This window comes from Nycticebus coucang, chromosome 20 (assembly GCF_027406575.1).
Source record: "Nycticebus coucang isolate mNycCou1 chromosome 20, mNycCou1.pri, whole genome shotgun sequence".
Taxonomy (NCBI): Eukaryota; Metazoa; Chordata; class Mammalia; order Primates; family Lorisidae; genus Nycticebus; species Nycticebus coucang.
Window position 1 is genome coordinate 33811106 of NC_069799.1, and position 144179 is coordinate 33955284.

Below are 144179 nucleotides of genomic sequence, written 5' to 3' on the forward strand. Positions count from 1 at the left end.
AAATCAGTTCTTGTTGCATCACTGATAATAAGCTCAATTAACTCCTCTTGTGCAGTCGCAGGAACTTTATCGCTGAAAAGTGCTTTGAACTGCAGTCTTGCTTTCTGATTAAAAAACGTTTTGAGTTCATCACAAAGCTCAAAAACATGTTTCAAAACTTTTCCTCTTGACAACCAGTGTGAAATAGCAGAGCATTGTTCAGTGCGTCCAACTCATTGCATAGTTGTGAAAACAGTGGACTGTTTAAAGTGCGCACCTTTATAAAATTGACAGAACTTATGACGCTTTTCATCACTTCTTGTAACTCTTGTGTCAGTGTCTTCATTGCTAATATTTGCTAATGAATCATACAGTGAGTTCCGATGACTTTTGGGGACTCATTCAGTACCAAACGTTGAAATCCAGATAGAGAGCTGGAGCACCATCTGTGCAAACACCACGAACCTTTTCCCAAGAGATCTTATGCTCTTTCAGAAATGAACCAACTGTGTCAAATACATCACATGCAGTGCTGTCATTTCAAGAGGTTTGCAAAAAACCAACTTTTTTTTTGCAGTTTTCAGCCAGGTCTGGGTTTGAACCTGCCACCTCCAGTATATGGGGCTGGCTCCCTACTCTGTAGAGCCACAGGCACCGCCCCAAAAGAAACTCATCTTTAAAATTGCCATAATGAATATACCTCATGTAAACCAGTAACATTGAACAGTTTGTAATGTCTGTAGATTCATCAAGCTGGATACTAAATATTGGAAGTGGAGCAGAAATAATTTCCTGGATTACCTGATCAAGAATTTCAGCAAACATGTCATCTATTCTTCTGCAGACAGTGTTGTTAGATAAAGAAATTGCACTCAATTTCATAACAAATTCATCATCAATCATAACTTGAACAATGTCTTTGGCCACTGGCAACAGAAAGTCCTCAGCAATGGTGAATCTGACTGCCACCAAATATGAAACTTAAAAGGCTGTTACATTTTGTTTGTGTTACTTGCAAATAGTGTCAAGTCTGGCTTTCTTGAGTCCATCAGCTTTGCTTCTGAAATAGTTGGTATCATTGCCAGCAAAGCTCAGATGCTTGCTATCAAAATGGCATTTTAGTTTGTTCGGCTTCATAGATTTAGCGGATGGAACTTCACAACAAGTAACACATTGCAGTTTCTCAATTCCTGGTGTAATTATTGTGGTAAACCATACGTAAAATATCCTCAGTATATTTTCTTTTCTTAATGTTCTCTACACAATCCATAGTCACAGGATGGTTTGCTAATGAAAATAATGTATAACAGAGGAGGCGGAGCAAGATGGCAGCTGAGTAACAGCTTCCTTGCATCTGGGCACCGTGAGTCTGGGGAGATAGGACTCCAGGCGACTCTGGCTGGTGGGATCTGCCTATCATCACCCCTGAGAGGATACAGGGAGTCAGCGAGAGACTTCTGGACCCCAAGAGGAGGACTAAAACAGTGGAAAACCAGCAAGTGGTCGCGTGTGTTCAATCCGTCTAAACCCGCCCGCAAATGTAAGTTCAGTAGCAGCGAGACTGCAAACCAGAAAGGCATTACCTGTGAACTGTTTTGGTGTCTTTGGACTTGGCCCTCAGCTGAACTGCCATGGGGAGAGCCTGAGCGGGAGTGCGGAGAACTTTGGCCTTTGTCTAGGGCCCCAGTCTGAGCCGCTGAGCCAGACGGAGCTAATAGTGTTTGGCTCTGGGTCACAGGCAGCCATTATGAGAAATCTGCCTCAGCAAACTCCGCCCTCAGGGTCGCAGAGCTGGAATTGGGTGGGAGCTGGTAACCCAGCGACCAAGTAGCCTAAGGGTGGGGTCTGAGCCGCCTTGCAGCGCTAACCCTCGGGGGCAGAGGGAGACCAGTTTTGGCACACAGGGTAAGTGGATAGCCACTTCAGCAGTGATTCCAGCGACAAGCACTTCCCTGGGAAAGCTTCTGCTCAGCAAGTGAACAAGCACAAAGTGCCTTTTAAGTGGGCTGAAGAGAGATTTAGGATGTCTACCAGCTGGGGTTTGAGAAACTAGCAGCCTCCAGTCGTATCAGAACTGTGAATAACATCTCATACTCCAGAAGACCACGTGTTGCCCAGACAATATTCAATAACATATATATACTGCTTTGTTTTTGGTTGTGTTTTTTTTTTTTGGTTTGGTTCTTTTTTTGTTTATTTTGATGTTGTTGATTGTTGTTTTGTTTTTTAAGTTCAACCTTTTCTATGCAGGTCCTTTTCCTTTCTCAATTTTTCTAGTTTAATTATAATTTTCCATTGCTGCCTATTTCAATAATTAGAACTTCATTTTTGTTAGTGTTTCTACCGCTATTATTTGGTTTTTCCAGCCAATTTTATCCCGTAAGGTTTTCTGTTTGCTTGTTTTGGTTTCATTTATAGCATTTTTGTCTTTCCTCTCTACTTGGTGGAGGTGGGGTACTGTGTCTGAAGAGGTCAGCAAAGAGCTGCTGACCTCAAGGGAACCACCCAACTGGGCACCCCCAGAAGGTGTTTTTTTTTTTAAGGTTGTATCAAAGTACCATACTGTACACCTATATTGCTCTGTCTCCCTCTTTCTGTGTCTCTCTTCTTTTTGTCAATATTACATTTACCCACTCCCTCTCCTTTCTCTACTTTTCTTTTTTTTTTTTTCTTATCACTCGGTCCTCCTTTCTTTCATCCCTTTTTTGCTCTTAACCCTTCTCACCCTTCTGGTCCTGTAACCCTTAGTCCACAGGCATGAGAACTTAAAGAGCAAGAGGAAGTGAAAGGAAAATTAGGGCAACGAAACAGATAAAAGAAATCACTCATGAGGAAGAATCAGCAGAAAACTCCAGGCAACATGAAGAACCAGTCCAGAACAACCCTGCCATGGGAGCATGAGGTAGCTACTGCAGAGGATTCCACCTATACAGAAATGTTAGGAATTACAGAAAGGGAATTTAGAATACACATGTTGAAAACAATGAAAGAAATGATGGAAACAATGAAGGAAACTGCTAATAAAGTGGAAAATAACCAAAAGGAAATCCAAAAACAGAACCAAATCAGAGATGAATGATATGAAGAATATAAAAAGGATATAGCAAAGCTGAAGGAAATGAAACAGTCCATCAGGGAACTTAAAGATGCAATGGAAAGTATCAGCAACAGGTTAGACCATGCAGAAGAAAGAATTTCAGAGGTAGAAGACAAAGTTTTTGAGATAAATCAGATAGTAAAAGAGGAAGAAAAGAAGAGAGAGAAAGCAGAACATTCACTGTCAGAATTATGGGACTTTATGAAGCGTTCCAACATACGAGTTATAGGAATTCCAGAAGGGGAAGAAGAATGCCCCAGAGGAATGGAAGCCATACTAGAGAATATTATAAAAGAAAATTTCCCAAATATCACCAAAGATTCTGACACACTGCTTTCAGAGGGCTATCGGAACCCAGGTCGCCTCAACTCTAACCGAGCTTCTCCAAGACACATTGTGATGAAGCCGTCCAAAGTCAAGACAAAAGAAAAGATTCTGCAAACTGCCAGGAGTAAGCACCAGTTGACCTACAGGGGCAAATCCATCAGAGTGACCGCAGACTTCTCTAATGAAACATTCCAAGAAAGAAGACAACGGTCATCTAACTTTAATCTACTTAAACAGAACAATTTCCAGCCCAGAATTCTGTACCCTGCTAAGTTAAGCTTCAAAATTGACAGAGAAATCAAATCATTTACGGATATACAAACATTGAGGAAATTCGCCACAACAAGACCAGCTCTACAGGAAATACTTCAACCTGTTCTGCACACTGACCACCACAATGGATCAGCAGCAAATTAAGCACTCAGAAATTGAAGGACAGAACCTACCCTCCACACTGATGCAAAAGATAAAACTAAGCAATGGACTCTCACCAAATAAGACGAATAGAATACTACCACACTTATCAATTATCTCAATAAATGTTAGTGGCTTAAATTCCCCACTGAAGAGACATAGATTGGCTGACTTAATTAAAAAACACAAGCCATCCATTTGCTGTCTGCAAGAAACACACCTGGCTTCAAAAGACAAAGTAAAGCTCCGAGTCAAGGGTTGGAAGACAATTTTTCAGGCAAATGGAATTCAGAAGAAAAGAGGAGTTGCAATCTTATTTTCAGATACATGTGGATTTAAAGCAACTAAAGTCAAAAAAGACAAAGATTGTCACTTTATATTGGTCAAGGGAAAACTACAACAAGAAGACATTTCAATTCTAAATATCTATGCACCAAATTTAAATGCTCCCAAATTCTTGAAACAGACCTTACTCAGTCTGAGCAATATGATATCTGATAATACCATAATAACAGGAGACCTTAACACTCCTCTTACAGAGCTGGACAGATCTTTTAAACAGAAATTAAACAAGGATATAAGAGATTTAAATGAGGCCCTAGAACAACTGTGCTTGATAGACGCATATAGAACACTCCATCCCAAAGATAAAGAATATGCATTCTTCTCATCACCCCATGGAACATTCTCCAAAATTGATCATATCCTGGGACACAAAACAAATATCAACAGAATCAAAAGAATTGAAATTTTACCTTGTATCTTCTCAGACCATAAGGCACTAAAGGTGGAACTCAACTCTAACAAAAATGCTCGACCCCACCCAAACACATGGAAATTAAACAATCTTCTGTTGAATAACAGATGGGAGCAGGAAGAAATAAAACAGGAAATCATGAACTTCCTTGAGCACAACAACAATGAAGACACAAGCTACCAAAACCTGTGGGATACTGCAAAAGCAGTTTTGAGAGGAAAATTCATCGCTTTAGATGCCTACATTCGAAAAACTGAAAGAGAGCACATCAACAATCTCACAAGAGAGCTTATGGAATTGGAAAAAGAAGAACAATCTAAGCCTAAACTCAGTAGAAGAAAAGAAATATCCAAAATCAAATCAGAGATCAATGAAATTGAAAACAAAAGAATCATGCAGAAAAGTAATGAAACAGGGAGTCGCTTTTTTGAAAAAATAAACAAAATAGATAAACCATTGGCCAGACTAACGAGGAACAAAAAAGTAAAATCTCTAGTAACATCAATCAGAAATGATACAGGGGAAATAACAACTGATCCCACAGAGATACAAGACATCATCTCTGAATACTACCAGAAGCTCTATGCCCAGAATTTGACAATGTGAAAGAAATGGATCAATATTTGGAATCACACCCTCTCTCTAGACTCAGCCAGGAAGAAATAGACCTCCTGAACAGACCAATTTCAAGCACTGAGATCAAAGAAACAATAAAAAATTTTCAAACCAAAAAATGCCCTGGTTCAGATGGCTTCACTCCAGAATTCTATCAAACCTTTAAGGAAGAGATTATTCCTGTACTGCAGAAATTATTCCAAAAAACTGAGGAAGAAGGAATCTTCCCCAACACATTCTATGAAGCAAACATCACCCTGATACCAAAACCAGGAAAAGACCCAAACAAAAAGGAGAATTTCAGACCAATCTCACTTATGAATTTAGACGCAAAAATTCTCAACAAAATCCTAGCCAATAGATTACAGCTTATCATCAAAAAAGTCATTCATCATGATCAAGTAGGCTTCATCCCAGGGATGTAAGGCTGGTTTAACATACGCAAGTCTATTAACGTTATCCACCATATTAACAGAAGCAAAAATAAAGATCACATGATCCTCTCAATAGATGCAGAAAAAGCATTTGATAAAATCCAGCATCCTTTCAAATTAGAACACTGAAGAGTATAGGCATAGGTGGCACATTTCTAAAACTGATTGAAGCTATCTATGACAAACCCACAGCCAATATTTTACTGAATGGAGTAAAACTGAAAGCTTTTCCTCTTAGAACTGGAACCAGACAAGGTTGTCCTCTGTCACCTTTACTATTCAACGTAGTGCTGGAAGTTCTAGCCAATACAATTAGGCAAGACAAGGAAATAAAGGGAATCCAAATGGGAGCAGAGGAGGTCAAACTCTCCCTCTTTGCTGACGACATGATCTTATACTTAGAGAACCCCAAAGACTCAACCACAAGACTCCTAGAAGTCATCAAAAAATACAGTAATGTTTCAGGATATAAAATCAATGTCCACAAGTCAATAGCCTTTGTGTACACCAATAACAGTCAAGATGAGAAGCTAATTAGGGACACAACTCCCTTCACCATAGTTTCAAAGAAAATGAAATACCTAGGAGTATACCTAACGATGGAGGTGAAGGACCTCTATAAAGAAAACTATGAAATCCTCAGAAAGGAAATAGCAGAGGATACTAACAAATGGAAGAACATACCATGCTCATGGATGGGAAGAATCAACATTGTTAAAATGTCTATACTTCCCAAAGCAATCTACCTATTCAATGCCATTCCTATCGAAATACCAACATCGTACTTTCAAGATTTGGAAAAAATGATTCTGTGTTTTGTATGGAACCAGAAAAAAACCCGTATAGCTAAGGCAGTTCTCTGTAACAAAAATAAAGCTGGGGGCATCAGCATACCAGATTTTAGTCTGTACTACAAAGCCATAGTGCTCAAGACAGTATGGTACTGGCACAAAAACAGAGACATAGACACTTGGAATCGAATGGAAAACCAAGAAATGAAACTAACATTTTACAACCACCTAATTTTTGATAAACCAAACAAGAACATACCTTGGGGGAAGGCTCCCTATTCAATAAATGGTGTTGGGAGAACTGGATGTCTACATGTAAAAGACTGAAACTGGACCCACACCTCTCTCCACTGACAAAAATTGATTCAAGATGGATAAAGGACTTAAATTTAAGGCATGAAACAATAAAAATCCTCCAAGAAAGCATAGGAAAAACACTGGAAGATATTGGCCTGGGGAAAGACTTCATGCAGAAGACTGCCATGGCAATTGCAACAACACAAAAATAAACAAATGGGACTTCATTAAACTGAAAAGCTTCTGTACAGCTAAGGAGACAATAACCAAAGCAAAGAGACAACCTACACAATGGGAAAGGATATTTGCATATTTTCAATCAGACAAAAGCTTGATAACTAGGATCTATAGAGAACTCAAATTTATCCACATGAAAAAAGCCAACAATCCCATTTATCAATGGGCAAGAGACATGAATAGAACTTTCTCTAAAGACGACAAACGAATGGCTAACAAACACATGAAAAAGTGTTCCTCATCTCTATATATTAGAGAAATGCAAATCAAAACAAACCTGAGATATCATCTAACCCCAGTGAGAATGGCCCACATCACAAAATCTCAAAACTGCAGATGCTGGCGTGGATGTGGAGAGAAGGGAACACTTTTACACTGCTGGTGGGACTGCAAACTAGTACAACCTTTCTGGAAGGAAGTATGGAGAAACCTCAACGCACTCAAGCTAGACCTCCCATTTGATCCTGCAATCCCATTACTGTGCATCTACCCAGAAGGAAAGAAATCCTTTTATCATAAGGACACTTGTACTAGACTGTTTATTGCAGCTCAATTTACAATCGCCAAAATGTGGAAACAGCCTAAATGCCCACCAACCCAGGAATGGATTAACTAGCTGTGGTATATGTATACCATGGAATACTATTCAGCCATTAAAAAAAATGGAGACTTTACATCCTTCGTATTAACCTGGATGGACGTGGAAGACATTATTCTTAGTAAAGCATCACAAGAATGGAGATGCATGAATCCTATGTACTCAATTTTGACATGAGGACAATTAATGACAATTATGGTTATGGGGGGGAAACAGAAAGAGTGAAGGAGGGAGGTGGGTGGGGCCTTGGTGTGTGTTACACTTTATGGGGGCAAGACATGATTGCAAGAGGGACTTTACCTAACAATTACAATCAGTGTAACCTGGCTTCTTGTACCCTCAATGAATCCCCAACAATAAAAAAAAAAAGAAAGAAAATAATGTATAACAATAGCTTTCATAATACAAAAGATGATACATGGCATAGTTCAGTCAATACTTTTCATTAAAGTTTCCTATGATTTACCATTCTCTCTGTTTTTTTTTTTTTTTTTTACATACCTGTTACTATCACAAAGAGGCAATATTCACATCAACCACAGATGAATATAAAAATACAGGTCAGCATCCAGATTAAGTTTCCATGGTACATATTTTTTTTTTGCAATAGTTGATGATTTTATAGTACATGATTTTATATTTACGTTGTAATTATAATTGATGAAGCGTCGTTTTACCTCCAATACTGCTGCTTTTAACACAGTAGCTGCCTTTTTTTTGAGACAGAGCCTCAAGCTGTTGTCCTGGGTAGAGTGCCATGGCATCACAGCTCACAGCAACCTCCAACTCCAGGTGTCAAGTGATTCTCTTGCCTTCACCTCCCAAGTAGTTTGGACTACAGGTACCTGCCACAATGCCTGGCTATTTTTTGGTTGCAGCCATCATTGTTGTTTGGCAGGCCCAGGCTGGATTCGAACCCACCAGCTCAGTGTATGTGGCTGGTCCCTTAGCCGCTTGAGCTACAGGGGCTGAACCTGGAGCAGCTGCTTTCTACATAGTAGCTGCTCTCTACACTTATGTGGCTGGTCTGCATAAGTACATTGTGGTGCCAACCCTGTCACATACACATGTATTTATAAAGGGTGTATGTGATGAGGTTGGTATGATGATGTCATCACACCAGGTACTCATATGTGGGCGTATCTGCATGTGGGTGGACCTGCCTGGAGACAGACAGAAGAGTGGTGTCTCAGTTTCTAAGACCATCAGAAATATGTGTTTTCCAATGGTCTTAGGTGACCCCCTGTGAAAGACTCATTTGGCCCCCGAAGGAGTCTCAACCGACAGGTTGAGAACCCCTGGGCTGGATAAACATCAATTCATAATTAATATTAAAAAGGATTGATTGTCAGATTGTACTTAGTATAAGAAAGAAAAGATGAGTTGGAACCTTCAATATTTAGAAGACAAAGTTAAATAGATCATGATGATGAAACTCTAATCCAAAAGGACCTGTTGTTTTAAGAAGGGGAAGTAATATAGATGTGTGTGTGTGCGCAGATAAACGTCACATAAAAATGGCTAGGCATGGTGGGTCATACCTGTAATCCTAGTATTCTGAGAGGCTATGGTAAGAGGATTGCATAATCTCTTCTATTCAAGACAGTAGCTTGAGTGAGAGTTAAAGCAAATCTGTACTAAAAATAGAAAAGTAGCCTCTGGGTTGTAGACCACACCTCTATTTTCACATACTTTGCGGATAGAGACAGCAGGATTGTTTGAGCCCAGAAGTTTAAGGTTGCTGTGAGCTAGGCTGATGCCATGGCACTCTAGTCTGGATAAGAGTGAGGCCCTGCTTCAAAAAAAAAAAAATTAAAAAAAAAGGAAGAGAAAAGAAAACTTTGAGAGGAGACGGATTGTGGATTGTGGTGGTGCTCTTTTCCCAGGTGTCCATATATCAAACCATTTCTACCTCATCAGGTTATACATTTTTTTTGGGGGGTTAATTTATTTTTTATTGTTTTTGAGACTCTCACTATGTCAACCTCAGTAGAGTGCCATGGTGTCACAGCTCACAGCAACCTCAAACTCTTGGACTTAAGCAATTCTCTTACCTCAGCCTCCTAAGTAGCTGGGACTACAGGCACCCGACACAATGCCCAGCTATTTTTTCTTTGTTGTTGTTGGAGGCTAGGGCTAGGTTCGAACCTGTCAGCATGAACATATGTGGCCTACCCACTGAACTACAGGAGCTGCCCAGGTCTTGCCCTTTTTCAGGGTCTTATCAAGCTCCTGAGCTCAAAGAATCCACCTGCCGCATCCTCCCAGAGTGTTAGGATTACAGCCCTGAGTCACCATGGCCAGCTATCTTTTCCTACTTTTGACTAGAGAGTTCTGTACTTGTTAGGTCTGAGTATTTTTTTAAAAAAAGTCTCACATTGTCACTCGAGTTAGAACGCCCTGGTGTCCTAGCTCACAGCAACCTCAAACTCTTCCACTCAAATGATTCTCTTGCCTCAGTCTCCTAAGTAGCTGGGAGTACAGGCATGTGCCATAATACCTGGCTAGTTTTTCTGTTTTTAGTAAAGATAGGGGTCTTAGTTTGCTCAGGTTAGTCTTGAACTTCTGAGCTCAAGCGCTCTATCTCATTTGGCTTCCCAGACTGCAGGAATACAAGCATGAGCCACAGGGCCAGACTTCACTTTGTTATAAATGTGACAAATTATATCATTTTATATCATGCATGAATTAATAGAGACATTTCAGAAATTCTAAAACAATATCCTTGAATGTATTTATTTAATAAAGGCTGAATTAGAAAATTAGTATGTACCCCACATTTATCAAATTGGTTGGGGTGTATTTTTTTGTATGTTTTAGTTGACTGCATGCAAATAGAAGCATTTCCATCTTCTGTTATCAACCTTTAACTGAATGACAATATAATTCCTTTCTAATTGTTCAATTTATATACCAATTTCACACCATATAATACAATATCCATGTTTTGCCTTATTTATAAATGCAAGTTTTTTCTTTGCTTCTGAAAGCTGAATTACAGTCTTTCTCTTTTGTGTAAGGAGAGCACCAACATATCAATCACATTAAAATGATGTTTTTCTAGTGTTAAGCCCAAATCCTTAATATGTTATTATCAAAGCTTTTTACCAATGATTTTAAAGTGTTTTTGTAGAGTGGTGCCCATAACTTAGTGGGTAGAGCTCTGGCCACATACACCAGGGCTGCCAGGTTCAAATCTGGCCTTGGTCAGTGAAAACAACAATGACAACTGCAACAAAATAATAGCCAGGATTGCGGCAGGCATCTGTAGTCCCAGCTACTTGGGAGGCTGAGGCAGGAGAATCTTAAGCCCAAGAGTTTGAGGTTGCTGTGAGCTGTGAAACCAGAGCACTCTACCCAGGTCGACAGTTTGAGACTGTCTCAAAAAAAAAAAAGTGTTTTTGTAAAATGTTATTGCCCTAACTGTACACAAAAGATTCAACATTTGTACTTCTCATGGATGTCCAGTTATCCTTGAAATAGACAGTTATGGGCTGGACATGGTGATTCATGACGAAATCCTAGCAGAAATCCAGACCAGTATAAGCAAGAGTTAGACCTATCATCTCTGGTAACAAAATAGAAAAATTATCCAGATGTCATGGTACACACCTGTAGTCAGAGCTACTTGGGATTCTTGGGCAAAAGGATCTCCTGAGCTCAGGAGTTTGAGGTAGCTATGAGCTGTGATATCACAACATTCTAGCCTGGAACAACAGAATGAGACTCTGTCTCAAAACAAAACAAAACAAAAAAAGACTGTCGTTGAGATTACTTTAATAATTTAGTATGTTTTTTTCACAATTTTATGGGTTACTTTTTTTTGTAATTTTGTATAGTTTGTTTTACCTTTTTTAAGTAGGTCACCTCAGCACAATTTTCTTTCAGGTCTTTATCTATACAACATGTCCCAAAATTTGCCATACATACACTTTTTGGGAAAATAGAAAATTCTAATCAAATGTACAAAATATTCATAACATAATTTGATAAAATCTTTTTCTATGTATTGATATAAAAATATTAAAAGTTAAAATATAATATGAATTCGTTATCTGTGTACTTTTGGGAAAATTTATATATTATTTTGTATGACAATATTGAACTCTGTACACTTGAAAATGTTGGGAAGAAAAGTCAAATATAAATCAAGCCTGTGCCTATTGGTAATTTAATTTTCTTTGCCTATATATTACTTATATTTGGTTTATGAATAATGTATTTTCTCTTGGTTGGTGGCCAATGTTAATTTTATTCTATAGGTGAATATTTATAAAAACTGTCTAAATTTTAACACATATTCATGGGTGAATATATATTATGTTTGTGTAAAATATTTGTGTGAATTCAAAATAAATTTTGAGACCTGACATAGCTCTGTTTGTAGTATTATTGTTTATTTTTTATTGTAAAAATACATAAAAGTAACAATCTTTATCATTTTAGTTGTACAGTTCAGTGGTGTTATGTATTTTGACATTGTTAATGCAACCTGCATCTCTAGAACATTTTCATTTTGCAAATGTGGAATTCGATGTATGGGAAAATACTACCCATTTCCCCCACTTTCACAACCTTTATAAACATTACTCTCTATACTAGTTTTCTTTTGTTTCTGGAAATGTAACTACTTTAGATAGTTTATATAAGTGGATGCAAATGTGTCTGTTTTTTGTGGGACGCTGGGTTATTTCTTTTACCACAATGTTAAGCTTTATCTTTATTAGAGAAGTTAGAAGATTTCCTGGTTTTTAATAGCTTAAAAATACCTATTATTCATATATCCCAAATTATATTTCTCCATTTTTTGAGGGAGATTTGAAATGCTTTCATCTACCTACTTAGTTGAATATGCTGCAAAATGTGTGTTTGCAAATAGCTCTTTATTTGATGATAATATGAGATGGTTTTATGTCTGTACTCATTTTGTTTTATTATTTACTTTTATTACATAGAACATATAAGAAATGGCAGTTTCTAATGAATATCTTTATATTATTATAAATAATACTACAGGTGCTAGCCACAGCACCCAGTTATTTTATATTGTAGTTGTCACTGTTGTTTGGCAGGCCTGGGCAGGTGTGTGTGGCCAGAATCCTAGCCGCTGAGCTACAGGCACCAAGACTATTTTTATTTGTTTTTATTTTTATTTAAAATTTTTTTTTTTTTTTTTTTTGTAGAGACGGAGTCTCACCCTATCGCCCTTGGTAGAGTGCCGTGGTGTCACACAGCTCACAGCAACCTCCAAATCCTTGGGCTTAGGCAATTCTCTTGACTCAGCCTCCCAAGTAGCTGGGACTACAGGTGCCCACCACAACGCCTGGCTATTTTTTTGCTTGCAGTTTGGCCGGGGCTGGGTTTGAACCCGCCACCCTCGGCACATGGGGCCGGCACCCTACCCGCTGAGCCACAAAGACAGAGTCTCACTTTGTCACCCTGCCTGGCAAGATGTTTTATCTTTCTGACATTAAATTTCATTCAAGATATCTATGTACTCTATCAGATCAAATAATATTTAAGACTTATATTTTATACTACAATAAAGATATGTCAAGGCTGGGTGAGTTGGCTCACAGTTTGAGAACAGCTTGATCCAGAGCAAGACTTTGTTGCTAAAAATAGACCGGCATTGTGGTGGGTACCTGTAGTCCCAGCTACTTAGAAGGTTGAGACAAGATAATTGCTTGAGCCCAAGAGTTTGAGATTGCTGTGAGCTATGATGCCACCAGACTGCCAATGGTAACAAAGCAAGACTCTTTGTCAAAAGAAAAAACAAAGATGGCATGAGTTTCTCAAAAGTTAGGGCACCAGCTCTGTGCACAGTGGGTTGTGGGTTTGAAGCTGGCCACGATGGCTTGCTAAACAAAAGAAAGAAAGAAAGACAGGAAGAAAGAAAGAAAGAAAGAAAGAAAGAAAGAAAGAAAGAAAGAAAGAAAGAAAGAAAGAAAGAAAGAAAGAAAGAAAGAAAGAAAGAAAGAAAGAAAGAAAGAAAAAAGATACAGGTGGACATAAAGTTTATGTGCAATTTAAATTAATGTACTATTTATAGCTCAGTGCCCATAGCTCAGTGAGTGGGGCACTGGCCATATACACTGGAGCTGACTGGTTTGAACCTGGCCTGGACCTACTAAACAATAATGACAACTGAAACAAAAAATAGCTGGGTGTTGTGGGCACCTGTAGTCCCAGCTACTTGGGAAGCCGAGGCAAGAGAATCACTTCAGCCCAAGAGTTTGAGGTTGCCGTGAGCTGTGAGGGCACGGCACTCTACCAAGGGCAACATTGTAAGACGCTGTTTCAAAAAAAAAAAAAAGAAAAGAAAAAAGGCAAGACCCCATCTCTACTAAATATAGAAACACTAGCCCGCTGTTTTGGCAGATGTGTATATCCCAGCTACTTGGGAGGCTGAGCCCAGAGGAACACTTCAGCCCAGGAGTTTGAGGTTGCTGTGAGCTCTAATGACTATTATGCCATTCTACCTATGGGAGCAGAGTGAGAATCTCTCTCAAAAAAATAAGTAAATAAAAAATAAAATACCAAACTGTACAATATGTTCAATCACACGGAGGCCTTGTGTTAGGACACATAACAAATCTACTGAAGTTTAAAATGTCTAAAAACGTACAATATATTTCTTCTGTCCAAAACAAAATGAATTGGTGGGATGCAGTGGCTCATGCCTGTAATCCTAGCACTCTGGGAGGCCCAGGTGGGTGGATCGCTTGAGATCAGGAGTTCAAGATCAACCTGAGCAAGAGTGAGATCCCATCTCTACTAAATATGAAAAAATGAGGTAAGAGGATCACCTGAGCCCAAGATTTTGATCTATGATGCCACAGCACCCTACTGAGGGTGATAAAAGCAAGATTGTCTCAAAAACAAACAAACAACAACAACAAAATGAAATGAATCCACAAACAAGCAGAAAAACAGCCAGGTCCAGTGGCTCATGCCTGTAATCCTAGCATTCTGGGAAGCCAAGGTTGGTGGACCGCTTAAGCTCAGGAGAATTTGAGACCAGCCTGAGCAGGAGTGCCACTTCTTCTGTAAAAGATAGTTGAGCCAGTTGTGGCAAGTGCCTGTAGTACCAGCTACTTAGGAGGCTGTGGCAAAAGTATCCCTTGAATTCAAGAGTTGGAGGTTGCAGTGAGCTATAACCCCACAACACTCTATGGAGGTTGATAAAGTGAGAGTTTGTTTCAAAAAAATTAAAAAATAGGGTTGGCGCTGATAACACAGTGGTTATAGCACCAGCCACATACACCAAAGGCTGGCAGTTTCCAAGCCTGCCTGGACTGGATAAACAACAATAACAACTGAGACCAAAAATAGCTGGATGTTGTGGCAGGCACCTGTAGTCCCAGCTACTTGGGAGGCTGAGGCAAGAGAACTGCTTAAGGCAAGAGTTTGAGGTTTCTGTGAGCTGTGATGCCATGGCACTCCACCCAGGGTGACATAGTGAGACTCTGTCTAAAATAAATAAATGAATAAATAAAGAGAAAAAAGAAAAGGAAAATCATGGGGAAATGCAAAAAAAAAAAAGAAAGAAAGAGAGAGAAGGGGATGGAAATTAAGCAAACTCTTGAAAAAAATTAAAAATTCTACGTTAAATATTACATTATTTCATTTTGTTAAGATGGCTTTTCTACCAACAGTGATAAACAAATGCAGTGCAACTTTTATCAAAATCCCAAGAACACACTTTATGCCAATTATTAAAAAATTCTAGGCCTGAGCAAAGGCAGAGATGTCATCTCTAAAAGTAGCCGCCATTGTGATGGGCACCTGTAGTCCCAGCTACTCAGGAGGCTGAGACAAGAGAATTGAATTAGCCCAAGTGTTTGAGGTTGCTGTGAGCTGTAATGCCAGGGCACTCTACTGAGAGTAACAAGTGAGACTGTCTCAAAAAAAAAAAGTTTCAGAGATCCTCAAAAATATACAAATATTTTAATGTCCTCAAAAGCAAACAAACAGCAGTCAGATTTTGCAGTCCTATAGTTATAGAAAGTTCTTAGTTCTCGCTGTAAACTAGAAAGAATATCACTGAAAACTAAAGTCCTTCTGAAAATTAGAAACAAGAATAAGGCCAGGCATGGTGGCTCACAATGTAAACCTTGCACTCTGAGAGGCCAAGGTGAGAGGATTGCTTGAATTCAGCAGTTTGAGACAAGCCTGAGCAACAACAAGATTCTGATTCTACTAAAAACAGCAAAAATCTTAGCCAGGCCTTGTGGAAAAACCTGTAGTCCCAGCTACTTAGGAGGATGAGACAGAAAAATCACTTGAACCAAGATATTTCAGGTCACAATATGCCAGGCTAACATCATGGCATGCTAGTCTGAAGGCAACACAGTGAGACTTTGTTGCATGGAGAAAATAAACATAAGAAATGAAAACAAGAACACAGGTGCCCTTATTAAGAACAAGAGAATGAAACCTAGGGTTCTCAGAAATAATTCCCAACTAAGCTGAGCTTCCCTAATCACATTGTATTGTTTGGTTTTCTCCTCGAACGTTGGACCTCTCATCAGTGTTATCTTCTGCATTCACTCCAACCTACCTGGGTGCTTGACTACTGTCTGGTGCGTCTTCACCTTCCAGGGTTCTTTGCTTTGCTCCAGACAGGTGATGAGGTCTGGCTTAGAGACAGTAAGCTCTGTTTTATTAGAAAAAATGACATGACTCTTACTGGGATTCTTCAATTGGCAATCTATCACTTGCTAAAGTAGAGAATAGAACATTTTAGGAGATCCTGAAAGAATAATCTAAAAATAGAGGTTCCTTACATAAACCTTAGGATATTTAAAAAGCATTTAGCATTTGAAGATTCATAAATCCACTACCCAGTACTACTGTAACAAAATTTGGTGCTAGAAACTAGGCAAAGTTATGGGCAACAATTGTATGCCTCCACATTTTTGAAATTACCATCAATGTAGTGAAGAATATATATCAGCCCAAGAAAGCATAAAATTAATGCCAAGATAAACATCTTAAATATTTTCTTTTCTATACCAAGAAATTAAGTTTTTCTTAGAAACGAGAATCTGAAACTCATGCAAGCAAGAAACTCCACAAAACCCATCTACAAAAAAACAGTATGAAATGCTTAGCATAGAACAGTAACTGTGTATTTAAGTTATTCTCACCTGGGAAGACCAGATTTCTGTGTTTCTCTAACATGACATCTTGATACAAATTCTTCTAAGCAGGGTTCAGGAAGGCCCACTCATTCATGGAGAATTCTATAGTCACATCTCTGAATGTCAACAGTTCCTGAAACAAACAAACGAAAAAACATATTTACCATTAACATGAAACCATGGAGAGACTTAATTTCATTTTTTACTTAAATGAGTGTATGAGAATTGTTTTTGACTTATTTGACTGAATGGAATTATGTGGTTATAAGTATAAGAAGAAAAACTTGGACCCCACTTCAGGTATAAATCAAATGGTGATTTATTACACCTGTGAAGGGGGGTCACTGCCCAAAGGGCAAATGGCTCTGAAGAGAAAAGCAGGCTGCTTTTTATGCCTTTTTTGTGCTGTGTTGGTAGGCAAGCTGGTGAGCACAGAAGCAGAACATGGCCGGTTAGCTCAGAGACGGGGTTACAGTCAGGAGGGCTACAACAAGGCGGGGGTACAGTGAGCTCGCGCAGGGGGTTACATCGTGGCAATTGGCACCAGGACAAACTTAGCTTGGGAAACTAAGTTTGAATAAGTTTTCCACCATTGTTTAGCCATTGCTAGGGGGTTGGGGTAAGTTCTATCATTGTTTTACCTGTGGCTAGGAGTTCTTTGGGAACTCAGGGAATTTCCTTTCTCTGAAATCTGTTCTCAGAATTAACTCAAGGGTGGGGGGGTTGAGATGTGCGGGGACTGAGGCTGAGACAGGGGACTTTAGGGATCTTTTTGCTGGGTACTATATTCCCCACTGGTCTTTTTGGGAATCAAATCCTTGATTCATCCGTATTGTTGGGAAGGGGCTGATAATTGGTATGCATGACTCCTATCTCCAGGCACAAATTCCCTGAGCTTCAGCAAGGTTATGAACAAAGCAGTTTTAAACATTTTGGATGGCTCTACTCTGACTAAGGAGTGCACACCCTAATCCCTTCCCTAGACAAAAATTGCAGCAAAGGCCTAATAGCCAGGGGACAAAGTTGGAGCAGGGAATAAGGGCACACTTACACATTTTTTTCACCCCATGAATGCGGGGGTAGGGTGGGGGGCAAAGCCCCACCTATTGTTACCTGTCTCAGTCATTCTCTAAGTACTCACATATATACAGTTCTAACTTATTTTTTAACCAGGGCAGCCTTGATATTTCAGCCTCAGAGTTTTCTCAGTCACACTGCACTTACACACTCTTTTTAACAGATTTGCTGGTGATCTAATGTTCAGCTTGTTTCTGCAGGTGCTGATATTTTAGCACCAAGGTCTTAGGGACTGTGACTTTTCTTAGGTTCTCTACTCAGGCCTTAATAGTACCGTGGTGGTGGGCTAATACACATATGAGTTTTTACTTTTCCCTGTGACATTTTCCCCTTTTCCCCAAAGTCCAAAAGTCTAATTAAGACAAGTCCCTCGAGAAGTTTCCTTAGGCTTCAGCTGTTCATTGACCATCCAGCTCTCCATATGTGGCCAGAGCAGGGCATGTTGACTGTGTCTAGATGTCATCTTTTTTTCTTTTTTTTGAGAGATGGAGTCTCACTTTATGGCCCTTGGTAGAGTGCTGTGGCCTCACACAGCTCACAGCAACCTCCAACTCCTGGGCTTAGGCGATTCTCTTGCCTCAGCCTCCTGAGTAGCTGGGACTGCAGGAGCCCGCCACAACGCCCAGCTATTTTTTTTTTTTTGGTTGCAGTTCAGCTGGGGCCGGGTTCGAACCCACCACCCTCGGTATATGGGGCCGGCACCTTACTGACTGAGCCACAGGCACCGCCCCTAGATGTCATCTTTTAATTCCAGGCAAGTGGGCCACTTGGCTTCTGCCAGCAGCAAACTCAGTAGAGTATAAAGATTAGGCACAGTAGGATGCACTGTTACAGTTACACCATTTACTGGGAAATTAACATTTGCTACTGTACAAATTCTCCAGTGTAGCCAACAAGCAATCTTTGTTGAGTCTTAAGGCTTCAGAGTAAATACAACTACTGTATACAATTTTATACTCTTTGACCAGTCTCTTAGCCTCATTTAACAGATTGGTTTAATAAAACAGTTATGTCTCATTTTATGAGCTGACATTACAGACAAGGCTGGGATTTAATACAGAGGGGTTACAGCCTTTTCTTGAAATATTTTTCTCTCTCTAATTTTTTTCTTCATTAAAAGCAAAATATAGCAAAACGAACTTAGTTGCCAAAATAAACCGTACTTTTAGTATACTGGTCTGATTATATGCATAGAGTGCAGTAAGAATAATTATTAGCCATCTAGGCTTTTTTTTTTTTTTAAGTTGACTTTGCTGGAAATTTTTATAAGGAATCTTAGGCTGGACTTCCTTGAAAGCCTTTCATGAGACCAGGCTTCATCTGTGCCATTATATACCTGTATGCATTGGGTAAATTCCTGTTCTCTTGGGGTCCCCAAGCATATTTTGATTCCCGGATGCATCAGCAAGCGACCTTCATTACTCACCACAGATCAAGAAATGTTACTGATAGGTATCTGGCTAGTTTTCCAAAGGGCTTTTCTATTGGCTTTATAAAGTCAGCCTCAATTTCTTAGTGCAGTCTGGACATCTCTGGAAATATTATTCCAGGCAAAGCCATGGTAACTAGTGACTTCACTATTCTATAGAACAAAACAGATTCTTATTGAACTTATGCAAATAACTGTACTGTCAGAAATTAAGAATACTTACAAATGGCTTTTAAATTCTAGAGAAATTAAGGAGAGAGAAAAAAATACATGTTTCAGATTTTGCTCATAAGTACACACATTGCTTAAAAGACAGAAATTATTTTCTTGACTTCTGGAAAACAGAATACAGAAAGAATCAATAATATTTTAAAACAAAAAGTTATTACAAACTAGCCCAGTTCTATGTAACTGATTTCTGTTCTGTTTGAAGTTAAGTTAGCAATACTCATAGACATGTTATTTTTCCAATGAAAGTTAAAGGAAATACATAGTTAACTGGATTACATGTAAACTTTTTCATAAGTTGTATTTAACCTGCACAGACATTTTACAAATATTTTAGACTTTTTTTAACTTTTGTCTTGCCTTTCACTTTTCTATACAACTATTTTGTTATAGGACAAATTTATGACATAAGATTTTTACATGAAATTATTTTTCTTTTCCTTTTACCCCTCCTTACTAAAACTATATCTTTATACTCATGTCTTTTTACACATTTCTCTGTCCTGTATTTACTGGTTATACGAACAGTGGGGGAGGGTTGTTAAATTTCTAGAGGCAAGGAAGTTGTGGAATACACAGGGGGTTGTATTTTACCTTTTACTTCAGAGATAAAGTTAACAAAGTAGTTTTATTGTCAGAGCCTGCTCTTCCCCTGCTTGTTCATTCCTCTATTGGTAGGCTGCTGTCACAGAGGACCACTGTTTGACCTTCCTGCCACCCTGCTGGGGCCCTCCTCTCTGTGTAATTAGTACATGAGGGCTCTTAGGGAATGGTGTCAGTTAGGGTGCTGGGGAGCACTCTCATTGGGGAACTAAAATGTTGCAGGAAAACAGTGAATTAAAACAGATAGACATTTATACTAACAATGTAGAGGAAGAAGCTTCTAATTGCTGTCAAGAACTAGCACTCAGGTGTCTCAAGGCATAAAATGCTGAGTTCCAGGGAATCTTTTAAAACTCCTTTATATTTGTTTTCTTTTTTTCTTCAGTTTACTACAAGATTGTTTCAGGCTGAGACTAATTCTTTAATAAACACTGAACAAATGACATAAAATGACATGGTAGACACGGGCCTGACATCAACAATGTCTAAAAGTTCACATTTACTTTTGCACTCTCATATTCTCAAAACGAAAACCAGAGCATCTCATATAGTTTTTAACAGGCCTATGGGTAATCTAATATTCCAGGGGTTGATTGGATGCCTGCTTTCATTTTAATGATGTTTCTGGCGAGGGGTACGAATACAAATTTCTGGGAACTCTGACTGACCAATAGGGTTGAGTCTTCTCATGCCCCCAAAAGTTTCTGACAGGTCAATAGCCTGGCAACCTGAGGTCCCAGTCTCTTTGGCCTTCCCTCAGATGCTCTACACAAATTACAACAATTGAATTTAACAAACAGTTATATATATATATTTTAACAATTCAAAACAAATAAGCACAACAAAAAATATCATGAATAATTATATTAATGTCTGCAGACACTATTTAAAATTAGGTGTTAAAGTGGCTTACCTCTGGAGGTGGACTTAGAGGTGAATTTAATAGTGATCATCAGCTAATCTCCTGAGGGCTCCAGGTTATCCGGAGACCCTGGGATGTTTCCCAGGGGGCACCTCCCCTCAGAGGAACCACAGCCTGTCCCCCTCCTGGAGGCCACTTGAGGATCGGCAGAATACGTGTCAACCAGAATAATGTCAAGCAGTTGCTGTTTTAAAAGGTAAAGAGAACAGGTTTTTTTTCTTTAGTTCCAAATGAGTAATTAATCTTGAGTTTTCTGCTGAAGGCCAGCACTTTATCTCAAGACTATTTGTAACATAGCAACCACAGTTCTTTGGCAGCCAAATGAAGGGAAATAATTTTTAACAAACTTTGTAGTAACTCTTTAATTGATGGAAAGAGAGGGTTTCAACCGCAAGTGGATTATAGGGCAGTGGGAAACATAGGGGATAAAACAAATTGTACATTGAAAAAAAAAAAACAACAAATTGTACATTGACACACTGATAGACAACAAGAAAAAAGAGATGTTGACACCTAAATTTGGAATTGACCAATCTTCGAAAGGAATTCTGACAAACCACTGGAAACAGCAAACACAAATTTGACAAACAACTTACACATACTAGCCAAACAAACCAAAGACCCACCCTCTGTGAGTCCTAAGAAGAGAACCTGACAGACCAGAGACTCATCCTCTGTGAGCCCAAAGAAGAGAAAAACCGGACAAAATGAAGACTCACTTTCTTTGAGTCCTAAAAGGAAAAACTTGAGACTGACCAGAGACTTACCCCTGTGACTCCAGCATTAGACAGACCTGGGACCTGAGGCATTAGACAGATCTGGGACCTGAGGCATTAGACAGACCTGGGAACTGAGGCATTACACAGACCAGGCAGACTTGAGACAGACTAGACACAATCGCTTCTCGGCCTTTTGGCTAAGATCAAGTGTGGAGACAGACTAGACACAAAGAAGACTGACAGGTTTCACATAATCTCACTGACATGGAAGAGGGAGTTCAACAAGAGACAGAAAAAGGACAAAGAAACCAAGAGAAACAGACTTGCATGATACAGACCTGGACTTACTCCTGTGAGCCCTGCATAATACAGACTTGCATGATACAGACATGATACAGACCTGGGATGGGGAGACATCTCCCCCCCCCACTCAGGGAGCCGACCATGTAGTTGCATCCAACTGGTCTGGCCTCCCCCGAGAAAATCTCTAGAGAGCCAAACAAACTTGTAAAACTCACCCAGGTGTTCCTGATTAATCACCAATTACAGAAGTTTTGGAAACCTATGCCCTGGCTCCACACATCCAAGGACTCTGGGGGGTGAGGGGGGGGAATGTTTCTCCAAGGCCCTCCCCTGGAGCCGTTGGGTGGGAGCGGGCCTAGGTGGGGGTCCAGGGGTGGCAATCTTGCTGAGGCCTCCAGAAATGTTGTACTCATTTGCCACCTGGAAGAAAAACTTGGACTCCATAGGATAATATTTAGAAATAAACAAATCCTACATCAAGCACACAAAGTGAACTCAGTGTGAGTTTAAAATGGCTTGCTTTTTTCCCAGAGGCTTAAGAGACCTGAGCCCCCCTGTGACACATGCAGAGTTGGCTTGCCTGGAGTTAAAAATTCCACAAGCCCATTCTCTGAAGCTGTGCACCCTGTGAAGCCTGAGATCAAAGGGCATGCTGCCCTTCCTCAGAGATATGGGCCAGAGGGTTGACGTATGTTAACAGCATATTGTCAGAGGTCTATAGGTGCTCTGACCTGAGGAAAAGACACAGTTGTTACTTCATACTGAGTAAACTGAGTGAACGCTTGAAGATACTCTTCCATTAACTCTGTTCCCCTGTGGCTACTTTCTTCTTTGTGATCTTTACTTAGATACCTGCCCAGAGATTAGTCAGTGTCTAGAAGAAGATGTTTACTACAAACATGATTGTGTTGATATGGTAACAGTTAATTTCAGATAGGTAAAATGAGGTAATGGTGAAACTAACAGATAATAGATTAAGTGTGTACGTGACTAGAAAGGTATAAAATCAAAACCCTGAATAAAGAATTTTGCTACACACCATCCCATCCCGTGTAGTCAGTTTCTTGACTAAATAATTACAGGAAGTGAGTTTACACCCAAGGCAAACCTGCTGTTTGTTCACATCTCCAGTCACACAACAGACTCCACTTCAGTTATAAATCAGATGGTGATTTATTACACCTGCGCAGGGGACTGTGGTGATTTATTACACCTGCATAGGCGGGTTGCTGCCCAAAGGGCAAACGGCCCTGAACAGACAAGCAGGCTGCTTTTTCTACCTTTTTTGTGATGTGCTGGCAGGCAAGTTGGTGAGCACAGAAGCAGAACACGGCCAGTTAGCTCAGTGACGGGGTTACAGTCAAGAGGGCTACAATGTGGCGAGGTTACAGTGAGCTGGCTCAGGGGGTTACATTGTGGCAATTTGCACCAGGACAAACTTAGCTTGGGAAACTAAGTTTGAATAAGTTTCCACCATTGTTTAGCCATTGCTAGGGGGTTGGGGTAAGTTCTATCATTGTTTTACCTGTGGCTAGGAGTTTTTTGGGAACTCAGGGAACTTCCTTGTTCTGAAACCTGTCATCAGAATTAACCCCAAGGTGTGGAGCGCAAGGGGGTTGAGACATGCGGGGACTGAGGCTGAGACAGTTAGGATACTTTAGTGGTCCTTTTGCTGGGTAATACAACATTTGTTGCAGAAAGATGAGGCCCAGTGAAGAGAAAGAACACCAAAACACCATGTTTATAAGAGGAAGGGCTTTATTTCAGCTGGTAGAGCAAATTGCATAGATGGATTTTGAAATGGCCATGCTCCCGACTGGCTTGGTCTTTCCCTTTTTATCTCCAGTCAAAAAGGTACCTTCCAACCCACAGGTACCTTTCTCATTGGTCAGTTTGAACCAAGTGGGAGAAGCTGTTCCAACTCCCACAGAACTATAGGAATTCACAGAAGTGGAAATTTCCAGGTTTCAGGAAGTTATGTCTACAAATTCCTAACAGCTGAGTCACCATGGAGAGGACCCTCCAGGTGTATATTTGAGGTCTCTGTAAGAAGATCTCCAGTCTCCAAGACCTCACCCTTCCCAGGTATCCTCTCTCATTTCCCCCATTTGAGACTCTGTATATATTTTAACTTGGGGTCTCAATATCAGCTTGCTTCTGCAGGAGTGATTACACTTTTCACATTTAACTTTACATCACTTTTCTACAAAATCTAAGGCACAGAGGTATTTCTCATCTGTCCTATAGTTCTTACCAGCTCCTTTTGCTCCAGCACCTTTGCATGGTGCTACAGGCATCAAAGCTGAGCTTTCCTATTTCCCTGGTCTGAACCAGCATTCAGATTTCAGGGACTCTGACTCCTCTCAGGTTCTCTACCCAGGCCTTAATTGTACTGTGGTGGGGGGCTAATATCACCATTTGTCCTACCTTTTTTTTTTTAAGACAGAGTTTCACTTGGTTGCCCTGGTAGAGTGCCGTGGCATCACAGCTCACAGCAACCTCAAACTCTTGGGTTTAAGTGGATTATCTTTCCTCAGCATCGCAAGTAGCTGGAACTACAGGCACTTGACACAATGCCCAGCTATTATTTTGTTGTTACAGTTCTCATTGTTGTTTATTTGGCCCACACCAGGCTTTAACCTGCCAGTCTTGGTGTATGTGGCTGGTGCAGTAACCACTGTGCCATGGGTGCCAAGCCCTTTTGTCCTATCTTAATGGTGTGGATGTACTGATCACAGCCCTCCTCCCCTTTTCTTAAAATCCAAATTTCAATTAAAACAAGTCCCGCAAGGAGTTTTCTCAGGTTTCAGCTATCATTTGCACTATTTCTGTTGTGGAGGCTAGCCTATTGTCAAATTTAAACCAGAGTGGCAATCTAAACTGTGGGATTTCTCTGGGAAACACTTTTACTACTTTAGGAGCCCTCTTCATCCTGGTTGGGAAGGCTTCCACCTAGTCCAAGTATGTGCATACCAGAACTAGTAAACACCAGTTTCCTCTACATATAGACAACTCAGTATAGTTCACTTGCACATCTTTAAAATGGGCTTCCCTTTAAGACTGAATTTCAGGAGGCAGGGATGGTCCCTGTCTAGCATTATGTTGGTTGCCTGCCACACAATGCTGGCTGACTTTCTTGGTAAGGGTGGTTAACAAGGGAATGGAAAAGTATCTCCCCAGAAGCCTTTTAATTTTCTTTTGCCTCTGTCCTAAGTGTATGGCCTCATGCGTACAACCTCTATAACCAACCTCGGATTTTTACACAGTAAGCTTTGATATTTGGTGAGGCATGAGTTGGTCAACCAATGATACCCCTTGGTGTTCATAAGAGTGATCACTGCGTCAGGTACACAGACTCTTAAGTTTTGTCCCAAAGTCAACTTATTAGCCTCTTGCACCAGCATGGTAGTGGCTGCAAGTATTTTTAGGCATGGGGGCCATCCTTTTGAGACCCTGTCAAGTTGCTTAGAGAGATAAGTAACTAGCACTGCCCAGGATGCTACATTCTGGGTGAGCACTCTCTCAGCTGTTCTATTTCTTTCTAATACCTTTTGGCTTGTTCAGGTCAGGGAAGCCTGGGACCAGGACTGCCCACACTTTTCCTTTAGCCTCTTGAAGGCTTTTGTTTGGCTGGATTTCTGCATGATTGGCCTGTTCTCTCCCTCCCTTAGTAACTTCATACAATGGTTTGGCAATCTGTATGTTTCGCACAGTCTTTCCCAGAAATTCTCAGGGCTTTCAACTGGCCTCCACATGACCTCAGCTACCTTGCATACATTTGTGGCTTTCTGTCTCCCTTATACTGACAGGAACAAAGTCAAGGTTTGGATCAATATAAGAAAATGAAACCTTGGCTCAGTGCCCACAGCAAGTGGTTATGGTGCCATCCACATACACCTAGACTGGTGGGTTTGAACCTGGCCCTGGCCAGCTAAATAACAATGACAATTGCAACAAATAATGGCCCAGCATCATGGGGGGTGCCTGTAGTCCCAGCAACTTGGGGAGCTGAGACAAGAAAATTGCTTGAGCCCAGGAGTTTGAGATTGCTGTAAGCTGTAATGCCATGGCACTCTACAGAGGGTGACATAATGAAACTCTGTCTCAAAAAGAAACGAAGGAAGGAAGGAAGGAAGGAAGGAAGGAAGGAAGGAAGGAAGGAAGGAAGGAAGGAAGGAAATGAAACCATTTAGCAGTCACTTATAAATACCGGCAAGTTCTGGATTTCAAAGCTAAGGTTCACACAATGAGAACATTAGTACTCCTATTTACAGACCCAGCACAGTTCTTAAGACAATACTTAGCTTTAAGAGTCCCTATAGAACCCAACGTTCTGGACAATTCAAATGAGTATTCCTGAACATCAGCTGGGTGTGGGGCTTCTTATGAGGCCATGTTACAGTCACATCATTTACTGGGAAATTCTCATTTAGGTTCCAGTTTTTCCTGAGGTGTCTGTATAGATACAGCAGATAACATTTAATACTGCACATATCTTTCCACAGTAGCCAACAGGTGACCTTTGTTGAGCCTTAAGGCTTCAGAGCAAACATAACTACTATATATAATTCTATATTCTTTGACCAGTCTTTTAGTCCTATTTAACACGTCAGTTTAGCAAAACAGCTATGTCTCATTTTATGAGCTGGTACTGCAGACGAGGCTTGAATCTAACACAGGTGGACAACAGTTTTCTTTCCTTTTGAACCATTTCTCTCTCTAATTTCTCTTTAGTAAAGAATAAAAACAAATTACAGCAGAACTAATTCAATTGCCAAACTAAACTGTACTTTTGGTGTACTGGGCCTGATTATTTGCATAAAGTGCAGCAAGAATAATTATTAGTCATCAAGGCTTTTCTTGTCTTTAAAATTGCCTTTGCTGGAACCTTTCATAGGGAATCTCAGGTTAGACTTCAAAGCCTTCCATGAGCTCAGGTTTCATCTGTGCCATGAGATACCTGTATCCATTGGATAAATTCCTCTTCTCTTGAGGTTCCCAAGCAATCTGAGAGTTTCAGACCTTTTCAGAAAGCAAACTTCGTTACTTACCACAGATCAGGAAACGTTATTGATGGGTATCTGGCCAGTTTTTCCAAAGGGCTTTTTTATTGGCTTTATAAAGTCAACCTTAATTCCTTAACTCTATATAAACACCCATGAAAATGCTATTCCAGTCAAAGCCTTGGTAAAATAACCAGTGCCTTCTTCATGTCCTATTGATGCAGGATTCCACCTCTCATTTTCTAGACCCAGGTGAGGTCAAAAATCAGACTCCCATTTCCAGGCACAAACAGAATACCTTTTTCAGGACACATCCTCTAGACCAGGGGTCCTCAAACTGCTGCAAACGGGCCACATGAGGCAGTGTGATTCTATTTGTTCCCGTTTTGTTTTTTTACTTCAAAATAAGATATGTGCAGTGTACATAGGAATTTGTTAATAGCTTTTTTTTTTTTAAACTATAGTCCGTTCCTCCAATGGTCTGAGGGACAGTGAATTGGTCCCCTGTTTAAAAAGTTTGAGGAAACCTGCTCTAGACTCTAATAAGATCATGAAGAAAACAACCTGAGATGGTTTTTTGGGTGGTTCCACCTTGAGTAGAGAACAAGCATCCTAATCCCTTCTCAGAAACAAAAACTGTAAAGAACCTTACCCTAGTGGAGGAAGAACTACAATCTTTCTTCCTCTTTTTTTTTTTTTTAAATTTATTGTTGGGGACTCAAGGAGGGTATAACAAACTAGGTTACACTGATGGCATTTGTTAGTTAAAGTCCCTCTTACAATCCTGTCTTGCTCCCAGAAGGTGTGGCACACACCAATACCCCACCTCCCTCCTTCCTTCCCTCTCCCTGCTCTTCCTTTCTACACCTTTCCCTCCTTCTTTCTCTCTCTGCTCTCCCCTTCAACCACCCCCACCAATTAAATGTCATTAATTGTCATTAATTATCCTCACATCAAAATTGAGTACATAAGATTTATACTTCTCCATTCTCGTGATGCTTTACTAAGAATAATGTGTTCCACATCCATCTATGTTAATACAAAGGATGTAAAGTCTCCATTTTTTTAATGGCTGAATAGTATTCCATGATGTACACATACCGCGGTTTGTTAATTCATTCCTGGTTTGGAAGGTGGCACCTGTGGCTCAAAGGAGTTTGGGTACTGGCCCCAAATGCTGGAGATGGAGAGTTAAAACCCAGCCCCGGCCAAAACTGCAAAAAAAAAAAAAATGCTAATATTCCTGAGTTGGTAGACATTTAGGCTGTTTCCACATTTTGGAGATTGTAAATTGAGCTGCAATAAACAGTCTAGTGCAAGTGTCCTTATGATAAAAGAGTTTTTTCCTTCTGGGATTGTAGGATCAAATGGGAGATCTACCTTGCGTTCTTTGAGGGTTCTCCATACTTCCAAAAAGATTGTATTAGTTTGCAGTCCCACCAGCAGTGTAAAAGTGTTCCCTACTCTCCACATCCATGCCAGCATCTGCAGTTTTGAGATTTGGTTATGTGGGCCCTACTTGCTGGGGTTAGATGGTATCTGAGGGTGATTTTGATTTGCATTTCTCTAATAATTAGGTATTATGAGCATTTTTCATTGTTTGTTAGCCATTCATCTGTCTTCTTTAGAGAGGTTCTATTCATGTCTCTTGCCCATTGATACATGAGAATGTTGGCTTTTTTCATGTGGATTAATTTGAGTTCTCTATAGACCCTAGTAATCAGGCTTTTATCTGATTCAAAATATGCAAATATTCTTTCCCATTGTGTGGGTTGTCTATTTGCTTTGGTTGTTGTCTCTTTAGCTGTACAGAAACTTTTCAGTTTAATTAAGTCCAATTTGTTTATTTTTGTTTTTGTTGCAATTGCTATGGCAGTCTTCTTCGTGAAGTCTTTCCCCAGACCAACATCTTCCAGTGTTTTTCCTATGCTTTCTTTGAGGATTTTTATTGTTTCATGCCTTAAATTTAAGTCCTTTATCTATCTTGAATCAATTTTTGTGAGTGAAGAAAGATGTGGATCAAGTTTCAGTCTTTTGCATGTGGATATCCACTTCTCCCAGCACTATTTATTTAATACGAAGTCTTACCCCCAGTGTATGTTCCTGTTTGGTTTATTAAAGATTAGGTGGTTATAAAATACTAGTTTCATTTCCTGGTTTTCTATTCAATTCCAAATGTCCATGTCTCTATTTTTGTGCCAGTACGATGCTGTCTTGACCACTATGGCTTTGTAATACAGCCTAAAATCTGGTATGGTGATGTCCCCAGCTTTCTTTTTATTACTAAGAACTGCCTTAGATATAAGGTTTTTTTCTGGTTCCATACAAAACGCAGAATCATTTTTTTTCCAAATCTTGAAAGTACAATGTTGGTATTTTAATAGGGATGGCACTGAATAAGTAGATTGCTTTGGGAAGTATAGACATTTTAACAATGTGGATTCTTCCCAGCCATGATCATGGTATGTTCCTCCATTTGTTAATATCCTCTGATATTTCCTTTCTTAGGAAATTAGGATTTCATAATTTTCTTATACAGGTCCTTACCTCTTTTGTTAGGTATATTCCTAGGTATTTCATTTTCTTTGACGGTATGGTGAAGGGAGTTGTGTCCTTAATTAGCCTCTCATCTTGACTGTTACTGGCATATACAAAGGCAACTGACTGGTGGACATTGATTTTATAGCCTGAAAAATTAGCGTATTTTTTATGACCTTCAGGAGTCTTGTGGTTGAGTCTTTGAGGTTCTTTAAGATCATATCGTCAGAAAAGAGGGAGAGTTTGACCACCTCTGCTTCCATTTGGATTCCCTTTATTTCCTTGTCTTACCTAATTCTATTAGCTGGAACTTCCAGCACTATGTTGAATAGTAATGGTGACAGAGGACAACCTTGTCTGGTAACAGTTCTGAGAGGAAAAGTTTTCAATTTTACTCCATTCAGTAAAATATTAGCTGTGGGTTTGTCATAGATAGCTTCTATCAGTTTCAGAAATGTGCCATGTATGCCTATTCTCTTCCGTGTTCTAATGAGAAAAGGATGCTGGATTTTATCAAATGCTTTTTCTGCATCTATTGAGAGGAACATATAATCTTTTTTTTTTGCTTCTGTTAATATGGTGGATAATGTTCATGGACTTGAGTATGTTAAACCACCCTTGCATCCCTGGGATGAAACCTACTTGATCATGATGTATGACTTTTTTGTTTTTTATGGATCACTTAATTTTTTTATTTTTAGTCAATGCACTATAGTCACATTATACATGATGATGAAAAGTCACAAATCCTTTTGAACAAACTATTATGAAAAATAAGATTATTAATTTTTTATTGTTAAATCATAGCTATGTACATTAATGCAATCAAGGGGTACAATGTGCTGGTTTCATATACAATCTGAAATAATCTCATCAAACAGTTCAATGTAGCATTCCTGGCATTTTATTAGTTACTGTATGTAGACATTTGTATTCTGCATTTAGTAAGTTTTGCCTGTACCCATTCTAAGATGCACTGTATGTGTGGCACCACCTATTACCTTCTCTCCACCCTAACCTCCCCCCTCCCTTCCCCTTCCTTGGCCCTTTCCCCATAGTCTTGTGCTATAGTTGGGTTATAGCCTTCATGTGAAAACTATAAATTAGCTTCATGGTAGGGCTGAGTACATTGGGTACTTTTTCTTCCATTCCTGAAATACTTTGCTAAGAAGAATAAGTTCCAGCTCCATTCATGTAACATGAAAGAGGTAAAGTCTCCATCTTTCTTTAAGGCTGCATAATGTTGCATGGTGTACATGTACTACAATTTGCTAGTTCATTCGTGGGTTGATGGCCACTTGGGCTTCTTCCATGACTTAGCAATTATGAATTGGGCTGCAATAAACATTCTGGTACAGATGTCTTTGTTATACTGTGATTTTTGGTCTTCTAGGTATATACCTATTAAAGGAATTATAGGATCGAATGGCAGCTCTATTTTTAGATCTCTAAGTATTCTCCAAAGATCCTTCCAAAAGGAACATTCCCACCAGCAGTGTAGAAGTGTTCGCTTTTCTCCACATCCACGCCAACATCTCTGATTTTGGGATTTTGTTATGTAAGCTACTCTTACTGGGGTTTGGTGATATCTCAAAGTAGTTTTGATTTGCATTTCTCTGATGATTAAGAATGATGTGCTTTTTTTCATGTGTTTGTAGATCGTGCATCTGTCTTCTTTAGAGGAGTTTCACTTCAAGTCCTTTGCACACCCTGAGATGGGATCACTTGTTCTTTTCTTGCTAATACGTTTGAGTTCTTTGTGAATTCTGGTTATTAAACCTTTATCAGAGGTATAATCTGCAAATATTTTCTCCCATTCTGAGGGCTGTCTGCTTGCTTGACTTACTATGTTCTTGGCTGTGCAGAAGCTTTTCAGTTTGATCAGGTCCCAGAAATGAATTTTTGATACTGCTTCAATTGCCTGGGGAGTCCCCCTCATAAAATATTCACCCAGGCCGATTCCTTCAAGAGTTTCCCCTGCACTTTCATCAAGTATTTTTATAGTTTCATGTCTTACATTCAAATCTTTTATCCAGTGAGAGTCTATCTTAGTTAATGATGAAAGGTGTGGGTCCAGTTTCTATCTTCTAAAGGTCGCCAGCCAGTTCACCCAGCAACATTTGTTAAATAGGGAATCTTTTCCCCACTGAATTTTTTAATTGGCTTGTCAAAGATCAAATAACGGTAAGTAGCTGGATTCATCTCTTGGTTCTTTATTCTGTTCCAGACATCTACTTCTCTGTTTTTTTGCCAGTACCATGCTGTTTCGATCACTATCGATTTATAGTACAGTCTCAGGTCTGGTAGCATGATTCTTCCTGCTTTGTTTTTATTGCTGAGTAATGTTTTGGCTAATCAAGTTTTTTTCTGATTCCATATAAAACGAAGTATTATTTTGTCAAGATCTTTAAAATATGGCAATGGAGCTTTAATAGGAATTGCATTAAAATTATATATTGCTTTGGGCAGTATAGACATTTTAACAATGTTGATTCTTCTCAGCCATGAACATGGTATGTTTTTCCATTTGTTAACATCTTCAAGCTATTTCTTTTCTTAAAGTTTCATAGTTCTCTTTATAGAGATCTTTCACGTCCTTTGTTAGGTATACTCCCAAATATTTCATCTTCTTTGGCACTACTGTGAAAGGAATAGAGTCCTTGACTGTTTGTTCAGCTTGGTTATTGTTGGTATATATAAAGGCTACAGATTTATGGGTGTTGATTTTGTAGCCTGAGACATTGCTGTATTCCTTGATCACTTCTAAAAGTTTTGTAGTAGAATCCCTAGTGTTTTCCAGATATACGATCATATCATCTGCAAAGAGTGAAAGTTTGATCTCTTCTGACCCTATGTGGATACCCTTGATCGCCTTTTCTTCCCTAATTGCAATGGCTAAAACTTCCATTACAATGTTAAGGAGCAATGGAGACAAAGGGCAACCTTGCCTGGTTCCTGATCTAAGTGGAAATGATTCCAATTTAACTCCATTCAATATGATATTAACTGTGGGTTTGCTGTAGATGGCCTCCATTAGTTTAAGAAATGTCCCTTGTATACTGATTTTCTCAAGTGTTCTGATCATGAAGAGATGCTGGATATTATCAAAAGGTTTTTGTGCATCAATTGAGAGAATCATATGGTCTTTATTTTTTAGTCGGTTTATGTGCTGAATTACATTTATAGATTTACGTATATTGAATGACCCTTGAGAACCTGGGATAAATCCCACTTGGTCATGGTGTATATTTTTTTTGATATGTTGTTGGATTCTGTTTGTTAGGATCTTATTGAGTATTTTTGCATCAATATTCATTAGTGATATTGGTCTATAATTTTTTTTTTCTTGTTGGGTCTTTCCCTGGTTTAGGGATCAAAGTGATGTTAGCTTTGTAGAATGTGTTGGGTAGTAGTCCTTCTTTTTCTATATTTTGGAAGAGGTTTAGTAATATAGGTACTATATTATATATTCTTCATTAAAGGTTTGGTAGAATTCTGACATAAAGCCATCTGGTTCTGGCTTCTCTTTTCAGCGAGATTTTGTATAGTTGATGCTATTTCAGAACTTGATACATGCCTGTTCAACATTTCCACTTCGTTCTGGCTATGTCTTGGTAGGTGGCATACTTACAAGTATGTATTGATTTCTTTCAGATTTTCGTATTTCTGAGAGTAGAGTTTCTTGTAATATTTGTTAAGGATTTTTTGAATTTCTGAGGCGTCTGTTCTTATTTCATCTGTGTCATTTCTGATTGATGAGATTAGAGATTTTACTCTTTTTTTCCTGGTTAGGTTGTCCAAATGTTTATCTATTTTATTTATCTTTTCAAAAAAACAACTTTTCGATTTATTGATCTGTCGTATAATTCTTCTGTTTTCAAATTCATTTAATTCTTCTCTGATTTTGGTTATTTCTTTTGTCTGCTAAGTTTGGGGTTGGAATGTTCTTCCTCTCCAGTTGCTTGAGATGTCCCATTAAGTTATTAACTTCCTCTCTTTCTGTTTCCTTGAGGAAGGCTTTCAGTGCTATAAATTTCCCTCTTAGGACTGCCTTTGCAGTATCCCAGAAGTTCTGATAATTTGTGTCTTCATTGTTGTTATATTCCAAAAATTTGGTGATTTCCTTCTTAATCTCGTCTATAACCCATCTATCCTTCAGCATAAGGTTGTTTAGCTTCCATGTTTTTGTATGGGTATGCAGATTCCTGTTGTTATTGAGTTAAACTTTTATTCCATGATGGTCTGAGAAAATGCAAGGAATAATTTCTATTTTTTAAAATTTGCTGAGGTTGGATTTATGGCCTAGTATGTGGTTGATTTTGGATTATGTTCTCTGGGCTGATGAGAAGAATGTGTATTCAGTTCTGTTGGGATGAAATGTTCTGTAGATGTCTGTTAAGTACAGATGTTGAATTTAAGGTTAAATCTAAGATTTCTTTGCTTAGCTTCTTTTTGGAGGATCTATCCAGCACTGCTAAAGGGGTGTTAAAATCTCCAACTACTATGGAACTGGAGGAAATCGAGTTGCTCATGTCTGTTAGAGTTTCTCTTATAAATTGAGGTGCATTCTGGTTGGGTGCATAAATATTAATAATTGAAATCTCATCATTTTGAGTATTGCCTTTAACAAATATGAAGTGTACATCCTTATTCTTCCTTATTTTGATTGATTTAAAGCCTATTGCATCTGTGAATAGAATTGCAATGCCTGTTTTTTTCTGCTTTCCATTTGCCTGGAGTATAGATGACCATTCCTTCACTTTGAGTCTATATTTGTCTTTTAAGGTAAGATGCAATTTTTGTGTGCAGCAAATATCTGGCTTGAGTTTTTGTATCCAGTCAGCCAACCTGTGCCTCTTCAGAGGACAATTTAAACCAGTCACATTAATTGAGAATAATGATAAGCCTATTGAGAGTCCAGGGGACATTTTTAATCCTTTCGTGACTGTGGAAGTTGGAATTTGATCAAAATTTTCTGGGTTGGTTTTCTTTTGTGGTGGAAGACTACGCTGGTCTTTATGGAGGATAGGTCTGAGAATATCCTGGAGAGCTGCTTTAGTTTTGGAAAATTTCTTCAACATGTGAATGTCATTAAGGTATTTAATTTCTCTGTCATAAATGAAACTCAGTTTAGCTGGGTACAGGATCCTGGGTTGAAAGTTATTTTGTTTTAGGAGATTAAAAGTTGATGACCATCCTCTTCTAGCTTGAAAAGTTTCAGCAGAGAGATCCGCAGTTATTCTTATATTCTTCCTCTTGTAGGTGATGGTTTTCTTTCGTCTGGCTGCTTTCAGAATTTTCTCCTTCCTATTAACTTTAGTGAAATTTATTATGATATGTCTGGGGGATGTCTTGTTTGGGTTGAGTCATGCTGGAGTTCTGAAACTGTCTGCTATCTTAATTTGAGAATCTCTTGGTATGTCTGGAAAGTTCTCTTTCATAATCACATGGAGAAGAGACTCTGTGCCTTGTGAAGCCACTTCATCACTTTCGGGCATCTCTATAAGACGAATATTGGTTTTCTTCTAATTATTCCGGAGCTCTCTGAGAGAGATCTGTTTTTGCCCTTCATTTCTCTTCCTCTTTGAGAGTTTGGGACCGTTCGAAAGCTTTGTCTTCAATGTCAGAAATCCTTTCTTCTTCTTGCTCCATTCTGTACTGAGAGATTCTACTGTATTTCTCAGATCTTTGAGGGCTGCAACTTCTTATCTCAATGTGTCAAAATCTTTGGTCATTTGGTCTTTGAATTCTTTGAGTTCTTGAAATAGCTTATGGGTTACTGCTTAGAAATCTAGTTCGATCTTATTTGCTATCCAGATTCTGAATTCGATTTGTGACATTTCAGCTATTTGTGCATGGGATCTTCTGCTGTGTCTACCCTATTGATCCTTGGGGGTGTTGATCTACTCTCATTATTCATATTTCCAGAGTTTATCCATTGATTTCACCTCATGATTGTTTTTTCACCATTGCCTCTAGCTGTTCTCAGATTTGGGGAGGTGCCTGTCCAAGATTAGACTACACCGGGATCACTCTATTGTTGCTGGATCTTTGTAGGGAGTTACCCTGTGTAGCTCCTTCGTATCTGCCCCAGATAGGGAGTTCTGGTTGTGGGAGTAACTCTGGAGTGTGAGACACCTGGATCCAGCAATAGGCTGGGGGGTGGTGCACACGGTTCTGGGAGTGCCTGGCTTCCAGTGACTTTGGCTCAGAGAGCCCAAGTCTCCAGCCGTCTCTGGCTGGGGGAAGGGCTCTGCGCAAAGGCAGCAGGGCTCTGGAGGGCACGCAGCTACCATGCTTCCTGGCCAGATGAGCAGGCTGGTGTGGAAGCAGAGAGGGTACAGAAGGGAGGACACGGAGTTCCTGGTCAAGGCATGCAGAGGCCCAGCAGGAGCAGCTCATGCCATGGTCTGTGGGGGCGCAGATTGCTGTTCGCAGTGCAGCTCTTAGGAGGTCTGGGTGCTGATCGCTGATCTCAGCAGAGCTCTTACGGAGGTCCAGGTGCCGATATTTGATTGTGCCCAGCTCTTACGGAGGTCCAGGAGCCAATCGCTGATTGTGCACAGCTCTTGTCACAGATCCATTTCTTAGGATTTTGAGTTCGGAAATGTTGTTTTCTATAAGAATCAGGACATACTTGCTTGATGAATTTATTGATGGGATATACTTTTCATTTTTTTGTAGGAGAAAAATGGCAAAAAAATGTGAACTGTTTTGGTGTTTTTGGACTTGGCACTCAGTTGAACTGCCTTAGGGAGAGGTTGAGGAGGAGTGTGGAGAACTTTGGGCATTGTCTATTGCCTCAGATTGAGCCGCTGAGCTGGATGGATCTAATAGTGTTTGGCTGTGTGCCGCAGGGAGCCATTGGGAGTGATGTATGACTTTTTTGATGATAAGCCATAATCTATTGGCTAGGATTTTGTTTAAAAAATTTCCATCTGTATTCATTAGTGAAATCGGTCTGAAATTCTCCTTATTGGTGGGGTCATTTCCTGGTTTTGGTATCAGCGTGATGCTTGCTTTGTAGAACATGTTGGGGAAGATTCCTTCCTCTTCAATTTTTTGGAATAATTTCTGAGGTACAGGAATAAGCTCCTTTTTGAAGGTTTGACAGAATTCTGTTGTGAAGCCATCCGGATCAGGGCATTTTTTTTGCTGGAAGATTTTTTTTTTTTTTTTTTTTAATCTCAGGGCTTGAAATTGGTCTGTTCAGGAGCTCTATTTCTTTTTGGCTAAGACTAGGGAGAGGGTGTGATTCCAAATTTTAATCCATTTCCTTCACATTGTCAAATTTCTGGGCATAGAGTTTCTCGTAGCATTCAGTGGTGATCTTTTGTATCTCTGTGGCATTAGTTGTTATTTCCCCTTTATCATTTTGATTGAGGTTACTAGAGATTTTACTTTTCTATTTCTAGTTTGTCTGGCCAAAGGTTTATCTATTTTATTTATTTTTCAAAAAACCAACTCCTTGTTTCTTTAATTTTCTGAATGATTATTTTGTTTTCAATTTCATTTGTCCCATTTAATTTTGGATATGTCTTTTCTTATGCTGGGTTTAGGCTTAGGTTGTTCTTTTTCCAATTCCATATGTGTGCATAAATATTTAGAATTGAAACGTCTTCTTGTTGTATTTTTCCCTTGGTGTGGTGTGAATTTGTTGATGTGTTCTCTTTCTGTTCTCTTTCTGTAGGCATCTAAAGCAATAGATTTTCACTCTCAAAACTGATTTGCAGTACCCCACAGGTTGTGGTATGTTGTGTTTTCATTGTTGTTATGCTCAAGGACATTAATGATTTCCTCTTTTATTTCTTCCTGCACCAAACTGTCATTCAACAGAAGGTTGTTTAATTTCCATGCCTTTTTGTGGTGTTGAACATTTTGTTGGAGTTGAGTTTCATCTTTAGTGCCTTGTGGCCTGAGAAGATACAAGGTAAAATTTCAATTTTTTTTATTCTGTTGAGGTTCGTTTTGTGTCCTAGGATATAATCAATTTTTGAGAATGTTAGATGGAGTGATGAAAAGAATGTATATTCTTTGTCTTTGGGATGAAGTGTTCTATATACATCTATCAAGCACAGTTTTTCTAGGGTCTCATTTAAGTCCCTTATATCTTTATTTAATTTCTGTTTAGAGGATCTTTCCAGCTCTGTAAGAGGAGTGTTAAAGTCTCCTGTTATTATAGTATTATAAAATATCATGTTGCTTGGACTGAGTAAGGTCTGTTTCAAGAATCTGGGAGCATTTAAATTGGGTGCATAAATATTTAGAGTTGAAACGTCTTCTTGTTGTATTTTTTCCCTTGACCAATATAAAGTAACCATCTTTGTCTTTTTTGACTTTAGTTGCTTTAAATCTACATGTATCTGAAAATAAGATTGCAACTCCTCTTTTCTTTGGAATTCCGTTTGCCTGAAAAATTATCTTCTAACCCTTAACTTGAGTTTTAGTTTGTCTTTTGAAGCTAGGTGTGTTTCCTGTGTACAGCAAATGGATGGCTTGTGTTTTTTAATTCAGTCAGCCAATTTATGCCTTTTCAGTGGGGAATTCAAGCCATTAACATTTATTGAGATAATTGATGAGATGAGTGTGTTAGTGTTCTATTCATCTTATTTTGTGAGAGTGCATTGCTTAGTTTTATCTTTTGTGTCAGTGTGGAAGTTAGATTCTGCCCTTTAATTTCTGAGTTCTTACTTTGCCGTTGATCCATTGTGATGCTCAGTGTGTAGAACAGTTTGAAGTACCCTTTAGAGCTCATCTTGTGGCAAATTTCTTTAATGTTTGCATTGCATTTCTCTGTCAATTTATAGCTTAGCTTAGCAGAATATAGAATTCTGGGCTGGAAATTTTTCTTTTTAAGTAGATTAAAGGTAGATGACCATTATCTTGTGGCATGAAAAATTTCAGTAGAGAAATCTGCAGGCACCCTGATGGATTTGCCCCTGTAGATCACCTGGTGCTTACTCCTGGCAGCTTGAAGAATCCTTTCTTTTATCTTGAGTTTGGACAGGTTCATCACAATGTGTCTTGGAGAAGCTCTGTCAGAGTTGAGGTGACCTCAGGTCCAATATCCCTCTGACAGTAGTGTGTCAGAATCTTTGGTGATATTTGGGAAATTTTCATTATAATATATTCTAGTATGGCTTACACTTCCCCTGGTGCATTCTTCTTTCCCTTATGGGATACCTATAACTCATATGCTTGAATGCTTCACAAAGTCCCATAATTCTGTTAGTCAACATTCTGCTTTCTCTCTCTTCTTTTCTGCCTCTTTTACTATCTGAGATATCTCAAGGCTTTGTCCTCTACCTCTGAGATTTTTTCTTCTGCATGGTCTGATCTGTTGTTGATACTTTCTATTGCATCTTTAATTTCCCTAATTGACTGCTTCAGTTCTTTCAGCTCTGCTATATCCTTTCTATATTTATCATTCATCTCTTATTTGATTCTGTTTTTGGATTTCCTTTTGGTTGTTTTCCACCTTATCAGCAGTTTCCTTCATTGTTTCCATCATTTCGTTCATTGTTTTCATCATCTGTATTCTTATTTCTCTTTCTTTCATTTCTAACATTTCTTTATAAGTGGAATTCTCTGCAGTAGCTACTTCACAGTCTCTTGGAGGTGCCGCGCCCACGGCATTACCGCCGAAGCGAGGCGGCGCTGACCGCATTTAGAATGCCGGTAAGGAGGCTTGTGCTCCATGGAGCTTCACCCCCAGCGACCCCTGCACAAACGGCATCAGAAACGGTGCTCTACGTGCCAAGTCACCCGCAGGAGCTTGAACGACCGTGGCAATCTTTAAAATTTATCACTTTGTTTTTCTTTAGCATAGGTCTGTGTGTTCTGATACTAATCACAATGTGCTTTCTCAGGGCCGGACCCATTGCACTGCAGGATGAGATAAGGCACGAGCTTGCTAGACTCAATACCGCCTATAAGTCAGGCACTAAGACGTTTAAGTAATAAATACCTTCACAGTAAATACCAATGATTTCAGACAATGTATAGATGTTTTATTAAAAGAAGAATCATTTATAACTAGAATAGACAATGATCCTATACAAATCAAAATAGTACAATCACGCAAAGGCAGGGAAAGCAGGATAAACAGAGAAGTAAGAAATTATGCCAGCCTTCCCTTTGTCTTGAGCAGTTAGCACGAAAATGCAAACCTTGTTATCTCTGGAAAGAGGAAGAAGCAAACAACTTCACAACCATGCTGAGACCAGCTCTTTTATAGTGAATTAAACTTTGTACTGTTTAGTCTGGACATGCTTTTGACTGTTATCAACAAAAGGCAGAGCAATTGAATTGTTGTTGAAAATGTCTCGAGCAATCAGAGCTTACCTAAGCATGAGAAACTGCAAACATAAAGGAAAAATCTGTACATCTAAGTAAATGATTGTAACTCTCCCACTAACTCAAAATAACTCTTGTGTATGACGCCCCCTGCCTGTAAGAAAAAGTGTATAAGTACTTGCATGCTTTCACAGTAAAGTTACAGCTGCATACTCCGACCCGTGTGTGTCAGACTGTCATTCCTGCGCCGACCTCTCAACCTTCCTCGTTCCTTCTCCCTGCTCTCCCTCGGACTGAAGCCCACCGACTGGGTGGTCCGTGGCATGGAGGGATTGCTCTGGACTGGTTTTTCATGTTGCCAGGATTTTTTTTTTGTGTGTGTTTCTTCCTCATGAGTGATTTCTTTTATCTGTTTCCTTGCCCTAATTTTTCTTTCACTTCCTCTTGCTTTTAAGTTACTGTGCCTCTGGACAAGGATTTTGATAAGTTCTTTTGGTATAGGACCACAAGGATGAGAAGACTGCAGAGTCAGAAGGGAAAAAATGAAAAAGGAAACAAAAAAGGAAAGAAAAAAGAGAAAGAAGAGGAGATAGGTAAAAGATAGTACTGAAAAAAAAGAAGAGAGGAACAGAAAGAGGGAGATAAGAGCAATATAGGTGTATAGTAGAGTACTTTGACCCAACCTTAAAACCCCCCAATCTCTAGGGGTGCTGGCTTGGGTGGTTCCCTTGAGGTCACCAGCTCTTTGGTAGGCTGTTTGGTATCTATTTTGATGAATATTGTCTGGGCAACAGGTGATCTTCTGGATTATGAGATATTAACCACAATGCTGATATGGCTGTATGAGATGGAGACTGGAGGCCTCTGTTGATTTCTCAAACCCCACAGGATGAAGGACCTAAATCTCTCCTCAGCCCACTTAAAAGGCACTTTAAACTGCTAAACTTGGCTAAGCAGAAGTTTCCCAAGAAAGCACTTGTCACTGGGATCACTCCTGAAGTGGCTATCCACTTACCCAGTGTGCCAAAACTGGTCTCATTCTATGCCTCTGAGGTCCAAGGCTGTAAAGTGTCTCAGTCCCTGCCTTTAGGCTGCTTGGTCACTAGATTACTTGCTCCCACCTAATTCTTGGTCTGCGACCCTGAGGGTGGCTCTTTCTGGGGCAGTTCTCCCACAATGGCTCTGCGCAGCCCACAGCTGAACACTATTGGCTCTGTCTGGCTCAGTGGCTCAGTGGCTTAATCTGGGGCCCTAGACAACGCTTGAAGTCTTCTGTTCTCTTCCCCAAGTTTTCCCAAGGTAGTTCAACTGAGTGCCATGTCCATAAAAGACCAAAACATCTCACAGGTAAGGCCTTTCCAGTTTGTAATCTCACTGCTGTTGTACTTACAGCTGCTGGTGGGATTAGACCAAAGGAACACACACAATCACTTGCCAGTTTTCCACTGCTTTTGTCCTCCTCATGGGGTCCAGAATTCCCTCACTGACTCCCTGTATCCCCAAAGGGATGTTTCTGAATATTGTCCCACCAGCCAGAGATGCCTTGAATCTTCTCACCCCAGACTCACCGTGCCCAGTTGCAAGGAAGCTGTCACTCAGCTGCCATCTTGCTCCTCCCCCAGAACTACAATCTTTCATTTGTTAATACACTCATTAACTTTAAAAAGATGTTTTTCCACCTACCAAGTCCTAACCAAGTGTAATTTTCAAGACCTAATACCCCTAGATAAAGAGTCCATGTAGAAACTCCCCAGTTTAGTTCTTTCCCCCTTCCAGAATTTCAGGTGCTTTTTACTTCTTCTGTATTCTTTTATGTCTGAGAAAAATCCTATCTTACCACTGATCTGTGGTCTGTGGGTTCATTCTTCAAATCCCCCAAAACAAGGACCTACTAAGGAAGAAGCCTCTTCATCAGTTTCTGAGACAGATTCGCGGGCATTGAGATGGTGGGGGACTCTTCCCAGGGTCTCATCATCTTCACTGGCAATCACACCCCTATCCTGGCACGCATAAGAAAGATCCATCACTATTGCTCCTGCTTTCCTGCATAGTTGAGAAATTCCTGTCCATGTTATTTGAGGAGATGAAGTCTTCTCTCTCCTGTGCCACATCCTTCAGATAGGTCATTGGTTTTGCCGAATCTCCCTGTCCTCCAGTGTCAGGGAGAACATTCGTACTGCCAGGTTCATGGCCCATCTCAGGTAGAAGCAATAGCGGGGCCGGGTTGTCATGCCAGAGTTTGATGAGTTTGTCTGGGAACCAAAACTCATGGTCTCCTGTAGAAAGAAGAGCATACCCTCTACCCCATCGAACTACTATAGCAGGTAGCCATTTATTTGATATTAATTCTTTGTAAAAAACTGGCTGATTAATTGGAGATGGTGTCTGTTTCACCCATAATTTAGAAGCAGGCATGTTATCTTTTGTATCTGAATTCAAAAATTTAATGTGAATAACGTTGAATGTAATCTATTTCTGGGGGAGCTATTATACGCCATCCCCTCCTTCTGTTTAGTCAATAATTCTTTCAGAGTACGATTATGTCTTTCAATAATTGCTTGCCCAGTACAATTCCCTGGTATTCCAATTATATGTTTGATATTGTAAATCTGAAAAAACTGTTGACATTTTTGAGAAATACATGCAGAAACATTATCTGTTTTAATAATTTGAGGCACACCTCAAATTGGCAAATGCTTCCAACAAATGTGTAATAACAGAATGAGCCTTTTCTGATGTAAGGGCATAGCCCAAGAGAAGTTACAATAATTATCAATTGAATGATGGATATATTTAGATTTGCCAAATTCTGCAAATTGTGTCATATCCATCTGCCATGTTTCATTAGGATTTTATCCTCTAGGATTTACTCCTGGAGGTAAATGAGGAACTGTAATTATTTGACAAGTAGGACAAGAACGAATAATCTGTTTGGCATCTCTCCAGGTTATAGGTTGCCTTTGTTTTAAAGATGAAGCATTATTATGATGGATGGTATGTTCATTTTGAACAGTGCCTATTAAATTATCAATAGTATTATTACCAGTAACTAATGGACCAGGCAGATTAGAATGAGCCCGGATGTGAGTTATAAAAATTGGAACATTTCTATTCCAAATCAATTTCTGCAATACCTGACAAAGATAAGACAATTCACTATGATCATTAATTAAAGTAGTAGTTTCACTATTTTGGACAGTATACCTAGAAAATTTTGAATCAGTAGTTATATTAATGGGAATATTGGGAAAGTCCTATAGAACTAGTATAACAGCATATTATTCTGCCTTTTGAACTGACTTAAAAGGTGATTGCAGTACTTTATGAAGATGGCCACTAACATAGCCTACCATACCAAATTTGTTAGCACCTATAAAAAAATTCTGAGCATTGGAGATTGGATATAGAGAAATAGTTTTAGGAAGGATCCATGTGTCCTTTTTAGGAATTGTAAATGTTTGTCAGGAGGAAAATGATTATTTATAGAGCCTAAATAATCAGCCAAAGCTATTTGCCAATCCTGGGATAATATATATAAATCTAAGATTTGTTTATTTGTTAATGGAACTAAAATTATCTCAGGATCTTGTCCAACTAATTGATGAAGCTGGTCATGACCTCGGATAATTAGACTAGTAATCTTTTGGACATAAGTTTGCAATTTCTTAGTAGCTTTATGGGGTAAAAACCACCACTCGATTAAAGCAGATTCTTGGGTTAATAATCCTAAAGGAGAATATCTGAAGGAAACACATAGAAAATAAATTTTTGGTAAGTAATGATTTGATCTAACTGTGCATCCTGAATATGTTTCTCTAGACATTGTAGCTCCTTTTCAGCTTCTGGAGTCAATGTATGAGGGCTATCTAATTTAGGACTTCCTTCCAATATAGAAAATAAATGTGTTAAAGAATTAAGTAGGAATTCCTAATGAAGGGCGGACCCAATTGATATCACCTAACAGTTCTTGAAAATCATTTAGAGTTTTTAAAGAGTCTCTTCTAATTTGTATTTTTTGAGGAATTATATTTTGAGCCATCATTTTATAACCCATATAATTCCACCGATCAGAACTCTGAATTTTCTCAGGTGCAATGTGAAGTCCATAGTATCAAAAAGCTGTCAAGCTTGTTTAACAATATCATTTAAAATGGACTGATTTGGATGAGCAAATAATATATCATCCATATAGTGATAGGAAATTGTGAAGTTAATTTCTTTAAAGGCTATTGAACATACATTTGACACAAGGTGGGGCTGTTTAACATACCTTGTGGCAAAACTTGCCATTGGTATCTGAAGGTGGGAGAACTATTATTCAGTTTAGGAATGGTGAAAGCAAACCTTTCAGAATTCTTGGAAGTGAGAGGAATGTCAAAAAAAAAAAAAACGCACTCTTTTAAATCAATTATAACAATAAAATAATTATGAGGGATTAAGGATGGATTGGGGAGCCCCAGCTGAAGGGGTCCCATCAGTTGGATGATTGAATTTAACTTTCTTAGGTCTGTTAACATCCTCCATCATCCTGATTTTTTCTTTCTTCCTTTCTTTTTTTTTTTTTATTAAATCATAGCTGTGTACATTAATGCAATCATGAGGCACCATACACTGGTCATCTTGATTTTTTTCTTAAGGACAAAGACTGGTGAATTCCATGGGCTTAAAGATGGAACAATACGATTGAGTTTTAATTGTTACTCAACTATTTGATGAAGCGCCTCTAACTTTTCCTTAGGGAGGGGCCACTGTTCAACCCAAATAAGGGTATCAGATTTCCATGAAAGTGGAATGGTAAGGCACTCTACAGTGGCTCCTATGGTAAATCCTGTGGAAAAACAGGAAAGCCAAGACCTGAACTGTCTTTTCCTACTCTAATAGTTTCTGATGGTTTAGGAATATTTCTTTGAGAGGAATCAAATCCCATATCAAACATCATATTCTTTGCAGCAGAAGAGATCGTAGGGATTGATAACATAGCTCCTCATTGTTGTAATATGTCTCTCCCCCACAGGGTAATAGCAATGGGAGCCACATAAGGTTTTATTCTCGCTGGCTGCCCATCTGGTCCTTGACAGGACAATGTTTCAGTATACTTTGTTCAATATCTGACATTGTCCCAAGGCCAACAAAAGTAGCTTTAATATGTTGTTTTAACCATTGCTGAGGCCAGGCAAAAGATGCTATTATTGACACAACGGCTCCTGTATCAACTAAGTTCTCCATTTTAGTACCATCAAAGAATGTAACCTGGCATCGGGGCCGGGAATCATTTTAAAAAGCATGCCAAAACACATGAGTTCCAGTGCTGCTGAAACCACCCTCTCTTTTAATTGGTGCAGCTTTTCCTTTGTGATAAGACAAAATTAAAAGCTGAGCAATGTGTTGCCCAGAGGTTGAAGTCATTGGTTGAGTAACAGAAGCAATAATATAAATTTCACCATGATAGTCAGTATCAATTACGCTGGCATGGACATAAAGTCCTTTTAAAGAGAAACTGCTCCGTCCTAAGCAATATCATTTGATCCAATCATCTCTGTCAGTTTCAAGATGGGTAAGGACATTTGATTTTGTTTTTACTTTTTTGCTCTATCTTTATTTTCCTACATATGTACATATCCAATATAATTTAATATTGGTCATTTGCAAGCATTTGAAAATTATAACATCTATTTGTATACAGCTATTAACACTATCTTTTTTCATCTACAATGAAAATATGTGTGTCAGTAGATAGTTTGCTTACTTCTGCATCTTAAAATCTGGGCAAGATCTTAAATACTTCTATGCAAGAATTGAATCAGGAATCTGATGGGAATGAGTACACTGCATTTCTTTCCAATGTTCCTGTGGCTTGGATATCCTTGTAAATGACATTGTAACAAGAACCTGTAAAATATCTCCCTGTATGTGTTTCTAGTTCCCTAGTGCAATCACTACATGAAAGATTTTTCTTTCTTTCTTTCTTTTTTTTTTTTCTTTAGAGAGAGAGCCACACTTCATTGCCCTGGGTAGAGTGCCATGAGGGCAAAGCTCACAGCAACCTCCAAATCCTGGGCTAGGTGATTCTTTTGCCTCAGACTCCCAAGTAGCTAGGATGATAGGTGCCCACCACAACACCTGGCTATTTTTTTGTTGCAGTTTAGCTGGGTCGGGTTCAAACCCACCACCCTCAGTATATGAGGCTGGTGCCCTACCCCCTGAGCCACAGGCACCACCCATGAAAGATTTTTTTATTGAGGTTATGATGAATGATAGAAAAAGGAAATGTCTTCACCACACCTGCTTATAAAAAACAAATCCAACAAAACCTCACGCACTCTAAATCTGGATGTGTAAGAGAGGGAATGTTTCTTTTTATTTTATTTTATTTATTTTTTATTGCTAAATCATAGCTGTGTACATTAGTGCAATCCAGGGGTACAATGTGCTGTTTTCATATACAATCTGAAACAATCCTATCAAACTGTTCAACACAGCCTTTATGGTATTTTCTTAGTTATTGTATGTAGACATTTGTATTCTGCCTTTAGTAAGTTTCGCCTGTACCCATTCCAACATGCACCGTAGGTGTGGCCCCACCCATCACTCTCCCTCCACCCTAACCTCCCCCCTCCCTTCCCCTTCCTTGGCCCCTTCCCCATAGTCTTGTGCCATAGTTGAGCTATAGCCTTCATGTGAAAGCCACAATTGAGCTTCATAGTAGAGCTGAGTACATTGGATACTTTTTCTTCCATTCTTGAGATACTTTGCTAAGAAGAATATGTTCCAGTTCCATCCATGTAAACATGAAAGAGGTAAAGTCTCCATCTTTCTTTAAGGCTGCATAATATTCCATGGTATAAATGTAGCAAAATTTGCTAGTACATTCGTGGGTCGATGGGCACTTGGGCTTCTTCCATGACTTAACAATTATGAATTGGGCTGCACTAAACATTCTGGTGCAGATGTCTTGGTTATATTGTGATTTTTGGTCTTCTGGGTATAAACCTAGTGAAGGAATTATAGGATCAAATGGCAGGTCTATTTTTAGGTTTCTAAGTATTCTCCAAACATCCTTCCAGAAGGAACCTGCACTTCTACACTGCATTCCCACCAGCAGTGTAGAAGTGTGCCCTTTTCTGCACATCCACACCAACATCTCTGATTTGGGGATTTTGTAATGTGGGCTACTCTTACTGGGGTTAGGTGATATCTCAAAGTAGTTTTGATTTGCATTTCTCTGATGATTAAGGATGATGAGTTTTTGTTCATGTGTTTGTAGATCGTGCATCTGTCTTCTTTACAGAAGTTTCTCTTCAAGTCCCTTGCCCACCCTGAGATGGGATCACTTGTTCTTTTCTTGCTAATACGTTTGAGTTCTCTGTGGATTCTGGTTATTAGACCTTTATTGGAGGTATAACCTGCAAATATTTTCTCCCCTTCTGAGGGATGTCTGCTTGACTTACTATGTTCTTGGCTGTGCAGAAGCTTTTTAGTTTGATCAGGTCCCAGTAATGTATTTTTGATAGTGCTTCAATTGCCTGGGCAGTCCTCCTCATAAAATATTCACCCAGGCCAAGTCCTTCAACAGTTTTCCCTGCACTTTTGTCAAGTATTTTTATAGTTTCATGTCTTAACTTTAAATCTTTTATCCAGTGAGAATCTATCTTAGTTAATGGTGAAGGGTGTGGGTCCAGTTTCAATCTTCTACAGGTTGCCAGCAAGATCACCCAGCACCATTTGTGAAATAGAGAATCTTTTCCCCACTGAATGTTTTTAATTGGCTTGTCAAAGATCAAATAACAATAAGTAGCTGGATTAATCTCTTGGTTCTCTATTCTGTTCCAGACATCTAATTCTCTGTTTTTGTGCCAATACCATGTTGTTTTGATCACTATCGATTTATAGTACAGTCTAAGGTCTGGTAGTGTGATTCCTCCTTTTTTTTTTTCTGAGTAATGTTTTGGCTATTCGAGGTTTTTTTCTGATTCCATATAAAATGAAGTATTATTTTTTCAAGATCTTTAAAATATGGCAATGGAGCTTTAATAGGAATTGCATTAAAATTATATATTGCTTTGGGTAGTATACACATTTTAACAATGTTGATTCTTCCCAGCCCTGAGCATGGTATGGGTGAAGGGTGTGGGTCCATTTGTTAACATCTTCAGCTATTTCTTTTCTTAAAGTTTCACAGTTCTCTTTGTAGAGATCTTTCATGTCTTTTGTTAGGTATACTCCCAAATATTTCATCTTCTTTGGCACTACTGTGAAAGGAATAGAATATTTGACTGTTTTTTTATATATATTGTTGGTATATATAAAGGCTACAGATTTATGGGTGTTGATTTTATAGCCTAAGACATTGCTGTATTCCTTGATCACTTCTAAAAGATTTGTAGTAGAATCCCTAGTGTTTTCCAGATACACGATCATATCATCTGCAAAGAGTGAAAGTTTGATCTCTTCTGACCCTATGTGCATACCCTTGATCGCCTTTTCTTCCCTAATTGCAATGGCTAAGACTTCCACTACAATGTTAAAGAGCAATGGAGACAAAGGGCAACCTTGCCTGGTTCCTGATCTAAGTGGAAATGATTTCAATTTAACTTCATTCAATATGATACTGGCTGTGAGTTTGCTGTAGATGGCCTCCATTAGTTTAAGAAATGTCCCTTCTATACCAATTTTCTGAAGTGTTCTGATGATGAAGGGATGCTGGATATTATCAAAAGCTTTTTCTGCATGAATTGAAAGAATCATATGGTCCTTATTTTTTAGTTTGTTTATGTGCTGAATTACACTTATAGATTTATGTATATTGAACCAGACTTGAGACCCTGGGATAAATCCCACTTGGTCATGGTGTATATATTTTTTTGATGTGTTGTTGGGTTCTGTTTGTCAGGATCTCATTGAGTATTTTAGCATCAATATTCATTAGTGATATTGATCTATAATTTTCTTTTCTTGTTGGGTCTTTCCCTGGTTTGGGGATCAAGGTGATGTTTCCTTCGTAGAATGTGTTGCGTAGTATTCCTTCTTTTTCTATATTTTGGAAGAGGTTTAGTAATATAGGTACTAGTTCTTCATTAAAGGTTTGGTAGATTACTGACGTAAAGCCATCTGGTCCTTGGCTTTTCTTTTTAGGAAGATTTTGTATATTTGATGCTATTTCAGAACTTGATATAGGCCTATTCAACATTTGCATTTCATTCTGGCTAAGCCTTGGTAGGTGGCGTACTTCCAGGTATTGGTCAATTTCTTTCAGATTTTCATATTTCTGAGAGTAGAGTTTCTTGTAGTATTTGTTAAGGATTTTTTGAATTTCTGAGGGGTCTGTTCTTATTTCATCTTTACCATTTCTGATTGATGAAATTAGAGATTTTACTCTTTTTTTCCTGGTTAGGTTGGAAAAGGTTTGTCTATTTTATTTATCTTTTCAAAAAAACAACTTTTGGATTTATTCATCTGTTGTATAATTCTTTTGTTTTCACTTTCATTTAACTCTGCTTTGATTTTGGTTATTTCTTTTCTTATGCTGGGTTGGGGGTTGGAATGTTCTTCTTTCTCCTGTTGCTTGAGATGTCCCATTCAGGTATTAACTTCCTCTCTTTCCATTTTCTTGAGGATGGCTTGCAGTGCTATAAATTTCCCTTTAAGGACTGCCTTTGCAGTATCCCAGAGGTTCCAATAATTTGTGTCTTTATTGTTGTTTCATTCCAAAAATTTGGTGATTTCCTTCTTAATCTCATCTATAACCCAGCTATCTGTCATCATAACTCTGTTTAGCTTCCATGTTTTTGTATGGGCATGCAGATTCCTGTTGTTATTGAGTTCAACTTTTATTCCATAATGGTCTGAGAATATGCAAGGAATAATTTCTATTTTTTTTTTAATTTGCTGAGGTTTAATTTGTGGCCTAGGATGTGGTCAATTTTGGAGTATGTTTCATGTGCTGATGAGAAGAATGTGTATTCAGTTCTGTTGGGATGAAATGTTCTGTAGATGTCTGTTAAGTCCAGATGTTGAATGGTTAAGTTTAAATCTAAGATTTCTTTGCTTAGCTTCTTTTTGGAGGGTCTATCCAGCACTGCTAAAGGGGTGTTAAAATCTCTAACTACTATGGAACTGGAGGAAATCGAGTTGCTCATGTCTGTTAGAGTTTCTCTTATAAATTGAGGTGCATTCTGGTTGGGTGCATAAATATTAATAATTGAAAACTCATCATATTGAGTATTACCTTTAACAAATATGCAGTGTTCATCCTTATCCTTCCTTATTTTGGTTGGTTTAAAGCCTATTGCATCTGCGAATAGGATTGCAATGCCTGTTTTTTTCTGCTTTCCATTTGCCTGGAGTATAGATGACCATCCCTTCACCTTGAGTCTATATTTGTCTTTAATGTAAGATGAGATTCTTGCATGCAGCAAATATCTGGCTTGAGTTTTTGTATTCAGTCAGCCAACCTGTGCCTTTTTAGAGGACAATTTAAACCATTCACATTAATTGAGAGTATTGATAAGCCTTTCAAGAGTCCAGTGGACATTTTTAATCCTTTTTCGACTGTGGAAGTTGGAATTTGATTAAAATTTTCTGGGTGGGTTTACTTTTGTGTTGGATTATTACCCTGGTCTTTATGGAGGATAGGTCTGAGATATCCTGGAGAGCTGCTTTAGTTATGGCAAATTTCTTCAACATGTGAATGTCATTGAAGTATTTAATTGCTCTGTCATAAATGAAACTCAGTTTAGCTGGGCACAGGATCTTGGGTTGAAAGTTATTTTGTTTTAGAATATTAAAAGTCAATGACCGTCCTGTTCTAGCTTGAAAGGTTTCAGCAGAGAGATCTGCTGTTATTCTAATATTCTTGCCCTTGTAGGTTTTGGTTTTCTTTCATCTGGCAGCTTTCAGAATTTTCTCCTTCATATTTACTTTAATGAAAATGATTATGATGTTTCTGGGGGATATCTTATTCTGGTCGAGTTGTGCTGGAGTTCTGAAATTGTCTGCTATCTGAATTTCAGAATCTCTTGGCATGTCTGGAAAGTTCTTCTTCATAATCTCATGGAGAAGATACTTCGTGCCTTGTGAAGCCATTTTGTCGCTTTGGGGATCCCTATAAGATGAATATTGGTTTTCTTCAAATTATCCCATAGCTCTCTGAGAGAGTGATCTGTTTTTGCCCTCCATTTCTCTTCCTCTCTGAGAGTTTGGGATCGTTCAAAAGTTTTGTCTTCAATGTCAGAAATCCTTTCTTCTTCTTGCTCCATTCTGTTACTGAGGGATTCTACTGTGTTTCTCAGATCTTTGAGGGCTGCAACTTCTTATCTTAGTGCGTCAAAATCTTTGGTCATTTAGTCTTTGAATTCATTGAATTCTTGAGATATCTTTTGGGTTACTGCTTGAAATTCTGATTCGATCTTATTTGCTATCCAGATTCTGACTTTGATTTCTGACATCTCAGCTATTTGTTTGTGCATGGGATCTTGTGCTTTGTGTGCCCCATTGATCCTTTGGGGACTTAATCTACTCTGATTGTTCATATTGCCAGAGTTTTTCTGTTGATTTTGCCTCATGATTGTTTTTCACCATTGCCTCTGGCTATATTCAGAGTTGGGGAGGTGTCTCTCCAAGATTAGATCCCAGCAGGAACACTCTATTGTTGCTGGATCTTTGTAGGGAGTGACCTGTGTAGTTCCTCTGTGGCTGCCACAGCCAGGGAGTTCTGGTTGTGGAAGCAGACCTGGAGTATGACACACCCAGATCCAGCAACAGGGCAGGAGGTGGTGTGCATGGTTCTGGAAGTGCTTGGCACCCAGTGTCTTTGGCACAGAGAGCCCAAGTCTCCAGCAGTCTCTGGCCAGGAGAAGGGCTCTGCACAGAGTCAGGGAGGGCTCTGGAGGTCACGTGGCTACCAGTGTCCCTGGCCAGACATACAGGCTGGTGTGGAGGCAGGGAAGGTACAGGAGGGGGGGACGTGGCTTGTGCTGCTCACGCAGTTCCTGGTCAGGGCCTATGGAGGCCTGGCAGGCACGGGTTGCTGGTTGGGGTTTGCGGCGCAGCTCTTATGGAGTTCCAGGCAGTGCCAAGCCCAGGAGTTTCAGGTTGCTATTAGCTATGACACCATGGCACTCTACCCAGGGCAACAGCCTGAGGCTCTAGTGTACCCAAACCGGTCTCACTCTACCCCTGAGGTTCAGGCTGTAAGGCAGCTCAGTCCCCATCTTTAGGCTGCTTAATTACTAGGTTGCTAACTCCCACCCGATCCTTGCTCTGTGATCCTGAGGGTGGAGCTTGCCAGGCCAGTTCTCTCTCAATGGCTCCCTGCAGCCCACAGCCGAACACTATTAGCTCTGTCTGGCTCAGCGGCTCAGTTGGGGCCCTAGACAATGCCCAAAGTTCTCTGCACTCCTGCTCAAGCTTTCTCCAAGGTAGATTAACTGAGTGCCAAGTCCATAAACACGGAAACAGTTCACAGGTAAGGCCTTTCTGGTTTGCAGTCTTATTGCTGCTTGTACTTATGGCTGTTCGCAGCATTTGGTTGATCGAACACATGCAACCACTTGCCAGTTTTCCACTGTTTTTGTCCTCCTCTTGGGGTCCAGAAGTCTCTTGCTGACTTCCTGTATCTTCAAAGGGATGATTGTAGGCAGATCCCATCATCCAGAGATGCCTAGAGTCTTATATCCCCAGACTAACCATACCCAGTTGCAGGGAAGCTGTTACTCAGCCGCCATCTTGCAACACCCACCCCGTGAGGGAATGTTTCACTTGATCTTCAACATAGGATTGGGAGCTGAAGGCACTGATCTCTAGTGCCTCTCTATGCAAAGCCCCACAGCCTAGGTCCCTTTTAACAGACCTACTTTACATAAAATGGCCAAGATAAAGAGAATGAATCATATGAAGGAATCAGTAAGAAACTGTTATTATTCTTGTAAGAACCACATCCAAAGGCAAGGGAAGGGTTTTGAGGTTGGAAGGAGGGTGAGAGTCAGGGATACTGAGAGTGTGTTTTGGTAGTATTTCATTCAGAAATCGAAAATGGGAAATGGCATATTGCCATCCAGGATCTTTGAGTAATGCATCAATGATCCCCTGGATGAGTATTCTTCCTTTTTGATACAACTGAATAGTTTCAGTTGAGAGAATAACCCACAAAAATACACCAGATATAGACTATGGGCTCTGGGTTCTGCAAATTAAAAAAAAAACAACAACCACTTGGGCAGTGCCTGTGGCTCAGTGATTAGGGTGCTGGCCCCATATACCAAGGGTGGTGGGTTTGAGCCCGGCCTCCACCAAACTGCAATAAAAAATAGCTGGGTGTTGTGGTGGGCACCTATAGTTCCAGCTACTGAAGAGGCTGAGGCAAGAGAATCGCCTAAGCCCAATAGGTGGAAGTTGCTGTGAACTGTGATGCCACAGCACTCTACCAAGGGTGACAAAGTGAGACTCTGTCTCAAAAAAAAAAAAAAAAAAGAGCTTGAGGTTGCCATGAGCTGTGATGCCACAGCACTCTACCAAGTACAACAAAGTGTGACCCTGTTTCTAAAAAAAAAAAAAAGAAGAAAGAAAAATACACTCAAAAACCACAAACAGCACTGCTAGACCAGGTAAGATTCGATTCTTCCAGATGAGAAGTGACAGGAAAGGGATTTACAGATGATCCCCTGGTAAGGAAATTATAGGCTCTTTTGCAGCCAGAACCTCTCAGATTCTGTACTTTGGAAAAAGAAGAATCAACTTTTGTTGACAACTGCAGTTCCTAATTATCCAGTGTAGACTAGGGCTTCTACAGTGTTCACTTAGAGCAGCTCACTCAAACCCTCATTTTATCCATAGAATTAAGACCCACCTCAGATGGGGGAATTCCAGGAAAAAGATTATTTCTAAGATAGCACCAAGTAGAATTTTGCTTCTTTGGTTCAAAAAAACAAACAGATAACTTATACAGGGTTGTTGGCAAAAAGTAGGTTTCTCAGTAGCAGAGAGGATTATAAGATCCTATAGTCAGAGAGCATATAGGAAGGATATTAAGGATGTCAGAAAGAAGGAGAGATAAGTATAACCAGGCATTGTGGCATGCGCCTATAGTCCCAGCTGCTCAGGAGGCTGAGGCAAGAAAATTGCTTAAGCCCAAGAGTTGGAGGTTTCTGTGAGCTGTCATGCCACAGCACTCAACTGAGGGCGACATAGTGAGATTCTGTCTCAAAAAAAAAAAAAAAAAGAAAGAAAGAAAGAAAAGAGAAGACTTGGTGCCCATAGCACAGTGATTATGGTGCCAGACACATACACCAAGACTGACAGGTTTGAACCCAGCCTAAGCCAGCTAAACAACAAAGACAACTGCAACCAAAAACAGCCAGGCATTGTGGCAGGCACCTGTAGTCCCAGCTACTTGGGAAGCTGAGGCAAGACAATTGATTGAGCCCAGGAGTTTAAGGTTGCTGTGAGCTGTGACATCACAGCACTCTACCAAGGGTGACATAATGAGACTCTGTTTTAAAAAAAAAAAAAAAGAAAGAAAAGAGAAAAAGAAAAAAAGAAATGGGATGATATAAAACAATTAAGGAACAGGAAAGAATGAGGACAAGAAGAGAGAATGAGAGTGACAGAAGAAATGGTATTGATTGACATGGTGTTAAGGCCACACCTGTAATTAAAGAATTTTGAGGGGCTGGGCCAGGTGAGTCCCTTGACATCAGAAGCTCCTTACCAGCTTGAGCAAATCCAAACACTTTCTCTGTAAAAAATAGGAAAGAAAGAAAGAACATAAACAAAAAGAAGGAAAAAATTGGACCAGTCACAGTGAAGAAAGTAAAAATGGAAGTTAAGAATAGAACCAACCAAATTAGCAAAAACAAAACACAACAAAACAAAAAAAAGCTCAAAAAGCCAAAACCTGAAGCAACCTCTGCAATGTAGAAGAGAAAAAAAATAATAGTAAAGAATAGAAAAAGTTAAAAATAATTTTAAAATGTATATCTCTGTGTGTGTATATATATGTATAAACATATTTTTAGGAGCTGAAGAACACAGCCAGAAACCTTTTTTGTTCTTATCCCTAACTTAGTTGCCCTCAGTGATGGCCTGATTGTTTCCTCAGCATTCAAACCCCACCGGGTTGGGATCTTAAAGCTCTCTAGAATACTTCAGGGGCAGGTCTCACAGTTTCTCTTGACACCAGTTCCAGTGGGGTGTAGCAATCCTTCAGCCTATCCCAAGAGTAGAGTTCTGATCCTGACAGGCATAATTAAGACAGCCATGCTTTAGGTCCCTGATGAGACCTTCTTACTACCTTCCCACAATGGCAGCCCCCTGGACTCTAAGACCTTCCCAGTATGGCTGTCTTGCCAGCTACCAAACTGATGGCAAATCCACTCCAACTGGTATTCAAATCTGGTAACTGTATTTTTTAAGCTTTCCACTCAATGCGAGTATTCCCTCAAAAACTGAAAGATCTGGAAAGGCTTCCTCCCCTCCCACACCTCTGTGGGGGTTGGGGGAAGGCAGCTGATACCTGGTGGTAGCAAACACTTGCCTAATGTGTCACAGACCACACACTGTATCCAGGTCACAACCTCCTCACCATGCTTCCTGAGCTATGACTCTGGGTAAGACCTTCGTGCCAGGTGTGGCCAAGTTTTCTCGCTTTCCCCAGTTGTACTAGGAGAGCTCCACTGAATGATCTTTCTAGTCCTCCATCTTGCTCCACCCCCAGCCAACAAACTTCTAATAAAACTATAACCTTTCCAACAATGTGTGAACTAAAATAAAATCTTCAGCCTCCCCAGTTGACTGGATTCTCCCCTTGACCAACATATTACAAATAGTAAGCTAGAATATTGTGCATGATCTATCAATGAAGTTTACCTTGAAAAACAGTAAATAAAAAGCAATGTAGAATGGTATAATTTACATTTAAAAAATTTGTGTATTTATAAATTCATACAAAGTATCCAGAAGAATAAACACTGCTAATTGAGTCTTGTAGGAATGAAGTGAGTTTGGAGGAAAGGGGAGATTTCCCTCCTCATAATGACCTGTAAAGTTGAGTTTCTTTTATTTGTATTTTTCCTGGCTGCTTGGAGTTTATTTTCCACTTTGTGCAAGATGAAGAGTTGCATGGTGATAGGAAGCTATGTGCTCTTGAGTAGTAAAGGCCAGGGCTCTCTCTGCCAACTGATAATAGACTTCTCTCACAGTTGCTACAACCTAGTCACATGGATGACTCACTTTTTTTGTTTGTTTTGGTTTTGTTTCTTTGTTTTTTTGAAACAGAGTCTCTGTTGCCCTAAGTAAAGTGCCATTACATCATAGCTCACAGCAACCTCAATCTCCTGGGTTCAAGTGATCCTCTTGAATAACTCTCCCAAGTAGCAGGGACCGTAGACATGCACCATTATGAACAGCTAGTTTATTTTTATTGGAGGCAAGGTCTCACTGTTGCTCAGTCTGATCTTGATAACCTGAGCTGAAGAATCACTTGCTTCATATATATTTCCTTTACCTGCAGGGGGAAAAAGTAACTAGGGGCCAGCCCAGGTGAGTAAGGGGGTTCCAATACAGTTATTTGTTTACTGGCTAAAACTCCTTCAGTATCAAGTAAGCTGGTGCACTATCATGATGCAAGGGCCATCAGTTGGCAGCCAAGATTTCCAGTTAAGATTGTCCTATTTCTCATAGGCCCAGCACAGTGGCTCACACCTGTAATTCTAGCACCTTGGTAGGCCAAGGAAGGCGGATTGCCTGAGCTCACAGGTTTGACAACAGCCAGAACAAGAGAGAGACCTTTTCTTTAAAAATAAGCAGGCCTTGTGGTGGGTACCTATAATCCCAGCTACTTGGGAGGCTGGGACAAGAGAATCTCTTGAGCCCAAGAGTTTGAGGTTGCTGTGAGCTGTAATTCCAAGGTACTCTACTGAGGGTGACAAGTGAGACTCTATCTCAAAAAAGAAAAAAGATTGTCCTATTTCTCTGTTGATGTTTACTTGGTTGTTTATGCACTGCCAGATAAAGATTTTTGACAGCCCCATCAGTGAATTTTTGAAATGCTTTTGCCAGCTCTGCTCATTCCTGGCTTTTCAGACCAATCTTTATCAGTGTTGTTTTCTCTACTCTCAGAGAACTTTTTTTTTTGAGACAGTATCTTAGTATGTCACCCTCAGCAAAGTGCCATGGCGTCACAGCTCACAGCAACCTCAAACTCTTAGGTTTAAGCAATTCTCTTGCCTCAGCCTCCCAAGTGCTGGGAGTACAGGTGCCTGCCACAATGCCCAGCTATATTTTTGTTGTAGTCGTCATTGTTTGGCAGGCCCTGGGCCAGGTTCAAACCCTCCATCCCCGATGTATGTGGCCAAAAACCTAGCTGCTGAGATACAGGTGCCAAGCCTCTCAGAGAAATTTTTAATCCATTTTTACACTGCCAATTTCTTTATGGCCTTATCCCCTTATACTTGGACTAACAGGTCCCTGATATCACTTCTACTCTTGCTAATTTTAACAATTACAAATATTTGTTCATTGCTCTAATTTATGCTCTGACATTGTCATGACACACACAAAAAATGCAAAAATAATAATAGACATCACTCAGATGTCTGCCACATATTGACAAAAATAAAAATCTGAAACACTGATGTACCAATATTACGTAATTTTCCTGAGTTGTTTGTACTGTGCTGTTAATGTAAGCACATGGTGGCAAGTTCACAAACTCAGTTCTCAGAGCTCATATGTATTTCTTGCACATTAATTTTTTCATCTTTATTTGTAGCATATATTATTTCACAGCACAAACTTGAGAGAATGAAGAGAAAAAATTAACACAAAGAAATCACTCCTGCAAAAAATGAGATGATTACCTTTGGGTGACAACAAACACTTGTGGTGAAAACTAGTGAAGGTGCACCACTGCTCCAGCTCACTTGATAAACCTAGCACCTGCCAAGAGAAACTAGAGGACAGGGAAAGCCAAGGATACTTCTTTCCTCTCCCAAACTCCTATTTGTTCAAGTTTTCTATAATCAAAAAGAAAACGGACTCACAATGGAATGTGCACCCCTGGATGTAAGCAGAGAGACAGAGAGTACAACACAAAGTAACTGTGCATAAAAGGTATAGTAATCAAAAGAGTATATGGGTTAAGTACCATCAGATGAGGGTCCAATACTACTTCATTTACTTCCATTCAGTCTTGGACAAACAAGTAGTCACCTGTTCCAGGGTTTTCAATAAAATGAAAAGGGGTGTTATATGGAGATTTGAAGAGCCTTATAAGTCCATATTTCTTAAATTTGCTAATCAAAGGGGCTATGTCTATCATAGCTAACTAATAAGAAGGTACCAATCATTTTGTGGTGGTCGAGCTTTTTTTTTTTTTTCTTTTTGAGGCAGAGTCTCACTATGTTGCCTTCAGTAGAGTGCTGTAGCATCACAGCTCACAGCAATCTCGAACCTTTGGGCTTACATGATTCTCTTGCCTCAACCTCCCAGGTATCAGGAACTACAGGTGCCCACTGCAATGCCCAGTTATTTTTTGGTTGCAATTGTCATTGTTGTTCAGCAGGCCCAGACCAGGCCTGAACCCACCAACCTTGGTATATGCGGCCAGCACCCTATTCACTGTGCTACAGGCACCACCTGAGCTTGTGGTTTTAAGAGGACCTTCACTGGAGTGTTCCTGTTGACCTTTCCACAGGTTCCATCTTCCCAGATAGAGACATTTACTAGGATGTTGATTTCTTCTGGCCATTTGTCCTCCTCATTCAGATGCTGGAAAAACAGCTACGTGGAATGTTCATGAGATACCTTAACCTAGTCCCAGCTATTTGGGAGGCTGAGGTAAGAGAATCACCTAAGCCCAGGAGTTGAAGTTTGCTATGGCACTGTACCGAGGGTGACAAAGTAAGACTCTGTCTCTAAAAAAAAAAAAGAATGAAAAATACATAAAAATAGTTGGGCATTGTAGCAGATGCCTGTACTCCAATGTACTCAGGAGGCTGAGGCAGGAGGATCATGTGAGTCCAAGAGTTTGAGGTTGCTCTGAAGTATGACATCAGGGCACTCAACCTCAGGGCAAGTGAATGACTCTGTCACAAAAATTAATAAAAAGACTGAGAAAGGAACGCTATTTCTAAAAAGTTTAGTATCCTAGGAAACCATAACACTTCAAACAATGAGATAGGGCAGTTGGAAATCACTAAAAGGAATAAACACAGACATAAGGTCCCAGTCAGCAGAGGGATTTTGGAGTACACAGGGGGCTTGTATTTTAACTTCCATTCTTAAGACAAAGGAGAAGGAAACTGAGGCCCTGAAAATCCCGGGAGAGCAGAACAGTGGCTCTGGTGCTGTTAACATCAGGTTAACTGTGACAGAAAGAGACAGCTACCCAATAATCAGCCATCCCAGATTCCTTTTTCAGTCAGGCCAACTTGTTAACATGCAAAATGTTCATAAATTCACCTTTGCAAATATTATGCCTTCCACGGACTATTTTTGACCCGCTGAAGCCCTATGTTTGTCCCAATTTTTTGTCCTTAAACCATGACTGACTTATTTTAGGAGAAACATTGTTATATTAGGTTTTGTCCTACACAAAATTATTCTCTCTTCTTTTAATGTTCCTCACCACCAATGTTTCTTCATATTAATGACTTTCTTCACATCTCTCTCCTCCTTACTGCTTCCTTCTTCCTTTCAGGTTTTTTCAATTTTGAATGAAAATTCCATCCCAGTTAAATCTTTTCTTTATAAAGGCCTCAGAAAGTAAGGTCATTTTTAAAAGATTTGGGTCTATAACCTAAAGCTAAGACTTCATTCAAACAATGGGGTAGGGCACTAAAAGGAATAAACAAAAACATCATCAAGCAATAAGCAGAGGCACTTTATAGTATACAGACGGGCTTTATTTTACCTTCTGTTCTTAACACAGAAATAGCAGAGGGAAACAGAGGGCCCTGAAATTTAGGAAGAGTGGAGGAGTACCTCTAATGATATGAACATCAGTTTGTTTACACTGACAGAGACAGCTACCCAACAATCAGCCATCTCAGCATCACAAAGTAGACATCACATTGAAAGAGTTCTAAAGGAACAGTGCTAGTTCAGGGATTTTACAGGGTCTGGAAGGTGAGTATGATCATCTCTCTCCAGGGGAGGGCAATGTCACTTCCAGTGCATCTCTCTAGTAGTGAGGGCATGGTACCAGCTGAGGCCTCTTTCTGAGCCATTCCTTACACCAGATACCCATAGTAATAGTGAGGGAAGGGCTCAGGCCTGGCATCCTCTTGCCTGAGCCTCTAGAATATCTCTGTCCCTGACCACCTTCTTCCATAGTGGTAAAAACCATTTCAAAACTTCCTTCTGCTCTTGGGGTCTGCTGCTGGCTTGGCTTTCTCTCACTGTGTCTTCATCCCCATTCTGGTGATCAAGACCTTAAAAATCTGGCTTAACATTCTGCTTGTGGAGCCTGAGGCCCCTTTTTAAGCTTTTGAATATCAGGACTAACTGGGGAATGAAGTGCATTATGGAGATGAAACACAGGTAGGTAAGGAGCTAAATTAGCTGGAAAGCAGACAGAGAGAGATGTAAGTGTAAAAAACAGTGTGCATCAAGCAGACTGAATTGAGAATGAGTACTTCTACTATTCCATTAGCTTATGTTACTGAAGATGTATATTTTCCTCCCAAATTTTGTCTTTTCTTTTTGAAGACAGAGTCTCATTCTGTCACCCTGGGTAGAGTGCTGTAGCATCATAGCTCACAGCAACTTCAAACTCTTGGGCTTAAGCGATTCTCTTGCTTCAGCCTCCCAAGTGGCTGGGACTACTGGCACCTGCCACAACACCTATTTTTAGAGATGAGGTCACTCTCTGCCTCAGGCTGGTTTCTAACTTGTGAGCTCAGGCAATCCACCTGCCTCAGTCACCCAGAGTGCTAGAATTACAGGCATGAGCCACCATGCTGGCCTTCCTCCCAGATTTTGGCATCAAAATATCATAAAGGAGGACCAGATGTCAGGCATGTGTTCCGTGTTTTTCTATTCCAGGTACCAAAGAACGGTTACTGGTAACAAGGAAATGGATCAAATGAGTAGAGCAAGTAGGTACACATATGTGTCAGTGCCATCATCAAGGAAGCAGGCCAGACAATGGTTTGTAAGCTCAAAGCTCACAGGAGGCGGGCCTTCCCTTAAGAGGTGGGCCTTCCCATACATGTCAGGGAAAAAGGCCCCAAGCAACCTCTGCAGCTGCTATTTATTGAGAACATGCACCCCTCGCCCAAGTCCACTCCCTTCACTAGAGTTCCACAGCTGATCAATTTCCAACTACCAATGTCTGTCTGTCTGTTCATTAATGTCCAGTAACTGCCACTTTGTCTCTGCAAGCCTGCTGTCCTGGTTCCTATATATCTTTCTACACAGGTTGCTACTACATAAGTTGTTACATATCTTATTACATATCCTGTTACATAGGTTGCTACATATCCCCACTTTTTTGTTTCATTTGCTCTTCTTGTCAAATGGTGCTCCTTCTAGCTAGGCAGAGAAAAGAAAAAAAAAAGGCACAAAATAATTAACAAAACTACATCAGAGGAGTTAGTGAGGGCCTTCACCAAAGAAAAGGGATTTGTGTTATGTTGTATTCTTCTAAACAAATAAGGGTCGTATTAATTTTACATATTTCATCACCTAACCATTTTTGGGCTGACCCATAGGGTTCCTGATGCTTCCATAGGAAGTATTAATCAACGCCCAAAGTTTCCTGCTTCTGCACATTATCCATTGCACCCATTAAATGAGCAGCAATAGGCATAGAGCAGACTGGAATGTCAGGTAGGTAAGTGTCAATCAAAAGGAGCAGTAAGGGAAGGATTAAGGATATATATCCAATAAAGATTCTCTCACCTTTGCTGATACAGAAAGTTTGCTATGTCTTCAAATTTCCATTTCCAAAGCTGACTGCTTTGTTCAGAACCTTATTAGAGCTTAGACGGTGTGGACTGAGCTTACCCAGGCTTAGAGATTGGGAGGTTTCTTAAGTGATGGAACCCTACATCATTTCTTCCTCTCAGAAGCTCTAACTGCTGATGGGAAAAAGGGCGTTGACTGCTCCTAGCTACTTTCTGCTGAGGATGGACGGTGATATGGGAGGCAGTTAGAGGTTTCTCAGAGGAGTGTTATCTAGGGTTCATAATAAGTGACAATTGGGGCGGATAGTTTGTAATAGAATGTTTTCATGAAATTTCAGGCCTACAAAATTGAGGTTCCTTATTCAGGCTGAAATGAGAGAACCTTGTATCTATAGAAGGAGCTACCAAAGACAAATACATCAAGGTGTTGGTGAGGTCTCTTGTTCATGTTGAGGTTTGATCCAACGAGCAGGCAGCCACTGCTTTCCTTTTTGTTCTGTAACGATATGAGCAAACCCTCGACCCCAATGTAGCACATAACCAGGTTTCCATTCATACATATCAGGTTTCTTACAGAAAATAGGTTGCTGCACTTGGGAAAGCGGCAGATGGGTGAGAGATGTCCAGTGACATTCAGCAGCTGTGTTTCCATCACTGTTGAAATTCAAATAATTAAGGGTGACTAGGGGTCTAGTGAGGATATTTAAAGAGATTAGTTAAAGTATAAATTAGTATTCCTAAAGTAGGATTAACCAATTAATATGGCCCCCAAATTTTTGAAAGTCATTTAAAGGAGATAAATCTAACTGAAAATTAATGCGTTGTAGGAGAATTTTGGTTTGAGTTAATTTGTATCCTAAATAAGTATAGGTGTATGTAATTTGAATTTTGTGGGGTGCAATTTGAAGGTCATAAGATTTTAAAGCAAATATGGCTTTTTAAACGTGTCCTGTAAAATGGCCAAATTTTGGTGTGCAAGTAAATTATCCATATAATGAATAATAGAGTCTGTAGAATATTTCTTCCTAATAGGCTGCAATGACTGATCAACAAAATGCTGACACAACGTGGAGCTATTCAACATACGTTGTGGCAGAACCTTCCACTGAAAGTGTTGGTAGGATCTCTGCTGACTTTAGGAAGGGACAGAAAAGGCAAAACAGGGTCAACCCTCAGGATGTAAATATATAGTGAAGAAACAATTATATACAAATACAAATTAGAAGGAATCATAGAGGGCAAAGGAAGGGCAATTTGCTAAGGACCCATGGGGATAATAGTTTCATTGACTTTGCAAAGATTGGTAAGCATTCTCCATTTGCTTGATTTCTTTTTTATAGTAAAGATGGGAGAGTTCCAGGGGCTAGAGCAGGGCTCAATATGTTCTCATTCTAACTGTTCCTGAATTAAAAATTATAAAGCATCCACTTTTTCTTTTGTTAACAGCCACTGCTCCACCCACACTGATTATGGCTCTTCCAAAGTAACCTGAGAGCGTATTTTGGAGCAGTGGCCTCTAGACTAAATTTGACATCTGAAAAGAAGAAGGAGGTATAGTTACCATAGCTTTCCATATTGGAGTAAGTCATGCCTCCATACCTATAATGGCTATATCAGCTATGTATGACTGAATTTGAGCATGTCGACTATCTAGTCCTAAACAGGTTAAAGGCAATGTACTTTGAAAAACTGAATTTAAAGTTCCTATACCCATAAAAGTAACATCAGCTATTTGTTTAGGCCATTTCTTAGCCAGGGGTGCTCAAACTTTTTAAACAGGGGGCCAATTCACTGTCCCTCAGACCATTGGAGTGCCAGACTACATTTTAAGAAAAAAACTATGAACAAATTCCTATGCACGCTGCACATATCTTATTTTGAAGTAAAAAAACAAAACGGGAACAAATACAATCACAGCACCTCAAGTGGCCCGCGGGCTAGTTTGAGGACCCCTGCCTTAGGCCATTGATTTAAAACCATAATGGAAACATCTGTGCCAGTATCTAACAGGTCACTAAAGATTTTATCTTTCAGGGTGAGTGTTACTTGAGGTCTATTCTTATTAATAGATGTTCGCCAAAAAATACTGTTTGTAATGCCAAGATCATTGGTATGTTTATTATCAGTTAGTTTAATGCAAGGCAGAAGCAGCAACTGTGCAATTTTTTTGTCTGGCTAGAATTTGAGTGGGTTGGTTTACTGAGATCAGGATTTGTATTTCCCCTACAAAGTCACTATTGATAACACTTGTGTGGACTATCACTCCATGAGATATAAAACACTTTTTCCCAACAATAGCTCAACAGAGTCTGGATGAACAGGACCGCATATTCCTGTTCTTAATTTCTTTACTGCCATGTTGGGACGTAAAATAACATTATCACATGCTTTATAAATCTAAAGCAGCACTACCTAGGGTGGTGTGTAAAAGGGATTAAATGGGCTGAAGTTGCTGGTGAGTGGGTAAATCCCCATACTTTTTGCTCGTGGGCCCAAGGTTGGGCCAGACTGATAAGTTTACCTCCTGTAAAGGTGTTCCATTTTTGCTGAATTGGGAACGGCCAATGGGTTCATTAGACCAATGGAACCCTTTTTTACACTTGGGGGGATTGCATTTTCCTTGTCTCTTTTGATTATTGAAATTGCCCTTCCCATTGGTATTCTGATTGCTATTCTTTTTCCAACACTTTTTTCATATGGCCTGGCTCCCCCCAATTATGGCATGTAACAAAATTTGATTTGAACCCATCTTTTATGGAGGCAGCAAGATTACCCTTATAGGGTTTGGTTCTCACATCAGAGCGTGCTACTTTATATACCTCTAGAGGAGCACTTTGTGCCTTCAGAGGATGCAAAACCTTTTGACACTCAGAGTTAGCACTCTCAAATGCTAAGGTTTGAAAAAGTATATCTCTAAGATCTGGTTGAACAACAGCTTTATCTACTGACATTTTTAATCGAGCTAAAAAAGTCAGTGTAAGGGGAGGCACCTGTGGCTCAGTGAGTAGGGCACCCTCCCCATATACTGAGGGTGGTGGGTTCAAACCCAGACCCAGCCAAACTGCAACCAAAAAAACCCAAGTCAGTATGAGGTTCATTTGCAGACTGCATTACTTTAATAAAAGATTTAGAATTGGGTCTTTTTTTTTTTTCTTTTTTGCAGTTTCTGGCCAGGGCTGGGATTGAACCCGTGACTTCCGGCATATGGGGCCAGTGCCCTATTCTTTTGAGCCACGGATGCCGCCCTTAATAAAAGACTTAGAGACATTTCCAGGTGCCTGAACCTTTTCCCAGGCTCTAAGACAGCATAGCATTCATGCTTTGCTACATTCCTGACACTTGTAGGGTTTCTTTCCAAAATGAATTCTTTGATGTACAAAAAGGTTTTGATAGAACGAGTTTACTGACCCGCCAAGATAAAAGTAACCCACCCATGAACAACCCCTTTCCTAGGAAGCACATCCCTCCCAGGAAATAGTAAATAGACTAATCTTTGTCTCTCTGACCCTTTTTCCTACCCACCTCTACAGGTAGATATCCCCAACTGCCATTACCCATGTGTGGAATTCCTTTTCTGATTTCTCTCCACCTGCACCCTGTTGAAATAAAGGACACAATGACCACACACAGCAGGCCTCAGTTTTATTTTAGTCTCTCACGGAGGAATAATCTTTCATCTCTGGTTCCTTAATCTGTCATATGGAGTCATAATTCAGATGGGGAGAAGCCCATTTGGGGGGTAGAAGTATACCCCACCAGACCCAGCTAAAAGGACCCTTCTTTCATTTAGACCAGTGGTTCTCAACCTTCCTAATGCTGCAACCCTTTAATACAGTACTGTGGGTCACAACCCATAGGTTGAGAACTGCTGATTTAGATGAAGGAAAATGGGAAACCTCTCAGACCCTACCTAAACTTCATCCATTTAATGGTGAGGTGAATATTTGTCTAAAACTCCTTTTCTGGGTTGGTGCCTGTAGCTCAAGTGGCTAAGGTGCCAGCCACATACTCCAGAGCTGGCAGGTTCGAATCCAGCCCAGGCCTGCCAAATGACAATGACAACTACAACCAAAAAATAATTGAGTGTTGTGGTGGGCACCTGTAGTCCCAGCTACTTGAGAGGCAAAGGCAAAAGAATCACTTAAGCCTAGGAGCTGGAGGTTACTGTGATCTGTGATGCCACAGCACTCTACCCAGGGCGACTTGAGGCTCTGTCTCAAAAATAACATAACGTAACATAACATAACATAACATAACATAACATAACATAACATAACATAACATAACATATAACATAACATAAAATATAAATAAAACTTCTTTTCTGAACTTTTTAAAACTTCTCTTCGCATCCTCAATCTAAATTCCTCTTTCCCTCTCCTTCCATCTCTGGGCCTCTCTCAATCATCCAATATAGTGTCTCTCTGCACATTTTTAAACTTCCTTTCCTTCCAATCATTGTTTCTCTGATTGGTGGTCACACACAGAAAAATCACTCTTTTCCAGCTGGTTAAGGTCACATGCAGAGGCTAGGCCCTCTCTGAAAAAGGTCATAGATGGAGACAGGGCATTCTCCATGACTCTGGCCTCCTAGTGTCTCTTACAAGCTCACCTGACCAGTGCCCTCCTGGGGGTCTGGATCATTTATTTCTAGCTGATGGCTACACGCAGAGGCCAGGTCTTCTCTGACTGCAGCCTTGGCCATTTCATCCCTCATTATTTATTTTCTACCTCTAGTTTTTGATATGGGTACCCCTCAATCATGGATTATCCCTTCTTCACCTCTAAACTGCCTTTTAACTAAATTCAAGCCTCTAAAACTCTACCCTCACCTCAAACCTAAAGGTCTCCTCTTTTTTTTTTTTTTTTTTTTGAGACAGAGTCTCATTTTGTCACCCTTCGTAGAGTGCAATGATGTCATAGCTCACAGCAACCTCAGACTCTTGGGATCAAGTGATTCTCTTGCCTCAGCCTCCCAAGTAGCTGGGACTACAGGCACCTGCCACAATGTCTGGCTGTTTTTAGAGGCTGGGTCTCAATCTTGTTTAGTTTAAAACATGTGAGCTCAGGCAATCCACCCACTTCAGCCTTCCAGAGTGCTAAGATTACAGGCATGAGCCACTGTGCCCGGCTAAACATCTCATCTTTTCCTGTAATACTGCTTGGCATTTGTACAAAGTTGATAGTGGCTCACATTGTCCTGAACAGGCACCTTTGATCTCTGAATTGTCACTGATCTTAATAATTACTGTCAAAAATTAGTCAAATGGGCAGTTATCCCCTACATCTAGGCATTTCTCTTACTCTCAGATATTCCTTCTCTATGTTTATCTTGCAAACACTCTCAGATTCTCCTCACACAAGGGACACCGGCTTCCCCTGACACATCAGAACCACCATTGTTTATTCCTAACCTGGCAGACAGCACTTCCACAACCCCTCCTGCTCCTCTCCAACCTTCACCTACAATCCCTCCATTTTCCCAATCAGAACATCTGATAAATTCCTCTATCAGATACCTCTCTTCCATGTACAGTCTCCCATCATTCACACATTCTCATTGCCCTCAAACCCCCACATCCATATGTTTCCCTTAAACAATACCCCATCCCACCTCTTGCCACGGCCCCCCACCAGACATCTGCCACAGGTGGTAGAAAAAAATGGCAGAATTCCCCAGGGCCTTCAGACCCCCAGGAAGAACTCATTGATCTGGCCTTCAAGGTATGGCAGTGCCTCTCATAGTTCCAGTTACTGGTTTCTACAATTGGGCAAAATCCAGATACTTCTCAAAACTCCACAGGACACTCCAAAAAAGAAGAAATCTTTGAGACTCACTCGGCATGTGTAGCTCAGTGACTAGGGCGCCAGCCACATATACCAGAGCTGTCTGGTTCGAACCCAGCTCGGGCTGGCCAAACAACAATGACAACTACAACCAAAAAAAAAAAAAAAAAGAAAGAAAAAAGAAAGAAATAGCCAAGCACTGTGGTGGGCGCCTGTAGTCCCACCTATTGGGGAGGCTGAGGCAAAAGAATCACTTAAGCCCAAGAGTTGGAGGTTGCTGTGAGCTGTGACGTCACACCAGGCAACATAGTAATAAAACTCTGTCTCCCCACTCTCCCCCCAAAAAGGAATCATTTGATGCTTTAAATGTAGCAGACCATGTTTTTAGACAAAGTTGTCGGCCTACAGAGGACTTCACTGGAAGTCTGACTGCCCAGGTCTTTCTTTTCCTTTTTTTTTTTTTTTTTTGCATTTTGGCCAGGGCCGGGTTTGAACCTTCCACCCTTGGTATATGGGGCCGGCGCCCTACTCACTGAGCCCCGAGGTCTATCTTAAGATCTTGTTTCAGTCACTACCAGGACCTAGCAAAATTCCACTGAGCTTAGATGCAAAAGGCTGACAATCCCCAGAAAATCAGGATGCCCCCTGGATAACATCCTGGAAAACTAAACTCTGGGTATTTTTGCTAGTGGAAGATAAGCCAATTCATTTTTACACACAGTTTCAATGCTTCCATCTTAACAGGCAGCGAAATTGGTGATAGGTATTAACGCCCTCTCAGGATTACCGGCAGTCCCGGTAATTCCCACCCACTCTCCCCTGTCATTGTCCATCTTCCTCCTTAATTATTGTCTATGATAAGGCCATTAATTATGATTTTTCTCATTCTTAGTTTCAGACTAGTAATCTTCCACCTCATCTCTCAATTTATTAACCAGTCATCCAAAACAACTGCTCATATCCTTGCTATATGTAGATTAAAGCCAGTGTTCCTGAGCAAAAGTGTTCCTGGTAAACGTCCCTACCTTACCTCCACCTCATTTTCCTTTATCATACAGGTAGCCCGCATTACCCTACACCCCACTGGAGCAGCCAAAGAGACACCGTGCCCATCACCCTGACTCCTTATAATAGATTAGAAAGACTAGAATGATAGAATCAGATTACTCATCCACCCAGACAAAACTACTAAGGGAAGGAATCCTTTCCTAGAAAGCATGCTCCTCCCAGGAAATAGTAAAGAGACCAATCCCTATGTCTCTGGCACATTTTCCCACCAACAATGCCCAGGTACAAATCCCCAAATTCCCCACCTGTGGAATTCCTTTTCTGATTTCATCCCACCTGCACTCAGGTGGAATAAAGACCACACTGACCACACACACTGGGCTTACGTTTTCTTTTCATATTGTATCTTGGAATAATCTTTTATCTTTGGGTCCCCAACCTGTCTGGTTTGAGTACTGGTTGAAGGCTTTGCCATATTGACATTTACAGAGCTTTCCTCCAGAATGAACACTTTCATATTAAGGCAGGAAATATGGTTAAATGGTTTCCCTCATTCTTGCCATTTGTAGGGTTTTCTCCAGAATGATTTCTTTTATGTACAGAAAGTCCTGAGTTCTGCTGAAAGCTCTGTCACATTGTTGACATTTGTAAGATTTCTCTCCAGAATGAATTCTTTGATGAACAGAAAGCTATGAATACTGGTTAAAGGCTTTACCACATTATTGATATATGTAGAGTTTCTCTCCAAAATGAATTCCTTGATGTGCAGAAAGATTTGAGTACTGGACAAAGGCTTTGCCATATTCTTGACATTTGTAGGGTTTCTCTCCAGAATGAATTCTTTGATGTATAGTAAGGGTTGAACTGACATTAAAGGCTTTGTCACATTGTTGACATTTGTAAGGTTTCTCTCCAGAAAAAATTCTTTGATGACTAGAATGGCTTGAGCAATGCTTAAAGCAAAAGTGTTCCTGTCACATTCTTGACATTTGTAGGGTTTCTCTCTGGAATAAATTCTTAGATGCACAGAAAGGTTTGAAGTACTGCTAAAGCCTTTTTTACATTATTAACATTTGTAGGGTTCCTCTCCAGAATGAATTCTTTGATGTTGAGTAAATGTTGAACCAACATTAAAGGCTTTGCCACATTGTGCAAATTTATAGGGTTTCTCTCTAGAATGAATTTTTTGATGCCTATAAAGGTTTGAGCAACGCTTAAAGGCTTTGTCACATTCTTGACATTTGTAGGGTTTCTCTCCAGAATGAATTCTTTGATGTAGAGTAAGGGTTGAACTAACATTAAAGGCTTTGTCACATTGTTGACATTTATAGGGTTTCTCTCCAGAATGAATTCTTTGATGCCTAGAACGGTTTGAGCAATGCTTAAAGGTTTTGCCACATTTTTGACATTTGTAGGATTTCTCTCCAGAATGAATTCTTTGATGTCTAGATAGTTTTGAGTAATGTTTAAAGTCTTTACCACATTCTTGACATTTGTAGGATTTCTCTTCAGAATGAATTCTTTGATGTCTAGAAAGACTGCTGTAATGGTTAAAGGCTATGCCACATTCTTGACATTTGTAGGGTTTCTCTCCAGAATGAATTCTCTGATGTACAGAAAGCGTTGAAGAACTTTTAAAGCCTTTTCCACATTCTTGACATTTGTAGTATTTCTCTCCAGAATGAATACTTTGATGTATAGAAAGGCCTAAAGAACTGCCAAAGACTTTTCCACATTCTTGACATTTATAGGGATTCTCTCCAGAATGAATTTTTTGATGTACACAAAGGTTTGAGTATGAATTAAAGGCTTTCCCACATTCTTCACATTGGTACAGTTTCTCTCCAGAATGAATTCTTTGATGTCTAGAAAGCGTTGCGGACTGGGTAAAGGCTTTGCCACATTCTTGGCATTTGTAGGGTTTCTCTCCAGAATGAATTCTCTGATGTACAGAAAGGGTTGAAGAACTTTTAAAGCCTTTTCCACATTCTTGACATTTGTAGTATTTCTCTCCAGAATGAATACTTTGATGTATAGAAAGGCCTAAAGAACTGCCAAAGACTTTTCCACATTCTTGACATTTATAGGGATTCTCCCCAGAATGAATTTTTTGATGTATACAAAGTTTTGAGTATGAATTAAAGGCTTTCCCACATTCTTCACATTGGTACAGTTTCTCTCTAGAATGAATTCTTTGATGTCTAGAAAGCGTTGCGGACTGGGTAAAGGCTTTGCCACATTCTTGGCATTTGTAGGGTTTCTCTCCAGAATGAATTCTCTGATGTACAGAAAGGGTTGAAGAACTTTTAAAGCCTTTTCCACATTCTTGACATTTGTAGTATTTCTCTCCAGAATGAATACTTTGATGTATAGAAAGGCCTAAAGAACTGCCAAAGACTTTTCCACATTCTTGACATTTATAGGGATTCTCTCCAGAATGAATTTTTTGATGTACACAAAGGTTTGAGTATGAATTAAAGGCTTTCCCACATTCTTCACATTGGTACAGTTTCTCTCCAGAATGAATTCTTTGATGTCTAGAAAGCGTTGCGGACTGGGTAAAGGCTTTGCCACATTCTTGACATTTGTAGGGTTTCTCTCCAGAATGAATTCTTTTATGGACAGAAAGGTTTGAGTACCAGTTAAAGTCTTTGCCACATTCTTGACATTTGTAAGGTTTCTCTCCGGAATGAATTCTTTTATGTACAAAAAGATGTGAGGAACAGTTGAAGGCTTTGCCACATTCTTGACATTTGTAGGGTTTCTCTCCAAAATGAATTCTTTGATGTTGAGTAAGGTATGAGTACCAGTTAAAGGCTTTGCCACATTCTTGACATTTGTAGGGTTTCTCTCCAGAATGAATTCTTTGATGTTCAGTAAGGGTTGAACTGGCATTAAAGGCTTTACCACATTGTTGACATTTATAGGGTTTCTCCCCAGAATGAATTCTTTTATGGAAAGAAAGGCTTGAGTACCGGTTAAAGGCTTTGCCACACTGTTGACATTTGTAGAGTTTCTCTCCAAAATGAATTCTTTTATGTACAGAAAGGTATGAGGAGCAGTGGAAGGCTTTGCCACATTCTTGACATTTGTAGGGTTTCTCTCCAGCAGGAATTCTTTGATGCTGAATAAGGGTTGAAATAAGATTAAAGGCTTTACCACATTGTTGACATTCGTAGTGTTTCCCTCCAGAATGAATTCTTTGATGTCCAGAACGGGTTAAAGAACTGTTAAAGCCTTTCCCACATTCTTGACATTTGTATGGTTTATCTCCAGAATACATTCTTTGATGTCCAGAAATGTGTGAATACTGGTTGGTAAGTTTGTCACATTCTTTAGAGTTGTAAGGTTTTCCTCGAGTATCAATACTCTTCTGGTTACAATATTTTGACCTGTGGCTAAGACATTTGCTATCATTATGACACTTGTAGAATTTCTCTCCAATATGGAGTCTCTTATACTTATACAGACTTGAGGAAGATTTGAAGATTTTGCTACCTTCTTTACATTTGTACTCTTTTTCTCCAATATGAATTACTTTATGTTCTGTAATATGTAAGCATAGACTAGACGCTTTCCCATACTTTTTACATTTAAAAGTTTTCCCTATGGTATATATCGTCTTATGTCTATTTAGACTTAACAATTGTCTGAAGACTTTCAAACATTTACTACATTGGAAGACTTTGCCACGGGTAGCTGTTAAACATTGGTCAAGTCCACTAGAACATACTTTCTGCTGCTTACCCTCATATACACTTTCCCAGTCTTTTGTTGAGTTTACATTCTTGGGGTCACAGTGTTCATGGCTTCCTTGAATGATCTCTGGTAATAAAATATTTGTGCCCAGTTCTTGCAAATGGTCTTGGCCAGAAGGATCAGATATAGCTGAAAGAAATTTAAACAATAACAACTGTAGCCACAGACTTTTTATCAAAATTGAGTAAATATACATTACACATTTTACCTGCAAAATCATGCTGAAAACATTTAGAAGATGGCATATCACAGTACACAGGCACTAATTATCTTAAAGATAAACAACTGTTGCATTTTGGGGAATTCTAAAAGAATTAGCAGCACACCAGGTGAGTAGACATTGTAGAGACAACATAGATGATAGGCTCAGTGGGTCATGTTTATATACCTAGAATTCTGGGAGACTGAAGTGAATGAATCAATAGAGCACAGGTTTTCGAGATTAACTGCACCTCATCTCTACCAAAAATAGAAAAATTAGTCAGGCACCATGGCATATTTCTGTATTATGATGCTGAGACAAGAAGATTTCTTGAGCCCTGAAGATTGAGGATGCAGTGACCTATGATAATACGGCACTCTACCAAGGGTGATAGAAACTGAGTCTCAAATAAATAAATACATAAATAAATGAACATGTGCACATATATAAAATAAAATGAAAAAGAAAAAATTGGTAAGTAATAATAATACTTAAAAAGGCAAAATAGAATGGAAAAAAGTTGGTCATATTTACCCACTACAGAGTTTACCCATTTAGTACAGCATGATGAAAATGCAAATAAACTTCTAAATCCCAGCTTTGTCCTCAAAAGGAAAAGAGTGACACCTGTAACTGTCACTCTTACTTGCTTTTGAGGGCCTTTCAAAAGAAAGTTTTCTGACTCTAATGAGCGAGAGTCCTGAAAGGAACAGGGTTATAGTTTCTGAGACAGACTCAGGGTGCTGAAATCAAAGGAAAAATATTGTTACAGCAGCAGAGAGACTCCAATACAACAGACAGATTAAGATCTAGCATGGATGACAAGCTCTTAAGAGGAAATGTGGAAAATGCTTCAACTAAAACACACACACACACACACACACACAATTCCACAGGCAAAACACTGTCAGAATGTAAGAGTCCTTGCTCTCTTAGTATAATATATGTCAGAGTGTTGCAGGACACAACTGTATCACAAAGTTGGTGAAAGGTGTCTTTTATTTCCTCAAAGATTATAACACATACAAAATACTAGGGTAAAACAACCCAGAGAAACAAAATAAATAATTTGGAATCAACCATAACTAATAGAGCTGTCCAAATTACCTCAAAACTTTATCTAAATAATGGTAAATGAGTCAAATGGGAATAATGCAGACAATTAAGTAAAATTAGAAAAAAATGAAGATGTCATAAAATTAAAAACATAATAAATGGAAATTGTGAAGGGGTAGAACACAATGAAAATGACTAAGCAGTCTCAAATGTAAGAAAAGAGATATAAAACATCAGGAGCTCACCACACTTCAGCTAAGAGAAACACAAAGAGAACCATAACAAGACAGATGACGATCAAAAACTTAAAAGTCACACACAAGAAGAGGATCTTGAAAGCAGCAAAAGAAAATCGATGTGTCATCTCTAAGCATGCTCCTGTGAGATTACTAGTGGAGTATTCAACACAAACCTTCCATGTTGGGTGATACGGTCAAAGTGCTGAAAGAACAAAAAATTCAAAGCACACATACGATATCCTGCAAACTGACCTTCTAAATGAAGAAAATAAAAATATTTATCAAGATAAATAGATGCTGAATGTTGCCACACAAAATATGTCAAGGAAGCCCCTTTCAATGAAAATGAAATGATGCTAGACAACAATACTAAATTATGTAAAAAATAAATACATCTGAGAAAAATGACACCTACATGATATTGTGCAATATTATAATAATGGTACACAAAACACTTTTAATCATGCTTGAGAGTTCAAAGACAAAAAGAGAAAGTTAGCACTAAACCTTTGCTAATGGGTCTAATATACAATATAACAAGATGTGATTGCTGACATAACAAAATTGAGTGCAGATGTAAAAAGAAGAACTTTTAAAAATGAAAACTAATAGTAACTTGTTACCATTTAAAATATACTTAAAAAATTTGCAATTGCCATGCTAACTACAATAAAAATATCTATAATCACACACTTAAGTAATAAAAGAAGCAAAACATGTTACTACACAAATCAATGACACAAATGAAGATTGAAGGGGGAAAATAGATTCAGGAATCAAAGAAAATAGCTAATAAGTTGCTAGCAGTAAGTCCTCTTTCAAAAATTAAATGACAGACATTAAATAAAGATAGGGATTTAAAAAATAAAACATCAATATCCAAATATATAGTACCTAAGTGTACTTATCTTACATGTAATAACAAAAAAGGAATAAAAATTGTACAAGATGATATTTATCAAATAAGAGCAAGAGAGATAATAAAAAATATGTATATGTATATAAGTGTGTGTGCATGCAGCTGTGTCTGTAAGTGTATACACACACACACACACACACACACACACACGTGTTGAAACAGAGTCTCACCCTGTTGCCCAGGCTAGAGTGCAATGGCATCAGCGTAGCTCACAGCAACCTGAAACTCCTGCTTTCAAGCAATCCTCCTGATTCAGCCTCTGAGTAGCTGAGACTACAGGTGCCAGCAATGACATTCAAATAATTTTATCTTCTATTTTTAGTAGAGGAGTGTTGCTCTTGCTCCAGCTGGTGTACAATGCCTGAGCTCAGGACATCCTCTCATCTGAGACTCCCAGATTGCTAGTATAACAGAGATATGCCCCTGCACCCAGCCAGGGCACAATATATTTTGAGGGAAAACCTGTCTTATTTCATAAAATATACTTTAAGTCAAAATTGCCACAAAACTTAAATAATAAGAAATAATATAAGGGCTTATATGTTAGAAGCATTTAATTCATTTTTATTATTTTGCATATATATGAAATATATAATGAAACAAAATGTACAACCCTCACATACATGGTCAAATAAAGAGCTATTTGCTCACATATTTATTTATTCAATAATTTGCCAGGTGAAAGAAATACACATCTGCCTCAAAATATAAATGGAAAAATATAATTTAGGATATAAAATTGATAGAGTATTACATTTGAATCCAATTATATAAAACAATGAAAGTTAAGTTCAGCCACAGTGGCTCATGCCTGTAATCCTACCACTCTAAGAAACTGAGTAGGGTGGACTGTGTGAGCTCAAGAGTTCAAGACAAGCCTAAGCAAGAGTGAGACCCTGTCTGTAAAAATAGCCAGGTATTGTGGTGTATGCCTATAGTCCCAGCTACTTGGGAGGCTGAGGAAAAGGATTGCTTCATCCTAAGAAACTAGGGTTGCTCTGAGCTATGATGTCACAGCACTACACCAAGGCTGACAAAAGTGAGACACTGTCTCAAAAGTAAAATAAAATAAAATAAATAATGAAAGCAGTTATATTTACAGAAACAAAGGAAAAATAGAGTAGTGTTCACAAAGGACCAGACAGTGGGGAAAATGGATAGCAGTTTCCATTGAGTTACAATTTTGCAAAATAAAAATATTCTAGAGATGTATTTTGTATAACAATGTCAATATACTTACCATAACTGAACTATATAATTAAAAATATTAAAAATTGTCAATTTTGTGTTTTTCATTTATTTGTATGAGACAGAGTTAAACTTGGTCAACCTCAGTGGAATGTCGAGGCATCATAGCTCTCAGCAACTTCAAACTCTTGGGCTTAAGTGATCCTCTTGTCCCAGCCTCTTGAGTAGCTGGGATTACAGCTACTCAACACTTCGCTATTTTTAGCAACAAGGTCTCCCCTTTCTCAAGCTGGTCTTGAAATAGTGAGGTCAAGAAACATGCCTGCCTTGCCCTCACAGAGTGTTATGTGTTTTTTTACAAGAAAAAATCAATAATACCAAAAAATACAGTTATATAGTTATGTGGCTTTTCAAAAATTATCTTCAAATTAAAGGAATGTTTCACACAACATAATATTAGTCACCAATAAACGTCAGTTAAAATTAATACAATTTTAATAAATATTGACCTACAGGTTAAAATAAACATTGGCCAGCAACCAAGAGAATATGTAAAGCAAACATAAACAATAGGCAAAAGAAAAGAAAGAAAACTAAATTGCCACTAGATGCATGGTTGATTTGTATTTAACTTTTGTTGTCAATGTCTTAAAGTATACAGAATAGAATACTGTCATAGAAAATTATCATGTGTCTGAATGTTAGTCATAGATGGGAAGCTGATATTATATTTTTAATATTTTTAACATGTACAAAAATATTATGGAAAATTATGTGATGAATATTTTGAAAATAATGATACATTTAGCTATAATTTCCCATTTCCGTAAGCATGTATATCTGGCAAATTTTGGGACACCCTATATAGGTAAAAACTATAAACAAAATTGAGGGTGGCACCTGTGGCTCAAAGGAGTAGGGCACCAGTCCCATATACCGGAGGCGGTGGTTTCAAACCTGGCCCTGGCCAAAAACTGCAACAAAACAAACAAAACAAACTATAAACAAAATTGACTTAGGTGAGAGGACCTACTTTAAAAGGTTGAAAAGAGGCCAGGAGCAGTGGCTCACGTCTGTAATCCTAACTCTGGGGGGCAGAACCAGGTGGATGGCAAGAGTTCACTGACATTTTTCAAAGAAGAAATATAAAAGGCTAACAAGCATTTGAAAAGATGCTAATTATTGGACAAATGCAAAGCAAAATCACAATGAAGTGTTACATCATACTCAAAACGAACACTACAAAAGGTTTGTCAAGGATATAGAGAAAGCGGACACTTTTTGAAATGTTGCAGACACTATTAAAATGTACGAAGGTTTCTCAGAAGACCAAAATTAAAAGTTGTTATTGGATCCAGCAATCTCATGTCTGGATATATATCCAAAATATCCACTGAAGAATGGGGAAGATACATGTTCTCAATCACATTCACTGCAGCATTATTCATAAAAGCCAAGATGTGGCTGGGCGCAGTGGCTCATGCCTGCAATCCTAGCACTTTGGGAGGCTGTGGTAGGATACCTAGGGCACAGGAGTTCAAGACCAGCCTGTGCAAGAGTGAGACTCCATCTATCTTAAAAATAGAAAATGTAGCCAAGTGTTGTGGACCTGTAGTCTCAGCTACTTGGGAGGCTGAGAAAGGAGGATTGCTTGAGCCCAGGGGTCTGACTTTCCCATGAGCTATCATGCCACCACATTCTTCCCAGGAAACTCTATGCAGGGTAACAGAGGGAGACTTTGTCTCAAAAAAAAAAAAAAAAAGGCAAGAGGTGTAAGCAACACAGATGTCAAAATATATGGCAAATAGAATATTATCCAGTATTAAAATAGAACATCTTGCTGCATCATGACAGTACATGGTTACACTTCAGATGCTGTATCTGAAGCAGTGAAATTCACAGAAAGCAGAGTAGTCTGTCAAGGACTGGAGAGAGGGTAAAATGAGCAGAGGGGGTACAAAAGGTATTGAGTTTTAATTTCCTAAAATGGAAAAGATTATAGAGGTCTTGTCCAGAACAATGTAAATACACTTAATACTACAGAAACACTTAGAGAGACTGAAGGTGGCAATTTTTTATTTGCCAAAATTAAAATTTTAAAGAGGTACCTAAATTAGTTACAAAGTTTCTCAAATATTGCCTGAAAAGTACAGTAGTTTTTTCCTCTCCAAAAGAGAAAATAAGATTCATCAATAAACATACACCAAGATTAAGATTATTCCCATAATTATTAACCTAGATGGGACACAACAGCCCCTAAAACTCCCCCAGGAAAAGAAATATTTAAAAAAAAGCCATAAAGAAACTTGGGGTACTATATATAGAAAAATCACACAGCTATCATTAGGAGTAGACATATAGCTGATTCATTTTTTAATTAAACCACATGTAAAGTATATAGTAGAGTTGAGGTTTCATCTAAAATTATACTACACAGGTAAAACCAAACACAAAATAAATTGAGGTTTAAAAACCTACTCTGTGGTGGTGCCCATAGCTCAGTGGGTAGGGCACCGGCCACATACATCAAGGCTGTGGGGATTGAATCTAGCCAGGGCCAGCTAAAACAACAATGACAACTGCAACAATAACAACAAAAAATAGCAGGTGCTGTGGAGGCTACTTGGGAGGCTGAGGCAAGAAAATTACTTAACCCCAAAAGTTTGAGGTTACTGTGAGCTGTGATGCCATAGCACTCTACTGAGGATGATAAAGTGAAACAAGTGAAACTATCTCCCTCCCCAAAAAAAGGATTTACACACTAACATGGAATTACAAAAGAAGTATAAGAAAATTAGACATTGAATTCTGTATACAATATTGCTATACCATTTTTAAAACTTTCTAGTTCGCCTGGGGTTGCTCACACCTGTATTCCTACCACTTTCAAAGACTGAGGTGGAAGGACTGCACCTTGAGCTTATTCATAAGTTTGACACCAGCCTAAGCAACAGTGAGATGCTGTCTCTACTAAAAGAAGAAAACTATACTCAGGAGTTGTGGTGGGCACCTGCAGTTCCAGCTATTCAGGAAGCTGAGGCAGTAGGATCACGTGACCCAGATTTGGAGGTTGTTTGAAGCTATGATGATGCTCCAGCCTTCTATGCCAGGCAACAGAGTGAAGCTTCATCTCAAACAAAAATTCTCTTTTTTAGATAACTATAATGTTCCACTGTGACTGTGGACTGATCCAAAGCACATATTTTTTCTTAATATTAGTTAACATTATTGAATGAGAGAAGGTATACTAAATATTTTATGTAGTATATGGCATAAACTTTCATGGAAAATGTACAATTTATCAATATGAGGTAATAAATACAGAAAATGGTACTGAATACACATTTAAAAACAGCACAGATAATTTTTATTATGTTATTAATAAGGTTTAATTCACCGTTTAGAGGCAATCAAAAGCTTTATATTTCGAAATAAGATAAAAACATGAACTTTGGAAAATGCCATATCATACTGTGTAAAATAAGAATTTGGAATGAATTAAAATATAATTTAGGGCTCAGCGCCTGTGGCTCAAGTGGCTAAGGCGCCAGCCAGATACACCTGAGCTGGCAGGTTCGAATCCAGCCTGGGCTCGCCAAACAACAATGATGGCTGCAACAAAAAAAAACAGGTATTATGGCCGGCGCCTGTAATCTCAGCTACCTGGGAGGTGGAAGCAGAAGAATTGCTTGAGTCCAGGAGTTGGAGGTTGCTGTGAGCTGTGATGCTATGGCACTCTACCCAGGGTGACAGCTTGAGATTCTATCTCAAAAAATAAAAATAAATAATATATATATATATAATTTAGATATAGGTTGGGGTATATGATGACAATTGAGGAAAATAATGACAATTCTGCTAATATTCTCTTTTTCCACAGTATACCAGAACCTTAAAGTCAGCATTTTAATAATTATGAAATGTCGAGGCTCAGCACCTGTAGCTCCCTGAATAGGGCTGGCCACATACACAGAACCTGGTGGGTTCAAGCCCAGCCTGGGCCTTCTAAACAACAACGACAACTTCAACAAAAAAATAGCCGGGTGTTGTGGTGGACGCCTGTATTCCCAGTGACTGGGGAGGCTGAGGCAAGAGAATAGCCTAAGCCCAAGAGCTGGAAGTTGCTGTGAGCTGTGATACCATGACACTCTACTAAGGAAGACTCAAAGTAAGACTGTCTCTAAAAAAACAAAAAAAGAAACCCACGCTTCTCAGAAATCATTCATAATTAAGTTGATCTTCTGTAATTATGTTATATTGTGCATGGAGGTGGGGGGTGGGGAGGGTTGGGGTGGGATTTCCTTAAACTTTGGACCTCTGACAAGTGTTATCTGTTGTATTCCCTCAAACCTACCTGGATGCTTGACTACTGTCTGGTGTGTCTTCACCGTCCAGGGTTCTTTGCTTTGCTCCAGACAGGTGATGAGGTCTGGCTTAGAGACAGCAAGCCCTGTTTGATTAGAAAAAGAGAACATGACTCTTACTGGGATTCTTCAATTTAGAAGATCCTGTAATAATCCCCAGATAGATGTTTCTTACAAAAACATTTGAATCTTTAAAAAGTATTTAAAGATGAACAACTGCCGAACATGGTGGCTCATGCCTGTTATCCTAGCACTCTGGGAGGCCAAGAGGGTGGATTGCCTGAGCTCACAGGTTCAAGACCAGCCTAAGCAAAAGTGAGACCCCACCTCTAAAAAGTCTCTAAAAATAGCTGGGCATTGCGGTGGGCACCTGTAGTCCCAGCTAGGTATGCTGAGACAAGAGAATCCCTTGAGCCCAAGAGTTTGAAGTTGCTATAAGCTGTGATATCATGAGACTCTACCGAGGGTGACAAGTGAGACTTTGTCTCCAAAAATAATAAAAATTAAAATTAAAATTAAAGATGGAGGATTCTTAACTTCACTATCTAGTACTACAAAAATAAAATTTAATGCTAGAAATCAGATTTAAATCTATGGGTAACAATCTAAACTCCTGAATTACTATTAACCTAGTGAAAGATATAAATCAGCTCAAAAAAGGGTAAGATTAATGCTGAAATAAAACAATTCCAATAGTTTCTTTTCTATACCAAGATATCCATTGGTTTTCTTTAGAAACAAGAACCTGATACTCATGCAGTCAAAGAAAAATCTGAATAAAAACATTCTACAAAGAGAGAGTATGAATTGCTTAGCTTAGACCAGGAACTGTGTATTTAAGTTATCCTCACCCAGGAAAACCAGGTTTCTGTAGTTCTCGAACATGACATCCCGATACAAAGTCTGCTGAGCAGGCTCCAGGCAGGCCCACTCATCCATAAACAATTCTACAGACACATCCTTGAACGTCAACACTCCCTGAAAAATAAAACATATTTACCAAGAAGCTACATGCACTTTGCTGTACAATTATGTATTGTGACTGGAAGGTTGAGACAGAAAGCATCCTCTGGCAGGCATCATGTGTGCTTATGCCATATCGGGTAATTCTGGATGGTGAGTAAAAATACTTTATATTTAAAAACAGAGTCATTTCCAACTCCAGAATAATCCACCACAATGATACACAGAAAAAGAACTATTACATGGTCATATTACACAATTAAATCAGAATATGATGTTCATCTCAGCCAAGCTAAGAGAATGCAAAGATGAATTCAATCACCATAATTAGTCCTCAATAAGAAGACCTGACAGCACCATTGGTTACACAGGGTGTCCATAAAGTTCATGTGCAATTTAAAAGAGTAAAACCCAGGGTAACAGCATGACACTGTCTCACAAAGAAAAGAAATAATAAAGAAAAAAAGAGAAAAACACAAAGAAGACATATGTTGGGCAATGCCGCACCCTCGGCATCAAGCCGCAGCGAGGTGGCGCTGTCCGTGTTGTAAAACGACGGAAAGGAGGTCTGTGCTCCCCGGAGCGAAGCCCCCAGCACCCCCAGTGTGCGCAGCAACAGAAATGTTGCCCAGCATGCTGTTTTTCTATCGCATTAACCTAAGGGTATGGCTTTCTGTTACAGTGTACGTGCATGTTAGACTGAATGTCTGTTTGTCCTGATAAGTAATCAATAAGGTTTTAAAGAATGAACACAATGGCTTACTGATCCAAATATAGCACAAAAAGTATGACTGTGCCAGACTCAATGGCTCCAAGAAAGCCTGCACAACAGAACTTTCCCACCATAAATATCAGTGAAATGAGACAATGCAGGCACAGCAAACAAGATGTTCCAACACGACATGCACTATCACCACCTGCAGTAAAACTTTACTTAGAAAAACATCTTGCTTCACTAATTTTCATATGTAATACAAATCAATAGAGTAGTTTAATGTTTAACAAACAATCAATTATGAATCAAAATATAATTACTAATAAAAGTAAAAATATATAGAAAATATATATAAAAGTAGTCAAGCATTATACATAAAAGAATATGTCCAACTATTTTAAAAATAAGATCATAAGAAACTAAAAAGAGTTACAGAACTGAGAGAAGTTGCAAACCTTGACATTCCTGAGAAAAGAAGGAGTAAGCAGGTGTTACTGATAAACCACCTCCCTCCGGAGAGCAAAAACCTTGAAAACATATAATGCATGATAAACCGCATATGCAGACACAAAGATAATTTATAAGCATAAGCAAAATAAAGATTGCATTGTTTGAACCTTGGAAAGAAAATGTATAAATACCAACATATACTCTCAGTAAAATTTGCAGCTGCATGCTTCACTAAGTGCTGTATGCCAGACTGTCATTCCTGCGTCGACCTTTCAACTTTCCTCGTTCCTTCTCCCTGCTTTCCCTCGGACTGAAACCCACCGGCAGGGCGGTCCGTGGCAGGTGGCGCCTCGAACAGGGACCTGAAGGACAGGTAATCTTCTCTCTTTTTCTTTCTTTTTCAAGGTTGAGGGCGACTCTCACCAGGGAGCTGCAGTCCCGCCGGTAAAGGCTGACCGGTTAAGTGTGAGCAATCAGCAGGTACCATGGGGCACGCATTGGTTAAGGAAGAACGTATGTTCAGTGTCATGCTACAGCATTTGTTAGTTAAAAATGGGTTCAATGTGTCCCTCAAACGGTTGGAGAAGCTTATACATTTTCTTATTAAGCAAGGTACGGAGGAGCCGTACCAAGACTTTATTTCAAGGCTGGAAGAAGCCATTAACAGAATGCTCCCCCCGTCTGAGGGCACATCACTGTTGCTCAAACAGTTAGAAGCATGCATGGATGCCTCACCAGCTATAGCCCAGGGTATGGCTTATGCTGCAGCAATGCAAGGACAGAAATTCAGCGCCTATGTTAAAAATACCTTCAATAAAGGAGGTAAGGGGCCAACAGCTCCTACTAACACTTGCTACAATTGTGGCAAGCCAGGACACATGCAGAAGGACTGTAAACAGTCCCATGCCAATAAGCCGAGGGGGGACCCACCCGGCTTATGCCCTCGTTGTAAGAAGGGGCGACATTGGAAAAATGAATGCAAATCAAAATTTCATAAGGATGGAAGCCCCTTGAATGACAAGGGAGACACTGATCCTGAGGATCAGGACGTACGGAGATCAAAAAACTAGCAAAGGGGCATTCTCCCAGCCCGGACCCCAAGGGAGATCATGCTGCGGTGCAGGATGTGCAGCACTCATCTACTTTAAATCCTCAAGCCCCTGAATTTACTATTCATGACCTTTCACGGGGCACTCCTGGGAGTGCAGGTTTAGATCTTGCAAGTGAAAAGGATGTATTATTATCCAAATGGGACGGTGTTACTTTAATCCCCACTGCAGTAAAAGGGCAACTTTTGCCGGGGACAGTTGGAATTATTATTAGTAAAAGTTCAAATTATACTAAAAACTTTGAAGTTATTCCAGGAGTAGTTAACTCAGATTCAGAAAAGACAACGCAGAAGGAGACGCCAGCGGCTGCTGCAAGATCTCACCCGCCGCTTGGAGAAAATGAAAGTACACTCGCCGATAGCAAACAAAACCACCGGGCGCATTTCCACTGGCTCCAAGACGGCTGAAAAGGCCCAGCGGGGAAGGAAGCTGAGGGCCCCCCTGCCCTTCGTGGGGCGGGCCTGCCTCCCAAGTGTTTCAGCCCCCAGACAGCAGCACTGGCGAAATCCCAAGGGTGAGGTTTAGAACCTTTATTATTGGCCCTTTGCCACTAGTAATTTGTATAAATAAGAAAAATATTTTTACAAACTGAATCTTTGTCAACAGATAAGATTCTTGCCTTTTAAACCTTCTAATTATCAGTTTAGCTGAGTGAATAAGTAACTTCATGGTAAACTGGAATCCTGTTTGGTGGAAAGTGAGTTTTTGAGAGTAAGAGAAATTAAACAGAAAGGAGAATGACATTGTGTAAAGAAAGAATCTTGTGTGATAAATTTTGTCCTGAAACAGAATAGTTATGTAAGAAAGTAAAAAGCAGAGCAAAAGTTCAAGAAAGTTTAGAATGTTTGTAGATGGTCTGTGCAGGTTAAATGAAACTCATAAAAGAGAATTTGTGAAAGAATTTACATGTGATCCAGTTGACTATGTATTTCCTTTAAGATCTTTTAACTTGTAAAAATAACCAATTGTATTGCTTCTTCTAATATATTTCATGTAAATAATAGATTGCTGAATGTTATGTTAATTGTAAAAAAGCCTTCATATGTAATGTTACCTGTAAATCTACAAGGTGATCCATGGTATGATAATGCAGCATTACAAGTGTTAGAAACACTTAATGAATTAATTAAGCCTAAAAGATTTGTAGCAACATTAATTTTAGGCATTTTAGCTTTAATTTCTATGGTAACTACTTTTGCTGTAGCCACTACAGCTTTAGTACAACAAGTACATACAGCACACTATGTCAATACTTTAAGTAATAATATAACATTAGCCTTACTGACACAGGCCAGCATTGATAATAAACTAGAAACCAAACTGAATGTCTTAGAAGTAGTTTTAGCCTTAGGCCAAGATATGAAATTCATACAACAGAAACTACAAACTAAATGCCATTCTGCTTTTCAAGCCATTTGTGTAACTCCTTTACCATACAACCTCTCAGAATCATGGAACAAAGTACAAGCACATCTTCAAGGAGTTTGGAAAGATAATGACATAACACATAACTTACATAATTTGCAAAAGGACATTACAGCTATCAGTCAAGCTCATTTACCTGTCACATCTCTAGATACTCTGGCTCAGTCTCTAACTAATAATTTTAAAGCGTTAAATCCCTTAACCTGGGTTCAGTATATTGTGTTCATAACCATCATTGGATGTCTAATATTCTGTGTTATGTTACTGTTACCTTGTCTTATTCGATGTTTGTTTTCGTCCATCAAAGCCATTCGCCAAGAAATCTTTGAAATGCGGTTCAAAACTAAAAAAGGGGGAAATGCCGCACCCTCGGCATCAAGCCGCAGCGAGGTGGCGCTGTCCGCGTTGTAAAACGACGGAAAGGAGGTCTGTGCTCCCCGGAGCGAAGCCCCCAGCACCCCCAGTGTGCGCAGCAACAGAAATGTTGCCCAGCATGCTGTTTTTCTATCGCATTAACCTAAGGGTATGGCTTTCTGTTACAGTGTACGTGCATGTTAGACTGAATGTCTGTTTGTCCTGATAAGTAATCAATAAGGTTTTAAAGAATGAACACAATGGCTTACTGATCCAAATATAGCACAAAAAGTATGACTGTGCCAGACTCAATGGCTCCAAGAAAGCCTGCACAACAGAACTTTCCCACCATAAATATCAGTGAAATGAGACAATGCAGGCACAGCAAACAAGATGTTCCAACACGACATGCACTATCACCACCTGCAGTAAAACTTTACTTAGAAAAACATCTTGCTTCACTAATTTTCATATGTAATACAAATCAATAGAGTAGTTTAATGTTTAACAAACAATCAATTATGAATCAAAATATAATTACTAATAAAAGTAAAAATATATAGAAAATATATATAAAAGTAGTCAAGCATTATACATAAAAGAATATGTCCAACTATTTTAAAAATAAGATCATAAGAAACTAAAAAGAGTTACAGAACTGAGAGAAGTTGCAAACCTTGACATTCCTGAGAAAAGAAGGAGTAAGCAGGTGTTACTGATAAACCACCTCCCTCCGGAGAGCAAAAACCTTGAAAACATATAATGCATGATAAACCGCATATGCAGACACAAAGATAATTTATAAGCATAAGCAAAATAAAGATTGCATTGTTCGAACCTTGGAAAGAAAATGTATAAATACCAACATATACTCTCAGTAAAATTTGCAGCTGCATGCTTCACTAAGTGCTGTATGCCAGACTGTCATTCCTGCGTCGACCTTTCAACTTTCCTCGTTCCTTCTCCCTGCTTTCCCTCGGACTGAAACCCACCGGCAGGGCGGTCCGCGGCAGGGCAAGGGGATAATGGAGAGATATTGGGATATGTAAGTCAATCTGGGAAGTAGCTCTGATTACAAAAACTTCCCAGGTTCTGTGTTCTCAAGAGCAGCTCACTCAGAAAAACAAAACTTCCCATGATGACTTAGGTGATACTCCTTATTTTACCTTTGACAAGGCCAGGCACAGGCTCTGCAAATTCCCATTTCTTGCTCATGATCAATTACCTGAAGAGGTTTTGCTTCAGCAGTCAGAACAAAATACTTCATCAAATTTTGCTGAAGCAGCCAGGTATGGTGGCTCGTGCTTTTAATCCTAGCACTCTGGAAGGCCAAGGTGGGTGGATTGCTTAAGCTCAGGGGTTCTAGACCACCTGTACTAAAGTGAGACTTCATCTCTACTAAAATAGAAAAACTAAGGCAAGAGGATCACTTGAGCCCAAGTTGGAGGTTGCTGTGAGCTATGACGCCATGGCACTCTACCCAGGGCAAGAGCTTGATACTCTGTCTCAAAAAAAAGGAGGTGGGGGAAGGGAGAGGAAGGGGAGGGGAGGGGAGAGGATAGGTGGAGGGAGAGTAATTGGTGGGACCATACCTACAATGCATCTTACAAGGATACCTGTGAAATTTACTAGGTGTAGAATATAACACAATAACTCAGAAAATGCCGTGAATGCTACGTTAACCAGTTTGACGAAAATATTTCAAATTGTATATAAAACCAGCAGATTGTACCCCATGATTGCATTAATGTACATAGCTATGATTTAATAAAAAATAAAAAAGAATTTTGCTGAAATTACTTTTCTTCCCCCAGAAACCTGATCTTTGGCCAATTCTAAGTTTGACTTCAATGTCTAGCCCCTTTTTATGCCCCTCCTAAGAAGTGTTTTACTGCAGGATGAAACATCTCCTGACCTGGCAGATTATTTCTCTATGCTCCATTCTGCCCTCATCTCCCACCTTCTTTCTACACTTCTTTGCTCCTCTCTATGAAAGAAAGCGCTTGTGTGTGATGCTTGCAGATCTTAAACTTGGTGCTTTCTCTAAGCAATACTTCCTACAATAATAAAGAATTCATCTTATTGGACAATAAGATGGAATTTCAAATTTATTCTATTGGACAATGTCTACAAACATCACCAAAACAATATCAATTACACCCTCAGGAAAGGCATCTCATCACCCTCCACTTTCATCAACTGCATTTCCTTGTGGGTCCCCAGCTTTCCAGGGTTCTGCACCTTCTGTTCATATAAAGGACTCTCCCCAAAACTGGTGTGAACAGGCTGAAAACCTGCAGGGAAGGATTCCTGGGCCCTCAATGATCATCTTTTTTGGAGGACCAAGGTTGACTTTGTCCTAGTGTCTAGACTCAGACATTTGGTTCCTAGTCAAGGTTATTCATTTACTTTTAGATAAGAAAATATCGGGTGGCACCTGTGGCTCAAGGAATAGGGTGGAGGTGGAAGGTTTAAACCTGGCCCTGGCCAAAAACAGAAAAGAAAATATCAAGTGTTTGAGAAATCCAGCAAAATTCTGCAAACTTAGTGCTGACATTTATATAATAGGGGGAAATTGTAAGACATTTTACATTTCTTAGGTCAACATGAAAAACAAAATTATCTATTTTGTGAGACAAAAGGGATGTCATTTAATTATCAATTTCATGAAGACAAATTATTTAGTAAACGATCACAGGAGAACATCTTTGGAAGTTTACAAGTCTCTTTCCATACCATTCAGCATTAAACTCCAACTTCCAGATGGTAGAAAACAGAACAAAGTTACCTACTATCACAGATTCTCCACTTCATGTAAAAAAGGAACTGATGTTTTGAGAATACTTACAATTTAGCAATTTACCTGCCACACTTTCATGTGGAAATGGATTCATTTTTATGCAGCCATAAAGCAATCCACACTTGGTCTCTTTCTTCTTCATGGAGTCATTACAAAGTAAAGCCCTGGGTTTCCATTTGACATCACCCTCAGACAATAACATATCTCAAAACCTTACTACAGATTTTTCCTGTTTCCTGTGATAACTTGTACATCTGAAGCCATAATGACCTTTGGCCTGTTAGGAGGGCTCCTCCTGCTTCTTGGCTTCCCTCATGCTCAGAATCAGGTGTCTGTGAGCTGTACTGAATTTTGGCTCTATGTCAGAGTAAGGCAGATGGCTATTTTGGATGGTTTGATACTCCACACTCACGATCTGTATCTAGGAACTGGCTGTCCTGTAAATGGAGTCATGCATACTTTTTATGAGTTCCTTTATCCTCATACTGATTGTGGCATCAGAAAATATGAGCACTTTGGGGGCATTCTCATTGAATAAACCACTGAGTTTACGTACTATTGGTGTTGACTCAGTAACATGCTCTATTTGCAGAATGCACTTATCTATCTTCAAGAGAAACCCAATAGAGAATAAAGTGGTCCATCTGGTGGAACATACCAAGGCCCAGTGGAAGGGATAAACTCAACATCATCTCAACAAGAAAATTTTGAACCCTGTTCAGGAGAGGTGTCATTTGGAAACAGTGTGTCCCTTGTTGGACTGTGTATATTTTGTATCTCAGTCTAAGGGAAGGAACATTCTGGTGGTTAAAACAACCTTGCTCATCTTGGCATTCTGATTCTGTGAGCACTGTATTACGTCTTCATATCCAAAGGCATTAGTTCAATTTCTGACTTTTGTCATTTTAATGGTGTTCTTTTTAAAATGACTTTGCACTGCTGTATTTTTTTTTTTTTTTTTTGAGATGTAGCCTCAAGCTGTCGCCCTGGGTAGAGTGACATGGCATCACAGCTCACAGCAACCTCCAACTCCTGGGCCCAAGCAATTCTCCTGCTTCTGCCTCCCAAGTAGCTGGGACTACAGACACCTGCCACAACACCCGGCTATTTTTTGGTTGCAGCTGCCATTTTTGTTTGGCGGGCCTGGGCTGGATTTGAACCCGCCACCTCAGGTGTATGTGCCTGGCGCCATAGCGGCTTGAGTCACAGGCGCCAAGCCACTGCTGTATGGGTTTATAAACTCTTTGGGTAGAAGATAAAGAAGCTTCCTCAGACTTCTTCTTCTTTTTTTTTTTTGACAGAGTCTCACTTTGTCGCCCTCGGTAGTGCCGTGGCTTCACAGCTCATAGCAACCTCCAGCTCTTGGGCTAGGGCGATTCTCTTGCCTCAGTCTCCCAAGTTGCTGGGACTACAGCCACCCGCTATAATGCCGGGCTATTTTTGTTGCAGTCGCCACTGCTGTTTTAGCTGGCCAGGGTCAGGTTCGAACCCGTCACCCTCGGTATATGGAGCTGGCGCCCTACCCACTGAGCCACAGGCACTGCCAACTTCGTCAGACTTCTTTTAAACTTGTAGCAAGGATTATTTTTTGAAATTAATAATGTATTTGCTCTAACCCAATATATCCAAACTAGTGTAATTTCAACATGAAACCAATGTAAAAATTATTGAGATATTTTGCATTTTTTCCATACTAAGTCTTCAAAATCTGGAGTCTGGTTTACACTGATAGGACAAGGATGTTATTTGAATAAAGTTTTGAATAGCTAAAAAAAAAAAATTACTACACTCACTCAAAGAAAAAAGGTAAAAACAAAAATTTTAATGAAATGGAATATATGATTACATATTTAATTCCATTTTGTGAACTCCAGTTCTGTCTTGTCTTTTCAGAAAAGTTTTCTTATTCTTCAAGTTCTATTCCATTTTGTACTTAATAAAAAATTGAAGCTGAAATAAAAAAACAAGGCTTTTCAAGGTCCAAAATGCAAGGATTGTCACTGGTGACTGAAATACAGGCAAGTTTCACTCAACAGTCAATTAAGGTCACTCTATCCCCTGAGATATCCTGCTACCCTCAGCATGCTCAGGGAATTGCTCAAAGGTCACCCTCCCAGGAGAAACTGCACCCTAGCTTTCAATGTGCATGTATGAATGTTGTTGCAGGTTTTCAAAACAACTTGCTGGGGACTGGTTTCCTTATCTTTTGAGATAATTTTCCTCCTTTGAAATATCTGAGAATCCAGAAGATAGAAATAATTTGTGCATTTTCCCCTGAATACCAGTACTTCATTAGCTAACAGTAAAGTGTCCCAGAAATGAAAACTGAGGCTCCTATAAAAAAAGTTAAAGTCCCAATGGGTTAGCTGTTTACATGAAGGGTACACTAAGAGATACTCTCAAACACAAAAGCATTCATTTACTCCCTTGAGAGTTTCCATCCCCATACCTCAGGCTATCCACTGGACAGGTATGTCCCAGGAATTGATATTTGTGGAACACTCCAGTAAACATGAATGCTATGTGCATCTTGGGCCATCCTCAGACAAGTGTGCAGCTTGGGACTGACAAAAGGCAGAAGGGTGCTGGGGATACGGAATCCTGTACGGTTGCCAATGGGGAGTCTTAATGCAAAGATGTTCTGCCATGGAGAGTGTGCCTAGGAAAGATAGAAGGAGTATAGATTTTGACAACTTAGTGTCACAGGATTATTGTCTGCTTTCTTCTTATGAGATATGTTCAGAAACTTATAAAAACAAAAAATGTAGAAAACAATCACCCACTGTTACATAAAGAAATGACAAAAAACAATACTGCATCTCTTTGAAAAGAAAAATGAAGAAAAAAAGAATTTGCTTGGCGCCTGTGGCTCAAGTGGATAAGACGCCAGCCACATACACCTGAGATGGTGGGTTCGAATCCAGCGCCGGCCCGCCAAACAACAATGATGACTGTAACCAAAAAAACCAAAAAAAAACAAAAAAATACCCAGGTGTTGTGGCAGGGGCCTGTAATCCCAGCTACTTGGAAGGCAGAAGCAGGAGAATCGCTTGAGCCCAGGAGTTGGAAGTTGCTGTGAGCTGTGATGCCATAGCACTGTTGATTTTGTAACCTGAGACACTGCTGTATTCCTTGATCACTTCTAAGAGTTTTGTAGTAGAGTCCCTAGTGTTTTCCAGATATACTATCATATCATCTGCGAAGAGTGAAAGTTTGATCTCTTCTGACACTATATGCATACCCTTGATCGCCTTTCTTCCCTAATTGCAGTGGCTAAAACTTCCATTACAATGTTAAAAAGCAATGGAGACAATGGGCAGCCTTGTCTGGTTCCTGATTTGAGTGGAAATGATTCCAATTTAACTCTATTCAATATGATATTGGCTGTGGGTTTGCTGTAGATGGCCTCTATCAGTTTAAGAAATGTCCCTTCTATACTGATTTTCTTAAGTGTTCTTATCATGAAGGGATGCTGGATATTATCAAAAGCTTTTTCTGCATCGATTGAGAGAATCATATGGTCTTTGTTTTTTAATTTGTTTATGTGCTGGATTACATTTATAGATTTACGTATATTGAACCAGCCTTGAGATCCTGGGATAAAACCGACTTGGTCATGATGTATAATTTGTTTGATGTGTTGCTGGATTCTGTTTGTTAGGATCTTGTTGAATATTTTTGCATCTATATTCATTAGTGATATCAGTCTATAATTTTCTTTTCTTGATGGGTCTTTTCCTGGTTTGGGGATCAGGGTGATGTCTGCTTCATAGAACGCGTTGGGTAGTCTTCCTTCTTTTTCTTTTTTTTTTTTTTTTTTACTAGTCAGGGGGAGTTCTCCAGTTCTTTCTCCCTTCCAGAAGCTCTGGTGCTTTTTACTTCTTCTGTATTCCTTTCTAATTCTTCCTTCTTTTTCTACCTTTTGGAACAGGTTGAGCAATATAGGTACTAATTCCTCTTTAAAGGTTTGGTAGAATTCAGACGTGAAACCATCTGGTCCCGGGCTTTTCTTTTTAGGGAGGTTTTGTATGGTTGATGCTATTTCCCAACTTCATATGGGCCTGTTCAACATTTCCACTTGATTCTGGCTAAGTCTTGGAAGGTGACGTGCTTCCAAGTATTGGTTAATTTCCTTCAGATTTTCATATTTCTGAGAATAAAGTTTCTTGTAATATTCATTAAGGATTTTTTGATTTCTGAGGAATCTGTTGTTATTTCATCTTTGTTGTTTCTGATTGATGAGATTAGAGATTTTACTCTTTTTTTCCTGATTAGGTTTGCCAAAGATTTATCTATTTTGTTGAACTTTTCAAAAAACCAGCTTTTTGATTTATTGATCTGTATTATTCTTTATTTTTCAATTTCATTTAGTTCTCTGATTTTGGTTATTTCTTTTCTTCTACTGGGTTTGGGATTGGAGTGTTCTTCCATTTCCAGTCTCTTGAGATGTCCCATTAAGGTGCTTACTTCGTCTCTTTCTGTTCTCCTGAGGAAGGCTTGCAGTACTATAATTTTCCCTCTTAGAACTGCATTTGCAGCGTCCCAGAGGTTCTGATAGTTCGTGTCTTCATTGTCATTTTGTTCCAGAAAATCTCTGACCCAGCTATCATTCAACATAAGGTTATTTAACTTCCATGTTTTTGTATATGTATGCAGATTCCTGTTGTTACTCATCTCAAGTTTTATTCCATGATGGTCCGAGAAGATGCATGGGATAATTTATATTCCTTTAAATTTACTGAGGTTAGACTTGTGACCTAAGATGTGATCGATTCTAGAGTAAGTTCCGTGGGCTGATGAGAAGTATGTGTATTCAGTTTTGTTGGGATGAAATGTTCTGTAGATGTCTGCTAAATCTAAATGCTGGATAGTTAGATTTAAATCTAGAATTTCTTTATTCAGCTTTTTGTTGGAGGATCAATCCATCACTGGCGAAGGAGTGTTAAAATCTCTGACTATTATAGAGTTGGAGGAAATCAAGTTGCTCATGTCTGTTAGAGTTCCTTTTATAAATTGAGGTGCATTCTGGTTGGGTGCATAGATATTAATAATTGAAATCTCATCATATTGAGTCTTACCCTTAACAAATATGAAGTGACCATTTTTGTCCTTCCTTACTTTTGTTGGTTTAAAGCCTGTTGTATCCGCAAATAAAATTGCAACTCCTGCTTTTTTCTGGTTACCATTTGCCTGAAATATGGATGACCATCCTTTCACCCTGAGTCTGTATTTGTCTTTTAAGTTAAGATGTGACTCTTGTATGCAACAAATATCTGGCCTGAGTTTTTGTATCCAATCAGCTAACCTATGCTTCTTTAGAGGACAGTTTAAGACATTCACATTAATGGAGAATATTGATAAGTCTGGTGAAGTTTTGGATATCGAGTTTTTCAAAAGTCCAGTGGGCATTTTTAATCCTTTCGCCAGTGTGGAAATTGGAGTTAGATCTGAAGTTTCTGAGTGAGTTTACTTTTGTGGTTATTCATGTTACCAGAGTTTTTCCGCTGATTCCGCCCCATGGTTGTTTTATTCCCTCTGATTTTTTCCCCTGGGTCTTTGTCGAGGGCCTGTACAGTGTTGTGGCCTGAGAAACTGGGGCCCTGTCTGGTGTGGTGGGGCTAAGTGGTTCTGTCTTGTTTTCAGGTGGTTTCTGTTCCACCCTAGTGAAACAGATACTTTGGATTGAAGTCTCAGCTGTGGAGAAATATCAGCAATTAAGTCACACCGCCCCCCACTGGCAAACAATTGGAAAAGAAAAATCAAACCTTCCTACCACCGTGCACCCAGGGCACCACCTGATTTGTCCTCAGGCAACTGGTCCAGTTCAAAAAGGTCCAAATCAATTGTCTCAATCTGCATCTGTCTTGGGTGAGAGACTTTAAGAGGTCTCTGGGAACTGGATCACAGGGGTCTGGTGACTACTCTGATGTGGCTTGCTCCAGTGCTGCGTGGAGTCAGGAGAAGCCACCCAGCCAATAAATCAGTCTGGGAAAGTTGCTGCCCCCTTCCCCACCTTGCACCATTCACATCCAGTCACTGATATCCCTGCTGTTGGCTGACCCAGTTGCCTGTAGTGAATTGCTACTCCAAGTGTTTGTACCTGCCTGAATCACAAGGAAGTCTGCCAGGCCGCTGCGCTCTGCCTCTCTCCAGCGGGAGGAGGTGAGGCCTGACAACCTCGGGTGCTTGATGAAGGTTGAGGGGTTTTCACTCAGGTCCAGTCTCACACCTGATTAATGTTACTGACAGAACAGAACAGAACAACTCTGCGGTTCCCCTGCAGAAGAGAAGCTGAATTGAGCTCCAAATCAGCTTGTCTTTGCTCTTGTATTGTCTATAGGCTGACAATCCCCTGAGGGCCAGGTGCATCTTAGGTTTAGTAAAGCAGACCTCTGGGTCAGCCCTACCCTGGGAGTTTCCCTGGTTTGCAAGTTGGAGTTGCCTCAGGCAAACTCAGAGTCTCTGGTTGCCCAGGGAGACAGGGGGTGTGGCTTCAGAATATTCGGTAGTGAGCCGTATTGCTAGCAAAAGAGGGCTGCTGCTTTATGGCTCAGGCAACGGCCGATCCGGTATAGCTTCCCTCCTCCGCTCCCGTACACCAGAGTCTGCACTTTTAGGCTGCAGCCCAGCACTGTCTACACCCTTCGAGCAATCGCCCAGGAGTCTGGACCCCTGGGGCACAGGCCTCCAGACCTTGGAGCGACAGCAGAGGGGAGTGCGTGGAGCGCTGGGAGCCTGGGGTTGCGGGCAGAGAACACACAGAGCTTTACACAGTTTTATGCCTGGCCGTATTGTCACCAAAAGACGGCTGTCGCACTGCCTCAGCGAACTGCCACTCTGGTGCAGTCCCCTCTCCGCCCACCGACCACGACTGGCCTCCAGACCCCAGTGTGAGTGAAGGGGAGCGCTGGGAGCTCAGAATTCCAGGTAGAGACTATATACAGTTTATACAGTTTTATGCCTGGCAGGAGGACGATGTGGCACCCTAGTAGGGGAGGTAGGTCCAGTTTTTAGAGGGTCTTTCCTGTGGAGTGTAGTGGGAGGACCTTTGAACTCTGACCGGTTGTTTGGGGAGCACTCTGAGCCATTCTCATGGGGGAGGGGACTCCCGTCTGCTTGGTGTTGGATTTTGTACCTTTTGTTTTTATCCTTGTGGTTGCAGCTCGCCTCAGTGGGGTTGACATGCGTTCTACAACCTTCTCTCTTAGTGCAGCTCAAATCCACCAGGTTACTTGCTGAATTTTTGTCCTTTAACTCTCCTTCTGGACAGGAGCCTCTGTGAAAAGCTGGCTTCAGTCAGCCATCTTGTCTCCTCCTCCTCTTCTGTTTTCAATTTCATTTCATTCTGCTCTCTTTTTGGTTATTTCTTTTCTTCTGCTGGTTTTGGGGTTAGAGTGTTCTTCTCCAGTTGCTTGAGATGTTCCATTAAGTTATTAACTTCCTCTCTTTCTGTTTTCTTGAGGAAAGCTTGCAGTGCTATAAATTTCCTTCTTTGGACTGCCTTTGCAGTATCCCAGAGGTTCTGATAATTCATGTCTTGTTGTTTCATTACAAAAATTTGGTGATTTCCTTCTTAATCTCCTCTATAACCCATCTATCCTTCAGCATAAGGTTGTTTAGCTTCCATGTTTTTGTATGGGCATGCAGGTTCCTGTTGTTATTTAGTTCAACTTTTATTTCATGATGGTCTGAGAACATGCAAGGAATAATTTCTATTTGTTTTTAATTTACTGAGGTTTAATTTGTGGCCTAGGATGTGGTTGATTTTGGAGTATGTTCCATGGGCTGATGATAAGAATGTGTATTCAGTTTTGTTGGGATGAAATGTTCTGTAGATGTCTGTTAAGTCCAGATGTTGCATGGTTAAATTTAAATGTAAGATTTCTTTGCTTAGCTTCTTTTTGGAGGATCTATCCAGCACAGCTAAAGGGGTGTTAAAATCTCCAACTACTATGGAACTGGAGGAAATCACGTTGCTCATGTCTGTTAGAGTTTTTCGTATAAATTGAGGTGCTCTGCTTGGGTGCATAAATATTAACAATTGAAATCATATTGAGTTTTACCTTTAACAAATATAAAGTGTCCATCCTTATTCTTCCTTATTTTGGTTGGTTTAAAGCCTATTGCATCTGAGAATAGGATTGCAATGCCTGCTTTTTTCTGCTTTCCATTTGCCTGGAGTATAGATGACCATCCCTTCACCTTGAGTCTATATTTGTCTTTTAATGTAAGATGTGATTCTTGTATGCAGCAGATATCTGTCTTGAGTTTTTGTATCCAGTCAGCCAACCTCAGCCAACCTGTGCCTCTTTAGAGGACAATTTAAACCATTCACATTAATTGAGAATATTGATGAGCCTTTTGAGAGTCCGGTGGACATTTTTAATCCTTTTGCAACATGGAAGTTGGAATTTGATCAAAAGTTTCTGGGTGGGTTTACTTTTGTGGTGGAAGATTACACTGGTTTTTATGGAGGATAGGTCTGAGAATATCCTGGAGAGCTGGTTTAGTTACGGCAAATTTCTTCAACAAGTGAATGTCATTGAAGTATTAAATTTCTCCATCATAAATGAAACTCATTGTAGCTGGGTACAGGATCCTGGGTTGAAAGTTATTTTGTTTTAGGAGATTAAAAGTCCATGACCATCCTCTTCTAGCTTGAAAGGTTTCAGCAGAGAGATCTGCAGTTATTCTAATATTCTTTCTCTTTTTAGGTGATGGTTTTCTTTCACCTTGCTGCTTTCAGAATTTTCTCCTTCATTTTAACTTTACTGAAATTGATTATGATGTGTCTGGGGATGTCTTATTTGGGTTGAGTTTTGGTGGAGTTCTGAAACTGTGTGCTATCAGAATTTCAGAATCTCTTAGCATGTCTGGAAAGTTCTTCATAATCTCATGGAGAAGAGACTCTGTGCCTTGTGAAGCCACTTCATCGCTTTCAGGGATCTGTATAAGATGAATATTGGTTTTCTTTGAATTATCCTAGAGCTCTCTGAGAGAGTGATCTGTTTTTGTTCTCCATTTCTTTTCCTCTCTGAGAGTTTGGGAATATTTGAAAGTTTTGTCTTCATTGTCAGAAATCCTTTCTTCTGCTTGCTCCATTCTGTTAAATCTTTGAGGGCTGCAACTTCTTGTCTCAATGTGTCAAAATCTTTGGTCATTTGGTCTTTGAATTCGTTGAATTCTTGAGATATCTTTTGGCTACTACTTGGAATTCTAATTCAATCTTATTTGCTATCTATATTCTGAATTTGATTTTTGACATCTCAGCTATTTGTGCGTGGGATCTTGTGCTGTGTCTGCCCCATTGATCCTTTGGGGAGTTGATCTACTCTGATTATTCATATTGCCAGAGTTTTTCCTGTTTATTTTGCCTCATGATTGTTTTTCCCCATTGCTTCTGGCTGTCCTCAGAGTTGGGGAGGTGTCTGTCCAAGATTAGATCCCAGCAGGATCACTGTATTGTTGCTGGATCTTTGTAGGAAGTGACCCTGTGTAGTTCCTCTGTGGCTGCCACAACAAGGGAGTTCTGGTTGTGGAAGCAGCTCCAGAGTGTGCATCACCCGGATCCAGCAACAAGGTGGGAGGTGGTGAGCAGGATTCTGGGAGTGCCTGGCACCCAGTGACTTTGGCACAGAGAACCCAAGGCTCCAGCAGTCTCTGGACAGGAGAAGGCCTCTGCGCAGAGGTAGGGAGGGTTCCAGAGGGCACGTGGCTACCAGAGTCCCTGGCCAGATGAGCGGGCTGGTCTGCAGACAGGGAGGGTACAGGAGGAAGGATGCAGGGTTGCATGGCTCCCGCAGTTCCAGGCAGGGCATGTGGAGGCCTGACGGGCACGGGTCATGGGTGGGGGGGTCACAATGCAGCTCTTATGGAGGTCTGGGCAGCGCCAAGCCCAGGAGTTTGAGGTTGCTATGAGCTGTGATGCCACAGCACTCTACCCAGGGCAACAGCCCGAGGCTCCAGTGTGCCAAAACCAGTCTCACTCTGCCCCTGAGGGTTAAGAGTGTAAGGCAGCTCAGTCCCTGCCTTTAGGCTTCTCATTCACTAGGTTAGTAGCTTCTGCCCAATCCTTGCTCTGCGACCCTGAGGGCGGAGCTTGCCAGGGCAGTTGTCTCACAATGACTCCCTGTGGCCCACACCCAAACACTATTAGCTCCATCCGGCTCAGTGGCTCAGTCTGGGGCCCTAGACAATGGCCAAAGTTCTCTGCACTCCTGCTCAAGCTCTCCCCAAGGCAGTTCAACAGAGTGCCAAGTCCAAAAACACCAAAACAGTTCCCAGGAAATGCCTTTCCGGTTTGCAGTCTCACTGCTGCTTGTACTTACGGCTGCCGGCGGGATTAAGTCGATTGAACACACGCAACCACTTCCCAGTTTTCCACTTTTTTTTTCCTCCTCTTGGGGTCCAGAAGTCCCTTGCTGATTCCCTGTATCCTCAAAGGAATGATTATAGGCAGATCCCACCAGCCAAAGATGCCTGGAGTCTTATCTCCCCAGATTCACCATGCCCAGTTGCAGGGAAGCTGTTACTTGGCCATCATCTTGCTCCACCCCTCTTTTTTTTTTTGAGACAGAGTCTCAAGCTGTTTTCCTGGGTAGAGTGCCATGGTGTCACAGCTCACAGGAACCTCAAACTTCTGAGCTTAAGCAATTCTGTTGCCTCAGCCTTCAAAATCTACAGTTGGGACTACAGGCGCTGACCACAACACCCAGGTATTTTGTTGTTGTTGTTGTTGCAGTTGTTACTGTTGTTTTAGCTGGCCAGGGCTAGGTTTGAACCCACCAGCCTTGATGTATGTGGCCAGCACCCTTCCCACTGAGCTATGGGCACTGTCCCAGAGAATTAACTTTCAAATTGTTGTAATAGATTGTCACTGAGTTGTGCTGTTTAAAGTTAATGTGCTTTTTGCTGTCAACAATTTTGTACAAAACTGTGATTTTGGAAATGGAAGAACAGAACCGTCTAGGAGAGGCTACTGTCACAGTTCTCCAGAATTGCTGGCCTTCTGACAAAGTTTGAGAACCTATACCTGTGTCTGCACATCGGCTGACAGTGACAGGTAGCCAGATCCTCTTCCTCCAGTAATACTGTTTCCCCGAAAACAAGACATCCTCCAAAAATAATACCTACTTACAGGAAAGATAAGACATCCCCTGAAAATAAGACCTAGCACATCTTTGGGAGCACACCTTAAAATAAGGCACTGTCTTATTTTCAGGGAAACAGGGTAGTCTCTCTCACTAAAGCAGAGGCCAAAGGAAAACCTTCCCCTTAATTCATTGGAGGTTCTCTGGATACCAACTCACACATGGCAACTTAATAAGAGAAAAGGCATATGAACTTGTTAATACACTAAATGTGTGAGAAAATCACAGAGAGATGACCAGCCCCACTAGGGCACAGAAGCTTAAATACTCTTTTTCATAAAAGAAAAAAGACATGGGTATATAGACCATTCTCTTCAAAGACAAAAAATGATTAGAGAGAATGAAGGGAACAGGAAGAACGAAACCATCTTGTAAATGATTCTTTTAGGAATCTGAATGAACCTGAGAGGCAGAAATTAGGTTGAGGAAAAAGCCATTCTTTAAGAGTGGTTGAATTTTCTAACTGCAGCAGATAAGGAGGTAAAAAGAGCGAACATAGAAGGCAACTTTTTGTTTTCTGAAGAAGCTTTCTTTGTTACATAAGGACATTTTAGAGAGTCCATCCCTACTTTTCTGGTGAGGGGAGCAAGACTAGTTGTTTTAAAGGAGTTAATATTCAGGCTTATTTCCAAAAAGTTTTCCATTTTCAAAAGCACTCAGCATGCCTAAACTACCATTATTGAAAGAATTATTTTCTGCACCCCAACATCAACTTAGCAGGAAGCAAAATTTAGGCTTAACCAATTACAAACCGCCAATTCTCTTCTGATCACAAAACCAGTAAAGTTTCACCTGGATAGTCCAAATAAGGTCAATGGATAATTGTAACCAATCAGTTCTTGAATTTGGTTTGGTTTCACTTTTTTTTTTGAGACAGAGTCTCACTTTGTCAATCTCAGTAGAGTGCCCTAGCATCACAGCTCACAGCAACCTCGAATTCTTGAACTCATGGGATTCTCTTGTCTCGGCCTCCCAAGTAACTGAAAGGGACAACAGGTGTCTGCCACTACACCTGGGTAATTTCTTTCTTTTTCTGTTTTTTTTTTTTTTTTTTTAAGAGATAGGGTATCCCTCCAGATCAAGCTGGTCTCATACATGACATGTTATAAAGCTTTCTATAAAATCATTACTGTTGCTAATAAACATATGTCATGCCTATTAAAATATATTTTCTACAAGTGTTTTCAACATTATCTCTCATATTGACTTTTATTACTGGAAATTATCATGTTCACATTAGCAACACATAAAGATTTTTGAATGTTTGAATGCCCTCTGCCTTGATTTGGTTGGAATCTTGCTAAATTGGTAATGTTGCTTGAACTTTGTGACTATATTTCTTTACTTTTTTCATGGACTTCCTTATATGTACATAATAATTAAATGTTGAGATTTATGATATACTTTTATGAATTTAAATAATTTTTAAATATTAACATTTTTTGAACTAAAAAGTAATGTAAATAATTCATATTTAAGATGCAACAAAATAATTAAATTTAAATGTTTAATCATATAGATGCAAATGTTTTGTTATATGGAAATGTTGAGTCTTTTGACTTTACTAAAGGTGCTGAATAGCATTAAATTCACTGTTTTCCTTGCAAAAATAATAATGTACTAAGGATGGATAGAAGTTTTGTTTGCATTCACCAACTGTGATGGAGACAGGTTTTTTTGTAAGTATGTATTGTATAATTGATGCATGTTTATTTTTAGCATTGTATTATTACCCCTGGTGTTAATAAATGAACAAATGACTATGAAAAAATAAAAAAGAGAGAGATCGGGTATCCCTCCACATCAAGCTGGTCTCCAACTTGATCCACCAACCTCAGACTCCCAGAGTGCTAGGTTTACAGGCCTGAGCCACCATGCCTGGCCAGGGTTGCTTTCTTATGCACCTTATGAGAGTCTTTCCTTCAATCACTCCCCAATACCACCTACCCTGGAATCTCCAAACTACAACTCATGGCTGAGGATCCATGAATTGCTGTTTGTTACATAAGGACATTTTAGAGGGGAGTAGGTCTAGTTGTAAGGGACTTAATATTCAGGCTGTTGTTCATTTTTTTTTTTTTTTTCTGTTTTTAAGAGACAGAGTCTCACTTTATGGCCCTTGGTACAGTTTGGTGGCATCACAGCTCACAGCAACCTCCAACTCCTGGGCTTAGGCGATTCTCTTGCCTCAGCCTCCTGAGTAGCTAGGATTACAGGCACCCACCACAACGCCTGGCTATTTTTTTTTTTTTGCGGTTTTTGGCCAGGGCTGGGTTTGAAACTACCACCTCTGGCATATGGGGCCGGCACCCTACTCTTTTGAGCCACAGGTGCCGCCTCTCTTTCCCAGTTCTTTTAGGAGTCCCTGCTGAATTGCAGAGGATTGATGGAGGCCTTTTTGAACAACATCAGTGGCAAGGAATATATATATATATGTATATATATATGTATATGTATGTATATGTCTGACTTCTGTCTTACTAGATGTTCTCATGTAGAAAAGGCATTTACTTCCTGTCTAATGGAGATGTGCACCCGCTAGAACTTACCAGAAAGGTGATATTTTTTCCATATATCCACAAGATTATCCCACACTCAGATATTTATAAAACAACCACTAAAGGTTGTTTTAGTGAAAAAAAGAAAAAAGGATATTATTTGCTATACAACTGAAAAGTGTAACTACTAGTCATAAATACATTAAGTTTAAAAGGTGCCCACTGTAATACACTAACCTTAATAATTCCTTACTTAAATGTAACTTAGCTGTCTTTGTACTTTATGCCAACAGACACACTAAGCTACCCTGAAGGCAGTTATTATAAGGCACGCAGGCCTTTCCATACATCCCTGCTACAACACATGGAAAACTCGTTGGCTGAGATTAACCCCTTTTCTACCTTGGGTACAAAACTGTAAGTCCAACTGGTCTAAAGTAACTTAAGATATTACACTCCCTGAAAACTATCATAGCCAACTACACCTTTTTAACCCGCTAAATACACCACTTTAGCCATTTCTGTCATATCAACACAAGCTATTGAACTCAATCTGAAAATTGAGTGACATGTCCCATGCCATTGTCAAGGCTCTTAATACAACTTCTCAAGCCATAAACACTCTGAACATTGAATTAAAACAAGTACCAGAGGCTATCCTAAAAAAAAAATCAAGTAGCCATTAATTATTTATTATTAAAACTCAATCATAGGGTGGTGTACCAGCCCCATATACTGAGGGTGGCGGGTTCCAACCTGGCCCCGGGCCAAACTGCAACATGAAATGGCCAGGCCTTGTGGCTGGCGCCTGTAGTCCCAGCTACTGGGGAGGCTGAGGCAAGAGAATCACCTAAGCCCAAGAGCTGGAGGTTGCTGTGATGCCACAGCACTCTACTGAGTGTGACAGAATGAGACTCTGTCTCTAAAAATATAAAAACACACACAATAATAGATGTAAAAAGTTAAAAAATGTATACTGCTTCAATTTATCTACCAGTTCCCAACCCATTAAAAACAAGTTATATGTATAAGAGATATAGTCCAAATAAAACAACGAAAAAGATTTTTCAGAATATCCAACATTTCCTAACACATTGTCATAATTACCTAAATCCAAACCTTAATAGGTATTCTCATGTATTATAAGCTTCTTAATGTTACAAAATACAATGTATACCATTCATAATGCACCCACTGTTTCACAAATTTCAGAAAACAAAATCAAACAGCGCAGCCCTCATGTCAATTTAACCAAAGCAATTACTTCCATTTGAAATCAATTTCATAGCTATGAAAATAAAAGTAGAGAATGTGGTAGACACAGACACCCCCACAATCTTTCTTAGCTATTCCTGAACTGAGAATGCACTTGAAAACATAGGAGCAGTAAGTTAGTCAAACAGGCCAAACCAGAAATAGGAAATAAATATAATAATCTTGAAAAAAAAAAAAACCAAGGAAGTAATGAGGCACTATAGAACAACTTAATAGCAGGTTGTTTTGATAGCAACTTAATAGCATAGTTGTTTTGATGATTTTCTGTGATTGTTTTTTAATTATTATATGTAATTAACCTGTCCGCATTTAACTTGCCTGCATGTTGTTAATCAGATAAGTAAAATATACTTTTAGAATACTTTTGAAATTATCCCCTATATCAATTATTAAAATGTGTTCCATAGACAAAACAACATTTAAAAAATTATTCTCACTGTTCTTCAGAATTGCTGGCTTTTCCGATAATAAAGTCTTTTCACGAATCATCTCCCTGTCTCCGTGTTTAACTACAAGGACAGGCGACAGAGTCTCTTTCTGTTCACCAACACCGTGAGCCACCGCGCCTTGTCCTAAGTTTAGGTTTAATAGGAGAATGGAGGGACTGGGGGATCCAGGGTCCCTACAGCCCCTCCTATGAACAAGCCCCACACACCCAGCTGGGATTCTTCCTGAGGACCTTTCCATTGTCATCACCTGGGAGGGACTCGGAGCGCTCCAGGCACAGCTGCTCAAAGAGAGGTCTGGGCCGTGGTCTGATTAACGCTCCAGGAAGGGGCCAGCAACAGAGTCCCCGCTGCCTGCCCCTCTCCACCTTTGGCCCACAGGGGTCTGAGGGCCAAGGAGTACCAGTGGCAAACTTCACTCTGAAGACTGTAAAGCTGAAGTGAAATTGCCGGGTCCCGCCACAGACACGTCTGGCTCCAACCACGCCCCTCCCCCCTCTCAGGACACCCAGTCTCCTAGACTCCCCATTTCCCAGCTTTCGGTTGTCCCGGTGTCGTCCCTACAGATCTCTGAGTACCTGCAGCTCACAGGGTGACAGAAAACGTTGCAGAGACATCTGGATAGTCCGGGAGTTGGAAGAGTTGAAGAGGGGATACCAGACCAGCGCGGGGCTAGAGACAAATGCTGCGGATCCCGGGGCCGCCTCCTTCTTTCTGGCTGTGCATCTGATTGGACAGTCCAATCATCCCTGACTGGATAGGGTCTCCGGCCCCACCTCTCTGTCCTTGAGTGACAGCACTGTCATCGAACAAGAGGCTGAATGAGGTCAGAATGCCAAGTTTCTTCACCATAGCACTCTTTTTTTTTTTTATTTCGTTTTTTTTCATCAAGGGCAGGGTCCATTACTTTATTCATCTCATATTCCAGGGCCGCTGTGCCTGCCATAGAGTACCCTGTTTCACAAATTTTGGCTAAAGGAATGAAAATCTTTTTACTGAGTGTGTTTAGTCTGTGCTAGGCTTGGGAACCTACTGTTTAAGTTAGTAGTTAGACTCTGCTTTGAAGGTGTTCTCAATATACATCATCATGTCTAGGTAAAAACATGCACAGCAATAACTTAGTCACTTGATAGAATGAAGGACACTGGGAGTTCCAAGCAAAGGCTGTAGCAGTTCAGAGAAGGGTGAAATTACCTCTAGTCTCCAGTGACGGGGTCGGCATTGCAGGAGGCATCATGCAGGAGGTGGTATTTAAGCTCCCAACTCACAGGCACCACATAGGGGTGTATGGCACACCTCCTGGATGGAGGGCTGAGGTACAAAGTGGACTTTATCTGTAACAAACTAACTGCCTGAGGGTTATTTGTAGATAGCCTGAATATAAATTATATCCTTTCATTAATTTTAATTACATATACATACATATGTGTTTATATATACCCTCACAAAAATACATGTTTTGCACTCATGGAAACATTACATTTATTTCTGGTGAAAAGTTGTATGCAGGGTGGACATAAAGTTCATGTGCAATTAAAGAAGTTTACTATTTAAACTTAAAACCTCACCATATAAATTTTTTGTTCTCAGTAGTACAATGATTCGCCATATAAATTTTAATTTAAATTGTTTGCTATTTAAATTTAAATTTAAAATACTTTACTATTTAAATTCCACACGACCTTTATGTCTACCCTGTATTTAGAATTAGCCAGCTGGACTTGGTTTAGATTATCCCATTTTGGGGGTCAACATTCAAAGCATCATAATCAGGAGCCAGTGGCACATATGTCTTCTTCACAGCCTGTCTGATCTAGTGTTTATTGGTTCTGACATCCACAATGAACACAAGTGTGGTGTTTTCTTCTCTCTTCTTCAAGTCTGACTCAGTGGTCAGGGAGAATTGTGAAGGAGCTAAGAAAATTTCACCCCCAAATGTGATTGCTTGCTATAAAGATTATTTTGAAGTAAAAGCTATTCATAGGCTCGGCGCCTGTGACTCAAGCGGCTAAGGTGCCAGTCACATACACCTGAGCTGGTGGGTTCAAATCCAGCCCAAGCCACCAAACAATGATGGGTTCAACCAAAACATAGCTGGGTGTTTTGGCGGGCACCTGTAGTCCCATCTACTTGGGAGGAGGAGGCAGAAAAATCACTTGAGCCCAGGAGTTGTTTGCTGTGAGCTGTGATGATACGGGGCTCTACCCAGGGTGACAGCTTGAGAGTTTGTCTCAAAAGAAATAAATAAATAAAAATAAAAAATAAAAATAAAAGCTATTCATAATCAGGAAACTCTGAACAAACACCTAAAATCTTAAAGGGCTGCTAGACTCATTATCACATCCTAATAGACCTTAGTAATCAACATTTCCCTCCATCTACAGATCCACCCTTAGCAACTACTTGCTACATGTATACTTTACAGTTTGTCTCACCCTTCCCTTTTATTTTTATTTTATTTTATTTCTTTCTTTATTTATTTTTTGAGACAGAGTCTCAAGCTGTCGCCCTAGGTAGAGTGCCTTGGCATCACAGCTCACAGCAATCTTCAACTCTTGGGCTTAAGTGATTCTCTTGCTTCAGTCTCCCAAGTAGCAGGACTACAGGTGCTCACCACAATGCCCAGCTATTTTTTGGCTGGAGTTGTCATTGTTGCTTAGCAGGCCCAGGCCGGGTTCGAACCCCCCACCCAGGTGTATGTGGCCAGTGCCTTTGCCAACTGAGCTATAGGTGCTGCCTTATTTATTTATTTATTTATTGAGACACTCTCAAGCTGTCACCCTGAGTCCAGTGCCATGGCATTACAGCTTATAGCATCCTTACACTCTTGGGCTCAAGCAATTCTCTAGCTTCAGCCTCCTAAGTAGCTGGGACCACAGGTGACCACCACAATGCCCGGCTAATTTTTGGTTGTAGTTGTCATTGTTGTTTGGTGGTCTGTCTGGATTCGAACCCCCCAGCTCTGGTGTATGTGGCTGACACCCCAGCCACTTGAGCTACAGGCACCGAGCTCCCCATCCCCTTCTAAAAGGCATCTTTAAAAGCCACTGGCTACCACTGAAACTTTGGGAAATCATTCTTGTGGTTCCTTCCATGTGCATGGTATTTGGAAATAAACCTTTCTCTTATTAATCTACTATACCTGTGAGTTGATCTTTTCAGCAAACCAACCTAGAGGAAAAGGACAAGTTTCCCCTTCAGTTTGGTACTGTCAGCAGGATTCCCAAAATCAGTCTGTTGTCCTGAAATCTGTAGCAGGAGGGTTGGAACCTTGACACCAGCCGGGCACGTGGTGAGATATTTTACTTACCAGTTGGGATCCCAGCCTTCCTCTCTGTGGGCTCTGGTTGAGCAGATGGTAAAAGATCTTCTTTCTTTCCATATTTAAGATTAATAAGAGAAACATTTTTGTTGGTTACTAATCTTGAAAGTTACTCTAGTATTGGTACATTTTTAGGTACTTTGTGGTGTATGAATATTTATATTGTTTGATTCCCTCTCCTCTCAGAAATAACTTTTATTGTTATTGTTTTATTTATTTTTTTGTTTGTTTTGTCGCTTGTCTTTCAGTGTCATTTGGTTTAAAGAAGATTGCGATAGGGCAGAACTCAACTCCGGCCTAGCCACCCTTGAGCCCCAAGTCCAGATTGGCCTGCATACCAGAGGTTAGATGGTTCCTGCTGGTCCAATGTCTTTTAAGATGATCTTTGTTGTGAGTCCCTGAAACAAAAATGGTATGAGGTTTCCCTCTTGTCCTGTTCTATGTCTCTGAGCTTGACTTTGTGACCGAGTGGGAATTCTCTCCTCAGTCTCCACCATCTGGAGGGTGTGTTTTCTTGGGAACAGTTCTCATGGCCTGACTGGAAAGACCAGGAGTCAGAGACAGTAAGATTCTAGGCAGCACACTGTGTGTACCAAGCGTGTCAAGCTCTGAGGAGTGAGTCTTTTGTCATTGTCTATTCTAATTTGGTCTATTTCTGAGAGTGAAATTTGGGGAATCTTGGAATTAGCCTCTACTATGAAGAGGCATTGCACCTTATAAAAAGGCAATGAATTGAGTCACTTTTAGAACAAATATCTTGTGGTAATCAAGTCGCCAAAAGATAGATTTTTTTTTTTTAATTTTTTTTAGAGACAGAGTTTCACTTTGTCACCGTGGATAGAGTGCTGTCGTGTCACAGGTCACAGCAACCTTCAGCTGTTGGGTTCAAGCCATTCTCTTGCCTCAGCCTCCCAAATAGCTAGGACTATAGCCGCCTGCCACAATGCCTGGCTCTTTTTTTTTTCCAGTTTGGTTAGGTGGGGGTTTGAACCCACCACTCTCGGTATACGGGTCCAGCACCCTACTCACTGAGCCACAGGTGCCACCCAAAATATAGATTCTTTAAACTAGAAAAACTCCTTAATCAAAAGAAAATTTTAGAGGGCACTCATCTTCAGCAATTTCTTATTTATATTTATAGAAAGATCAAATTGAAAGAAAAACATCAGTTTTATGGCTAGCCTTAAAACTTCCTTAAAAAAAAATGACAAGCAGAAATCTGAATTAGAGCAAAACTTAAAATATCTCCACCTTAAATCGCCTTCCAACTTATACTCCTCTCTATCCTCAATTACCTGGCCCTGATCCCCTAGAAAATCTTTTGAATAATAAACAGGGCCCTGGCTCCCTCCCTTCACAAGGATAAATGATGGTGTGAATGGCCGGCCCCTGGTGTGAATAGCTTCTGTTTGGATGCCAGTTTTTACCATATCTATGCCCCCATTTTTATCCCATCTGTAACATGTTTGTAATTTGTCTGTGAGGGAAAAATAAAGAGAGAGAAACACACGGAGAAGCCCACCCCCCCACCCCCATTGGGAACTGTGCTTTTAGCATTTAAAAAAAGGGTACAAGAGACTGTATGGTAACTATGTGTCCAGAGAGATTGAGAACTTTGTGTGAGCAGAAACAACTCAAATGCCTTGTTGTTAGGGTAATTGTGGTATCCTTTAAGATAAAATTGATTTTAAACCTGTTATTAAAGTTCAAATGTTCAAAGTTTATAAAACTGCCACTTCTGTAGTATTTCTAAGTTTGCTAAATTTAACAATGACCGTATAGTCTTGATTTTAAGCCTCTGAATTCCAAGAGGGCTAACAGCATGTCCCCCCACCCATACTTAGGGAAGCAACTGCAAGAGTCTAGCCCACATAGTCGCTAATTTTTTACTCCAACTTTACCCTCTGACTATTTTTTTTTTCTTTGCAGTTTTGGCCAGGGCCAGGGTTGAACCCGCCACCCCTGGTATATGGGGCCAGCACCCTACTCCTTGAGCCACAGGTGCTGTCTTGACTATTCTAAGAAAAACTGGATGTTCTAGTTTCCTACTTTCTGGCTTAAACTCTGCACCTGATAAATGAATTAAAACACAGGTCCTATCGTTTGCAACTATCTTTAACGCTATGTGACCATGTGATACTTAGGGAGACAAATAAAAAAAAGTCAGAAAAAAAATGACTGTGTTATGATTTTGTTACTGAAATGTCCTCAGTGAGTCCTTGATCTGGGGAATTTGAAAATTGAGGACACAGACCACAGATCAATAATAAAATAGAATTTTGTTGAATGGAAGGGCATGCAGAGAGAGTGGAGAGTGCCAGAGCTACTGACAGTGGGCAGGAAACCCAAATCAGAGGTCTCCTGCATGAGTCCTTTTCTAAGGCAGTAGTTCTCAACCTGTGGGTTGCGACCCCTTTTTGGGTTGAATGACCCTTTCATAGGGGTCACTTAAATACATCCTGCATATCGGATATTTTCATTACAAAATTATTAGTTATGAAGTAGCAAGGAAAATAATTTTATGGATGGGGGTCATCACAACATGAGAAACTGTATTAAAGGGTCACAGCAATAGGAAGGTTGAGAACCACTGGTCTAGGGGTAAATAATTGGTCCTCAGAAATATTTTGATCAGGACTTGGTAAAGGCAAAAGCACCTTTAGAAGCTGATGTTTTGACAAATGAGTAAGTGCAATCCCTCCTCTTGGGCAAGGTTTTTAGATCTTTGCAGTTTTCATCTAGAGAGGGAATAGGGTATGTTCTCCCTATTCAGGGTGGACCCATCCAAAATGTTTCGGACTGCTTTACTCATAACCTTGCTAGGGCTCAGAGAGTATGACCTGCAATGTTGTTTGTGCCTAGAAATAGAAGTCTAATTTCTGAGCTTACTTGAGCCTGAAAAATGGGGGTTTCCTATCTAGCCCTAAGTAGAATAATCTGGGTGGCACCTGTGGGTCAACAGAGTAGGGTGCCAGCTGCATATGCCAAACATGGAGTGTTCAAACCCAGCCCCAGCCAAAAACTGAAAAAAAAAAAAAAACCTATATCAATGTTATATTCCATAAAATATCTTTCATTTGTAAAATGTAATAATTTAGTTGTTTAAATTATTGTGGAGGGTGGGACCTGTGGGTCAGTGGGTAGGGCACTAGCCCCATATACCAAGGGTGGTGGGTTCGAACCTGGCCTGGCCAAAACAATGACAAAAAATAGCTGGGCATTGTGGCAGGCAGTTGTCCCAGCTACTCAGGAGGCTGAGGCAAAAGAATCGCCTAAGCCCAGGAGTCGGAGGTTGCTGTGAGTTGTGATGTCATAGCACTCTACTGAGGGCAAAAAAGTGAGACTCTGTCTGTAAAAAAATGAGTTAAATAAATAAATAAATAATTGGGGAAACGGAGTCTTTGTCAAAGAATAAGATTCTTGACTTTTAAACCTTCTAATTATCAGTTTTGCCAAGTAAATAATAATTTCATAGTAAACTATAATCCTATTTTATGAAAAGTTGATTTTTGAGAATAAGAGAAATTATACAGAAAGAAAAATGGCATTGTATAAGAAAAGGACCTTGTGTGATAAATTTTATCCTCAAACAAAATGATTAATTAAAGGGCAGCGCCTGTGGCTCAAGGAGTAAGGCGCTGGTCCCATATGCCGGAGGTGGTGGGTTCAAACCCAGCCCTGGCCAAAAACCACAAAAAAAAAAAAAAAAAGATTAATTAAAAAAAAGTGAAAGGCAGAACAAAAGTTAAAGAAAGTTTAAAATATTTATAGATTGCCTGTGCAGGTTAAGTGAAGCTCATAAAAAGAAATTTGTGAAGGAATTTGCATGTGATACAGTTAACTATGTATTTCCCTTAAAATCTTTTTAGCTTGTAGTCTTATTTAAACACATGTTTTAAGTCTTTACTATTGACAAAACTTCCAAAATCAAAACTCTAAATTTAAACTTTTTAAAATATTAAGACTACTAAAAGTCTGAAAAAAACAAATTTAGGTTTACTTGGTTTATTAAAAATGTATAGGAAACATTGTCAAATATGAAATAGTGATTAATTTTATGTGAGTTACAGTTTATGTATATTCCAATATTATAAAATATTGATCTGTCTTAATATATATTATTAGAAATAATAATTATTATTATTTTTGCAGTTTTTGGCCAGGGCTGAGTTTGAACCCTCCACCTCCAGCATATGGCACCAGCGCCCTACCCCTTTGAGACACAGGCACTGCCTATCAGGAATAATTTTAATTCATCTCATAAAGTGTTTATTATTTGTAACTAAATAAATCCAAAGTCTGTCTTTCAAAAGAAATATTAGAAGAGACTGACGAATTCTCTCAAATTCAAATTTCTGATATTTTTGAAAATTAAATACCTTCAGACTAAAAGCAAACTTCTAGAATGTTAAATAAAAAGTTAACATGTTGGCTCGATGCCTATGGCTCAAGCGGATGAGGTGCCAGCAACATACACCTGAGCTGGCGGGTTTGAATTCAGCCTGGGCCTGCCAAACAACAATGACAGCTGCAACCAAGAAATAGCCAGGTGTTGTGGTGGGCACCTGCAGTCCCAGCTACTTGGGAGGCAGAGGCAGGAGAATCATTTGAGCCCAGGACTTGGAGGTTGCTGTGAGCTGTGATGCCACAGCACTCTACCCAGGGACAGCTTGAGGTTCTGTCTTAAAAAAAAAATTTAATTCTAGGGTGGCGCCTGTGGGTCAGTGAGTAGGGTGCTGGCCTCATATACTCAGGGTGGCGGGTTCAAACCTGGTCCCATCCAAACTGCAACAAAATATAGCCAGGCATTGTAGCGGGCACCTGTAGTCCCAGCTTCTTGGGAGGCTGAGGCAAGAGAATCACCTAAGCCCAGGAGCTGAAGGTTGCTGTGAGCTGTGATGCCCCAGCACTCTACCCGGGGCAACAAAGTGAGACTCTCTGTCTTTAAAAAAAAAAAACTTAACATGTCTATAAGTATTACTAACCTAACTTCAAACAAAAATCAATTATGTGGAATTATACTAGTTTGTTATGACTTTTGGTTTAAAATATTACTGATTCTTTCTCTGTTCTGTTTTCCAAAATTCAAGAAAACCATTTTCTGTCTTTTAAGCTATTTATAGTTTTTCAAGCAATGTATGTACTCATGGGCAGAATTTGAAACATTTATTTTTTTCTCCCTCCTTGATTTCTCTGAAATCTAAAAGCCATTTGTAAGTATTCTTAAGTTCTGACAATACAATTATTTGCATACGTTCATTAAGAATCTATTTTATTCTATAGGACATAACAAAGGCACTGATTATTTTACCAAGGCTTCTACTGAAATAGCATTTCCAGAGGTGTCCAGACTGTGTTAAGGAATTAAGGGTGACTTTATAAGGCTAATAAAAAAGCACTTTGAGCAGCATCTGTGGCTCAATGAGTAGGGCACCAGCCCCATATACTGAGGGTGGTGGGTTCGAACCCAGCCCCGGCCAAACTGCTACAAAAAAATAGCATGGCCTTGTGATGGGCACTTGTAGTCCCAGCTACTCAGGAGGCTGAGGCAAGAGAATCACCTAAGCCCAAGAGCTGGAGGTTGCTGTGAGCTGTGACACCACAGTACTCTACCAAGGGCGACAAAGTGAGACTCTCTTTAAAAAAACAAAAAACAAAAAACAATGCTTTGAAAAAACTGGCCTCAATAGCAAAGGTGAAAGGAATTCTCATCTGGAGTCATCACAGCTGGCTGAATAGGGCTTCACTTCCCCTTCAAAAGTAAAGGTAAATTTTAATACAGTCAACATGCCCTGCTCCAGCCACATATTGGGATCTGGCTGGTCAATGCACAGCTGAAGCCTGAGGAAATTCATTGAGGGGCATATCTTGATTGGACTTTGGGAAAAGGGGTAAAAAATGTTACAGGGAAAAGTAAAAACTTATATGTATATTAGCCCACCACCACGGTACTATTAAGGCCTGAGTTGAGAACCCAAGAAGAGTCACAGTCCCTAAAACCTCAGTGCTAAAAAGTAATTGATATTGGCACCTACAGAAGCAAGCTGATATTGAGACCCCAAATTAAAATATATTGGAGTCTCAAAAGGGGGGAATGAGAGAGGATACCTGAGAAGGGTGAGGTCTAGGAGAACAGGTCTTATCAAGGAGACAACAAGGATACACCTGCAGGGTCCTCTCCATGGTGACTCAGCTCTTGGGAATTTGTAAACTTAACTTCCTGTAACTTGGAAATTTCCAAGTTCTGTGAAATCCTGTAGTTCTGTAGGGGCTGGAATAGCAAGTCTCGCTTGATTCAAACTGGGCAATAAGAAGAGTACCTGTAGGGTGGAACTTTTTGACTGTTGATAAAAATGGAAAGACCAAGCCAGTCAGGGAGCGCAGCCATTTGGGATTCTTCTATACTGTAAACTCCCAGCTGGTGAATAAAGCCCTTCCTCTTATAAAAAGATAGAAAGAAAGACAGAAAGAAAGAAAGAAAGAAAGAAAGAAAGAAAGAAAGAAAGAAAGAAAGAAAGAAAGAAAGAAAGAAAGAAAGAAAGAAAGAAAGAAAGAAAGAAAGAAAGAAAGAAAGAAAGAAAGAAAGAAAGAAGAAAGAAAGAAAGAAAGAAAGAAAGAAAGAAAGAAAGAAAGAAAGAAAGAAAGAAAGAAAGAAAGAAAGAAAGAAAGAAAGAAAAAAATTGGCCAGATACCCATCAATAATGTTTCCTAATCTGTAGTAAGTAATGAAGGTCACTTTCTGACAGGTCTGGACATTGAAATTTGCTTGGGGACCTCAAGAGAAGAGGAATTTACTCATTGCATACAGGTATCTAATGGCACAGATGAAACCTGGGCTTGTGAAATGCTTTCAAGTCTAACCTAAGAATTCCTCCTAAAAGGTTCCAGCAAAGCCAATTTTAAAGGGAAAAAAGCCTAGATGGCTAATACTTATTCTTACTGCACTTCATGCAAATAATCAAACCCAGTATACTGAAGGTACAATTTATTTTGGCAACTAAGTTAGTTCTGCTATAATTTGTCTTTAGTAAAGAGAAAAATTGGAGACAGAAATGATTCAAGAAGAGAAAAAGACTGTGACCCACCTGTATTAAATCCCAGCCTTGTCTGTAATGTCAACTCATAAAATGAAACATATCTATTTTACTAAACTGATATATTAAATAGAATTAAGAGACTAACCAAAAAAATATAAAATTATATACAGTAGTTATATTTACTCTGAAGACTTAAGGCTCAACAAAACTGCCTGTTGCCCACTCTAGAAAATTTGTGCAATATTACCATTATCTACTGTGTCTATATAGATAATTCAGAAAAAATTGCAAACTACATAAGAATTTCCCAGTAAGGCTCAGCACCTGTGGCTCAAGTGGCTAAGATGCCAGCCACTTATACCTGAGCTAATGGGTTTGAATCCAGCGCAGGCCCGCCAAACACCAATGATGTCTGTAACCAAAAAAAGAGCCGGGTGTTGTGGCAGGTGCCTACAGTCCCAGCTACTTGGGAGGTGGAGGCAGGAGAATCGCTTGAGCCCAGAAGTTGGAGGTTGCTGTGAGCTGTGATGCCATGGCACTCTACCCAGGGTGACAGCTTGAGGCTCTGTCTCAAAAAAAAAAAAAAGAATTTCCCAATAAATAGTGTGACTGTAACATAGCCTCATAAATGACCCCACACCCAAATGATGTTCAGAAACATTCACCTAACTAATCCAGAACTTTAGATCAGTTCTGCAGACACTCTTTTTCTTTTGTTTCTGTGGAGACTCTTAAAACTATATATTATCTTAAAAACTGTGCTAAGACTGTAAGTAGGAATACTAACGTTTTCATTGTGTAAACCTTAGCCTCAAAAACCAGGACTTGTAAATGTTTATAAGTAACTGCTAAATATTTTCATTCTCTTAGGCTGAACCCAACCTTGACTGCATCCCTGTCATTGTAAGGGAGCCAGAAGGCCACAAACTTATGCAAGCTAGCTAAAGTCATGCAGAAGACGAATGAAAGTCCTGAGAATTTCTGCAAAAGACTGTATGAAACATACAGACTACCAAACCATCGTATAAAGTTACTAAGAGGGAAGAGACTAAACAGACAAAAGCCATAGGAAGAGAAACAAAGAAGACCTCCACTTGAGTAATCAACTATGTTCTGTTTCGTCTTTTATATCTGTACATCCTTTCTCTACAAAGAATCAAATTTAGGTCAAAGATTGGAACCAGTCCCCCTCAAACCAAGAACCCTGCAGCATCCACCAAACCACACCCACAACATTAAAAATGAAAGAAATTGTAACCTAGCTCCATCACAACAGACTAAAGAGAAATGTGAAAAGTGCAAATCGTCCAGCCAACCCCTGAAAGATAACTTTTGGGGTAGTCAATATGCCTTGCTTTAGCCACATACTGGAAGCTGGCTGATCAAGGCACACCTGTGGCCTGAGGAAATTCCTCACGGAACTCATCTTAATTAAAACTATGAACTTTGGAAAAGGAAAAATATGTCATCTGTGCACCCACACCACTAAGATAGAACACTTTTACTAACCTATTCCCAGAAAGGGGAGACTGATTTAACAGAGTGTAAGGAAATGTACTTAAATCTATTCTTTTCTTTTTCTTTCTTTCTTTTTTTCTTTTTTTAAACACAGAGTCTCACTTTGTCACCTTTGGTAGAGTGCGGTGGCAGCACAGCTCACAGCAACCTCCAACTCCTGGACTTAGGGGATTTTCTTGCATCAGCCTCCGGAGTAGCTGGGACTACAGGTGCCTGTGATGATGCCTGGTATTTTTTTTTTGTTGTTGTTGTTCTTATTGCAATTTGGCTGGGGCTGGGTTTGAACCCGCCACCCTCGGTATATGGGGCCGGTGCTTTACCCACTGAATCATACTCACCACCCTAATGTATGAAACTTCTAGGGAAGTTCCAGGTGAGGGGAATGAAGGAGCAAAGAAAATTTCACCCCAAAATATGATGCCTTGTTATAATGATTATTTGGAATTAAAAGTGACTCATAATCAGGAAACTCTGAACAAAGACTTTTCTCTATCTACCTAAAATCTTAAAGGGCTGCTAGACTCCTTATCACATGCTAACAGACCTGGCCCTAAGGTCATTTGAAGCACAATACCTGTCTCTCAGATAAATTTACTAATCAATGTTTCCCTCCATCTACCAATTTCCCCTTAGCAACAACTTGCTACACAGATACTTTCCAGTTTCTTTCACCCTCCCTTCAAAAAGGCATCTTTAAAAGCCACTGACTATCACTGAATCTTTGAGAAATTATTCTTGTGGTTCCCCCAAAGCACATAGTATTTGGAAATAAACCTTTCTCTTATTAATCTACCATAAATGTGAGTTGATATTTTCAGTGAACCAACCTCAGGGAAAAGGGCAAGTTTCCCTGAGACTCCCCTTCATTGGCATGATGGCACAGTGGTCAAGCTTATTTCTCCTGGGGGAGCTCATCCTGGGATAGTTGGGCTGCATCCGGAGGAGCCACAGTGACTTCAGCCACAGAAATGGGAGTGAAGTATAAATATCTTTTTTTGTGTGTCTGTGGTTGTCTTTCAGCACTGCCTTCTTGGCTTTCACTGCCTTTACTTTGGATTTTGCTTTGGGAGGGGCAAAAGCTTCCTTCTTCACCTTCAGCATCATCTTGTGAAAACCAACAATTATTTTAAGATTTGAGATTTTATTTTTTCTTTTGTAGAGATAGAGTTTCACTTTATTGCCCTTGGTAGAGTGCCGTGGCATCATATGGCTCACAGCAACCTCCAGCTCCTGGGCTTAGGCGATTCTCCTGCCTCAGCCTCTGGAGTAGCTGGGACTACAGACACCTGCCATAATGCTCGGCTATTTTTTTGTTATAGTTTGGCTGGGGCTGGGTTTGAACCCGCCACCCTCGGTATATGGGGCTGGCGCCCTGATCACTGAGCCACAGGTGCCGCCTGAGATTTTTTTGTAATTTTCCTGAACTTTACTCTTTTCAGGGGCAGCCTGAACTTTGAAAGGAGAAGCAGTCCTCTAATTCAGCCTGTCCGACAGAAATAAAATGAGACCCCCGTGTGTCACTTCAAATTTTCTAGTAGTCATATAAAAGAAAAGATAGAAAATAAGGTTAAATTGTTATTTTATTTAACCTAATATATCCCAAAATATTATTGTTTTCATAACTGATGAATAAAAAGATACTAATGAATTACTTTGCTTATGTATCTTTAAAATTCATTGCATGTGTTAAGTGCAGAGCACAGCTCTATTCAGAAAAGCATGTGGCCAGTTGCCATCACACTGAAGGGCAGCCCTTTGGGCTCTGAATCTAACTTCAGGGATGTGAATGGCCTGAAACACAGTTTTTTGTTGTCAGAAGTAAGGGAACATTCTTTCTTTTTTTTTTATTGTTGGGGATTCATTGAGGGTACAATAAGCCAGGTTACACTGATTGCAATTGTTAGATAAAGTCCCTCTTGCAACCATGTCTTGCCCCCATAAAGTGTGACACACACCAAGGCCCCACCCCATCCCTCCGTCCCTCTTTCTGCTTCCCCCCCCATAACCTTAATTGTCATTAGTAGTCCTCATATCAAAATTGAGTACATAGGATTCATGCTTCTCCATTCTTGTGATGCTTTACTAAGAATAATGTCTTCTACTTCCATCCACGTTAATACGAAGGATGTAAAGTCTCCATTTTTTTTTTAATGGCTGAATAGTATTCCATGGTATACATATACCACAGCTTGTTAATCCATTCCTGGGTTGGTGGGCATTTAGGCTGTTTCCACATTTTGGCGATTGTAAATTGAGCTGCAATAAACAGTCTAGTACAAGTGTCCTTATGATCAAAGGATTTTTTTCCTTCTGGGTAGATGCCGAGTAATGGGACTGCAGGATCAAATGGGAGGTCGAGCTTGAGTGCTTTGAGGTTTCTCCATAATTCCTTCCAGAAAGGTTGTACTAGTTTGCAGTCTCACCAGCAGGGTAAAAGTGTTCCCTTCTCTCCACATCCACGCCAGCATCTGCAGTTTTGAGATTTTGTGATGTGGGCCATTCTCACTGGGGTTAGATGATATCTCAGGGTTGTTTTGATTTGCATTTCTCTAATATATAGAGATGATGAGCATTTTTTCATGTGTTTGTTAGCCATTGGTCTGTCATCTTTAGAGAAAGTTCTATTCATGTCTCTTGCCCATTGATATATGGGATTGTTGGGTATTTTCATGTGGAATAATTTGAGTTCTCTATAGATCCTGGTTATCAAGCTTTTGTCTGATTGAAAATATGCAAATATCCTTTCCCATTGTGTAGGTTGTCTCTTTGCTTTGGTTATTGTCTCCTTAGCTGTACAGAAGCTTTTCAGTTTAATGAAGTCCCATTTGTTTATTTTTGTTGTTGTTTCAATTGCCATGTCAGTCTTCTTCATGAAGTCTTTCATCAGGCCAATATCTTCCAGTGTTTTTCCTATGCTTTCTTGGAGGATTTTTATTGTTTCATGCCTTAAATTTAAGTCCTTTATCCATCTTGAATCAATTTTTGTGAGTGGGGAAAGGTGCGGGTCCAGTTTCAGTCTTTTACATGTAGACATCCAGTTCTCCCAACACCATTTATTGAATAGGGATTCTTTCCCTCAAGGTATGTTATTGTTTGGTTTATCGAAGATTAGGTGGTTGTAAGATGTTAGTTTCATTTTTTGGTTTTCAATTCGATTCCAAGTGTCTATGTCTCTGTTTTTGTGCCAGTACCATGCTGTCTTGACCACTAAGGCTTTGTAGTACAGACTAAAATCTGGTATGCTGATGCCCCCAGCTTTATTTTTGTTACAAAGAACTGCCTTAGGTATATGGGGTTTTTTCCGGTTATATACAAAACGCAGAATCATTTTTTCCAAATCTTGAAAGTACGATGTTGGTATTTTGATAGGAATGACATTGAATAGGTAGATTGCTTTGGGAAGTATAGACATTTTAACCATGTTAATTCTTCCCGTCCATGAGCATATTGCGTTTTTCCATTTGTTAATATCCTCTGTTATTTCCTTTCTGAGGATTTCATAGTTTTCTTTATAGAGGTCCTTCACCTCCTTCGTTAGGTATATTCCTAGGTATTTCATTTTCTTTGAAACTATGGTGAAGGGAGTTGTGTCCTTAATTAGCTTCTCATCTTGACTGTTATTGGTGTATACAAAGGCTACTGACTTGTGGACATTGATTTTATATCCTGAAACATTACTGTAATTTTTGATGACGTCTAGGAGTCTTGTGGTTGAGTCTTTGGGGTTCTCTAAGTATAAGATCATGTCCTCAGCAAAGAGGGAGAGTTTGACCTCCTCTGCTCCCATTTGGATTCCCTTTATTTCCTTGCCTTGCCTAATTGTATTGGCTAGAACTTCCAGCACTATGTTGAATAGTAAATGTGACAGAGGACAACCTTGTCTGGTTCCAGTTCTAAGAGGAAAAGCTTTCAGTTTTACTCCAGTCAGTAAAATATTGGCTGTGGCTTTGTCATAGATAGCTTCAATCAGTTTTAGAAATGTGCCACCTATGCCTATACTCTTCAGTTTTCTAATTAGAAAAGGATGCTGGATTTTATCAAATGCTTTTTCTGCATCTATTGAGAGGATCATGTGACCTTTATTTTTGCCTCTGTTAATATGGTGGATAAGGTTTATGGACTTGCGTATGTTAAACCAGCCTTGCATCCCTGGGATGAAGCCTACTTGATCATGATGTATGATTTTTTGATGATAAGCTGTAATCTATTGGCTAGGATTTTGTTGAGAATTTTTCCATCTATATTCATGAGTGAGATTGGTCTGAAATTCTCCTTTTTGTTTGGGTCTTTTCCTGGTTTTGGTATCAGGGTGATGTTTGCTTCATAGAATGTCTTGGGGAAGATTCCTTCTTCCTCAATTTTTTGGAATAATTTCTGCAGTCCAGGAATAAGCTCTTCCTTGAAGGTTTGATAGAATTCTGGAGTGAAGTCATCTGGACCAGGGCATTTTTTGGTTGGAAGATTTTTTATTGTTTCTTTGATCTCAGTGCTTGAAATTGGTCTGTTCAGCAGCTCTATTTCTTCCTGGCTGAGTCTAGGGAGAGGGTGTGATTCAAAATATTCATCTATTTCCTTCGCATTGTCAAATTTCTGGGCATAGAGTTTCTGGTAGTATTCAGAGATGATCTCTTGTATCTCTGTGGGATCAGTTGTTATTTCCCCTTTATCATTTCTGATTGAGGTTACTAGGGATTTACTTTTCTATTCCTTGTTAGTCTGGCTAATGGTTTATCTATTTTATTTATTTTTTTCAAAATACCAACTCCTTGTTTCATTAATTTTCTGAATGATTCTTTTGTTTTCAATTTCATTGATCTCTGATTTGATTTTGGATATTTCTTTTCTTCTATTGAGTTTAGGCTTAGATTGTTCTTTTTCCAATTCCATAAGATCTCTTGTGAGATTGTTGATGTGCTCTCTTTCTGTTTTTCGAATGTAGGCATCTAAAGCGATGAATTTTCCTCTCAAAACTGCTTTTGCAGTATCCCACAGGTTTTGGTAGCTTGTGTCTTCATTGTTGTTATGCTCGAGGAAGTTAATGATTTCCTGTTTTATTTCTTCCTTCACCCATCTGTTATTCAACAGAAGATTGTTTAATTTCCATGCCTTTGGGTGGGGTCGAGCATTTTTGTTAGAGTTGAGTTCCACCTTTAGTGCCTTATGGTCTGAGAAGATACAAGGTAAAATTTCAATTCTTTTGATTCTGTTGATATTTGTTTTGTGTCCCAGGATATGATCAATTTTGGAGAATGTTTCATGGGGTAATGAGAAGAATGTATATTCTTTATCTTTGGGGTGGATTGTTCTATATGCATCTGTCAAACACAGTTGTTGTAGGGTCTCATTTAAATCTCATATCTTTGTTTAATCTCTGTTTAGAGGATCTGTCCAGCTCTGTAAGAGGAGTGTTAAAGTCCCCTGTTATGATGGTATTATCAGATATCATATTGCTCAGACTGAGTAAGGTCTGTTTCAAGAATCTGGGAGCATTTAAATTGGGTGCATAGATATTTAGAATTGAAATGTCTTCTTGTTGTATTTTTTCCCTTAACCAATATAAAGTGACCATCTTTGTCTTTTTTGACTTTAGTTGCTTTAAATCCACATGTATATGAAAATAAGATTGCAACTCCTCTTTTCTTCTGAATTCCATTTGCCTGAAAAATTGTCTTCCAACCCTTGACTCGGAGCTTTAATTTGTCTTTTGAAGCCAGGTTTGTTTCTTGCAGACAGCAAATGGATGGCTTGTGTTTTTTAATCCAGTGAGCCAATCTATGTCTCTTCAGTGGGGAATTCAAGCCATTAACATTTATTGAGATAATTGATAAGTGTGGTAGTATTCTATTCGTCTTATTTGGTGAGAGTCCATTGCTTAGTTTTATCTTTTGCATCAGTGTGGAGGTTAGGTTCTGTCCTTTAATTTCTGAGTTCTTACTTTGCTGCTGATCCATTGTGGTGGTCAGTGTGCAGAACAGGTTGAAGTATTTCCTGTACAGCTGGTCTTGTTGTGGCGAATTTCCTCAATGTTTGTATATCCGTAAATGATTTGATTTCTCTGTCAATTTTAAAGCTTAGCTTAGCAGGGTACAGAATTCTGGGCTGGAAATTGTTCTGTTTAAGTAGATTAAAGGTAGATGACCATTGTCTTCTTCCTTGGAAAGTTTCATTGGAGAAGTCTGTGGTCACTCTGATGGATTTGCCCCTGTTGGTCAACTTGTGCTTACTCCTGGCAGCTTGCAGAATCTTTTCTTTTGTCTTGACTTTGGACATGTTCATCACAATGTGTCCACTCCTCTCTGTCTTCCTTTGAGACTGTCTCAAAAAAGAAAAAAAAAATGATGACTATGTCAGGTAATTTAGGCATCTCTATTTTTTATGGTTGATTCCAGATTATTTATTTTGCTTCCTTGGATTGTGTTGCCCTGATATTTTGTACATGTTGTAACCTATCTTTCATTTTTGAGGATTAGTACAGCTACCTTTTGCCAACTTTATGATACAGCTTTATCCTATAGGACTCTGACACATATTGTAGTAAAGATGGGAGGAATTGCATATATGTTATGAAAATGTTTTGCTGGTGGAATTGTGTGGTTATTTTCCAGTTGACCTTTTTCTCCACATTTCCTCCTAAGAGCTTGTCATCACTTGCTAGGCCTGGACCTGTCTCTTGTATTGGAGTGTCTCTGCTGCTGTGACAATATTTTAACTTTGGTTTCAGCACTTTCTGTCTGTCTTGTAAACCATAGCACCATCTCTTTCATTACCCTTGTTCACAAGAGACAGCACTCTTTCTTTGGAAAGGCCTGACAGGCAAGGAAGATCAACACTGGTTTCACTATTTTTCTTCTGGGGACAAAGCTGACATTTATGTTTACTTGGATTTCATCATTCTTTCTTAAGATGGAGTAAAGTCTGTGGTGGGTAAATATGAAACATTTTTCTTCCTATTCTATCTGGCTGTTGTATTATAATTATATATTTATTTTTTTCTTTTATTTTAATACATGAAAAAAATACATATATTTTTTGAGACAGATTGTCACATTAGGTATAGTGCTGTACTATCAAAGCTCACTGCAACCTCAATCTTCTGGGCTCAAGATATCCTTTTGCCTAGGTATTCTGAGTTGTTGGGACTTCAGCTGTTTGCCACAAGACCCAAGTAACTATTCTACTTTTGATAAAGACAGGGTCTCCCTCTTGCTCAGGCTGGTCTTGAACATCTCTGCTCAACTGATCCACTCACCTTAGTCTCCCAGACAGCTAGGATTAAGAATATGAGCTGATGATCTATGTGCATATGACTTAATGAAAGGAAAAACAAAACAAAACAAAACCATGAGCCACAACTCCCAGCCTTTATGTGTCTCTTCACATTGTGTTCACCTGGTGTGCTACAGATTGTTACCTGGTTTTTAGATTCACAGAAATTCAGTACTCATTTGTTACATTTATGTACATAAAAATAATTAGGACCATCTTCCTAATGTGATTGGCATAATTATAGAAATAAAATTTGTAATGTATAATTTTTCAATTCCAATAAAATGTCAATGGCATAATCTTTATTATTTAAATTTCTTTCAGCTGTATCTTCTCATTCTATGTAGTACCATTTGCAAGAGCTGAGAATGAATATTCATTTCCAGAATAATACTGAGAAGCTATCAAAGCTGTGGCCTTGAGAATTTAAAGTTAACCAAAGACAAGAAAAGGGTATACAAGTGCAAGCAGCAGAAAGTATGTTCCAGTGGACTTGGCCAATGTTTAACAGTTTCCATACAAAAATCTTCCAATGTAGTAAATGTTTGAAAGTCTTCAGACAGTTTTCAAATCCAAGTGGATATAAAATGACATGTAAGGTAGAGAAAACTTTTCCCTGCAGGAACCTATGCTCACACATTACTAAATGTAAGATAACTAATAGTGAAGAAAAACAGTATAAATGTAAAGAATATAGCAAAGTCTTTAAATCTTGCTCAAGCTCTTCTAACCATAACAGACTCCATACTGGAGAGAAACTCTACAGCTGTGAAAATTATGGCAAATGTCTTAACCACAGCTCAAAATATTTTAACCATAAGAGAATTTATAATGGAGAGAAAGCCTACAAATGTCAACAATGTGGCCAAGCCTTCTGTACATAAAAGAATTCATACTAGAGAGAGACTCTATAAAAGTCAAGAATGTGGCAAAGCCTTTAACCATAATTCAACCTTCACTCAACATAAAAGAATTCATACTGGAGATATACCCTGTAAATGTCAAGAATGTGGCAAAGCCTTTAATCAGTATGCACACCTTTCTGTAGATAAGAGAACAGATACTGGAGAGAAACACTACAAATGTGAAGCATGTTGCAAAGTTCTTAGCCAGTACTCATCCCTTTCCATATATGAAAGCATTCATACAAGAGAGAATCTTACAAAAGGGAACAGTGTGGCAAAGCTTTTAACTCATGTTCATACCTGACTGTGTGTAAAAGAATTCATACAGGACAGAAACCTTACAAATGTGAAGAATGTGGCAAAGCCTTGGAAGGGAGCTTCAACCTTACTACACATAAAAAAATCCATACTGGAGGCTCGGTGCACGTAGCTTAGTGGGTAGGGTGCCAGCCACATACACCAAGGCTGACGGGTTCAAACCCAGCCTGAGCCTGCTAAACAAAGACAACTGCAACCAAAAAATAGCCAGGCATTGTGGTGGGAGCCTGTATTCCCAGCTACTTGGGAGGCAGAGGCAAGAGAATTGCTTAAGCCCAAGAGATGGAGGTTGCTTTGAGCTGTGATGCTATGGCACTCTACCAAGAACGACATAGTGAGACTCTGTCTCAAAAAAAAAAAAAAAAATGGATATCCATATTGGAGAGAAATCTTACAAATGTGAAGAATATGGAAAAGCTTTTAACTGGTCCTGAGCACTTCCTAATCATAGGAGACATCATGCCAGAGTAAAATCCTAACAATGAAAGAATGTGGCAAAGCCTCATCCCAGTAGTCACCATTTCATGTATATACTAGAATTCATGTTGAATAAAAACTCTACTATTGTGAAGAATGTGACAAGCTTTTCACTTGTGGTAAAACTTTTCTATATATAAAAATGTATAACAAAAAAAAACCTACAAATGTGAAAATTCTTCAAGGAGTGCTCACACCTTTCAGAACATAAAAGGATTCATAGAAGAATTCTAGAGATGTGAAGAGTGTGACAAAATCTTTAAATATTTCTCAGAACACTTTTCTGATCACAAGTTATACAGGAAATACTCTACAAATGTCAATTGGGGCTCAAAGCTGTAAGTTGTGTTTATATTTCCAGGTAGGGCTAGGAAGTGAAGAAAGGAAGAGATGGTACTAGAAGATGCTTTGTCCATAATGAGAGTGACAAATTGACCAGAGGGGGCTTCCAAGAAAGACAAGATAGCATTTGAAGAAGGCTTCCAAAAACTAAGCAGACATTTGATCTACAAAAATGGGTCTCTGAGTTAGAGAGGCCACAAAGTGGAAATATGTTCAAGGCCATAAAAATGGGTCTTGGGAGCATGTATACAAATAAGAAGTCAGTAGGCTCAAGTGACACATTGTTTTTAACATGTTAAATATTACACATGATAGTTCTATGACACTTTAAAAATATCATGACAGGCTCAGCACCTGTAGCTCAGCGGCTAGGGCGCCAGCCACATACATTGGAGCTTGCAGGTGTGAATCCAACCCAGGACTGCCAAACAACAATGACAACTGCAACAAAAAAATAGCTGGGCACTGGGGCAGGCGCCTGTAGTCCCAGTTACTTGTGAGGCAGAGGCAAGAGAATCTCTTTGGTCCAAGAGTTTGAGGTTGCTGTGAGCTGTGACACATGACACTCTACTAAGGGCGACAACATGAAACTCTGTCTTAAATAAATAAATAAATAAATAAACTAATTAATTTAATAAAAATACTATAAAAACTTCTAGAAATTGTCTTACTTATGCAGAAAAGTGTAGGACAAAAAAACTAACAAACAAAAATCAAGTAAATGGTAGAGCTGTCCATTTTGGAAGTTTATCCCTTTCCGAGAAAATTCACGAATATTTCCCCGGCCCCCCATAACATAGATTTGGGAAATCAACATAAAAAAAAAATATCTTATTAACCCAGGGGCTTCTCAACTGGAAAGGGAGACATGTCTCTTCTCTGAGTGTGCTTTCCCCTTTGGCATACTCACATCTACTTAGTTTGCTCATTTGTTGCACTGTCTTCCTGACAGAACCTATTTCTGGGCACTTGGAACCTAAAAGCAGGGAACACAAACCTGATATCTGGTTTCCACACATGATAATTTGCTTCCAAAATCTGGGAGGAAAATATTCATGTTCAGCATGATAAGGTAAGAGACACTCTGATATTCTCTCTGCCTGCTGCACATTACCTATAACTCCTACATCTTTCTCGTTGTCTTTGCTTTCCAAGTAATGTCTCTCCTTAACTTCCCCTGCTCCACCTCCTTTTTCTATTTTCTTCACCTCCACAATGCACTTTATCATCTTTTTGGCCCTGATATCCAAAAGCTTAAAAGGGAGCATCAGGATCCAGAAGCAGAATGTTAACCCTGACCTTTAAGGTCAATATAACCAGATTGGGGATGAAGTGGCAGTGAGAGAAAGCCAGGTCAGCATCAGGCCCCAAGAGCAGAGGGCAGCTTCTCAAATGTTTGGTACCACTATGGAAGAAGGTTGTCAGGGGCAGAGTTACTCTAGAGGCTTAGACAAGAAGACACCAGGCTGAGATCTGCCCTCACTATAAGTGTGGGTCTCTGAAGTAAGAAATGCCTGAGGAATTGGCCTCTGCTGGGATGATGCTCTCACTACTAGAGAGATTCCCTGGAAGTGACCTTGTCATCTCGAGACCGGGGATCACACTCATCCTTTGAAATCCCTGAAGCAGCACTGACTCTCTGGAACTCTTTCAGTCTGATGGACACACTCCAGCTTCAGAAGAAGGTGCAGTTTCAGATGCTGGGAAGGCTGATTGTTGGGTGGTTGTCTCTCTCGGACACAGGTAAACAAACTGATGTTCATAACACCAGAGCTACTCCTCTGCTCTCCCTGTATTTTCAGGGCCTCTGTTTCCCTCTCCTATGTGTGTTTTAAGAATGGAAGTTAGACTCGGCACAGTGGTTATGGTGCCACCCACATGCATCAAGTGAGCCTGGCGGGTCCAATTCTAGCCCGGGCCAGCCAAACATCAATGACAACTGCAATTAAAAAAATAGGGGCAGTGCCTGTGGCTCAGTGGGTAGGGCACTTGCCCCGTGTATGGAGGGTAGTGGGTTCAAAACAGGCCCTGGCCAAATCGCAACCAAAAAAATAGCTGGGCGTTGTGGTGGGCACCTGTAGTCCCAGCTACTCGGGAGACTGAGGCAAGAGAATTGCCTGAGCTCAGGAGTTGGAGGTTGCTGTGAGCTGTGTGACGCCATGGCACTCTACCAAGGGTGGTAAAGTGAGACTCTGTCTCTACAAAAAAACAAACAAAAAAAATAGCCAGGCATTTTGGTGGGCACCCGTAGTCCCAGCTACTTGGGAGGCTGAGGAAAGAGAATCACTTAGCCCAAGAGTTTGAGGATTCTGTGAGCTGTGATATCACAGTACTCTACTGAGGGTGACACAGTGAGACTCTGTTTCAAAAAAAAAAAAAAAAAGAATGGAAGTTAAAATACAAACTCACGTGTTCTCCAAAGTCTCTCTGCTGACTGGGATATTGTGTCTTTGTTTATTTTTTTTAGTGACTTCCAACTTCCCTAGCTCATTGTTTGGATGAAGTCTTATGGTTTGTCTTGCATTCTAAATCCTTTAAAAACATAGACTTCCATTCTTAGGCCTTTATTTATTATTAGTATTTTTTTTTGTGTGACAGAGTCACTCAGTTGCCTTGGGTTGAGTGCCCTGGTGTCATACCTCACTGGAACCTCAAACTCTTGGACTCAAGTGATTCTCTTGCCTCAGCCTCCTGAGTACTCTGGACTATGGGCATCTGCCATGATGCCCAACTGTTTTTAGAGATGGAATCTCCTGAACTGAGGCTTGTCTTGAACTCCTGAGCTCAAGCAATCCACCTGTCTCAGCCTTCCAAATTGCTGGCATTACAGGTATGAGCCACAGGCCTTTAAAAAATAAAAAGACTTAACTTAAATGGCATTTTCTTTCACAGTAGAGATTTAGGGGGAAAAAAAGCAAGAAGGAACAAGTATGTAGGAGGGAGAGGTGAAGAAACTCATGAATATGAAAAAATATGTATGGTAAGGAACATTACAAGGAAAGAGAATAAATTTGTGTAAGACAAAACCCAATATAACAACTTTCTTCATAAACTAAGTCATGATTTAAGATAGAAACATTGGGATAAACGGAGGGCTTCAGCTTGTCAAAGGTGATCTATGTAAGTCATGATAAGATTCATGAAGGTGAATTTGGAAAAAATTTTGTATGCAAGCAAGTTGGCTAAAATGAGAAAAAAATATCTAGTTAAAACAAGAAAATGCTTTTTCCTCAGTTATGGGATTTTGTTTAAAACCTCTTCAGACTTCTTGTGTTTATTGTCTAATTGATAAACCAATTACATCAAATATTTAGCATCAATCTGCTACTATATTGTTAAAATAAAGCTGCCTTTCTGTATTATCTCCTGCCCATCTGAAGCAGTATTTGTGTAGTTATGGTTGTTGGAATTAATTTTATTAAACTGTTATCACCACTCAAGTCATCAGTTACTGCTTTAAAACTGAAGTAATGAAATTAAAAAAAAAAGGCATCTTTATCTTTTGTCTTTGACAACATCAGCCTCTTTTCCCCAATTGCCTGTCATTTTCACTCCTTCCTCTGTAACTTGTATTCACTTGTTACACCTCTTGACTTTCTGTTGCTAAGGTCAGATGACAGAACATGTATGTTAAACTACTGAGACACTTAAACAACAGTATTATTTCTCCCTTCTCAGAGTGGACTCTGGAAATACAGGCCCATTTCTGGGTGTGAGACAATGTGGGGACTTCATGCCCTACTTGCTGACCTGTTTGATTTTGACCTTCTCAATCCAATGAGGTGTTTGCACTAGTGTTTTCACCTACTGCATCACTGGTGCTCTTTTTTTTTTTTTTTTTTGCCTTTTTCTTTTCTTTATTGCTCTTTCATAATAAACATCATTGATGGTTTTAGTACATAAACATTGTTCTTAACATCTGAAGCTGGAGAAGTTTGCCAAGCAAGATAATTCTTTTCTAAAATTACACATTTGTACAAAGTTCTCCCTGGTGTTTGGAAAAATGTCAACCGACTCCTGTGGGTTACTTTGTGTCTTGATAGATTTCTGTGGGTTACTATGTTTTCCTGTGGGTTACTTTGTGTTTTGATAGATTTCTGCACATACAAATTATGCCTTTTATTTAATTTGTGTTTTGTGTTTCTGTTTGCTTTTAGACTGACAGGCCAACTGTGATAGAATGTGATGATCATGAGTACATCTTTGAAGGATTTTTTATGTTTGCACATGCTCCCCTGATCAATGGCTGGTGCTCTTTTTAAAGCCTTTTGGTTTTGCTCTGCTCATGTCTTTAAATGAGGTCTGGGTAGCCCCCACGCAACAGGAGGTGAACAGACTGTGTTAAACCTTTTCACAGATTCCCTACAAAATTGAGGAAGAGACCCCAGACTCCTCTGAGGCTGAATGAATGAGCAGCTCTTTCACTATGATCACTGGTAAAAATCAAGGGAGACAGGGAGGTCACATGGGCAAGATGACTTGGTGAGACAAATACTACAGAGTGGTACCTAGCCACAGGCAAATATGAATAAGGAATTGGGAATAAGAAGGGGTAGCACACAAAAAGTGCTACAAAAAGTGTGCTACCCCTTCTTATTGATAAGAGAGACCTCCTTTCCACCATGATCTGGCCTTATAAATCTGGGTGGGAAAATGCAGGGTCCAGAGAACTCTGACCAACTGAGATGGGTGTAAATTGCTCTCAAGAAATACTTGTTCTTGCCTTTCATTTTAGCATTCTGAGAGGTCAATGTTGATGGATTTCTAGAGCTCAGGTGTTCAAGACCATCCATTCTTAACTAAAAGTGGAACAACTACGGCAAGAAGATTGCTTGGGCCTAAGAGTTTGAGGTGCTGTGAGCTATCATGATGCCACAGCAATCTACCCAGGGCCACAGAGTGAAATACTTGTTGATGACAGTGATTCCTTTATGGCCAGCAAAAATTTGGCCTAATGGCACTAGGGATAGATACCATGTCCAGTGGAAAGTCTACCCTCTTGTATCTCCCATAGAAAGCTGTGGGCCAAGACTTTTTAGTAAATGCTGGAAAAACATATTTAGTACTTAGTACTCCACTCTCCCCTTTGACTAAACACTCTGGTTCTGAAGGAGGAGTGATGGAACAGCTGGAACAAAAGTTCTTTCTTCAACTTCTTACTTGCTGGATTGGAGAAAAAGAGATGCCTCTTCAATTCCTTGAGATGCCTGATTGCCCTCTTCCCTTGCAGGGGAGAGACTTATTGTCTAAATCAAATTCTAAGATTACTTTTCTCCAGACAACAATAGCTTTTGATGAAGGTTCCTCCTGAACATGCCTGATAGCTGTTTTTCCAGCATCTGGATGATGAGGACAAACGTCCAGAAGAAATCAACATTCAAGTAAATGTCTGTATCTGGGAAGAGAGAGTCTATAGGAAGGTTATCAGGAATGACACAGTGAAGGTCTATTTAAAAATCAGAAGCTCGACCACCACAAAAGATCAGATCAGTACCCCCTTACTCAACAAGCTTTAATAGACATAGCTCCTTTGATTGACAAATTTAAGAGGTATGGACCTTTAAGGTTCTGCCAATTTCCACAGAACATGTATTTTTTTTCTTTTTCCTGGTCATACTTTGCCTTTTAATAGCACTTTTCACCCATAGCAGAAGCATTTTTGCATTATTTTCTCCCTTACCGTCAATATCTTTATGAGGTAGTGAAGGGAGGGAGCAAGGATTTTTTTCTATTTTGCAGGTGAGAATACTCAATGTGAATTTCAGATCACTGGTTCTCAACTGTGGCAGCATTGAAATCATCAGAAAGTTTTATTTTGTTTTGTTTTTGAGACAGAGTCCCAAGCTGTCACCCTGGGTAAAGTGCTGTGGCATCATAGCTCACAGCAACCTCCAACTCTTGGGCTCCAGAGATCCTCTTGCCTCAGTTTTTCCATTTTTAGTAGAGACTGGGTCTTGCTTTGCTCAGGATGGTCTTGGATTTGTGAGCTCAAGCAATCCACCCTCCTCAGTCTCCTAGAGTACTAGAATTCATCAGAAAGTTTTTAAAAATCCTAAGAGTCCAGTCATATCCCAGATCAACACCAGAATCTTAGCCCATAGAACCCAAGCATCAGTATTATTTGTAGCACCCGAATTGACTCCAAAGCATAGCTAAGGTTGAGAGGCATTAGGATGACAGATGACTTTTTTTTTCTTTTGTAGAGACAGAGTCACACTTTATCACCCTCGGAAGAGTGCCATGGCATCACACATCTCACAGCAACCTTCAACTACTGGGTTTAGGTGATTCTCTTGCCTCAGCCTCCTGAGTAGCTGGGACTACAGGAGCCTGCCAGAATGCCTAGCTATTTTTTTGTTGCAGTTCCGCTGGGGCTGGGTTTGAACCCGCCACCCTTTGTACATGGGGCCGACACCCTACCCACTGAGCCCCAGTGGGCGCCACCCGAAAGCAGACTTTTCAACTGAAACTTTTCAAGCCAGAAGGGAACGGTCATCCACCTTCAACATTCTTAAAAAAAAAAATAATTTTCAGCCCAGAATTCTGGATCCTGTAAACTAAGTTTCCAAATTAATGGAGAAATCAAATCTTTTGTGGCTATACAAGCGCTGAGGAAATTGACCCCAATAAGAGTACCGTCTATTTCCTGAACTCTACAGGAAATACTTAGACCTGTTCTCAATACTGATTGCCAGGAAAGTAAACACCCAGAAGCTAAAGGTCAAAACTTAGCTTCCACAGTGGTGTAAAGGATAAAACTACACAATGGACTTTCACAAAATAAGATGAATAGAACTCCAGCACATGTATCAATTCTCTCAGTAAATGTCCATGGATTGAATTCACCACTGAAGAGGCACAGGATGGCTGATTGGATTAAAAAAAGCACATGCTGGCTCAGTGCTGGTGGCACAAGTGGCTAAGGTGCCAGCCACATACACCTGAGCTGACGGGTTTGAATCCAACCTGGGCCCACCAAATAACAATGAGGGTTGCAAACAAAAAATAGCTGGGTGTTGTGGTGGGTGCCTATAGTCCCAGCTACTTGGGAAGTAGAGGCAGGAGAATAATTTGAGCCCAGGAGTTGGAGGTTGCTGTGAGTCGTGATGCCATGATACTCTACCCAGGAGGACAACTTGAGGTTCTCTCTCTAAAAAAAAAAAAAAAGAACACATGTCATTCTCCTGCTATGTCCAGGAAACACAGCTAGCTTTGAGGGACAAATCAAGACTCAGTGTTAAAGAGTGGAAAACAGTATTTCAAGCAAATCAAAATCAGAATAAAGGAGGGACTGCAATCTTATTTTCAATTACAAGTGGATTTAAAGCAACTAAAGTTAAGAAAGACAAAGATGGACACTTTATACTGGTCAAATAAACACTAAAACAAGACTATAATTCCATTTTAAATATTTATGCACTCAAATGAAATGCTCCCAGATTTGTGAAACAGACCTTGATGGGTCTGAACAATATGATATGCCGTAACACCATAATAACTAGGGAATTTCACATCTCTCTGACAGAACTGAAGAGATCCTCTAAACAGAAACTGAACAAAGATACAAAGGACTTAAATGTGACCCTAGAACAAATGTGATTAGTAGAATACACAGAACACACCATCCTAAAGCTAAAGAATGTATCCTTTTGTTGTCAGCTCATGGTACATACTCCAAAATCAATCATATCCTAGGATACAAATCAAACCTTAACAAAATTTAAAGAATAGAAATTATACCTTGTATCCTCTCAGACCACATGGAAATAAAGCTGGAACACAACTCCAACAAAAACATTTGTTTTCACACAAAGGCATGGGAATTAAACAGCCTTGTGTTGAATGATAGTTGGGTTCAGGAAGAGATAAAAGAGAAAATCAGTGAATTCCTCAAAGAACAACAATGAAGACACAGTTACCAAAAGCTCTGGGATACAGGAAATACAGTCTTAAGAGGGAAATTTATCGCATTAATTTACCTACATTCCAAAAACAGTAATAGAGTGCATCAACAAACTCATAAGCCATCTTAGAGAATAGGAAAAAGAACTATGTAATCCTGTACCCAGAAGCAGAAAAGAAATAATCAAAATTACATTACACATTAATGAAATTGAAAACAAAAGGATCAAAAAGTTGGTTTTAAAAAAAATAAAATTGATAAAATTTTGGCCAGATTAACTACAAATTAAAGAGTAAAATCTTTAATAACCTCGATCAGAAACAACAAAGAGGAAATAACAGATGACACAAAGATATAAGAGATCATCTCTGAGTACTATGAGAAACTCTATGCTCAGAAATTGGACAATGTGGGGGAAATGGGTCAGTACCTGGAATCACACCCTTTCCCAGACTTAACCTTAAGTCTGATCCTTGAACAGACCAATATCAAAACTGAGATCAAAGAAACAATAAAAATTCTCCCAAAGAAAACATGCCCTAATCCAGATGGCTTCACAGCAGAATTCTATCAAACCTTCAAAGAAGAGCTTACACTCTTACTGCAGAAATAGTTACAAAAAAACTGAGAAGGAAGGATTCTTCCCTAGAATGTTCTATGAAGCAAACTTCACCCTGATACCAAAATGAGGGAAATACACAACTACAAAGGAGAACTTCAGACCAATTTCACTAATGAATATAAATGCAAAAATTCTCAGTAAAATCCTAGCCGATAGGTGGCTCCCATATCTTAGTGGGTAGGGCGTGGACCACATACACTGAGGCTGGCAGTTTTGAACCTGGCACAAGCCAGCTAAAAAACAACAATGACAAATGCAACAACAACAACAAAAATAACTGGGTGTTGTGGTGGGCACCTGTGGTCCCACCTACTTGGTAGGCTGAGGCAAGAGAATCATTTATGCCCAAGAGTTAGAGGTTACTGGAGCTGTGATGCAATGGCATTCTACCCAGGGCAACAGCTTGAGACTTTCTAAAAAAAATCCTAGCCAATAAATTGCAGCTACACATTAAAAAAAAAATAATAATAATTCATCATTGTCAAGTAGGTTTTATCTCAGGAATGCAAGGCTGGTTTAACATGTGCAGGTCTACAGACGTAATTCCCCATATCAACAGAAGCAAAAACAAAGACCATTTGCTATCTCAATAGATGCAAAAAAAAGCATTTCATAAAATTTAGTATCCTTTTATAATGAGCACACTTAAGAATATAGGCAGAGATGACACATTTCTTGAACTGATTGAAGCCATCTATGACAAACCCACAGCTAATATTATACCAAATGGAGTAAAACTGAAAGCTTTTCCACTTAGAACTGGAACCAGACAAGGTTGTCCTCTATCGCCATTACTATTCAACATAGTGCAGGAAGTTCTAGCCAATACAATGAAGCAAGAGAAGAAAATAAAGGGCATCCAAATGGGGGCAGAGGAAGTCAAACTCTTGCTCTTTCCTGAAGTTGTGATCTTATACTTAGATAACCCCAAACACTCAACCACAAGACTTTTGGAAGGATCAAGAAATATAATAATGTCTGAGGATATAATTTCAACATCCACAAATCAGTAGCCTTTGTAAATACCAATAACAGCCAAGATGAGAAGCTAATCAAGGACACAGTTCCCTTCACAGTAGCTTAAAAAAATGAAATAACTAGGAATATACCTAAGCAAAGAGGTGGAGGAACTCTACAAAGAAAATTACAAAACTATAAGAAAGAAACAGCAGACGATATTAACAAATAGACGACCATACCATGCTCTTGGCTGGGAAGTATAAATATTGTCAAAATGTTGGCTTGGTACCTGTGGTGCCAGACACATGCACTGGAGCAGGCATGAATCCAGCCCAGGCCTGCCAAACAACAATGACAACTACAACTAAATAATAGCTATGCAATGTGGCATGCATCTGTAGTCCCAGCTACTTAGGAGGCTGAGGCAAGACAATTGCTGATGCCCAAGATTTTGAGGTTGCTCTGAGCTGTGATGCCATGGCATTCTACTGAGGGCAACATAGTGAGACTCTACAGATTCAATACAATCCCCATGAAAATACCATCACCATAGTTTTAAGATTTGGAAAAGATAATTCTTTGTTTTTTATGGAACCAGAAAAAGGTAATTCTTAGTAATAAAAACAAAGCCTGGGTTATCACCCTATCAGACTTTAGTATATGCTAGAAGTCCATAGTGATCAAATCAGCATTGTATTTGCACAAAAATAGAGGCATTGACATTTGAAACCGAATAGAAAACCTTAAGATGAAAGTAACATCTTACATTCACCTGATATTTGATAAACCATAATCTTATATTCACCTGATATTTGATAAACCAAACAAGAACATAGAGTGGGTGGGCGGTGCCACCGGCTTAATGGGTGGGGCACCAGCCCCAGATATGGAGAGTGGAGGGTTCAAACTCAGCCCTGGCCAAACTGCAACAAAAAATAGACCGGTGTTGTTGTGGGTGCCTGTGGTTCCAGCTACTTGGGAGGCTGAGGCAGGGACCTCAGGAATTGGAGGTTGCTGTGAGCTGTGTGACACCTCGGCACTCTGCTGAGGGTGATAAAGAAATAAAAATAATAATAATAATAAAAAGAATATACACTGGGGAAAAGAATCCCTATTCAATAAATAGTGTTGGGAGAAGTGGATAACCACATGTAAGAGACTGAAACTAGACCCACACCTGTCACCACTTACAAAAATTTATTCAAGATGAAGATTTCCATGGCAATTGCAACAACAACAAAAATAAACAAATGGGACTTAATCAAACGAAAAAGCTTCTGTACAACTAAGGAAACAACAAACAGAGCAAATAGACAACCTGCAGAATATGAAAAGATATCTGTATATTATAAATTGGACAAAAGCTTGATAACTAGGATCCACCGAGAACTCAAATTAGTCAACAAAAAGACCCCTAAATCCCATATATCACTGGGAAAGAGACATGAATCAAATTCCTTCATAAAGAATGGCTAACAAACACACGAAAAAATGCTCATTGTATCCAATCATCAGAGAAATGCAAATCAAAATTATTGTGAGATATCACCTAACCCTAGTGAGAATGGCCCACATCACAAAGTTTCAAAGCTGCAGATGCTGTTGTGGATGTGGAGAGGAGGGAACACTTTTATACTGCTGGTGGGACTGCAAACAAATACAACTTCCTCAAAGAACTCAAATTGGACCTCCCATTTGATCCTGCAATCCCATTACTAGGCATCTACCCAGAAGAAAAAATTCATTTTGTCATATGGACATTTGCATTAGACTATTTATTGTAGCTCAATTTACAATCTCCAAAATGTGGAAACAGAATAAATGCCCACCAACCCAGGAATGGATCAACAAGCTGTGGTATATGTATACCATGGAATACTATTCAGCCATTAAAAAAGATGGAGAATTTATATCTTTCGTATTAACCTAAATGGAGATGAAACACATTCTTCTTAGTAAAGCATCAAAAGAATGGAGAAGCCAGAATCCAATGTACTCAATTCTAATGTGAATGCAGTAGATGAGCTAGTATAAAGGGAGGGGTAGGGGAATGAGGGAGAAGGAAGTGGGGAAGAGGGAGAGAGATGGGGGTCACAGTGTATGGCACATCTTTTGGCAGTGGGACACAATTATAAAAGGGACATTATCTAACAAATGCAATCAGTGTACCTAATTGTACTCTCAAAAAAAAAAAAAGAAAAAAAAAGAAGTTTGTTGGCTATTTCAGATTGGTTTAGCCTAAGTTATGTTTTTTTTAAATATAGGTCTTTGCAAGATATACTCTAGTTACATTTTTCTGGATTGCAAATTAAGTTACAGATTGCAAATTAAGCCCGAGATCACTGCTGAGGCCTATTTCATAGATTCTTCATTGTAATTCAACAATTCTTAGTTTTTAAACTTCATGTCCCGACTCAACTGTAACATGTAAATTAAAAGTGTAATTGCACCTGTAGGCACTTGTGTCTGAAGACGTGTTCTGGTTTTCAACTGATTTCTACATATCACCATTAAATTGTCCCTATTTTCAGGAATGATAAAGTGTCATTCCCCCAACTCCAACAAGGACTGTGGGTTTGTAAAGCTCATGGAGGGGACGAAGAAGAAGTTCAGAGACGTCAGACCTATAAACCACACAAGCAGTTACAACGAATTTTGTTGGATAAGATACACACTTATCTAAAATACTCAAAAAGATTAATGTTGACCTCATGCTCTGTGATATGGAAATTATTTGGAAAAGTACAAAAGAAAGCCAAGTATTATTATTTTTCTAAATAAAAATTTAGTCCATTTATATAGTGAAGTATTGCATGATCCCAGTGTAAAATGCCAATAAACATATGTTAATAATATACAACAGTATGTAACACAAATAACAATGCCAACATTTAATTTAATATTCTATAATAAAATGAGATCAACTGAAATGAATTAAATGGCAAGAGTTTAATATTAGGTAAATAACATCACCTAGATAGAGAATAATTTATTTTCCTTGTGTTAGAACAATATGAAAAGTGTAAAGAGAATACATATAATCATTAACCACTTAATATGCCTTGTTGATATTTTATACAAAGAAAATATAAAGTGACAGTGTGATTTCACCGTGATTTCTTGAAATGGAAAAAATGAACATTTTTTCTAGAAAGTGCTATTAAAGTTAGTGACTAAGGATCCTCCATGCACTGAGACTAGAAGAGTGAAGATTTCCATCTTTGTCTGAATTAAAGAATGAGGACAACAACATTTACTCACTTTGCTGCTTTGTATATTATACAGAAACATGAATAATTAAACCCTCATAGGTTTTTAATTATAAACAATTCCATGAGTGTTATAAAACATCCAAAAGACATCAGCTGTATTACATGGATATAAAACTTGTCAGTAATCTTATACCTCAAGGTAAGAAAGAAAAGTAAAAGAAAAAGAAAATTTAAAACAGCCTGTATTAAACAAACAAACAAACAAAAGTCTGTCCTAATGCTACCGTTTGGAAGCTGCCAGTGACTGATGCAGAGGCAGACTTCCTGTCCTTCCTACTTTCAACTCCCAGAAGATGTGGAAGAATTCTCAGAACAAGGTAAGGTGGTGCCCACTCAAGTGGTTGGGGGACCCTGTCCCTCAACAGGCGGATTCAAATAACAGAAAGAAACAATATGCAACCAAAGAAGTCCTGGAATCTTCTGACTCAAGTATCAGAAGACTCTTTTGAAGGAGCAAGGCAAAGGGAGACATTTGAAGGGTTGAAGCCATTACTAGACATTATAATTTCAGTGTCTTCCATTCACTGTGTCTACAGCCTTCTCCTAGTATAGAGGGAGGAACTATACGGAAGTACATAGAGAGTGCAGTAGACATCAGAGTTCCTCACTCATGGGCATATGCTACACCTGGAGAATCACTTTGTGCAGTTGTAGGGGAGTGAACTGAAACAGTGTGTGGCAAGTAGAATAACAATGAAGCCTAAGTGAAAGTATGTCTTGATTGGGCATCAGAAACTGTGAAGAGCTGCCTGGAGATGGAAGGCAGATATCACATGAGGGTAAGAGAAATGTTGGAAAACTTTGCAAGATCTTCAATGCCTTCTTCACTCCAAAATATAAGCCATGACTGTCTCCTTGTTTCCTATACCCCAAGTGAAACAGCAAGTTGAGAAAAGTCTAGGTATTTAACATGGATTCTTCTTCATGCAGGAAGAGCTACAGAGAAACATCCTAGTGTGGAAGATTCCCAGGTGACCTCAATTATGGCATCAGCAACCAAAGGAAAGTAAATTCTGGTGGTGTCTCTTCCCCTGGTTCTCTACTCATTTGATGTTGTTATGTTAAACAAATGAAATCCCTGGTTTGTTTTATTTTTGTGAATTTTGTTGGTAGGGATTATCTTAAATACATAGGATCATAGGGATGGGCATGGTGGCTCATGCCTGTAATCCTAGCACTCTGGAAGGCCGAGGTGGGTGGATCATTTGAGCTCATGAGTTTGAGACCAGCCTGAGCAAAAATGAGACCCTTTTGCTAAAAATAACCAGGCATGTGTATGGGGGTGCCTGTAGTCCGAGCTATTTGGGAGAATGAGGCAATAGAATCACTTGAGCCCAAGAGTTAGAGGTTGCTGTGGGCTATGATGCCACTGACTCTGCCTCGATAACAAACAAACACATACATCTATAACAAACAAACACATACATCTATTCTCTTTTCTCCTCCTCTTTCTTCTTCTACATTGTCTTTTTTTCTTCATTATTATTTACATACTCACCAATGACATGCCAGCATGTGCACTATGCTTCAAGTGTTTTTTCTTTTCTTTTCTTGTTGTTGTTGTTGTTGTTTTGTTTTGAGACAGGGCCTCACTATGTCACTCTCAGTAGAGTGCTGTGATATCACAGCTCACAGCAACCTTCAACCCTTGGTCTTAAGCAATTCTCTTGCCTCAGCCTACCAAGTACCTGGGACCACAGGTGCCTGCCACATTGCCCAGCTATTTTTTGGTTGTAGTTTTCATTGTTGTTTGGCAGATCCAAGCTGATTTGGAACCTGCCATCTCTGGTGTATGTGGCTGGCACCCTCGCCTCTGAGCTACAGGTGCCATGCCTGTTTTTCTTTTTCTTGAGACAGAGCCTCACTTTTTCACCCTGTATTAAGTGCCATGGTGTCATAGCTCACAGCAACCTCAAAGTCTTGGGCTCAAGTGATTCTCTTGCCTCAGCCTGTCAAGTAGCTGGGACTATAAGCACCTCACACAACAGCTGGCTAATTTAGTCTCACTTTATCCCCTTTGTTAGAGTGCTGTGGTGTCACACAGTTCACAGCAACCTCCAACTTCTGGGCTTAGGTGATTCTCTTGCTTCAGCCTCCTGAGTAGCTGGGACTACAGGTGCCCTGCCACAACACCCAGCTATTTGTTGTTGTTGTTGTTGTTGCAGGTCTGCTGGGGCTGGGTTTGAACTCGTCACCCTCCGTATATGGGGCCAGTGCCCTACCCACTGAGCCACAGGCACTGCCCAGCTTAAACCTTTTAATTGCAAATTATTTGATGACACTTCTTCCTAAATCTTAGAATCAGGCTGGGTGTGGTGGATCATACCTGTAATCGAAGCACTCTGGGAGACTGAGGCGGGTAGATAGCTTGAGCTCACGAGTTCCAGAACAGCACGAGCAAAAGTGAGAATCCCATCTCTATTAAAAATAGAAAACCTGAGTCAAAAGGATCACTTGAGCCCAAGAGTTGGAAGTTACCATGAGCTATGATGCCACAGCATTCTACCCAGGGTGACAGCTTGAGACTCTGTGTCAAAAATAAACAAATAAATAAAAAATAAATGTTAGAATCAATACAGAATATTTGTTGGAATAATTAATTTTTGTTTTATTAATAATTGACACTGTATACAGGGAAGATACACCGCCTATATTTTTCCTGCATTTGTATTGTGGCATAATTAACACACAGTCAATTGTATCATCTGGGTTAGGTGTGGTGGCTCATGCCTGTAATCCTAGCATTCTGGCATGCCTGAGGTGGGTGAATTGCTTCAGGTCAAGAATTTAAAATGAGCTTGAGAAAGAGTGAGATCCAGTCTCTACTAAAGAAAGAAAAAAAAATAGAAAAAGAACTGCGAATTTTGGTGGGCATGTTGTACCCATTGCAACCTGTAAGAAAAACTCGGACCCCACTTCTCGTATAAATCAGATGGTGATTTATTACACCTGTGCAGGGGACCACTGCCTTTAAGGGCAGGCAGCCCTGAAGTGCAGTGCAGGCTGATTTTTATACCCCTCTTTGTGCTGCATGGCAGGCAAGCAAGCGAGCACAGAAGTGAAACGTGGTGGTTAGCTCTATGTGGTGTTACAGTGTGGTAGTTGGCTCAGGGGGTTACATTGTGGCGGTTGACATGGGGACAGCTTAGGAAACTTAGCTTGGGTAAGTTTCTATTGTTTGGTCTTGGAACTCAGGAAGGCTTCGGGAACTTCCTTATTCTATTCTGAGACCTCTTCCTGGATTTCAATGGGTTGGGTGGGGTGGGTGTTTGAGATGTGTGGGGACTCAGGCTGAGACAGTTAGAGGCCTTTACGTGTCTGTTTGCTGGGCTGGTTATTACAGGCAACTATAATCTCTGCTACTTGGGTAGCTGAGGCCAGAAGGATTCCATAACACCAAAAGTTCGATGTTGCTATGAGCTATGACACCATGGCACTCTACCCAAGTCAACAGACTAAGACTCTTTCTAAGAAAACCTCCAAAATGTATAACAGGACAAATTAGAAATGATTTGACATATAGACCCTTATTAAAAAACATCCCTACTGGGCGGTGCCTGTGGCTCAGTCGGTGGGGTGCCGGCCCCATATACCGAGGGTGGCGGGTTCGAACCCTGCCCCGGCCAAACTGCAACCAAAAAATAGCTGGGCGTTGTGGCGGGCGCCTGTGGTCCCAGCTACTCGGGAGGCTGAGGCAAGAGAATCGCTTCAGCCCAGGAGTTGGAGGTTGCTGTGAGCTGTGTGATGCCTGGCACTCTACCGAGGGCGATAAAGTGAGACTCTGTCTCTACAAAAAAAAAAAAAAACATCCCTACTGTTGTGCCCAGGAGTTCCCCAAACTGCCAAATTCCCCAATTTTTGGTATACTGCCAAAAATTTTGAATTCATAGAAGAGTCCCTTTATTAACGAGCTGCTGGTGACCGCCTGAGTGTCCCAATGTGGGTTTTCTGAGAGCAGTCCTAAATGCTTAAGGGGTTGGATTTTTAAGGCTTGTTCTGCATCATGATTGGCACACAGGTTGCCCTGGTGCATCTGGGTAGGTTAGCAAGTTTTGTACAGAAGCAGAATTTTGTGGTTAGTCATACATCTTTGTTTCAGTACTTTCCCCACCTGGTATTTCTTAAAGGTCAGTCTGGGGACAGTTGGTACCTCCCAGTCCATTTCTCAGTGAGTTAGTCAAGCAAGAAGGTAGTGAGTATATTCCCATCTATCTTGGGAGTGAACCAGACTTACTCCATTTTTTTTGAGGGCTTGCAGCCCAGAAATTTGGGAGGAGTTAATTGGTATTTTCTGCCTTAGTCTAGGCCTAATAGCACAATCCACAACTTATCACCTCTCCAGGTTTTCTTTTCCTTTTTTTTTTTTTTTCCCCTTATGAAGCAGAGACTCATCTTACCCAGACAAGAGTGCCATGGCATCAGCCTACTTCACAGCAACCTCAAACTTCTGGACTCAAACAATTCTGCTACCTCACCCTGCCAAGTATATGAAAATAGAGGTGTGTTCCACAACCCAGAGGTAATTTTTTCTATTTTTAGTAGAGCTTGGATTCTACTCCCACTGAAGCTTGTGTCTTGAACAGAAGAGCTCATGCAATCCTCTCTCAGAGTACTAGGATTATAGGTATGACCCAACATGCCCATCCATTTTCCCCTGACCTTTATCTACACACACGTCTATGTAACTTCCCCTTCTTACAACAGTTGGTCCTATTGGATTATAGTTTTTTCAAAAAGGCCCCCTTTTAACTTTAATTATGTCTTCTAAATATTGAAGCTTCCAATTCTCTTTTTCTTTCCTATACTAATTACAATCTGACAATCAAACCTTTTTAATATTAGTCATGTCTTAATGTTTATCCGGCCCAGACCAACAAGTTAACACTTACTAGTGCAAAACAAATGACTTGATTAATCTTGGACTATTATTTTTATTTGAATTGTACAACCAACCTAATGTTAACAAACCCACAAAAGGGGTTCCATGTTGCTCTCACAAATAGACAATGACTGAGACAATGCAAAAATTATTTATTTCAGAAGACATGTCAACTGCGAGAAGGAGGCACAGACCACTTCAAATCCACCTCTCTGATTAGCAGTGTCAAGGGGTTTTTATGGAGGTGAAATAAGTAATGCAGAAGGGGAGCAAACCACATTTCATGTTTGGGATGGATTGCAGGGCACACAATCGCTGTGAGGAATCATGCTTGCACATGCATTTCATGAACAAAATTGGTGGACACATCCCTCCCCAGGGTGGGACTTTTAGTACTATAATGAGCTAGGGCTTCATACTGTTCATCCTTTTACCCCTATGTGCATGGTCAGTGGCTCGTGAACACAATCTGTGCTGGTGTATCACTCATCTTCTCTTTCTCTGGAAAATCAGATAGGGTAAAGCTCTGCAGTTACCTCAGGGCTGCAAGGAGGTTCTCATGTTCCTGGGAAGAAACTCAAAAAAATTGTATCAGTTGTGCGGTGCTGGCCCCGTATACCGAGGGTGGCAGGTTCAAACCCGACCCCAGCCAAACTGCAACAAAAAATAGCTGAGCATTGTGGCAGGTGCCTGTAGTCCCAGCTACTCGGGAGACTGAGGCAACAGAATCGCCCAAGCTCAGGAGTTGGAGGTTGCTGTGAGCTGTGTGACACCATGGCACTCTATTGCCATGGCGATAAAGTGAGACTCTGTCTCTACAAAAAATAAAATAAAATAAAAAATACTGTAGGGACAAGACATGATGAGGGACATAAACTGTAGTCACTTATCCCAAGGTGAATTTTCCAGTTTCTTTTAAAAGATCACAAATTGCCACCCAGTAGATGTGAATTCTAATAGTTTAGACAAACATGTGACTGGTGTGGGAATAGTGCCAATTTTTTGTGTCACTACTCCAAGGCCAAACTCCTGTTCCCTGTCTTTCATGCACACATAGAAATAAGTTAGGCCAAAAGCAGAGGCCTTTGAGAGACTTTGTTTAAGTTTCTGCAGGGCTTTGTCACACTTCTTAATTTAATTTAGAGGTACATTTTCCTGTATTTTCAAGGCCTCATACAAGGGTTTAAGATTTAAGCCATAGTTAGGAATCCATAGCTGGGAGAAATTTGCCATATGTAGAAATCCCCAAATCTGTTGCAGGGCTTGGAAAATATGATGTTATTTTCTTTCCTTTCTTTAGTTTTTTTTTTTGTTTGTTTGTTTGTTTTGAGAGAGAGTCTCACTATGTCATGTTCAGCAGAGTGCAGTGGCAGCACAGCTCACAGCAACGTCCAACTCTTGGGCTTAAGAGATTCTCTTGCTGATTGAAGACCGGGGTGAAGATTGTAAAATCCTTTGCCTCTGCTCCAGGGCGTTTGTGGAGGATCGAAAATTGTGCAATTAGGGATTAAAAGGCTACTATGTCAAATGCAGTGGCAACAATACAGTCCACAGGCACGAGAACTTAAAGATCAAGAGGAAGTGAAAGGAAAATTAGGGCAAGGAAACAGATAAAAGAAATCACCCATGAAGAAGAATCAGCAGAAAACTCCAGGCAACATGAAGAACCAGTCCAGAACAACCCCGCCAAGGGACCATGAGGTAGCTACTGCAGAGGATTCCACCTATACAGAAATGTTAGGAATGACAGAAAGGGAATTTAGAATACACATGTTGAAAACAATGAAAGAAATGATGGAAACAATGAAGGAAACTGCTAATAAAGTGGAAAATAACCAAAAGGAAATCCAAAAACAGAATCAAATCAGAGATGAACAATATGAAGAATATAAAAAGGATATAGCAGAGCTGAAGGAAATGAAACAGTCAATCAGGGAAC

At 39.7% G+C, this 144179-nt stretch overlaps 1 protein-coding gene across 1 annotated transcript; it reads right to left on the minus strand.

Annotated features, from left to right (window-relative positions):
- Window positions 1-69226: 69226 nt before the first annotated feature.
- On the minus strand, window positions 69227-116400 carry LOC128572582 (zinc finger protein 724-like). The gene is made up of 7 exons (XM_053572577.1): window positions 116347-116400; window positions 106562-106590; window positions 103998-104145; window positions 81086-81212; window positions 80225-80320; window positions 71215-72395; window positions 69227-69331 (listed from the first exon to the last, which is right to left on the minus strand). Exons 1-7 carry the CDS (start codon window positions 116398-116400, stop codon window positions 69227-69229), a joined length of 1740 nt encoding a protein of 579 aa, XP_053428552.1.
- Window positions 116401-144179: the final 27779 nt, after the last annotated feature.

Bases quoted from the DNA above. Each gene is read 5' to 3' on its own strand.
- LOC128572582 (XM_053572577.1), bottom strand. From the start codon at position 116,400: ATGATGCTGAAGGTGAAGAAGGAAGCTTTTGCCCCTCCCAAAGCAAAA. The intron at 106,591-116,346 runs GTAAAGGCAGTG...CTTTTCCTCTAG, and splicing joins CTCCCAAAGCAAAATCCAAA to GTTGGTTTGCTGAAAAGATC. The intron at 80,321-81,085 runs GTGAGGATAACT...CTAATCAAACAG, and splicing joins CAGAAACCTGGTTTTCCTGG to GGCTTGCTGTCTCTAAGCCA.